A 139,968-nucleotide genomic window follows, 5' to 3' on the forward strand; every position below is an offset into this window, starting at 1 on the left:
CCCGATTCAAAGAGAACTTGCATTATCTCTAATAGGAGTTTTCTAAATCTAGAATGTAAGAAAAAAAACTGCAAGTTCCGTCAAATCACGCCTAAATAATATTGTGTTTTTGATACATGGCAACAAGAAGGCAAACCTGTATTTTACTAACTAAATGACTTAAAACTTTCGAAGCCGTCGTTGCCGTGTATCAAAATTTATTTTTTCTACTAAACAACCTTGGTTTTCGAAAACGCATTGGCTTTACCAGACTGCCTAGCTGCGTCGGTGGCAACTAAAGCAGCTGAATAGCTAGTGAGTCGGTTGATTTAAGTATTTACAATGATTCTAACAATCACCACTACATAGAAACTTAATAAATATCCTTAGACAGGATCAAGTGGTGCACTAATAATTAGAGCTATGCCAACCGCTAGATGTCGAAAATGCCAACAATTTATTCTTCCTTGTAATGTGTTGCTATGGCATCTAAAATAAACTGGAAGGTCCTCGGATTTATCCAACTCAGTCCTGATGGCAGTTCCCACGGTGACAGGCTCCTTGCTTGCCGACCTACCGTCCTCTCCAAGAAATAGTCATCGTATTCCCTATCGTAATCCGGTAGGATAGGGTTGAATTTAGCATAATAAATAGCAGAGAGGCACGCGTACAGAAGTAAAGCAGCCGTGAAGAGCTGAAAATAAAAGAAACATATGTCAAAAAAAATGCGTTTCAAAAAGACGTTCAGTTTATGTCAAAGGAAAACCTTCAACGGTATAAACGTCTGACCAACTAACTTATCATTATAAAGGCATGACCTCCTAACATAGAGCAAAAACAATGTCTCGGAACAATCAAACAGAAGACAAATTACGCCAAGCTATTAAGTTGTCACGCGGCGGCCTTATCTAGACAAAGTAGTAGTCATGAAGCTGAAACTTTTCAGGCTACATGAGGCCACAACAACATAACACATTTTTACAATGCAATAAAACAGACACAGCTCAATAACGTATCTAAATGCGTTCCAACACAACAAATAACAAATACAATTTTTTATCTATTTTGTTTTATTATTTATAATCAAAACAACAATAAGTATAAACAAATCTTATAACTCAATTTTATCCACTTCCTGGCTGTGAAATCGCTCAAGTTCCGTCATAGAAATGAGCGTATTTAAAACTTACTTAAATCGGTTTTACTGTTTGGGAGCTACGGCGCTACAGACTGACACACATTTATAAACTTATAACACCCCTCTTTTGTGCTATGGGTTAAAATTGTTGTTTACATATTATAATATGAAAACTAAATTGGGTGTTAAGTAAATTGATTTTTCAACACAGTTACTCGTAAATTGACTCTTATTACACCGTTTTTAGGGTTCCGGAGCCAAAATGGCAAAAACGGAACCCTTATAGTTTCGCCATGTCTGTCTGTCTGTCTGTCCGTCCGCGCCTTTGCTCAGGGACTATCAATGCTAGAAAGCTGTAATTTTGCAAGAATATGTATGTAAACTATACCGACAAAATGGTACAATAAAATTTTTTTTAAAAATATTGTACCTTCCATAGACGTAAAGTGTTTTTTTTTCTCATCCAACCTTATAGTGTGGGGTATCATTGGATAGGCTTTTAAAATCATTAGGGGGTTGCTAAAACGATTATTCGATTCAGTGATTTGTTTGCAAAAGATTCAACTTTAAAGTGCAAATTTTCATTAAAATCGAGCGTACCTCCGCTAAAATCTAAACCGGTGGGTGGATTTTTTTTTAAAAATTCAGTATGGTAGTAAGTATATCAAACATTCAAGGAACACTATAACGGATAAGTTTGCTTGAGAATTATTAGTAGTTTAAGAGTAAATAGCAGGCTAAGGTATAAAATATACCTAAACTTGGAAGATTCCGTATCAAATACGAAATCATTAGAAAAATATTACTTATTTTTTTCATAATGGCTACGGAACCCTATTTTGGGCGTGTCCGACACGCTCTTGGCCGGTTTTAGTTTCATAATTCAGCATATTACCATACTTGTGGCTGTAAAAACATTATCGTACAGGTGCTGTAATATATATATTTTTTTATTTCAGAAAAAGTTTATTTTAGGATTAACACGTTCGGCCCCGGCAACGATCCACTAAGCTCTTACGCTATGCCTACGCATATCCCACAGCAGCAGGCACTTCTATGTACTGATGAGCCAAAGGAAACTTTCCAAAATTGCGAAAATTTTCATATTAGGAAAATTTCGGAAACTTCTCACAATTTTGTATGGGGATTGAAACTTTCCGTTTCTTAAGTTTAAATTTCTTATATTTCTTGTGAAAATTTACAGAAGTTTGCGAGAAATTTCCCAACTTTTTGGAAACTTTGTGCACAGAAATACACATCGAGGCACGAAACGCGAGTGATAGTAATTCGAAAATCGAAGTTCGTGTCTTACCGTCCCGTCAGGCCCTATACCACGAAGTGCACAACTCGAAGTTCGTATGTTGCCGTCCCGCTGACGCTTATGTCATTTAATACGCGAGTGAAAGGAACGGTGCGATACGATAACTTCGATTTGCGAGTTTCGTAGTAGCGCCTCAGGCGCCAATGCTTATATATAATTTAATATGAGAGTGACAGGGACGGTACGATACGAACTTCTATTTTCGAATTTCGTAGTAGCCCTGCTGTTGCCGCCAAAATCCAGAGAAAAATACCTGGCGGCTTACGAAACATTCAGTCAGTGGAAAAACAGCAAAATCGCCAAGTCATATTCGGAGAACGTATTTTTAACCTACTTCAATTAACTGACAAATAAATAATAGCCCAGCTCGTTATGGTGTATATGTCGGCGGCCGATCGTAAAATCCGCCAGATCACGAAATTCCTAGGCATATCATGAAATGGCGCCATTTCATGATATGCCTAAAAGTTGATTTAGCGGATTTTGCGATCGGCAGCCGACATACATACATACTCCATGTTGAATAGCACAGTAAGGACCAAAAATGAAGCTGAAAATATTATGTAGTAAATTCACGGTATTTCTAAAGAGACGTTCTGACGGGTATTGGTCAAAAGTCAAAAGTGTTGTCACCAACTGATGTTGAAAGTTTTTAAAAGTTACTAACAATACGAGTGATGAAAAACGTCGTATGCAACTCGTGTGCATTAATCGTTCCACATTCAGCTTCCTTACCGCGCTCGCCTACGGCTCGCGCTTATAATAATCACTGGTGTGTAATGACCAACTTAGCACACTTGTATCATAATGTACTATTATGTGACTTTTACATTGTATCTATCTATCAGTATCAGTATCAGTAGTAGTATTGTATATAATTATATTTATCCGTTGCTTAGTACCCATAACACAGGCTTTGGGACTAGGTCAATTGGTGTGAATTGTCCCGTAATATTTATTTATTTATCTGTAAAATGTTTATTTGTACTTTGTTTTTCTAATTATCGGGAACCTTTGAACCCTTTACGAGTATACAAAATGTTCTGGTAATCAATTAATTAATGTACCTAGTCATATCTACATACGTGACTCATATAAGGACAGAACAAAGACAGAATCTATATAAAAAACATAGTTAAGCATCCTTGGCAGCCGTCGCGCTACCGATGCTTGACGACCGTCGGTCGCCCCATGCCGGACAAACATCAAAACTATGTCAATGTTATGACTACGAGTCCCTCGTTATACCTTTTTGCTCGCCACGTAACAACGTACGTAATCGTCGTTTTTCACACAAAGTAATTAACAATAATATTTTCTCGCTACGTTGCGCTACGGTGGGCTTGAGGTCAGTCAGCTTGTACGCCTAAATAAGTTGATCCGCTTAGAACTGTGAGGAAGGATAGCTTATTCAGATAGATTCTTCTCCGGTAGGTACACATATCTTTTTCACTTCTCATGCTCTAAAATTAGGTCAATATAGCCTTACGAGGCGGGAGTAAAGAGAGTACTTTAGTCCCTACGGAGTAAAAGTAATTATTTTTTTAATTTTCTTTGAATGATAGATAAACTCAAACAGCCAGTACTTGCTTAGTTTTTGGCATAAAATAAGATAAGTATTGTGTTTTCATGGCAAAATGTTACGTTCTTAGTCTACGTGGTATTAGTTCTATGCTTTTTCCGCACAAACTATACACAAACTGGAATAAATAGAATAGCGCCATTCTATTTGTTCCAGTTTGTGTATGGACCATTTTATTATATCTGTGTCTGGTTGGAAAAAAATACTTACCGCGAAAACTTTGAAATTATTGTATGTAGAGCGTAAATCATAAACGATTAAAATAAATTGATTATTCTCACAAAGTCGTCAAGTGATAGTGAAAATTATGTTGTCTGTATCTTTAGCTGTATGTATCTTTTGCTGCCGAAATCTAGAAAGATTTATTTAAAAACCTATGAATGTTTTATGGACTGGAGGAATAAGAAAAGTATTAATTCTTTCACAAAAAACGTTTTCTCGCAATCGAAGTGATAAATAGAGTTTTCACCTCGAGACTAAAAGTCAATATAAACCCTCGGATAAATAGACACCCTCGCTAAAGCTCGGGTGGCTAACTACCTCGGGTATATATTGGCTTATTTTAGTCCCTCGATAAAAAATATACTATCTGAAGCAAGTACATTGAAGGAAACCGAGTTGCGTACAAGGGTGGAAAGATTTTTAAATCAATTTCACGATCATTTCTTTGCAATATGTATGTAATGTCAACATTTGGGGTGAATATTATTACGCAATTTAGTTTCTTCGACTGTGTAAAGGATTCTCTTCTAGACACTTAGAGGTATTTTGTTTGAATGAGCTTTTGTAAAGACTCGTAAAACAATTTACAAAACCAAAAATCAATCAAAACTGTAAAAATTGTTAACCTGGAAAGCGCTCCAGAACTTGAAGGAACCTTCGTTGATGATCCAGTCGTAGTATCCAGCCCAGGGGTCCGTGTAACGGCCCTGCTTCATGGGCTTAGCCGTGGTCGTAGTCTCGTGATGGTGCTCGTCATAGTAGTCGTCGAAGCCACGCCCGCTGGCTATCGTGTTGTTCTTTACTCTTGTGCCCCGTTGCTGGAAATACAAGACGGTTTTTGATTGAATTTAAGACACTATGAGCGCTTAAAAGTAGCCATTTTCTTTTAAACCTGATCTACGTCACGTAAAATTGCGGAAAGGGATAAGTATAACATTTTGTTATAAGTTACATTATCCTAATCGTATAGGTTAGGACCTAGATATCCTATCCAGCCAGTTTCGTAGCGACAATCACCCGTTTCTAATCGTTTATACTCCCGTGGTTTACTCATATATATTTAACGTGAGATGACCACTAACGAGCCAGTCATATTCTATATCCCTTTTCTCTAATTTACTTAGTGTACTGAAACTCTACCATTATTATATTTATTTGGAATTTGACCAATGACCGTCGGCAAAAGTGGTACAAAAAAACCGATTGCGATTCCATAATAACTCATTAAACTTCAAATTCAGATGTATTTCAATTTATTTGGATAGATCATACAACCTTAGCCTGTCTAGAGTCGTACCTGAATGGATTCAAATTAACCCATATAACGCTTTCAGGATTTGTTCTACATAAACAGCTTGGAATAGATATTTGGTTCATGTGGTATTGAGCACCTACAGCATATTAACAAGCATATGTCAACACTAGTCGCGATTGGTTCCACAAACAGGGGTGAAGCAGTTAGCGCCGGCAACAACGGGTCACCCAGTTCAGCAAGTACCGTTTGGTGACCCGGTTTGCTGAGTACCACGTGGTGATAAGGTCAGGGGGATTTCTATTTTTAAGCAAACTCACACTGGGCGGGCAGTAAGACAAATGTATAATACTCGTATATATATGTATTGATGGGATGATTATACTTGATGAGGTAACTGACCAAGCTAATAACCAAAAAAAATTAAGAAAATGTATTGTTTTACACTCTCACTACTTTATTGCATCAAAATTTTGCTAATGCTAAAGTATTTTACTGTCGTAGTGCTCATGCCTTCACCACCATTATACAGGGAAGGTCCGCCGGCACCGACGATGTCAGATGTTACGGGTTGTAGCAGTTGTAGCCGGCAGACACTTACCACAAGAGCAGTGGTGTTCGAGGGCGGTGAGCTAGCACGCTTCTTGTTGATGGTGCGGACGACATCGAGCGCCGTGCGCAGAGCTGTGAGGATGAACTCGGAGGGCGCCATGCCGCCACCCTCGCTGCCGCTGTCGCTGCTGGGAGGGTCCGCCGGCGGGGACGAGGCCAACCCACTGCTATAGGTGCCGTAGTTGGAACTGGATTCAAACGCAACGTTAAATAATATTTTTTAGAGTGAAGTACCTACTATTGGTCGACGGGAAAGAACTTTAACATAACTGGAAAAAAATATTTTCTTAGGTTTTTAAAGGTTCTTTAGGTTTAGTTCATTGATCCAGTAGTAACTTCAGTGTCTATATGTACCTAACCCACTTTAAAAATATACGATAATCGAAAAACACTACTAGGTAGGTACCTACGTTCAATACATCTTTTAATCAGGTAACCATTTAATAAGTTTAGCTATAAGAATGAAGTTAATAAAGTTATCTTTTTATTTTTAGATTACAATATTACGCGGTTTTTGTAGAGGATGCACGACCATATCGAAACCTGCTCTGGCAATCAACTTATTTAAGTTACTTTTTTATTATTTTGAGCTATTTAGCTATCCCGTTTGAAATATGCAATTGCGACACTACTTTACCTATTGATCTATTCATTACATTATTAGTAAAAAAAACTATGTAGGACATCTATTCTTTCAAATAAGATATCTAATTTCTTTCAAACTAAGTACTTACATGAGAAAGATGAAAAACTTTACTGGGAGGACTCTATCTAAACTCATTAAAAGTGCGAAATCGACGTGACTGCTATAGTATAATAAATATGCTATTTGTGATCAAAGCACGTACTCACCGCAAAGGTATGTATTTGTAGGGCGGCGTGTGCGGCGTAGCGGTGTCGTAGCGCGCCGCTGCGCTCGCGCCGGCCGCCCACAGCGCCAGCGCCGCCACCCACACCACTCCATGACACGTCAGGACGAACCCTCTAGATACCATCTTCCACCCCTTATATTTACCCTCACCCTCACAAGTTTCAAAATATCCAAAAAATCTAAGTAAAATGAATAATACTCCTTTTATTTCTATTTCATTAGTATTATGTCACTTTGGTTTCACTAATAACTTTCAGTTTTTCTTCGTACAGGTGATGTGATCGGGTGAGAGTTGGAAAAACGACTGAGTGATTTGAAATGTCGCGCTACGGTTAACCTCGGAAAGAGAGCTTCTGAAATATGAGTTCTGCAAACACGGTGAGCATATGTTGCTTTCAAGTGGCGTGCTTATTTAATTTACAAGTTTGACGCCTACACGTTTTAAGGAGAGGCTCGGTTTAGCATTCATATATCCCGAGGCCTGGTCATGTAAGGAAATATTGTAACTAAAATAAATCTCAATATTTTTTCTAAATTTCTCCGCAATCTGTAAGTTATTACAATGCATAATTTAAATAAGTATATTACAATGTTGTTTGTTCGTGAACAATCGTGTTGCACCTCATAAATAAATCAATAACATCTAATACAAGCCCTAGTGAGGATAATTTTAAATAATATAATATTTTTTATACACAGAAACATTTCTCAATAAATTGGACCATGATAGTTTTGAGCAACGAACGAACGGTACTTGTAAACAAAAATAACCTTTAATAAGACGACGGTCTCAATATAGAGACTGAAAGACGCGTTTGGAAGACTCACGGCGCGCCTCAATTATCACTTGTAATAGTTATAATTTATTGTCCGCATACTATGCGCCGGCGCAGGCCCGCCTTAGGTCTGTCCCATTTGTCTGCCTAGTAACTCTTGATCTACTTACCGCGGAAATCTCACTAACGAGAATCTAAAAGGAAAAGCTAAACTGTATGTATTATCAACTTTTTAGGTTAAGATGGTGTTTCTCGTATCGATTACACATCGATGTTAACAGTCTGTGACTCTTTTCTATCTAATTAAGACAGAAAATTAGTCATTCTCATGTTCATATTAGAACTAACAATTAATGATGTGCTGAAAAGTAAGATAAAATGACTCTATATTTTCTTCATATAGGTAATGACTATAAACCGCCAATGTAATATTTGGTATTTAACTGTTCAATAATTGATAGTTATCGATTTTAGGCATATCATATTACTAGTACCTATATCGCCCTAGATATACGTACCTACAGTCAGTATAAAAATGTGGACTTATCCAACGCTTCAAAAATATGAATCGTGGGCTCTTATTTCGATATAATAACTCCGATGCACGATCCACTTGAGTGGTTCGATTAAATACATATTTTACTATAGCATTGAACTGTATTCAAATTCCATTTTCTATTTATTTCAATTTCAAATATTGAACGACATGAGAGTTAGGGCCGCGTCTAGCTACTATGTCTCTATATTAAAAAAAGTACGGTTGCATGATTTGCGTCAGAAAAAAAATCATTTTTCACCATTTTGTTGTAAGAAAATGTGTGATGACAAAGCCGTGTATGTAACTGTTCATAATTCAGGTACGTAAATAATACCACGCCCGTATTTTAATGCTTCTCATTATGTACTATAATAAAATTCTCCATCGAAGTTGTTTCAAAAAACACGTTTAACAATTTGTTTCTACTTTTCATTTCATTAAAACACTAGTGCAGTAGCGTTACTTTATTCTTTCATTCAGACTATTGTCTGTGCAATTAACGACAATATTCTTGCTGATTCGCGTGTTATCATGGATAGTCTAATAATTTTGTGTGTACTTAATCAATTGACATTGTGCTTCGAAGCAAAAGAAAGTTTAATTTCGCACAGTCTTCAAATCAGAATGTGTCCATTTGTTATTTACTTAGGTATTGTTGTTACACTGTTAGCACTGATTTTTACACTACGTTAGTTACGAGGATACTGCGTCATGACATGACATAGTACTCTGTCTAGACACACGCAATTGACGCAGTGTACGATCCACCACATTCAAGTAATAATAGGGCGATGCGCTGTGTTGTTGTGTGACTTATTGTACTGATAAGATGATTTCGAACTACGTTAAACCCGTTCTTCTAAAATAGACTTGACCTACAGATTCAGTTTTGTGTTTGTATTAAAACACTCGCCATTACTTTGGAATTAAATTTATCGTTTTGCATATGCACTTTAGCACTTAGGGAAAGTTATAAACAAAAATATTAGCACAGGTAAAGTAGGACTTAATACGACAGTTTGGCGGCAAAACATGTACATCAATGAAACTTTTGTTTATAACTTTATCTTGGCACTAGAAATGAGGATCTAACGAGTCCTACCTTCTCCCAGGGGGTATGGGCAGGGGCCAACGTTGAAGAAATGCAAATTTTACAAAATAGGCAAGTGAGGTGTCATTTTCTTTTTTTTTTATTGCGCCTGAATCGATAGAGACTATACTTATACTTACAGGACCAATATTTTGCCAGATATGAACGGTTTTTGTTGAAAACATAGCCTCCTGGATCCCCCGGTCCTCACTTGAGGAAATAAAAAAATTGAACTTTACTTGATTGATTTTGGGTTCAAATTGTGAAAACAGAAATTTTATGTCGGGCCCCAGGAGGATATAACAGTCTAAAAACCACTTACCAACAATAGTTGATGTGGATGTGATGGTAAGATCTAGCCTGCATTTGTGATATTGAGAACGCCTTCATATTAGGTACCGCTTTTGAACAATGTAATTCCTCGAGCTAGAAGAAAAATATTTTGTTTTCTATGTTTACAACGAAAACCCTTCATATTGCGTAAACTATTGATCCTATGATCTAGGCGTTAAGGGAGTTGCTGCGCATTTGTGAGAAATATGTGCTCAAGCATAGTTTATTAATTAATTCTCCTAAAAAAAGTGAATATATGGTATTTTCAAGTTATGATGCGGGAGGCATAGTTACCAGAGTATGGGTCAATCAACTGTTATTAATTGAATAATAATGAACTCAGGCGCGTTTATAACTTTAAATACCTAGGCCACTATGTCTCCGACGACCTTAAGGACCATATGGACATAGAGAGGGAACGTAGGGCGCTGGCGGTCCGATGCAACATGCTGATTCGAAAGTTTGCACGATGTAGCGAAGAAGCTAAAGTCACACTATTTAAAGCGTATTGTCAGGTTTTCTACATGTGCAGCCTTTGGACTAGTTTCTCGCAGAAGACCGTCAGTACAGTACCCTGCGTGTTCAATACAACAATGGCTTCAGGATTTTCTGGCTCGTACGGAAGACTTGTATGCAATAATGCGAAAAAGAATCGCCTCGCTGCTTTGCAGAGTGAGAGCCAGCTCCAACCCCATCCTGACCACTGTAATGGGCAGGTATAGCTCCCCTATCATGCGGCACTTTGAGCATGTAATGACCGCAGTGAGAGTTTAACTTTTAGCCTTAACACTTAATTTTTATTTTATTTCTTAACACCTGTAAAAACTAATATTATTTTGAACATGAAACTATCGTGAGACTCACTCATGCCAAGATAAAGTTATAAACAAATTTTCATTGATATACATATTTTGCCGCCAAAATATCCCATTTTTCCTGTACTAAGTATATTGCGAGTTTTGCGAGTCAGGCTTACCATGGTTAAGTATGCTTGGCTCTTAGGTACGGAATAGGTAGTCGCATGGGGAAATTCAGCACATACAGGGTGTCCCGTAAGTAGTACGACAAACTTAAATGGGAGATAGGTGGGCAAGTCATCTACCAACTATAGAAAAATAACCTTGTTTTATTTCATTTTACCGTTTTCGAAAAATTTAGATTTTTCTGATTTTCTGGTTTTCATTTTCTTTTATGAGTGAGGTGTCATTTTCTATGTAATTTTTTGCGCTGAATCGAATGAGACCATACCCATAGTCATAGTCATAATAATAATAATAAAGATTTTTATACCGGACAACTACGAGGTTCATAATTGTCAAAACTTAATACCTTGTTAAAAAAAAAGTTGTGTTAAATACTTGTGATGTATACATATCATTTAATAAAATTGTAAATCTCGTTTTGGAAAGTAAGACAGCCGGTGAGTTTCTGGCCTTGATTCTTCTCAGCAGAGGTTTTCAACGCATCTGCAGATTTTTTTGACATTTTATGTGCGGTTATGGCCTCTTGAATAAAGATATTTTGACTTGGCTCGACTTTGACATCCAGTAGTTAAAAAAAAAAAAAAAAAAAATACCGGACAACTACGAGGTTCATAATTGTCAAAACTTAATACCTTGTTTAAAATAATGTTGTGTGGGTTCGATTCCCAGTGCTGGTCTTATTTTTCTGGTTTTTCTGTGCATATATATCTCAGTTTGTATTTTTAAACACTTCCCGGACGTTTCCGGGAAGTAATGCCACTTTTTTTTTAATTTAATATCGCATCAACGCATATAACGATGGACTTCCCGGTCGATTAAAAATCTTAAATTTTGATCATTCCCTTGTTTGGTCAAGTTTTTAACTATCTCAGTGAAAAAAAATACATGACAACTGTTTAGTTTCCATTTAATTGATTTATGAAAATAATAAATATTCACATGAAAAAAATGATACGATGTATATACAGACAGGGTGATGAATCCAAATGGGTCAGTAGTAAGAAATCAGAAACTATTAAGAGATAGCGAAATCTGTTTTTAGGAACCATGGCTTCGATTAAGATTTAATAAAAATGGCATTTTTTTTTTAATTTAATTCTCATACATTTCCGGGAATCGAACCTGGTCAAAATCTCTGTAAACTATATTTATAAATTCTGCACATTTTTTCGTTGTTATAGTTGATTGTGTGGATCATAAGTGAAAGGAAATACATTTTAGGACATTACTTTAGGAATTAGATAGCTATTTCTTATAGTTAAAATAAATGTTTTCATTTTATTTATTGCTAGGTACTCTTTAGGACATGCATTTTTTCGAATACGTGATTTTTCATGGAGAATAGGTATAGGTCCATTGCATAACGAGTGGGGAATGTAAAGGAGAACAAAAATAAGGATAATGCATGATTTTTATTAACTTTTTTTAAAACACACATATTTTATTGAGCAATTTAAAATGGCGATTTCTTATGACTTAAATAGAATTCGAATATTGAACAACCTACATACTTAACTCTTTAACAAATTTACGTTGTAATAATGAACTATACTCAAAAGTTTACACATCCTTATTTGAATATGTCCAGTTCACAACAAATTTATAACTTCTAGCCTTATGATTATTTTTATGTACAATTTGGTTCTAATTGGATCAATTATTCCTCTTTTGTCTCTTTGCTCATATACTTTTCGGCGGCTTTTCCAATAGCTGCAGTAACTTTTCCAGTAATTTCGTGAAGGTTTTCGTTCGATAAATCCCACGACTCAACAGACCGTTTGGAGAAGAAATTCTGTGTTTGGTCGTTTGGTCTCCAACTGTTCGGGTACACGATCTTGTGACGCAGCACTGCCTTGATAATTAGAGCGCCGACATACACTATGAAGTAAACACTAAAGTACAGGGGCAGGTAATACAGCTTCTTTCCTAAGTAATAGTAACTGTATCTGTTAACACGAGGTGTCTCTGTAGTCGTAGTCGTTGTAGTTTTATGGTGGTGATGATGATGATGGTAGAAATCATGATCATCGAAGTCATGATGGTACTTGAAATCTCCAGGAAAATCGTGAGGAAACCCATGATCATCCGAGGGTGGCCCGGGATGGTCCATATCGGGTTTCATGTCTGCAGGTGGCGGTGGTGGCATCATTCCCATATCATTTCCTTTCATATCGTTTTCTCCTTTACTGTCATCCGCATTATCATGATGTTTGTTGTTAAATATCAGTTCAGGATAGTCGGAATCGTGATACGAAGACGGTCTATGGTGATGATCGCCTGGACTCGGGGGATGATCATCATTAGAGGGAGCAGCTGGCTCAGGTTTGCTGTAGTGGTAGCCCTGAAAATCTGGAGTTTCCATTGCTGGTGGACTATCTATAGTCATTGGTGGTTTATCGTATGAGTAACCCTTAAATGGTTTTGATAAAGGTGGGAGTGTAGGGACAAATGGCTGAGCTGGAGGCGACGGTGGTTTGTATCGGTAACCTAAATCCATTGGTGGGCTACTATCATCATTACCATCATCTGGTGGAGAATCATACGACGGGCCAGAATCATCTGATGTGTCCATTGACGGAGGGGGTGGAGGTTGATACTTCGGCACCGGCGGTTTCGATGGTGGCGCGGGAGCTGGGGCGGGCGCCAGCGCGGGAGCAGAGTCCGTGTCAATTGGTGCATACGGTGGAAAAGATTCGTAGCTATTAGGAAGAGGAAAATCATTACCAGAAGCTGGAGGTGGAGGAGGTGGTGGTGGCGGGACCAAATTAGCTACTGATTTTACGGGAGATGAATCAGGACGTGACTGTTTCTGTTTAATACCATATTTCGCCGGCGGAAAATACGGTTGTGCCGAGTTGTAACGATCAATTGGCTGACGAACTGACATTACATCTTGGGCCTCTCCCCGAACAGGATTTTTTATATCACGGAAGTTATCTAAATTTGTAAACATATTTTCACTATTGCTTTTTTTGGCATTGGCAAATGTATTCTGTATTGGCTTTTTATAATTTTTCATTTGGAAAGGTTTCAAGTTAATATAGGGAAAGCGGATGTTTGGCTCTGTACGAATCGCTCGTGATTCATTTTCAGCTCCATTTCCTGGATTTGTTCCAAATCTGTGGACAACAATAAAAACCTGAATATATCGTGTCTGTTGTGTAAAATTATGTTTTTTTTCTACATGGGGTAAAATTAAAAGAAAAAAAATATTGAACTTACCCTGGTAAAGCAAAGTTATCATCCATCACGTCTTCATTTTTATCTTGATCTGTTTCCTGGACTTCTTGTTGAGCCTGCTGATTATCAGGTTTTTTGTCTTCATTTTCTGAATCTATTGAGGCTTCTTCCCATTTACCAGCATAATGATCGTATTTTTCACTGTCAATTACATGCCAAATATCTTGTACATTGTTTAAAGGAGGTACAGCAGTCGTGGTAGTAGTCGTAGGGGGCACAGTTGTATGAGGAGTAGACGTAGGAACGTAGACTGGAGCTGCGTCGTGATTATATAGATTATTATACAGTGCAAAATAGTCTGTCATATCTGGTGTACTTTTCTTAGCATCTTCCGGTTTTACATAATTTATTACGGGCACTTCAGGTTTTATTTCTAAAGGTGTTTGTTCTGGAACTTCATCTGGCACATATATCGGTTTCGCTGTCGTAGTCGTCGTTTTGGGTTGTATTTTTTCTCTCTGTAGGAGGTTCCTTAAAGATTTTTTGTAGTTGTCACCGCTACCTGATTCAAACTCGGCAAATATTAAGTCAGGTGTTTCTACTTTAGGTTTGGCGGTCGTCGTAGTGCTTGTAGCATTCTGAGGTGAATCCATCCGCCGCATCCAGTTGTGGTAATAGAACGGCGCTGATCGTCCCTCGTCGATGCGCAGCTGCGGCCGCGGCGATGCGGTGACCACGAACACTTGCGGGCCCGGTAGGTTCAGTGAATGAACGTTACATAAGCACACTAATAAACTTAGATATGTAATAACTAGAGCCATTTTATTTTATTTATTCATCTACCGAGTTATTTCCGCGCGTTTCAGTCGGAAGCTGAATAAGAAATGATGGAAAAACTGACTGCTACATGGACCCATATTCCCAGTGCTGATAAGCCGAGAGTAAAATTGTGATAATTTTTAGCGGTACTCTGGTATGTGGCACACCGCGCCTTAGGCACGATCCAGATGACCGGAGACCGAGTTATGATTTACACTATTAGCAAGACAATCAGTGTCACGAACAAGCGACGCTGGAGTAAAGAAAGTGTCACAAGTTCGTATTCCTAAATATATTTGAAACCTCATATGTAATTAATTAAAAAAATCATACTTGGAGCTTAATTTGGTAACAACGAAATATTTTCGGCAATAATTGTAATCAGAAAATAAGTGTCAGTGTCGTGGGGTCGTAGCAACATGATTCCCATCAAGTTGCCTAATTTTTTACCTGAATGCAGTTGTATAGTACGGCAAAGTTTGTGTAAACTCCGAGAAGTTGTATCTGAAAACACACCTAACGTACGCTTCTTTTACTCTCCGGTTCGCTTATGGAAAATGTTCACTTCACGCTACTCAAAACAGTTTTACTTACCTACAAGAATACCTACACAACAAAGCGAATTTACAGCCGACAAAGCAATATATTCATTAACTTTAATACATTTTTTTATTCGACTGGATGGCAAACGAGTAAGTGGGTCTCCTGATGGTAAGAGATCACCATCGCCCATAAACATCTGTAACACCAGGGGTATTGCAGAGGCGTTGCCAATCTAGAGGCCTAAGACGGGACCTCACGTGGCAGTAATTTCACCGGCTGTCTTACGCTCCACACCGAAACACAACAGTGCAAGCACTGCTTGCTTCACGGCAGGATTAGCGAGCAAGATGGTGGTAGCAATCCGGGCGGACCTTGCACAAGGTCCTACCACCTGCAAATCTATACAAGAAGTGAAATATTTTATTAAAAAAATAATAAAAAAAAAAATTACGGAATTTAAATATCGAATAAATATATGATACTTCACATTTACATATCAAATACGGATATGAAATAAGGATCCACAGTAATAAATAAAAATAATTTAATTAACTCAATAAAATTATCATCTGACTTAACTAGTCTTTAAAAACGAATTTGTATACAACAATACTTTAAATTAAAACGCGGGGTCTATCCACTCGCCTTAGTGTCATTTTTCTTTGCATTTTGTGATGGGGTCTCTGTCTCAGTGTAGGCCGGGTTTTCAACGCCGGAATCACTACCGCCATCTGTGTTGTCCGCCACTAACTTTGCCTTTTGATCTGGATCTAAGAGTACATCTGGCTTATCGATCGGCGTATTCTCTGGCTTGTTTATCTCAGCTTTACTAACGCCATCTAGTGTCACTTTTCCTTTGTCTGCTTCAATGGTATTTGTTTCGCGACTTTCCACATCAGCGATTGCCGGCTTTTTCTTACAGATGTCGTTCTCGTCGCCCATGGCTCGTTTGCCGATGTAGAACTTGTTGAACAAGAAATACATGCATCCGGTGATGAAGGTAGCACATGAAAATATTTGATAAGTCGGCCTTGTTCCGAAGAATTTCATCAAGTAACCACCGATGAGACTTCCAGCACCTTTGCCTGTAACGAACGTAAGTACATAATATTAAGTATAAATTTTAAAAGATATTATGTTGAAAATAATCATAGAATTTGGTTGTGTAGTCTTTTGTTTCATAAGCATCTAAATATCCTGATGTACCATCAGCCAAATAGTGGTCTATCAATTTTTAAACAAGTTCCTATCAAATGAATATGTCGCTAAAGTCGAACTTTCAAGTTGACAGACACGTCTATTGGCATTATTGTTTTATGACATGCAAACGATTATCAGCTTTAGGGTGGTAGACCACATATTTGGCTGATGGTACATAGTCCATGTCATCAATATAAAGGTCCTTTCGGCACGTTTAAAAATGTATAAAACAAGGGGCTAGTAAGTAGTTAAAATGTACGCATCGACCCTAACGTTTCAACAGTAAAAAAGGCAGTGTACTGTTACGTACACTTCATTTTCGTCATTTCTGCCACACTGTCGAGTAACACCTCACTAACACGCACTGCGGGCGACGCAGATTCGAGGACGATCGAAAGATTGCAACAAATTATGAAGAAGCAAATAGCCTAAATACTAGGTTTAGTTCCCTTTATAAAAGCAGCAAATAGTGTGAAAATACGTACCGACACCATAGTACAGTCCACCCAGCAACCCCTGCACGGACGTGTCGGTGGTGGTGGAAGATAGTCGCGCGGCGTACGTCACGGCCGCTGTGAAAGACAGCGACGACGTCACCGACTCCAGGGCTTCGAACACCAGACACAGCCAGGGGTTGTATATCAAAGAGTAGCCTGGGGGATTAGAACAATAATAATACATTTGCGACGTCTGCTTTAATAATAAATAAATAAACTGGGAAAATTTACGCAAATTGACTTAGTCCCAAATAAGCAAAGCTTGTGTTGTATCAATGACCCTTTTAAAAAAAGACACCGTGTGTGAAAAAGACGTACAAAAATCTTGTTTTCGGTATAGTTAAATATTTTGAATCAAATATAAAAAAAAACTATTTACTTTATTAATCAATGAACTAAAATAATTTCCTTGCTCACCCGCGACCTTACGATACCTAAGCTTATGCAAAATATGCGTGTTCATGCAGTTCCTCCATCTCCACACTGTACTGGTAGCATGGTGTACGGTTGTGTCACTCTGAAGATGAGCTCTGGTTGAGTTCGAAACGCGTCAGTGTAGTGTGGTGGTGGTGATAGATGGATTTGTGTGTGTTCTTACAGTGTGGAGGTGGAGGAACTGCATGAACACGCATATTTTGCATAAGCTTAGGTATCGTAAGGTCGCGGGTGAGCAAGGAAATTCTTTTACTTCATTGATATGGACCTCCGCAAAGTAACGCCTGATTCAATAAATTACTTTATTAATCGCCTTATTAGGCGACTATTGTAATCGGTGGAAAAGAATAGAAACTCCTCAATTCACAGAAATTATAATGAAAATCATGCTAATAGACAAAGATTAAAGCAATAAAAATATTAGGTGCATCGAAGCATGATCTGTTACTAAATACAGACATATTAAATTCAATGTCGTTTTCGCAACGTAATCTCGTATTTCCTATGTACCTATAGCGGCTTGCTAGATCTATTTCCGCTTAGTTAAGATTGATCTAACGCGTAACTGGTTACATGTTGATGTTACAAAAGAGTATGGCATATAGTGTCGAGCTTCTAGTGCATTTTATACATTCACTTAATCCTAGTAAAGAAATTCAGATGTAAGTTTATTCTATAAATCATACACTGTGGAAACGCGGTTACTTGTAGTTCATTCTGTAGAGCAAAAGTAACATAAGCTCTTACAGTGTTTTCATTCTAGCATGGTGCGGGTGACACTTATTATAAAAATCTGATATGTTAAATTTATTTCGTATAATACACCTAGTTTCTACGCCAGTCATATTCAGGCTACACAACTGAAATATACTTCCATATATTTAGACCGCAGCAACTTTTTTTGAGTAAAACAAAACGTTGCATATGTGTCACCCGCACCATGCTAGACTAGAATGAAAGAACTGTAATGGATCTTGTGTTATATCGGTACTTACTAATTGGTAAGTAACGAATATTCTTGCAAACTCCGTTTAACCTTACTTTAGTGGCAAATAATATTCCAACCTAGAATTTCACTAATACTCTCATCAAAATTAGCGTAATAATCGGATTAATGATGACATTAATTATGATTAAGATTTTAAATTATTAGTTTTCTCGACTCAAGTTTCGACAATTTGACTCTCTATTCTTGTGATATTGACGGCTGTCACCCGCACCATGCTACAATGAAAGTACTATAGTAGGTACAGTCTCCAGCATTAATATCTGCCATAGCCGAGCGCGCAAAAATATCTTACACGTCCTTCCGGCCCTAGAAATAGAGTAGAAAGATTTATGCAAGCTTTGTTGTGTCAGATATTGGTGCTGGTGACTGTCCAGCGTCAATATTGATTGCGCGATAGGCCATGAGTTTTTGAATGATAATGAATGTTACATTTTTAGTGCCCCCAGATTACGCTGAGCGGGTGCAAACTAATAACAGCTCTATGTTTTTGTGGTTCTGTACCCTAAGGGGTCCTTTAATTAAGACTCTGCTCAGATCTAAGACTAAAAATCAAAAATAAAAAGATCGGGAAGAGTCGATTGACGTCTTTTTTGCTTTTTTTCGGGACGGTAAAGCTTCTTAAGAGGCATAGAAATGTCACACGAGGTAAAAACGCGAGACACCAATGTATAAAAAAAAGCTATAAAGCTACTCTGATTTCCATAGGTTCAAAAAAGGATAACATTTCATTGGTGAGTATTATAATTTAATAAAAGCTATGAAAAAAACGGAAAAACGTGTGGTAATGGAAAAACTGACGACATCGATGACATTTTTATTTCTTTTATTATTAGTACTGTGACTTATGAAGATTCTTCGTGGATAGATGTGGGGAAAACTCTCACCAAGCAGCCTAATAGCGTAGAAGACGAATCCAATAAAGAGCACGTTGGCGTGTCCGAGGCGGCGGATGATGGGCCCCGAGAGCACCAGCAGCGGCAGGCCGGCCACGCCGCCCACCGTGATGGTGATGCCCATCAGCGAACGGGACGCGCCCAGGTCCTGCAGCAGCCAGAACAGAAAGCTCTCGATGTAACCCCACGCCGTACCTGGAACACGGATAGATGTTTCTTTAGCTACCGTGCATGTGTACTCTTACGTTTAATTCTGAAAGGTCAAAGAGTACGTTGGTACATATACGTTGTTTAAGGAATGTTTGTTTGCATATTTGATTTCGGCCCGGCGCACTTAACCGATTTAAATGCTGTTTTTTTTTTATTGAAAGCAGGTTTTCTAGCAATGGTTCTTAGACATATTTTATCAAAATCGGTTCAGCAAAAAGAGGGGTGTTATTGGACAAACATAGGTAGGTACTGCTAATAAAAACAAATAATATTAGTATCTATGTCATTTGTCTTATTTGGGAAGAATTGTTTGCTCGTTTTTGTTTTTTTAAATGAACTCAAAAATTTCGAAACGGGCTAAGTAGCATTTTTTTGTTGTGAGATAGTTGGGGCCGTGCAGCATAATATACGCCTGGAGAGATCTCTCTATTGTGAAGTCTCCGCTAGACCTACAAGCTAAGGTTGATTTATGTGTAAGTGTAAGTGGAAGTGGAAGGGAACCGATTCCCTACAAGAAAATACGTGTAAATAAAATGGCAAAAATTTTACTTTCTTTTTTATCAGGATATTTGTCTTTCAATCATACTTAATATTTTTGTAAATTAATGTTGTTTTAGGTGTCATCGAGAAGCAGGAGTGGTATGATTATTTAACAGTATTCACGAACAACAAATAGAACCATCTTTGTGCAACTACGACGTAACTAACAAACGGAAATAACAATATAATTAAACTAACACCCCAACCACAACTTACGATCTAGCCTTTTTTGTACCAACAACACTGTATTACATACATTCAAGACGAGCGCAGTTAACCATTGGGAATTTCCATCGGTTTTAGAGGTCACGCTCTAGTGGGTGTTTAAATTAAATTTATTTAAATCTAGATAAATACACAACAATGTGTCAACCAAATTCGCAAAGCAAAGGGAGCCAACGGGACCCTATTAGGTACTGAGACTTCGCTGTCTGTCTGTTTGCCTGTCTGTCTGTCTATCCGTCCGTCTGTCACAGGGCTCTATCTGTTGAGCCGTAATAGCTAGACACTTGAAATTTTCACAGATTGTGTTACTGTGGGCGCTATAACAACGAATACTAAAAATAAAATAAAGTTAAAAAACCGGCCAAGAGCGTGTCGGGCACGCCCAAAACAGGGTTCCGTAGCCATTAAGAAAAAATTAAGTAATATTTTTCTAAGGATTTCATATTTTATACGGAATCTTCCAAGTTTAGGTATATTTTATACCTTAGGCTGTTATTTACTCTTAAACTACTAATAATTCTCAAGCAAACTTAGCCGTTATAGTTTTCCTTGATAGTTTGATATACTTACTACCATTCTGATTTTTTTCAAAATGTTTCACCCACCGGTTTAGATTTTAGAGGGGGGCGGGGACGCTCGATTTTCATGAAAATTTGCACTTTAAAGTTGAATATTTTGCAAACAAATCACTGAATCGATAAATCGTTTTAGCAACCCAATAAGCAATAAATCGTTTTAAAAGAACTATCTAACGAATACCCCACTCTACAAGGTTGGATAAGAAAAAAAAAACACCCCACTTTACATCAATGGGGTACACTAAAAAAAATTTTTTTAATTTTGATAGTACCATTTTGTTGGCATAGTTTACATACTTATTCGTGCAAAATTACAGCTTTCTAGCATTGATAGTCCCTGAGCAAAGCCGCGGACGGACGGACAGACAGACATGGCGAAACTATAAGGGTTCCGTTTTTGCCATTTTGGCTCCGGAACCCTAAAAATTGTATGGTGACCATACAAAAATCGTGTTTTTTCAGTGTTTTTTGGTTGCTAGGCGTTGTTATTCGGTGCTAGGCGGGCAAGTTGACAGCCGGCAGTTGCTAGTGGCTAGTTGATTTATCTTGACGAGTACTTTGGTAACCAGGGGCAAAAAGTACAGAACAAAAAAAGCTTGTTTTTTCCGTTTTTTCCTATCATCTTGGAAGATCACGAGTCTTCTCATTCATAACGATCTTCAATTGAAATTAAGCACTTGCTTAAAGTTATTTGTATTATTATTTGTTACTTATTTAATAGTAGTCTAAAATGTCATTGGTTAGGATCTATTTAGTTAAGTAAAGGAATATGTGTCGGAGTTTATGGTGTGGATAACTTAAAGAATTGGTTTTGTTTACCTTCAGACCAATAAAATAGACGTTTTGAAAAATTTATAACCTGCAAAGACGCACTATACAATATAACAAATGACAAAGAAAATAATTTTAAGCAATTTAACAACGTTTATAATACATGTCGTCTACCTTGCATTTTATCTTTACAACTAAGTTACCTATATATAATATAACTAAGTTAACTGAGTTGTACTGAGTTGTGGTACTCATAAAGAATATTTCTTGTTGTTGTTGTGCATGACTAGAGCTGTAATCCAAAGAGCTTCGAAAAAACTTGGTTACGAACTTGTAATTTTTTCACATTTTGTTGTTGATGGGATATTAAATACATGCCGAAGACCTCGCATACATACACTATTTACACAAATAATGAAACGGTCACGAAATCAATAAGTATCTAATTCGTGCGTAAATAAGTTTCTTACCCATTATAAAACAGGCTATGAATAGCGCAACTATTTCGATGTTCCGGAACACGGAAATGACATCTTCTAGAAGATTCTGCGCCGGCTGCTTGAATTCGAGGTCGATGCTCAGCATTAGGGCACCCGACGCCACTTTCAGCACTGCGTACAGGTAGAATGCAGGCCTGAACACAAAATAAGTCATTCATTATCATATACCCAGATTCACTACGCGTCTTTGGGTTTATTTATACCGTGCAGAGTAGACCAGGGTCATATATATGTTATTAAATAATTTTTTTTATTAAGGAACGTATTCTAAACATATTGTACCTCAATTTTCTGTAACATAGTGTTGTATTTTCCCACATTTTTTTCGCGATAAACTCTATCTAAGTAGATGAACTCGGACGACATTGGTTAGAATTGCTCGTTTCAAACAATGTGTACCTGGGCTGGATGCCCTGCGAGGTAGTTCAACTTTTTGGCTTAAGAAGTGCCACCAGCATCATACTAACATTCAAACACCTACAGAGCCAAAATAATTATAGCAAAAAATTTTTTTTTCTCGAAACTGTTAGCAAGTTGTAATTTACAAAAACTTATCGTTTAACAGTAAACAAAAGGATAGTAATTAAATAATGTGTAGCGTATCACTACCAGTTTATAGTGATGTTACCATAATTTCTTATAAGTAATATAAGATTTTTACTATAACCACATATTTTTGGATTTCCTTACATAGAATATAAGTAAAATATATCATTATTTATCATTATATCGCAAGGAAACAATAACCATTCCTTCGTAATACAAGTAGGTAACACTGATTTGCAATGTTTGCGGTCGATGTGCGTTTACTATTCTATTACCTACAAGACCAAAAATGGAACGCAAAATGAATACTTTAGACTTCCGAAAATTCCGTCTTACATTTCCATGACAGATATCGAGCTTTTAACGTATGTTAAATACTCCTTAAAGCATATTCTGAGTTTAGCAAGTAATACCTTTTAGTAAATCAATTTTAAGAGGCCGGGGGCAACCCGGCAGGCTTGGAAACTTGAGAATAGTTAGCAGAATCCGAAAGAGCGGATATAAATAAGTTAAAAGGGCCGGAACTTCTTTCTTTGTTGCTATCTGTATGTTAAGTTAAAATGTTAACCCTTTTATTTAACTTTTATAATCACACAAATACTGATATACCGGTAATTACGAGAAATGATTTGTAAAAGTTTACTTGTACGTTACACATGTTGTTAAAGCGAGAAAGATGCACCTTGTGATTTATCATCTCACGTACGAGTGACGAGATGCAACGAATAGCGGAATGTGGTGCCAGAACTAAGTGAAACTGTATACAAGTTTATTTATATTTAAATTTCACTTTCATTGATATTGTAGACTTACTTGACGAAGTTTATAGGGTACTTAATAAACTTGTAATATTCAGTTTAATTCCAAATACACTTTCTCGTAAAAGATATAAACGATATAGCACTATAGACGCTCAACTACATAAATATTATACAGATAAATACAGATAACTTAACTATAAGCACCTAATGAAAATGTATGGTAAGCATGGCAGGCGGTAGGTACGACGAGGTGTAAATTTTCCTAATAAATTCATTGGTACGTAGGAACTAGGTCTTATATGGTAGAGCGTTTAATTAGGCAATGACTTAAAGAGTGTGCTGCTCTGCTGCAAAAGGGAAATTTAATCTTACAGTGTCCTTACTTTTCAGTTATCTAAGTTTACTGGTATAACATGCATTTAAATGTTCAAAATAATTGAGAAGGTACCTACGATGAGTAATACGAGTACCTCATTTAAATAAGTGAAAGAGTGACTTTGGAACATACTTACGCACGTTTTAAAGAGAGACGTTAGGAATGTATCATTTATCATCCGTCACAAAGCGGCGTTATAGATTAGACGTCTTTTTAAAAATTAAACCTATACACCATTAAATGTAGGTACAATAATTGCGTATATTTAAATACATATCGGTAAGTACACGCGTATGTTTTGTGGTAAAACTGTCCTAACGATTTCAGTTAAATTTACTACGAGTACCTATTAAGGATTTTCGGGACCCACAAAAATCGATCTAGCTAGATCCTATTCTTAGGAAATACGTCTTTTCAATGTTACAAACAACGACCTAAGCTCGATCATTACTACTACTAAAACATCGTTAGTTATTGCATTACAAAAGTTATGTTGATAACATAGAAGGATTGTCATACAGTTTTGGTGTCAGTAGATCGTGACCTATTGTGCTTTCACTCGGTAGGTACCGAGTACCTACTGACTGAGCAAGATGCATCCTAAAGCAGCCGCATGACTCACGATTTTTCATGGCTGACGCTTCAAGGAAGGCAAAGTCGGCTTTTCGACTTTATCAAGGCTCATTGCAGATAATGTACACATTCACGCGATCCTGGGTAGTTCATATGTGCAAAGAGTCATTGAGACTCTATATTGATTAATGAGACTGAGAATGAGCATGTTGATTAACACAGCAGTTGAACTAAGAAACTACTAGCCTTTGATCGCGTGTATACGTGGCAGATCCGTTACTTCGCGCTCTCAAATCGAGACGCGAAATAATCATAAGGTTACCTAAAGTCCGTGTATCCCTTGCCCCTACTGGCGTAGTCTATGAGCAGGCCGGAGAGCGGCGAGGAGATCATGCCGCCGATGCTGCCGTACACCCGCTGGAGCCCGTAGTCGGCCCGCTGGTCGCGCACGATGGCGATCACCGCGCCCTCGAACATCGCGAACGCCGTGCCGCCGATGATGCCGATGAACACACGCACCTGTAGGTGTGCAGTGTTCACTTTAGAGTCAAGGGTAAATGTATCGTTTAGGGGAATCGAGTTCAACTTATTTTAGGTATACTACTTAATGTTTATTTTTATTTTTTTCTTCTAAATAATGTGTTTTCCGTGCATCATACTGCAAAACCAGCGCTGCGGCTTGCCGTGGCAACACGCTAAGTATGGCCCTTTTTGCATTTTCGGCACAATGTTTATTTTGTTTTCCTATTTAGTAAGTATATAAGATTGTGCAAGGTGTTTTTATTTTTTTAGTCGTAATTTATTTTTCATGTTGTGCCGACTTTTAGCAAATAAATTTATTCTTGCTTTCTTTCTTTCATCGATTATGTGTAAATATCTCTCCCGCTATAGATTGGCGGAATTATTTTTCCTTTGCTAAAATTTGGCTAAATTTTAGTTTTTCAAAATCGAGTGTAAGGCGAAATTGTGTTTAATTTTGTTAGAATTCAGTATGATTTATCCAGTAGCTAGGTGGGACACGCTAAGATATAACCGCCTATAATTAACGACATTGACTCAAAATATTTTTCATGTTGCGATATGGTACATCTCCTTACTCCTTATGGAGCGCAAATCCACAAAAATTAGGAGTGGTGACAGTTTTAAGGCAATTCCTTCGTGGCTCATCTTCTAAGCATGCATAGATGGTATGCAAACATTTTATAAGTATTTTAGATAATACATTGCAAACATTTTTCTAAGAAAGTGTATCACTGATGACTCCTGAGTTACGCGACATAATAACATACAATCAAAATTTGATTGACCCAAAACAACAGTTTGGAACAAAATTACTGTCATAATTTAAGTAAAACGTAGGTAACTAAAGTGCTGATGCTATCAAAAGATCTGTTACATTTTCATTATTTGATCAAACTAAACATTCAATAGATACAACAATAAGTTTTAATACCAAGCGATTGAGTATTATGTCAAGCTTAAAAGTTTATATGACTAGGATGGCTCCAAAGCGCTATGTGTAAGTTAAGTACTAGACGAATCGAGGACAAGGCCAGTTTTGGTTGGTATAGCACTCTTGCGAAACACACCACTTTATGTAAGACGCTTAACTCACCTTCAACTCATGCACTATCTTGATTATGTATTACGCTGAACTCAATACTTCTAAAATTTCTTTTTGAAAACTTTCTCTTAACCTTACGTAAGAATAAGATTAACTCCGGTCAAAGATTAAAAAATATGTAAAACCCGTTTTCAATCTAGACGTAAGTACCTATCCTATATTACTAGGTGCAAATAGTCGAATGAAATTCAAAACTGACATAAATACACTAGTTTTACAGGTGAATCATTGCATTTCTTTAAATAATACTACTATTATTACTTCAGAGGAGTAGTTTGTTTGCATCAGTTTTTCTATAATGACGAGTAGGTAATAACATACTATGTATTATCATTCTTCAGCCTGAACAATGTCATTGCATTCTTTAACATGTTTATGTTTAGAAAACGAACAAAAAACTCGGAATGGGAACGGTGGCAATGGATCGAGCGAGCGCTCTGTATCAAGTTCGCCATTACCCAGTTAGTGGCGATTAGTGAACAATTTTTCCATCAACGGATCCGCCGCTCATGCATACATTTACCTTACCGTACCGTACCACGTGCTCTTGAAGTCGTATGCGGTTGGATTTAAAGTAGGTACGTACCTATCTACATTAATAGCGTAACCTTCAACGCTGTTAAAGTTCACAAATGTATCCTTGTTTTAAATTTGTTCAGAGTCATCGTTACGAAACAAACGTAGTTACATCAGAAATCTACACAAACAGCTGCCACTTGGAAAACCATCCCACGTCCAAATCTAATACAATAAAAACTCACTGCAAGATAAGCCCAGAAAGTGAACGCCGGGTCTAGCTCGATCCGCTGCTGCGTGTTCTCGCACAGGCTGCGTCGTGGCGCCAGGGCCGCGCAGGCGGCTGCACAGCCTCGCAGCTCGGTCCCACCCACTCGTACCATCACCCCTTCCTCCCCCTGTACAATAAACCACTCACATTTACACCTGCTAACAAAAAATACATAGAGCTAAAAATTAATCACGTTCTAACAGGCCTTCATGGCCAAGGTCTTACCTCGCTTAAACTGTCAACACACGTTGTACTTTCAATTCCACCGTAATCTTTCTCGAATTTTTCCTGACCTTCGGAAGATATCGCCTTCACCGTATAGTCTCTGACGTCCATCTGGTCTTTATGAGCGTCATGGGAGATTCTGATACGAAATCGTCTTTCGTCGCTTGTTTCTTTTTGTTCCGATAAAAAACTGTTCCGTCCAAAATAGCACGTAGCATTTTCTGTATCATGACTGCATTCCATCTCATAGAGTTGTGGAGCGGGGAAGAATATTTCATTGAGCGAAACTGCTGATGCTGTCGTATTGAACAAGGGGTCATTAGTCAGGATCCTCGCCGTGCTCTGATCTTTCTTTGGTGCCATTGGCTTGAGGAACGACGATACCGTATGGCGATAGACTAGCTGTTGGGAATTGACTGGTGATTGCATATGTATTTCGTACGAATGCATATGTAACAACGCGCTGCTTTCGTCTTCACTCATATCAACTGGTACATCACATATGAAGCCGCATGACAAGGTCCTATAAAAATAAAACAATGCGTTGCAAAATTCTTGAAAAAGTGTGGCTACCAGGAACAAAATAAATAAATTGTAACACACTGAGGTACTTTGCTTTAATATTAGTGATTTTGCAGAAACGGCTTGACGGGTTTGGATCAAATTTGCCGTTTATACCTAACCTGGATTAACACAGAATACCTTTTAATTTCCCGCAAAATGACAATAAACAAATTCTTCGCAGACAAAGTCGCAGACAACTGTTAATTGTTCATATCATAAAACAGCACATACACAAGTAACCTAAAACAAGACAAGATGATCTTCGAGTTAAAAGTCAGCTTCAGAGCTGAGGCCGTATTGCCTAACGTTTCTGACACTCGCGATCACAATCAAATGGCAGATTTTGTATGCGAAAACTGTCATTTGATTGGGATCGCGACCGCCAGAAACGTTAGGGAATACGGACTCTGATATATACTCACGTGAGATTGACATCGTAAGTATAAGGGTGTAATGGCGTGCAGGGATAGTCTTGTACGTGTCGCAGGCGCAGCGCGGGCGCGGCGCAGGCGGCGAGCAGCTGCACGGCCGGCGGGAACGTCGCCGTGATGCGCCCCACCGGCACCGCCAGCAGCAGCAGCGCCGACGCGCCGCCCAGCGCCGACGACAGAGCCAGCAGGAGCTGTGCATCACGAATCCTCTCATCATCTCGGCCTACATACGTCCCACTCCAAGGCACAGAAAAGAGAGTAGAGAGTAATGTAGTAGTAGAGAAAGTATTGTAGTTCCATCGCGGTCTCAGCGCGGTTTAGGAATTTTACACCTCAAAATCTGTGCAATTTCAGTTACTTTAAATAAATCAACAAAATATATATATTTTGTACATAGTCATATTTTTAAATGTTGAATGTAATTAGTTTTATTGCTTATTGTTATAAATTTAAATACAATATGCTAATAAATCATGTTCTAGGTTATTGGAGTAAATAAAAAATAGTAATTTCTTTAAATAGAGTTTAAGTACAGATTAAATAATATGGTTAACTTATGGTTTTTGAAAGGTTTTAGATATTGACAATTTAAAAATACTTTAGTTTTGTCAAATTTTTTGAATTGAATTTAAAAACATTTTAGAATTGCTTTGAAAAATATAGGTACCTTGTTGAGATTCTTGCCCACTTCTCGATAGATATTTTTTCTGAAATGATGCTACTATTTTCGATTTATATAATGCTTGTTATAGCCTAAATTGAATAAAGAAAGAATAATTTTATGACTATACTTTTGAGGACCCAGAGACCGAATTATCCAACGCTCGGGAACCTACCATAACATAACATTCACCATCTCTTTCTGAGGGCTCATCTTCAACCTTGTAAAATAAAGAAGCGGTTTAAAACGATTATAATTCCGAATGCGTTAGGCAATAAGGCCTTAATTACGTCGCCTACGCCCTTCTCCGGCCTGTTCTTTAATACAGATTTAATTTTGAAAAATTAAAAAAAAAAATTGCATAAAAAACTTATAAACAAGAGTCTACGGCTCTGGATCCTGTGCTAGGAGTCCCTGTGTTACAGAATCCAGGTAGGAAATAAGACCGATTAATATATGTGTTACCGATTTATTCATTTATTTATTATTCTAAATATAGATAATAATACCGAAGTGTAATAAATAGGTATAGCTTTCTAATTATATTAACTGGACCGAATAAAACGCATTCAAAGAATGACACGAAAATTGAGATAATGCCTTAATGATAGATCCCCAATATTCAACCCCCAAAAGGGGGGGAGCCACTACACTCGATTGAGTTTGGTTTGCACCTGAATCTTATGACGCTTCTTAAGAAGGAAGTGCACACTTTTTTTCAACGACTTTGAGTTAACGGATGGCGCTGAAATTATACGTCAACGTAACATGAATACGTTACTAAGGAAGCATTTTGCCAAATTAACTTAAGTTTAGAAGAGGGTGTATGGATATTAACATTTAATTTAATAATTGTTTTTATAATACAACAAAATTAAACGACAATAAATGAATAGGGCATATTAGACTTTGCTCAGCAGTGGGACAGACTAGGCTAACAATAATAATAATAATAATAATAATAATTAGGCAAAGCTCTGCGCAGGGGGCGGCACTAACGGAAACCTATGATTACGTCAGTTTTCTTTATATGTTGTCGCCATGACCATGACAGATCATGACCAAAGAGTAAAGTACACTTACCTATGGAAATCATGATATATTTATTAGTAACAAAGTAACACTATGATATTTTACATCGGTAGTAACGATATATTTCCAAAAATTTTATTGAAATAATACGATATTATTGTATAATTATTTAATAATGGATGTGTCCGTCTTGTTACGAATTTTTCTTAATAATTTTTGTTAACAATTTTGGGGACACATCTGGAGACCCTGTTTTACAGCTCGGAATCATGGACTGAGTCTACCTCCCAAATTTTGTTGAAATCGGAAATATAAACTCAGGGTACAACGGTAAATAGAAATGCCCATAGATGTGAAACTTAGTAAACAGGTTTTTCTGTAAAGTTATATCCGCATATTTATCCGCAGTTTGAAAGGATTTTTCGATAATCCCATGGAATCGGATAATGTAGGACATTTAAGTTTGTATGAGAAAATCTAATTAGGTACACTCGAACCAACTGTATCGTGACCTTATTAAAACCTTTTCGTAGAAAAAGTCATAGTGATATCGCATCGCTTGGCAAGGGAATTTATTATGACACTTACTGTGAGAACGCTCTACTTTCTACATAGGTACTTATACTCTTTGCGCTCTACGATGAGTCAGGATCAAGTCAGGACTCAAAGGATGTTTCAGCGAAAAACGTTTGGCAACCTGATTCATTTCGCAACTTTTAATTTCCCATATTTCAGGATTTATATAAAACTAACTTAACCTAAAGCGCCCGATGGCCCTGAAGTAAATCCTGAAATATTTACCGTTTTAGAGTTGCGAAATGATAGGATGCGAAAAGGCAGTATCCGGGACTCAAATGGTTCGACTAAAGGTTTGACTGCAGGTACTATGGAGTATTGTGTAAATATCGAAATCTACACAAACGAAGTCGCGCGCAAAAGCTAGTAATGAATAAGTACCTACCTAACTACTCATTGAATAGGAACTTTTTATCCCGCTATTCTATGTCGTGTATAGTTTTTGCGTATTCTTTATAGTGACGGGTACCTACTTATACGACATCGCACGAAGCCAGCAATGAAGTGATTGTGAATATAAAATTAATATGGTTGTGTCGCTTCCGGGCGCGGAGTGACGCACGCGCAGCTCCGGGCTCCATCACAATGCGCCGGCGGTCGCTTACCCACAATGCAAGGTAAAGGTTATTGTGTCCCGAGTCGATCCCTGTTTACCATAACGTTCCGTCTAATTAAACTACGTTTGTATTCAACCCGTACAATGGGCACATATAATCTAATCAATAAAAGTCGCGAAAATTCGTCTGGTCGACCGTGGTACGACCTTAATGAGGGCTATCACGTATGAATTCGCCGCTAGAGGCGCTAGTGTAGCGTGAGGTCTCCGAAATGTACAATCTCATAGTTTTTGGGTGAGCTACGCGTTTTTATTTATAATTAGAATAATTTTGTGAATATTTTGCAATATCTGAAATTAATTATGGCAAATATGCTTTCCGGGGCAATTAATGTTTGTGTTTTGAGACAGTTTTGTCTTTCGGGAACCTTTGTCCTCCCTTTTTCAAGAACAAAACGGGGACTGCAGCACTATGGCATGCTCGATATTTTTATGTACGGTTTTAAGGTGTATTAAATATGATATTAATCTATATATATAAACTTTGTTTTTACGCCCGTAATAACAGACTTTGAAAGCGATACTTAAAAACCTCACGCAACAGTGCGCCATCTGGTGAGACCAAAAACGATAGCCCTCATTGGGCGACCAATTATTTTTGGTTTGAATTTGGAACTTTATCGAACACTACTTGTATCAACCGCAATATTTAAGTGATGCGACATTCGAGTAATTTCCACTTAATAACGTAAACGTTCCTAATTATAGTTTTCCCGTTTGCTTCGTTGATTCCCCTATTTGCATGCTTACATACCTACTGGTAACAACAGTTTAGTCATTATTACGCAATTACTAATCAGTTTGAAATTGAAGAGCTAAGTTAATGGTTAATCAATGAACAAGCATAATAATCTTTGATTAGTTAAAATACTTGAATTCTGGGAATTCGATTTTATGGTTTGTTTAATTCTGAACGAAACAAAAAAGTGACATGGAGAGCAAATTAGATTTATGCAATCCCGCGGTAAGTTTTGGTGTTTACCCTTAAATTGACAAAATTCAAAAAAGTTCATGATTCAGACCTGAAGTCCAAAAAGTTCTACAATAAAAATCTACAAAAAGTCAGTCTTGAATCGTGTGCAGGTGGTGCACACTGTCAATTTAAGGGTCGAATGTCTTTAGGGAACCAGTCATTGATTGGTTGATACGAGTACCTATAGGTAGGTACCCGACATTTTTATCCATAGGTACCTATTTGCCAACTAATCTCGAAGACGATACCTGAAGTGTATTTTTTCTGTGGCTGTATTGTCCTATCTCTCTCAGTCTGAATTGTTTATTTTGAAATGAGCGGGAAAGAGCACTGACCCTGAAGTTTCCTATTTTGTCGGCCAGCATGCCGGCCAGCGGCGGCATGACGATGGACACGACGGGCGTCACGGCGGACATAATGGCTGTCTCCTCCACATTGATGCCCAACTCGCGCATGTGAATCGTCAGGTACGGGTACAGTACGAAGAGAGCTGGAAAACATTAATATAGTGTAAGAGCTGTTCACTTCTACCAAGCCTCAGCTGATACCAAAGATTATTGAGTTATCATGGATTTTAGTTATGACGACGCAGTGGCGGTTTCGGGAGGGGCTTAACTTGACCCCTTGTTACTCGTACATAACAAAGTTACATTACCAGCAAGATACAAGGAAAAAACCCTCCCTTAATTGTTGACCCCTCAAAGGGTAAATTTTACTAAAGTATTTAGTTCACTTCAGCGTTCGCTACAGCGACTATGTTTAGCGAGTTAGCCGCTGTAATCCCAAAGCTACAATACTTAAACAAAAACGTTGAACTAGTTTCAATAAAATATGTTCCTACGCTTCTTGCATCAATCAAATTAATTTTATTTCATTATTTTATTAATTGAGTGAAATTTCTGTGATATTATGTAAATGAAGTGTTTGATTATTGTGTTAATTAACAAGGCAATCAATTAATTATGTAACGATATCGACTAAGTACGAATAAATATAATATTACTGTTCCGGGTACCAATAAGTAAAGTATTACTCGTAATCTACGTAAAAACAATAAACATTGCTCACTGCAAAAATTTATAAATAATACTTACTCGAGGCATGAACGAAGAATAATATCTTGAGAGGTATCAATTTCTTCTGTTTAAGATCGTCTGTGATCCGTTTGAAAAAGGAGCGTATGAACTTCATGTTGAATGAATTGATGGCAATGTTTGTGCAGAATCTTATCGCTTAAATGGTGTTTCCACACGAGGTTAACCTCCTACGTGGGAAAATTCTTTGTCACCCCACGTCCCTCATGTATGCGCAGGCTGCGTGGCTCTTGATGCATTAAAATGGATTTGTCGGTGAAGCAAAGTCTAAAACAATGAAAGGAAAATTGTTGATTAATTTAATTACCGCTACCGATCGCTAAGGATAACATAAAAGTAAATATGTTGTATTTTTTAGCGGTCCCCCGACACCGACGACGCTCAGATAAAAAAAATATTACTAGGTACTTATACTAAATTAACTTAGGGTAATTTTGCGGAAAATCAGCATAGTCCCCGCCCCCGCGGGATAGGGATAAACGAATTCTTCGCAGATGAAGTCGCGGGCAACAGCTAGGTAGTACATAATTATTATTTACTTTTTAAGCGTCTTTTTGGCGGCGTTTTATTTTCAGGCGTTGTTTTATTTTTGCTGGCGTTGTTTTGTGCCGGGGGTTTTTTAAATTTTTAATTTAAGTTTTTTTATTTCATGTTTTTTTAAACTGGTTTATTATTTTTTCAAAAGTGTACTACTAGTGTGTTGGATATCCTTGCTGCAGCATCAGCTCGTCGTGTTGCCACCACTGTATTGTATGTAGAATCAGTTAAGTACTGATCGAAATATCTGCTATGGTTTTATCAAGAGTATACTGGTGTTCTGGATATCCTGGCTGCAGCATCAGGCCAAGAATTCCATAATCTTGCATAGTTATATAGCATAACATACATGGGTGTTTCAAATTTTAGGTCCCAAATATGTTTCAAAGTAAAGTAAATACCCATTATGCGTCTAAGATTACTATCACCGCGAACAAAAGAGCTGATGATCTTGAAACAGCTGAACCGATTTTGATAAAACATGTCTAAGATCCATCGCTGTTAAACCTGCTTTCAAATAAAAAAAACCGCATTCAAATCGGTCCACCTGTTTAGGAGCTACGGTGCCACAGACAGACACACATAGCGGTCAAACTTATAACACCCCTCTTTTTGCGTCGGGGGTTAAAAAAATAAAAAAATACAAACATTGGAACATAGAACCTCCTCCTTTTTTGAAGTCGGTTAAAAAGTGTGGAAAAAAACAGGTTAGCATGTCATGGCTTATTCTACGGTTAGCTAGGATCTGTCCGGTGAAACTATGTTTAAGTAGTGAGTGTATTTCTTTCCAGTTACCTACTAATTATGAAATATAAATGTACCGAATTAACTTGCATTAAACAAAAACTTTCTGATATTTAAATAGTCGTTATTACCACTGAACCCTAATATTTACCCGTATAGTATATCAAATTAGTCGATAATGATATTATGTCTATTATACAATTTTAGTACAAAAAAAAACGAACAAAGGACGTAATTGACGAAAGTGCACTAGTGCGTGAATAACGATATTTTTGGAACATACCTACTTATATCGTTTTACAATTGGCCTCGGTTATACGAGTATGTCATGTGAAGCATTAATATTACCCAAATGACATCTAAACGACTGTGTCATGCCGGTGCTACCGCCAGCAAATGCCCCTCACGTTTGAGTGCTACCGCGTGTCAGCAGCATAGAAGGTCTTAATCAGTCGCAGTGCTTGTGGCCTAGTCTGATTACAGCCATAGATTAAGCAGAGGCTATTCTATCATTAAAACTGCGTCCTGTGTACTTGCCGATGCTTGCCAAATGTATGAACCCGGAATTAAATTAATATTTACCACCTCAACGAATAAAGATCAAACATTTAAAAAGTCAAAGAAACTGGATCAAGTTTCCTCGACTGTACCTAGTGCATTATTTATTCTAGAATACCAACTAAGATTCTGACTAGCAAATCTATATCTTCTTACACTAAGTGGCCGGTTTCGGATACGTTTACAAAATATGCGGACGGCATCCTGACTCCAGATCCCTCCTCCTGATCTCTGGCTACAACATTATATGACTGATGTTGCCAGTCACTACTATTGTGGCCAGATATGTGGATGCCCCCCACCTTATTTACATCTCTATAAATAAAAATAAATCGTAAAATGTGTTGCTAAGCGCAAAACTCAGGAACGGCTGGACCGATTTCGCTAATTCTTTATTTGTTGTGTTCGTTATTGTCAGGAGGAGAAGGTTTTTATGGAAGAAAATTTAGAAAAATTACAACGGGGGCGAAGCCGCGGGAAACAGCTAGTTGTTAATATAAGTACCTGAAAAGGTTTTATTCATAGAACTTTAGTGAACAGTGTTTAAGGTTGTGTGTTGATGTAGATAAAAAATTTATACTTCAAAAAAAATGCATCAGGATATTGGTGAATATTGATCAAATATCCATTTAATCAATTTCACCAATATCCCCCCAATAACAATATCTTGCCGGCCCTATTTTGTAAAGCATCAGATACTTACTCTTACCTCCATGTACATATTAGAGTCGTGCAAATTTATCAGGAAAAATATGGACATGTATTCAGAATTAACAAATAATAAGCGAAACAATCGAAACCTTAATAAGCTTAAAATACCATCTAATACATTAAAACTTGTGTCCTGTAGCCCTCATTACATGACCATCAAAATACACAATCACCTACCGAATTCCTTGAGGAACCTAGAGAGATATAATTTATTTATTAAGCAATTAAAAATATTCCTAGTGAACAAGTGTTACTATAGCTTAAACGAGTTTTTTAATGAAGATTATTCTTAGTTAATTGTCTTATGAAGTGTATAATTTAACCTAATATCGACATGAAATGAATAATTCAGCTATATAGTGTTATACGAAATGCTTAGAGGCGTTTAGAATTTGTATAATAATATGAAGCCCTAGTCCTAGAATATTTATGTTATGTTACGTTGCCATGCCCTTGCAAGGTGTCACATGTGTACTACTTAATTATATTATATTTCCACCTTTAAATTGTAATGTGACTTGCAATAAACGATTCTAATTCTAATTCTTAATTCGGTTATCCTACTAATGACCTACTTGTTCTAGTAATACTTATTATACTCGTAAACGCGAAAGTTTGATGTACGGATGTCTGTAACTCCATCACGCAAAAAACAACTCAACAGATTTGCGTAAAATTCAGCACACAAATAGTGTATAACCTGGATTAATACATAAGATACTATTCATTCCGGAAAATTGCATATATAGTTTCCGCCCTCTGTATATCGCTATCCCGCAGAAATTATCCGTTTTTGATCATCATAGCGACTGACAACATCGGTCGAATTGCCAGGGATCATGACGACGTATTTCAGGAGTCAGAATGGGATCTGCATAGTTTGCAAACAAAAACCCCCACTGGAGCTTCGACTATCTGAAAATTTAACCCAATGAACTACTAAGCAAACCTATTTGAAAATGTATACTTTTTTTAATATCGTCATTATGCGCAGTCTTGTATTTTCACTGGTTCATGAAACACAATTGGGAAGCCAAACAATGGGCGCGCACAATGGCTCCTTGAAACAGGTCATAACAAACCACATCTGTTCGAGTATCACGCTTGTCCACTGCAATGAGACAAGCTCACTGAACGACCAGTTTTCTTTAAACGACGTGCACTTTGACTAGCCGACTTCAAAAGAAGGTGGACGTTGAATTTTCTTTTTTTATATTTGTCACCTCTGAACTCTGTTATTTATGAACTGACTAGCTGTTGCCCACGAGCCCATCTGCGCAGAATTCGCTTATAGCAGCCCCGCGAGTACTATGCTTTTTCCGGGATAAAAACTAAACAGTAAATTGTGAAGTTGAACTGACCAGGCAGACCACAGTTGGTTACCAGAGCTCGCAATAACAAGTATTTCAGGGGTTGAAGTTCGATAGGTACTTTAACACAGTTTCTAAGCAATTTATGGTCGTCGCAATGTATAATGGTGAAGTGGAACAGATGATGAAGCACCAAAAGGACTCCTCAATAATTAACATCTTTGCTTCGGTAAAAGCCATCCTTTGTAATGTAATGAGAAGTTGACATTAACCTATTGTTAATTAGATGGATACAGTAAAAAGCGAGAAAATAATATAACAAAAAATGTAAATGACTCAAAAAAACATAATAGTATTTTTTTAGTGACCAAATCTACAAACTAAGTACCTACCTACTGGGTTTCTATTACTCCCGCATGGTTCGAGCTTGAGGCACCGACTTCGAACTTGTACAAAAATTATTTTCTGTATTTTTTGGGTTTGTTGATTTTTTTGTTATACTTACTGAAAAAAAATCAACTAGTCTTCCATGACTTATGTCTGGCTGCGATTTACTATTCAGGTCTTTTTTACGCTAATGTACCTACATGCTACACGCTAATGTACAAATAAAAATAAAAGGTTAGGTTAAATATAATATAAGTAGGTTTAATTATTTCTAAAATTACATTTTTATAATACAACTTTTATAATAATTAGGTACTTTGGTGGATGTGTGAAATGTTAACATTTATGTGACAATATGAAAATATGTAAACAGCGAAAAGATTCCACCCTGCTTCGCAATTCAGTTCCTCCGACTGCGGCCAAAACGAATTGGTGCAACGTCCTCGCAGACCGGCATAGACAGACTATTTCGGTAGTGTCTACCTGTCCTGAACTACAAATAGAGCGTCATTTTGAACGAACCTTACACAACTTCCTTTATTCTGCTCTACCAATCAAATTATTTATTTTGTCAAGTAGTCAAACGTTTAGTCAACACAGCCAATAGCTGAAAACGATAAAAAAATCCGCTTATGCTTACAATGTCAATATTTTTTCGACCCGATATTTGAAATGATCTTCCTAGCAGAAAGAATTAGCCTAGCAATTCAAAGAGGGAACGCTGCTAGCATCTTCGGAACCTTGCCTAAGGGGTCTGGTTTAAATCTTTTGTTTTAGTTTTCATTATTATTATTATTTGCCTTTTTAGGGTTCCGTAGCCAAAATGGCAAAAATGGAACCCTTGTAGTTTCGCCATGTCTGTCTGTCTGACTGTCTGGTCAGGGACTGTCAATGCTAGAAAGCTGTAATTTTGCACGAATATATTATGTTAACTATGCCGACAAAATGGTACAATAAAAAATTCAAAAACAATTTTTTTAGAGTACCTCACATAGGCGTAAAGAGGGGATGATTTTTTTTTCTCATCCAGCCTTGTAGTGTGGGGTATCGTAGGTATTTTAAAATCAATAGGGGGTTGATTTTTCGATTCAGTGATATATTATGTAATGTATGTATTGTAATAGTTTTTTCATTTGTATACCAATGTTATGTTTGATTAAATCTACATTGTTGAAATGAAACACCACCTACTCGCATGTTTACTTTAAGGTCTACAATAATTGTACAAATGAACATGATCGCAATAAATGAATATGAATATGAATATGAAATCACAAAATGTTTCATTAGCTGAGCTATTGTGTGTGTGTCTGTGGGTCGACTTTTTCTCAAAAACAATTGGAACAAAACAAGTTTCATTAAAGTTTATTTATTTTATTTTATTATTTTAAGAACACATACAGTCGTATATTAATGATTATACAGGTAAACCAAAAACAATATAAAGACCTCGAGGTTCATAAATATTCATAGGTACTAAAAGTTATTTAAAACTAATGTGAGTGCTTAAATAAATTAGAAATCAACAAAACTAGGTTCAGTGAAAGATAAATGTTGATAAAAACACTATACAAAATGTTGCCTGACTAATTTTTTGAGAGTAACAAGCGAACTCGCAAATGGGTCAATATCATACAATTGTTCATTAATTAACCGAGGAACTCGTCTGAAAAAAGTGTGTTTAGTGTAGTTAGTACGGGCAAAACTGACATGGAAAAATCTTCGAGACCGCAAGGAGGGACATGGAATACTAAAACTTATACTATGTAAGAGATCTGGGCACCTAATTTCATTTTTTAAGATTTTGAAAAAGAACATCGAATCTAGATAAAGACGCCTATTTTTGAGTGAAAGGAAATTAAAATATTTTGAAGATTGTAATGAATTATCAAAATGTTTACCAGTCTTGTAGCAGAGTGACTTTAGGAGAATACTTTGAATACGCTCTAACCGATTAAAACCGATTAAATTAGTAGCCTCACTATCCACCCTGTACATTCTGCGTCGACCTTCACAGCGGTCATTCCGTATGCGTAGAGGAGGACTGGTTTCAATCACATAACAGTGCCCTGTCATTCATGTACTTGTGTATATTTAGGTACATACATATTTATATCGTGACTTATGCATTATAACCATAGCTGGAAACAAAAAACAATTTAATCTTATGCTCAGCCTTGCACAGCTTAATTCAGTGTCGTTATTTTAGTAAAAATATTTTGAAACAAAAAATAAGTACATCATAGTAACAAACATTAAAGCTTAAATGAAGTTCAACGACAACTTACTTGAAATTCTAAATTTAGGATATCAAACTAATTTAGCAAGAGGCCATAAATCTAGTACTTAAGTATAGATTTTTCCTGCTAAAAGCCTTAGATTCCCAATTTCATGTGTTCAATAAACTAAGCTTAACATAACTCTACCTTGACCTAGACAACACGCACAAAGTAATGCACATAAATATACCTATCTAAGTAATTACAAATGTCGACACTGTATGTGTATGTAAGATATTTTACGGAAGTATGTTTTAAATCTCTTTTACTCCAAAGATATGTCTAGTTTACTAGGAAAACGACAATTTAATATGAGTTTCAATTAAAAATCACCAAGACATATTTAAGTAAGACGTCTAGCTTAGATCTACAGCTTCGTCACGTTGTGGTTTTTTACCCAACTTTGTTTTTCATGCTAGCCGAGTCGGTCGAATTGTTCATGAAAGTAATCTCAAGTACTTACTTATACTTGGTTTGAATAGGTATTTAACTAAATGTAAACAAACTTCTGTTGCCAGAATTGGCACATTCAGGGATTTTATACATTTAACTTATCTATCATTGTAATACAAACTAGACTAGTGTATTTCAATACAGAATTCTAAAGAGTTGTTAGTTTAATGGGGGGATTTCAATAATTAAGTCAGGAATTGACGTTGTTTTGTTTACATTTAGTTAAATACCTATCCAAACCAAGTATACATACGTCGATCTATTTTATTTAGTTTTAATTTTGCCAAAAGCGAGTCTTAGTTTTTATATTATATGTAAAAAAGGAAAACACGGCCAAGTGTGAGTCAGCACAGGCGCACATCGAGGATTCCGTACAAATTTGTAGGTATCTACATAATGCACATCCAGCGTTAGTAAAGCCCCTCTCCTTAGCAAAATTTTAACAGTGTGGGGACATTTTAAATAGTTAGTATCAGGTAAAAACACACGTGAAAAAATCGAACTTTTCTTATTGGTTGTGTAATAAGAGCTACCTTCGTACCAAATTTCAAGTTACTAAGACAACTGGAAATACCTATAGATTTTGATTCTCCGGCAATTTATACGAAACTCCTTTATCGAAATTAAATTGATTTTAGGTGGTTTGTAGTTTTCATTTCAGTGTCATAATTGGAAACATTACGACAACAATCAAGTTTTGATGCAGATATTTAAGATATCGAAACCTCAAAACTGTTAAATTATTATATTGTTACCAAAACACAAGATTGAAATTGAATCACACTATAAAATGCTGTGCTCCGTATATTTTGCACTTAAATATCCTTTCTGTCCATCCATGAATTATAATTTCGCAAAATATTCATTTTAGTGCAAAATTATATCATTTATCATTGATATTTATCATTGATACTCGCTCTTGAGTCGAAAACTTTAATTGTAGATTTGTAGATAAGTGAAAAAGGTAGGTTGACGTATTTATTAACCGACTTCAAAAAAGGAGGAGGTTCTATGTTCCAATGTTTGTATTTTTTATGTTAAATATCCTTTCTGTCCATCCATGAATTATAATTTCGCAAAATATTCATTTTAGTGCAAAATTAATATCATTTATCATTGATATTTATCATTGATACTCGCTCTTGAGTCGAAAACTTTAATTGTAGATTTGTAGATAAGTGAAAAAGGTAGGTTGACGTATTTATTAACCGACTTCAAAAAAGGAGGAGGTTCTATATTCCAATGTTTGTATTTTTTATGTATGTTCGCCGATTACTCAATCAATTGTGGACCGATTTTCAAAATTATATTTTTATTCGAAAGGGTACTCTTCTGAGGTGGTCCTATTGTCACCAAATCAAGATCTGATGATGGGATCATAGAGAAATCGAGGGCAAACCTCAAATTTTATAGGCACACCTATGGCGATTTTAAATTTTTTATCATTAAGATGAGCATTTACATTCAGAAAGTATCATTTAGTAAACTGGACCTGATGAAGAAGTCCGTAGATGACCAATTGAAAACCGTTGAAAATATTTTTCTAGGTTGGTACCTAACCTACTAGCTCGAAGTCGGTGACTCAGCACGACCCAGCAGGATCGATTGAAACCCATAGTATGTAGGTGAGGTAGACGACTATTGTTCCATTCCTGCTGGCTCGTGCGACTTCGAGCTAGTAGCTTAGTTACCTACCTAGAAAAATATTTTCAAGGGTTTTGTAGTCGGTTCCATTTTTTGTAATTTTTATTTTTTTGGAGTCGGTTTTACTTTTTTGTTATAAAATTTCTTGCATTTTTTATAATCATTTTGTATCACACACTGTACAAAAAAAACTTTTAAAGGAAATTGTAATTAGCAATGCATTCTGTAAATCGTTTTCTATATTTAGATTTTCATTCCCGACTGACCGGTAAATCAAGGAGGCTACACGGGTTGCCTATGAAATCCCAACTCACCTAACAAGTTCGTGTAGATAGGTTCGGTTATTTATTTATTTATTTTCGGAGATCCAACAGCTATACATATAATATAGAGTAAGCTTATTCTACAGTGTGTAACCAGCAGCCAGGTTTTTTTAAGGCAGGTTAAATTAACGTATTTCTGTAACCTTCTGTAACTTATCCTCTTGACATTAATTTAATTAATAAACTAAAGTTCAGATTTTGTTAACTTTCTAACAACATTATAATTGCCAGCAATGTACAGCAAAGTAAATTGACAAGTAAGTGTAAATGACAGCCGCCAATACTTTAATTATTACTTGTCAATTTAGTTAACAGAAATACGTTACTTTAACCTCCCTTAAAAAAAGCCTGGCTGTCGGTATATAACTTATATATAGTAACAACAAAGCTAATTATGGGATCTCACTTTTGGAATCAATTTTTAAACAAGTTTAACGTACGCACATTAACGCAGAAATGCACCACTCAAATATGGATAAAAACAAGGTATTGAAACTCATTCACTGAACAACAAAAATGGAATCCTTTAAACAGCAGTACTACGATTATTATCTCAAAATTTGTCTGTTTGTATCTGAATTTGTAGGACATAAGGCTTAAATTAACATTTCATTGACTCCAAAACGAAGGTTTTTCTTTCAATAACATTCTATTTTTTTTTGTAGCTCTACCTAGTACTACAAAGTGAGAGTAGAGAGGCTTGTATGTACGAACATTAATGCTCCTACTTATGGGAGGTATGCAACGATCGATTGATATTTATTTATTACCAACTGTTACACAATCTTATAAGAGCAGTGGAACCATTTTTAAATCGATAACTATCGTAACTTTTCGGAATGAATGGCCAAAGTAATATTTATGTGTGGCATTTTCTATTTTATCCTATACAACCTGCCCGCGCCGGCTTCGCACGGGTACATACTAATGAAGAAAATGAGACTAAACCTTTTGTCTCACTCACTCAATTTTTTTAAGGGAAAAATTTCAACCCAATATTTTCCGTAATGAAATAAATGAAATTGAATTTATTTGCATTAAGCAACATTTTCTCAAACATTTTATTTCATACAAACCTTTTCGTGGCAGTCACAAACACAACAAAAAAAGAATTAACCAAATAGGTGCGGCCGTTCGTTTCTTTCCTTAGTTAGGCGCGAACGTAGGTATATTACTTTAATTCATTTTTAATTATATATTTTTATATAGTTGAATACGACAAGGTTCTACAGTATGTCATTCAGACAGGGCTGGAGTCTAAGTATGTACACCTAACAAGTCTGGTCCTGGCAATAGTTCTATTCTTTACAGAAAGAGTTATTATGTATAACTCCTTGGGTGTTGCAAAAGTGTTGCAAAGTAATAACTCACACAAACTCTACCATTGTCCATTATTAATACTTAAGTAGACGAAAGTCAACATTAAGATATATTAAATTTCCATGGTGTTAAGACCAGCCGAGATTGAATTTTTTTCTGGGGTATTAAAATTTATTTTAAATTCAAATATTTTCTTGTAAAAAAGATATATAAATGAAGAAGATGTCTACTGGTGAGAAAGAACAGCTTTGCATTCAGAGTTTTATGATGAACGACCTGTTATTTTGCTCGTCAGAGTATGAGAAGTTATTCGGCATGTTTTTAATGGGCGATCAAGTAATATTTCGTTCGTTAACATTGTCTCAAAAATTGATATCATAAAAGGACTGCTTAAAATACCAGTTACTTACCGTACTTTGAAATTAGAAAAAGCCTTATCATACAACCGCCCGATAACCGCACTGTAACTGAACGAAATCTTCTGAAATTTCTTGTAAAGTATTTCCGAACTTCAGCACGTGAGTCATAAATAAATATTTCAATCGATGGGTGTTATGGGTACTATCTTTCAATTTTATAAAGCACGAATAATTTTATTTGCGATGCGTCTTTTTGGCTGCGACTGCGTACTGAGACATGCGCGACGCGGGTTGGAAAGTTTGCACGACACTAGCGGCGCCTGCGCATCGACGCTCCCCTCTCGCGCAGCGCAGCGCCGACAAGACTCGCTGTTATTTATCATGGCATCAACAACAGTTCCATGCCTCTTAGTAAAAGGTTGCTTTTCTATGCGGTCTAACCCGAGCAGCAAACCCGAGAAGCCTATTAGTTTTCAATTTTCCCGAGCAAATTCAAATTCAAATGATTTATTCAGTAAATAGGCCGCAATGGGCACTTTTACACGTCATTTTTTAAACTACCAGCGCTTTCGGAAAGACCATCATTGCCAAGAAGAATGCGCTGCAAGAAACTTGGCAGAAAGTCATTTTTTCATAAAAATATAATTACAAATAAAATACTTAAAAACTATATTATACAATTGAAGAAAAAAAAATACAAAAAATAATAATAAAAGAAATACAGGGATGTATGGGGTCCTTTAGTTACAATACTAAACACTAACTATATCTAAACTATATCTACGTTCAGTGGAAGTGTAGAATGCTTCCACCGTCATAAATTTTTAAATAATAATAACAATAATTTAGTTCTGAAATATACATTTCAGGTCAAGTAACCATTAAGCTTTTGGATTTCGAAGGCAAGTTCACGTCTGCCGCCCCCAAAGTTAGCTCACACGCACTCATGTCATGCTCTGAAAGCAGAGCGGTACCGAGGGCATGGCATTGCTTCCGTTCCCATAAGCTCTATGGGATCGTCTTGGGAACTTCGACGTCGCGAGCCTGTGACTAGAATTTAAACTAAAAATATAAAAGTTTAAAATCCATAAGCTTAACAATATACAGCCTTAAACATAACAAGGGGATGTATAAAGTCCCTGAGTTAATAATAAAATTATTATACAGCATGGGGATGTATAAAGTCCCTATCAACAGCAGCAGAGCAGTTTGACTTCTTCTTATCGAACAGATCAATCCGCTTTATTTTTCATTTGTAAACACTAATTACTGTAGATACCTAACATTATGCATATTGTCGGTACGGTATAGTTACCATAGCTCATATGCTAGAAACAAGTGCCTATTGACAATGGTTGTATGGCAATCGAAGATGGTCTTCTACGTCATTAGCAATTTGCAGCCAACCCGCGTGCGTACTTATCTGTTGGCTAGTGGACAACCTTAAAATTAAACCTTTACATTATAAACAACACTATTAATTAAAGTCAATCTAAGTTACCTTAAACAAAAGTTAACAGCATACAGCACAAAATGCAAAGTCATTCATTATGCAATATATTTAGAGTTACTTACCCTTCGTTCTATTAGGTATGTTTCTTTCTTGGTTAAATCTGCATAGATCCATAAATTTACTCCTAGGGCTGGATGTTTATTAATGCCTAATGATTCTAAAAACCGTTAATAACAACTGCCAACCTGAAAGGACTAGGTCACAAACGGTTCAAACCCGGACGAAGGCAGAAATCGAGTTTCGCAGGCGTGTATATGCAAATAAGGTGCCTATGTAAAGGCAGATTATTTATCTATCATCCAGTGAATTATCTACTTTACACAACACGACTACAAAAGATCAATCATACGATAGTGGCAGCGAAGTGCGAGCGCAAGTCATCGGCGGAGGCAGAGTGGGCTGCGCGCACTACCTACCGCTAAGTAGGTAGAGTCATGTGGGGTGAACTTACGCAGTGTGTGTCTACGTTCATGGCTACAATAAAGTTTAGATCTGGTTGGCCCAAAGTTTAAGTTTTTATTCATAGTTAATTTGCAAACAAATTAGACCTGTAAATCGTCCACCAACGTCAAAGGAGATTCGTGTCTCTGTGAATGTGTAAGTCGGTTCCCCTTGTTTACGCATATTTTTTTATGTCATAGGTAAATTCTATTTTGCATAATCTGTTTACTAGTATTTATGCCGAAACTGTTTTCGCATAACAGTTTACGCAGAATTCTCTTACATATAACCAATGTACGCCGAATGAGCTTTACGCATAATTTGTGAATTCCGAATATTGTTTAGGCAGAAAATTACTTACGCATAAATTAGTTAGTTACTTTCGCATACTTAATGTAACTTTGCCTATGCTTAACTATGATTATTAAATAAAACTTTTTTATTACCTAAGCTTACTAACCTAATCCAATCTACTTCTCTGGAAAGAAGTAACTAGTGGGTGGTAGTATTTTTATAAAGCGGGGACATGACTGTACCGCTTTACCGCTGGAGTGAACGAGTTCTTAAGTGGAGACCGAGTCTTGACAAACGTAGTGTAGGACGCCCTCCGGCCAGGTGGAGTGACGATTTTCGAAAGGCTGCTGGTAGAAGCTGGATGCGTCTAGCGGTTCATGTCCAGCAGTGGACTGCTATAGGCTGATGATGATGATGATGATGATGATGGCAAGTCTGTGACAAAGTCGACGAAGCTCCGGCTTCTATTTTTAATCTGAGGGACATAATAACAAACCTATCCAGGTTAAACATATTTACACATAACATTGTTTTGATGAATGTATTATAGGTATAAAATTGTTATTACGAATATTGTAGCCACCAATTTTATGTCTGGAAAGCAAATATTCATATGAATTTAACGACTCTGAGGCGAAGTCGATGGAGCTCCGCTTTGCGGAGCTCCTATTCAGCCTAATTAAGGCGCTTCGCGCCTTGACAAAATACTAACCTAACCTAACCTATAATTGAGCAAGCACTTACCTGGGTTTTCATTATTGCGGGGGCTCCGCCCCCCGAGCCCCCTTTCCTGTTTCGCCTATCCATGGATCAATTTTTTTTTTTCTAAAACCTTTTTAGAATTATGTTTGTTTTTTACATGCGGGGGGCTTCCCCCCTAGCCCCTTGCGGGGGGCTTCGCCCCTCCGTCCCCCTTCTTTATGCCCATGCCTCTTTTACTGGTGGCTGTTCGTTCTATTACAAATACAATTCTAATCTTAATAACCTATTTTTCTAGTAATTTTGTTGCGGACATAGATTTGGACAGGATTTTGGCCTATCAAAATTCGGCTAAATTACATATATGCTAAACAAGATTATGTATAATAAAATTCGGCCATGTTAATATTATGCTAAAATAAATTCAGGTCAACCATTTTTCGGCGTACCTATACAGAATTATGCCGAACTAAGTTTCGGCAAGTTTAAGATTCGGCGTAAATAAATTATGCGAAACCTGTTATGCGTAATAAGTTTCGGACATTAAAAAATATGCCAAATAGATGTCACCCAAAAAAAATCGAGTTGGTCACGACCAAGAAGCTTATATATACAAAACTGGAGGTTGAACGCCGAACGAAGAAGGTTGACCTTTATTACTTATTTATATATTCCATCTCTTTCTTTCACATTTCACGAATAACTTCCATCTCTTTCGTAACCTAACTAAAGAAAGAGATGGAATATGTTCGTGACATAATAAAGATCAAATTTCATCAACCTCCAGTGTTGTATATAAGCTCCTTGGTCACGGCGTGCATCTAGATGGCCATGCCACACAGTGGCAGTCATTGACGTAACTCAATGGGGAATGGATGAACATTTTAGAAACGCTTGAAACTTTTTTTATCGATAGGCATAACTTTTCTAATTAACAGAAAAAATATCATATTTTTAATTAGCATCAATTAATTTAAAAAAATGAAAGAGTTTTCTTTACCGCCAAATTACGACAGTGCGGTCGGTTACTGGTTGTTCCAGAGTCCAGAATAAAAAAACAGGGATTTGATCAAATTCTTTAGGGATCTGATCAAGTCCCGGGAGATGATAAAAAAACATCGCGTTGTATCATTTCCCTCGCGGGATTCAGTGATTTGTCAAGTCTCCGAGCCGTTTTAGGGGAATGATAGAATTATAGCAATGGCCGATGGATTTATTCATTTCCCTTAGCAATTTGATCAAATCCCTGCGCTTTTCTAGGGAAAAAATAAAACGAATCATTTAAGTCAATTCAATTTGAACATTTTACTTAACACGCATAGTTTTTATCAAGTCACAGAAATAATATCATGGGCATTGTTTTAAGCATAAAAAATAATTTATACCAAATTGGTACAGCTGCGAAAATTATAAAAGATTGGCTTACGAGAAATGCTCTCCAAGTGGCTACGACTACCTTTACTAAATCCGTCCCACCGATTACGTTGACTTTGCGTGAAATTTCAGGCAAGTTATCTATATTTGGAGGTCATCCAAAGTACATACAAAACAAGCCGTTGTGCTTGTAAAAAAATAACGTGCTCTGTAACTCGAGATGCCACAAATCTAATACGTGCTTCAATAAAAAATGAAAGTTTTAACAATTACTTTATTACACTTGATTACGTCACGAACATATTCCATCTCTTTCTTTAGTTAGGTTACGAAAGAGATAGAAGTCATTCGTAAAATGTGAAAGAAAGAGATGGAATATATAAATAAGTTATAAAGGTACTTCTTCGTTCGGCGTTCAACCTCGAGTTTTGTATATAAGCTTTTTTATAGTCGGCCGTGGCAAGTGGCCAGGTCGAAAAGGTACCGTTGGAGGTTGGATATAAGTAAATTAAATTTAGTATTATTCTAATTTTTTTGTAGTATTTATTTTGCTTTCCCCACAGTCGAAATGAAAAGTAGAGTGTCTAACTCGGGTGAAATTACCCATTTCCCCTCAAACTATTGGCGCTATCTCGGCTGAAATAGGTCACTTTCCACCCTTGGTTATCAATCTACTATTTCATCTCTCCTATTCGGAAAGTAAAATTTTCATGGGTAGATAGCCGGGTGGAAAATTGCGTTTCTCTTTCGCCACCACTAGAATTTTCGTCGACATTCTCATAATTTTCAGAATCATCTTCACAATAGCTTAATACTAGGTAAACCTATTTTTCGTTGTACGGAACCATCGCAATTATTGCCTTTCTCACTTTTGTACAAACATGACACTAAGCCGCACTTCGATCCCGATCCAAGTTTAATTTCCAAGCACGACTTTTTAACTCTTCTTCGATAACCACCGCTACGCTTAAACCGTTTCCATTTATTTATGTCAATTTCTTTTTAGGCGAAGACGCAAATAAAACAAGATGGCCCTGAATCACTAGTCGCTCTTTTAATAGCAAACGTAATACACATATGGGTAAACACATACTTATAATAATCTGATAACGTGCAAATTTGGTGCTACTAATCATTTACGTAGAAGTCACGACCAAGACCACCAATACTCACCCGGACAAGAGTTGTCGATATTATGCAATCAAATGAGGGGTATCGTTTTTTGTCTCACTAGATGGCGCGCTTTTGCGTGAGGTTTTTAAGTATGGCTTTCAGTCTGTTATTACGGGCGTGAAGACAAAGTTTAGATTAAAATCATATTTAATACACCTTAAAACCGTACCATAAAAATATCGAGCATGCCACAGTGTTGCATAGTCCCCATTTTGTTCGGAAAAAAGGGAGGAAAAAGGTTTCCGAAAGACAAAACTGTCTCAAAACACAGACATTCATTGCCCCGGAACGCATATTTGCCATAATTAATTTCAGATATTGCAAAATATTCACAAAATTATTCTAATTATAAATAAACCCGCGTAGCTCACCCAAAAACTATGAGATTTGACATTTCGGAGACCTCACGCTTCACTAGCGCCTCTAGTGGCGAATTCATACGCGATAGCCCTCATTAAGATTGGTTGTTGGAGTCTTTTTGTATTCAAAACAGAAATCGATCGTAGCCTGAGATTTTGGGGGTCATGATCCCCGGGACCCTTCCCGCGCTCTCACTAGGTACTCGTACTCGCCTAATTTTCACAAATCACCAAGTCGTGAATCTAGCACCACCTCTAATAGTTTAACACCGCATAGTATTTCTTTTGTAACAAGCATCTAACGAATTTCGGTAGGTACTTACTGCCGAGATTAGCAAAGTGTACGAAACACAATTAATCTAGACAAGTAGATCATTTAGATTGATTTAGAATTTACTAAATATTTTTTTCAAATATGGAACGTCAAGTTGCCTCTAAGAACACGTTACAAAGGTAAGTAAGTAGGTATTATACTTATGCAACGAGTGCAAGATACTTTAGGATATGTCGGCGGCAATGTTTCTCGGCAGCCGCCGCTGCGTCATGTCCTGTTATTATGGAAATGATCTTAATGGAGAAACTGACGTCCGAAGACCAATACGTTAGGGATAGACTAATCCTACCTACTTACTATAAAATGCATGTAGGTAAAAGCAAGCCCTTTAATCCTCGACAGGCATGGCTGCCCTAAGCCTAGGGCAGATTGCAGCCCCCCTACTCCATTACAATGCTTGAACTTGAAGTAATCGTCTCGAACTATATTCGTCCCACTACTGGACACGCACCTCCTCTCACAGTAAGATTAGCTTAGGCTGTAGTTCCTACACTGGCCCAGGGAGATTGGGAACTTCACGCACAGCATTAAATTGTTTCTCAGGTGTGTTTAAGGTCGTGGTAAATTTAAAATAAAAAGTTGCTCATGAATACTGAAAAATTCGGATGTGAGAGCCCGAGTTTCCCACGGTGCTCTCTCCGAGGCCACAGATCTAACCACTAGGCTACCACGGTTTCAAGTAAACTAACTGTTAAGAATCCTCATCTATTACTGTTATTCCCCTTAATGACGGTCTTAAGGCTTGGGCCAATGTCAGTTACGATGACAGGGTTGTGGTTGATTCTGCAGAAGGCAGAACGCCAACCGTTTGGCAGCCGCAAGAAAATAATTTTCTAAAAGAAAAATCCTTTTCGGCCGAACGCTGTTGCGGGAGTCACGTCGCACTACGACGACAAAGGCAAAACATGTTATTATTGGTTAGATTAGAAATAAATCCTCATCTCCGTGCGTGTATTTTTATTTTTATGCAAATTGACATGGACACATTTTTGAGTTTAAAAACTCTGACGTGTGAATTCACATAGTACGTGACTTAAATGAAAAAGTAAGCAAAGTTTTGTGCGTGTAGTCTCAAGCAGCCTTCATTTGTTTGTTTCTGCCGCTCTGTTTGTGCCATGTTTTTTATTATTTTTCTTATTAGTTTTTTTTTTTAGTCCTACTGCTGCTGTCCTGTGCTGCGTGCTATACCTCTACACCACCACTGGACAGGACTACAGACACAAATTTCTCCTATGCACTACATATCTCATCTTGTTTGTTTTCTTATTTCCAACTCCAAATTTTGTTACTTTTACGGTCTTCCCGTAAAATCCATATCGAAAATACAAATTGAAACAGGCACACGCACGCACTGGTATAGCACGCAGCACGGAATGCTGAGGACCTGGGTTCGATTCCCAGCGCTGGTCTCTTTTTCTGGTTTTTCTGTGCATCTATGTTTCAGTTTGTATTTTCGATATGGATTTTATGGGATGACCGTAAAAGTAACAAAATTTGAAGTTGAAATAAAAAATAGAAAAAAAAGACTCCAAAACCAATCTTAACTAAAAGTACCTGCTTGTAAATGTAAATAGGTAATATCAATTGACGCACATCGAGTCCAGAACGGGCACTGATCGAATGATCCTTGCGACAAACCGGAAGTGACGTCGGGCCCTCGCGCTCCTCTCCACGATCCTTGTGCGTGAGCCAATACGTATACGTGAGCCTGCGTACACGAACTACCGTGAAGTGGATACCTACGACTAAATATAGAAGAGTCGCAGAAACAATGTCTTCGAGTACCACCTTCAGTTTTAATTTAACATTAACAGGTTGCCTTCCATTCAAGGATACATTTTCAGTCTTAATACAATGCATAAGTAGGTACTGCGTACTTATTTGACAAAGTTGCTTCCCGCCGTCCATTCTTCTTTATTTACTAAGGTTGTAACGGAACTTCACCTCCACCTCCGACGGAGATACGGAGGCTCCGTAACTGCGGCACTTCCATAAGATTTTGTACCTATACCTCGGCCGTCGCGTCGCATCCGCCTCCGTTAGATTTTGCGGAGAACCCGAGTTTACTTTGACCTGTGTTTGCACGCGCGTTTCATGGAAATGAAATAGAAAGTATCCGCGCACCAGTTTATCGATATCAAAACTGACCAAAATATTGGTTAAATTTCGTAGTTATAGAGTTTTCTAAGTTATAAATTACTACGCCCTTAGGCTGAGGTGTCTATGTAGGGATGCCTACTTACCATCCAAGTAATCTTCTTACTCGTTTTCCGCTCTATTATCATGCAACAAAAAAGAATTAAAAAACCGGCCATGTGCGAGTCGGACTCGAGCACCGAAGGTTCCTTACATAATCTATGTCTATCTATCTAATATCTTTAAACGAGCAATTCTTGTACATATACATCATAGGTATATACATATTATCGCCAAATCCTTACTCAATGGGGGAGGTAAAAATTTTTTTCTTGCCCCCCCTTTAGATGACAAGACTATGTATGCTAATGCTATGTATGTATAATTTATATGACTTTGGAGCAACAAGATTCTCATGTTTTGTTAAGTTTGAAGACTGTACAGCTAATCATCGGGCCTGTTTGACAGACTACGAACCTTTGGACCCTACAGGTACGGAACCCTAAAAAAAGAGACCATTATTATGGGAGAGCTTTGATGACAATGGTTTGCTTAGTAACATTACAAAATGAAACAACACATCAATCATTTCATAGAACATATATTCATACAATTCATACAACTCGAGAATGGAAAATGCCATTGTAACATATAAAAAGCTTGACATTTCTAGCAGACAAAATCACCGCACTCAATCACTCTGTGCCATTTCCAAACATTTAAGTAAACAGTAATAAGCGTATAAGTGTAAAAAGTTGCAGTCTTTTTTTCATAAATCTAGGATCTTGAAGAAATACTCGACTTCCAGCAGCCCGTCCTCTGCGAGGTCGCTACAGTGGATCGCATTTTGGACTTTAGTATTTCCCAGCTTCGCCCGGAGCGTGTGAGGCCGCAGCAATCTTGCTATTTCCTGGAAAAAAAATGTTATTGCTTGTTAATAGTACATTACTGCAGAGGCCATGAAGTAAGGGATTGATGGACGAGTTCGGGGTAGACGGATAAAACGAGTCCAGCAATCCCTGTTTTGGCCGAGGTCTGTATAGTGCTTTTATCAAAAAATGTGAGGAAACATTTCATCCATACATCCATCCATCCATCTATCCGTCCGTCCGTCCGTCCCGTTTTGATCAGAAAAAAAGGGAGGACAAAAGTTTCCGAAAGACAAAACTGTCTCAAAACACAATATTCATTGCCCCGTAACGTAACACATAATTGCCATAATTAATTTCAGGTAATGCAAAATATTCACAAAATTATTCTAATTATAAATAAACCCGCGTAGCTAACCCAAAAACTATGAGATTTGACATTTCGGAGACCTCAAGCTACACTAGCGCCTCCAGCGGCGAATTCATACGCGATAGCCCTCATTGCGTTGACTTAGAAGTTGGATTTTTTTCAATGCGTCAATCAAGGAGTAGCAGATCTGAGTCATCATCCCAGCCTATATACGACCCACTGCTGGGCACAGGCCTCCTCTCAGAATGAGAAGGTTTGGGCCGAAGTTCCCACGCGGGCTCAGTGCGGATTGGTAACTTCACACACACCATTGAATTGCTTCGCAGGTTTGTATAGGTTTCCTCACGATGCTTTCCTTCACTGTAATAAGCTCGTGGTATATATATTGGCACATGAATTTCGAAAAAACTTGAGGTGCGAGCCGCAGACCTGAGTATTTGTTATTAATTTCAACGTGTGATAACTCCATGCGTTTCTGGGAAAAAGGGTTTAACAAACGGAAAGACAGACGGACAACAAAGTGATCCTATAAGGCTTCCGTGCCTGCCAAGCAAGGTAAGGACCCTAAAGACTAGCTCAGTCGCCAACTCTGTTAACTGACCATTCGAGAACCATTATTAGAAATAAATCATTAAATAGTGTAGATGCATACCGGATCCGACGGGCCAACTAGTTTCCTGAACTCTACAGCCGTGTTTAATGTTTTGTTTTGTATTTGCAGCTCCATGGCAACGCAGGGCCCACTCGCTAACTCTTCTACCATTCCCTGTAAAACATAATAACAATCATACAATCTGGAAAGTTTTTTAACAATGGGTTATACCTACCTAGCATGAAAAACTTGATCAATAAAACATTAAATTAAAAAAAAAAACCCCCGACTGCCAAAACTAAAAGGAAGAAAATAAGACTAGTGCGGATTTTTTTTTGCGGAATAACTTGAATCATAATCATCGTTCATCCACCATTACCTCTCATATTTCGTTTTCTAGAATTTTTTTACCGTACAACGGCAAAAACTACTAGACACTGGCAAAATTGTCCTCCGATGGACAGAGCCATATTTTTTTAAAGTAACAACAACAAGACTAGTGCGGTCTAGAACTGTTAAGTAGCTAATTTAAAGTTCAACAGTCGGGACCCATTACTAAGAGTTCTTGAGCGTCTATTTAAACGGGTCCGCGGGCCCCGACTGTTGAACTTTAAATTAGCTACTTAACAGAGTTCTAGACTTAATTCCAGGGTTCCAGGGTTTCAGGGTTATTCAGGGTTCTAGGCTTAATTTCTTCCTTTTAGTTTTGGCAGTCGGATTTTCGTATTTTACACTTTTTTATATTTATGTGATAACGGCAGATTAAAAGTATTATAACCCATATATATTTAGAATGGGCTACTTATTAGCTTTTATTTTGTCACTCCGACAGTTATAACGAATCCAATGATACCTCATATGTTAAAATCCGTCTAGCCGTTTAGGCTGCAGCGAGGACCAAAGAAATGGACGTACATACCCACATACATACATACATACATACATAACATACATACTTACATCGCTCGAAAAACATAACCCTCCTTCGGGCAGTCGGGTAAAAACAGTATTGTGTAATGTATCTATAACTAGACAAGGAAGCTGAAAAAAGGAAAATAAATAAATATTTCTAAATAAGATACTTTATGCATCATTACATTATAGCATTCGTAATTTCCGTCATCTAGGACAGGTCATTTTCTCATAAATTTTTTTGCACAAATTTTCTTTAATAGGACTATCGATTGAATAAATTTACAACCAAGAATGGCTTTTGTTGCGTCAAATAAAATTTCATGGAAGTGTTTGCATGTAAGTTACTTTTCGCTCTCTTTCAGAATTTGGTTTGTATTAAAAAAGCTGGCTAAGTGCAAGTCGAATTTTTACACTGTGGGTTTCGAAAAATATACAAAAATACAATCGTATTTATACAATTTTAGTAAGTATCCATACTAATATTATAAATGCCAAAGTGTGTTTGTATGTTTGTATGTTTGTCCGTCTTTCACGTCGAAACGGAGCGACAGATCGACGTGATTTTTGGCTTAGAGATAGTTTATGGGCCCGAGATTGACACCGGCCACTTTTTATCCCGAAAATATACGCAGTTCCCGAGGGAACAGCGCGCGATAACCGATGTCCACGAGGGAGATGCCGCGCGCAAAAGCTAGTTAAAAATAAACTGATATTCAAAAAGTGAATCAATGGATTCTGGATTCTACCTTTAGTTATGTTGTAAGCCCTTGTCAAATTTCATATTATGACAATCAACTGTGTAAGAATACGCTTTTGGAAAACTTGCAACAATGGAACCCTCCTCATTGACTGTACGGAACCCTCGTTGCGCGAACTCAACTCGCACTTAGCCAGCTTTTTTACTAGAAGCCAAATTATTAATCCTTAATAATATTATAAAACCAAAAGTAACTGTCTGTCGGTCTGTCTGTCTGTTGCCTATTCACACTTATACTGTTAAATTTTAATGGTACCTACAAAGTTTGATGAGTCCCTGAGAAAGGTATAGGATAGTAGGGTAGGATAGTTAGTAGGGTTTTATCCCGGAAAATTGCATTATTTCCGCGGAACAGTGATACAACGAATTCAGAACAGATAAAGTCGCGGGGAAAAGCTAGTATAGGTAGTGCCGCCAGAGTTGAGGTTACGCACACAGGAACATGTCATGTTAATGACAGCGGGATTTTGACATTCACTCATTCATTTTATTCAATCTGCTTGTATTCATTCTGCTTGCGACCTCACGCTACACTAGCGCCTCTAGCGGCGAATTCATTCGCGATAGCGCTCATTAAAATGTACCTTGTACTCGGGCACGATTCCCTTGTAGACCTCATAGAACTCGGCCGCGTTGACGTTCTCCACGACGATCATGTTGAGCGCGGTGACGTTGAAGCCGGCGTCGTGGATGGCCTCCAGCGCGGCGCCCAGCTTGCCCTCGCGCACGGCGTGCGGCTTCACTATGCACAGCGTGCAGTTGGACAGCGTGGCCGTCAGGCGCAGGCGCGAGGAGCGCAGCGGCGGCGGGGGGAAGAAGTATTCCGTGTCCTGGGTAACAGCAGTGCCGGCTTTAAGCCGCGTTTCCGGTACAAATGTGCGAGGAATGTGATTGTCATGAACCAATTAGAAACTTTTCGTTTATCTATTCTCGCTCAGCGCAGCTTTAGTGCAGCAGAGCGAAGATAGGTAAATCTCTGGTGGTAATGCAGCCATAGTGGGGTGGTGGGCGAGAGGGCGATCGGGGCGGCAGGTACTAGTGGGCGTTGCGCGCATTTTAAATGCGAAAGTTTGTGTGCATTAGGTACCCTTTCACGCTCAAACGACAGGACGGATTTATATACACATAAGTACGAGGCATAGAGACGCCGATTAGCAGCAAGCATACCCTGTATACCTGACCCTGAGAACCATGAAATACCTTAATTTAATATATTATCAATAATTATATATATATTTTCATTCTCAATTTAATACCTCAGTTTAATATATTTTCCTCCAACATCATGCTATTCATATTTACACAATAAGGCATGGTTTGTAATCAATTTAACTAACCGTATGACACCGTGTGTCCAAGCATCACAATGCGTATTTTTGACAGGCATGTCCCATTATTTTAATTTTTTTTTTGTTTTTCTCTTTCAAGAAAATGGGGTAATAGAGGTTTGTACAAGATCATTTGTTTTTTTCCTCATAGTCAGCATCATCAATCAAAATCAATGAATTTTATGATAAATATTCTTATGATGCATACCACCAAAGCAGCATCTGCACTTGAAGATGCATGCACACAGTTTCTAACTGGATCTGTCCCATACAAGGCTCTGATGGTGCCAGGTGCCGCCTTCAACGGGTCCCGGTCGCCGAGGCACTGTATACAAGCAGACACTGCATCTTTACCAACCAGCTCCATTCCATAGACTAGCTGCCCAGTCAGATACTCCAGCAGAAACCTGTAAATAAATATGTGATTCTTATTTTTTTACCAAGTATTGAAGATTATACAATCTAACAGCCACACTTAAAGACATTTATTATTTAAGAGCTGTTTCACTATCCATTAATTAGTGTTAACTGGTGGTTAGGTGTGATGCCGTCTCTATTTGTTTTGTTCGAATAGACGGAGACGGCATCACATTTAACCTGCGGTTAACGCTAATCAATGGATGATGAAACAGCCCCTTAATGTGACAATTTTTACTAACTGATTAAAATACCCCGGGACTTTCGGGGCACAAATGATTGACATTAGCCAAAGAGTAGGTATCGAGTTAAAAAACAGCGTGCCTACTACTTGGGGATTTAAACACTACTTGGGGATTTAAACTACAAATTTAAATGTTTGTTTTCATTTGTTAGTCTAACATCTGGTAGCATGGTGAACTGTTGTGTTGCTCTGAAGATGAGCTCTGGTTGAGTTCAAAACATGTCAGTAGTGTGGTGATGGTGATAATTGTGTTTGTGTAATTTGTGTGTGTTCTTACAGTGTAGTGGTGCAATGTAAATGAAGACCATGATATATATATTTTTTTATTTAAAAGTTAGTTTGATTATAAAGTGATGCTATAGTACAGGTAAAGTAGGACTTAACACTACAGTTTGGTGGCAAAATGTGTACATCAATGAAACTTTGTTTATAACTTTATCTTGGCACTAGAAATGAGGATCTGCAGAGTCCTAACAAAATTTAGGTGTTGAATCGAAAGAGACCATACCCAATGTATAGGATCAATATTTTGCCAGATATGAAGTTTTTGTTTAAGAAATATTTTTCTTTTAACTCAACCAATTTTGGGATTAAGCAACAATATAGGCTTCTCAAGATCACTGAGAGCAATCAGTATTACCATCACGTCCACATCTTGAGAAACTATTGTTGGTAAGGGTTTTTAGACTGTTGTATGTTTTCAACAAAAACCTTTTATCTCTATTCGATTTATATTCAATTCAGCACCAAAAAATACATAGAAAATAACACCTCACTCGCCTAATTTGTAAAAATTGCATTTTTGAAGCCTTGCCCCCTTCCCATTCCCCCTGGGAGGGGGTAGGATGCCTAAATTTTAGTAAAACTCGGCAGATCCTCATTTCTAGTGCCAAGATAAAGTTATAAACAAAGTTTTATTGATATACATATTTTGCCACCAAATTATACTATTTTTCCTGCACTACTATGTTTTTCAAATAGTTGACAAAATGACAATACTGACGGGAATGTAGCATCATTGGCTTGAGCTCTGTATATAACATTAATATCTTCAGCAGTAAGTCTTGCTTTTTTCATTCTAGAGATGCGGAGACCATGGTTGTAGAAATGAGTAAGAATCTTTCCAGCTATGTTGGTTGGCAGAGGTTTGATCATAGCAAATGTTCTGAAAAAAAAAAATTAGTGTAGGTACATTAATTTAAGGAAAGATATTTTACCTATATTAATTATTTCAAATAACATTGAAACTTAGTGTGAAAATTTACAAAATATTACTAGATATAAAACAATACAAGCTCTGACCAAGTATTTTTTATAACTGGTGATAAAAGACAGATTGGAATGTTCCTTTGATCATAGCTGTAACATCAATAGAAATGTCTCAATGAGATTAACAGCAACAAGAGGTTTACTTTCTTTTTCTACAGCACTTATATAAAGCACAGCTCTAAAGGATGAATAAATCCCAGAAATTGTAGCAGTAACAAATTGTAATATGAATAGGTATAAACATATTGTTTCAATTTACTGCACAGCAGAACTTACACTTGCATATCCTTGTGTAATTTTTTCCTAGTGTCTTCGCACGCAAAATCTACTATTTTAATGAGCCGTCCCAAAATGTACAGTGTGCAACCGATGTAGAATTTGTCCAAAGTGATACCATTTACTTTAACTCTTCGGACAAAAGTCTTACGAGTTTTTAAGTCATACATTTCTACTGTATCATCAGTTGGATAATAAAATACATTATATCGGCGAATAAGACTCGCTTGGTTGTCGTACCATTCGCCGATAAAAGAGTATTTATCTTTGTAAGCTCCCTCCTGCAATATGAGAAATCATTAATAATGAATAATATTCCATTTAGACTCTAAATTAGAGAGCTTAGCCAGACTCCACATTACCAACCATCACTAATTATGTTGAGAGGATCAAAACATAAAATTCATTTCGAAAGTAAACTTAAATAAACGTTAGCGACGCTTATCTACAAAACAAACATGGTTTTTTTTTTTGACTGCTTTGATTGATTGATTTGACACAAGGAAAGGACACAAGTTCCATCCAATCCAAATCCTTTTATCCAATCCACAGATTACTAATATGTAGCTAGCTATCCAATCCAATCGAACTGACATGACATGACAATGACATTAGAAATCAGGGTTGCTATACAGAAAAAACCAACAATAAAGCGAGCTAGCACTGCTGGGCTACTACGAAACTCAAAACTCGAAGTTCGTATTATACCGTCCCTCTCACTCTCGTATTAAATAGTATGTGTCAGAGGGACCGCACGACACGAACTTCGAGTTTCGTAGTAGCCCAGCTGCTGGACCGTCTCTGTGAAGCATAAATATTAGCGCGAAATTCAATCAGCCAAACTGATAGCATCTCATAGTCTGATGAGTCTGAAATACCTGTGTGACTCAGGGATTCGCGCTGTCATCGTTCATCCACCATTACCTCTCATATTTCGTTTTATAGAATTTTTTTACCGTGCAACGGGTACACTGGCAAAATTGTCCTCCAATGGACAGAGCCATATTTTTCTAAAAAACCAACCAACCTGTGTGTGATGGATGTCAAATTGACTGCCTTGTTTCAAGTCTTCATTCACGAAAAACAATATAGTTCATCATCAACTTACTCATACTAACTCATGTTTTGAACATTTTATTTTTGAATTATATTTGCTATGATTATTATTATTTGCTACTAGTTTACTAATTTAAGTAAGCGTTTGGATCATTTAGTAACTTTTGTTAGTACGTTTTATTTATACTGTGTTTACAAAATGGTACGTTTGATTTCATTGTTAATTTTTATTTAGTAGTGTTATTTTAGACACCAAAAATAATTAATTAGTTTATTTACCAATTATATTTATGAACTAAAGCAAGTTATTGCTACTCCCCGACTGAAACTCACACTCTTGTGTGAGCGAGACATTGCAGCTAAGTACCTACTTCTGCGCGCCCAAATCTATGTTTTCATGGAAAAACCCGATCCACCAACCAACTATGTACTTTCACAATGAACATCATATCATACTGCCTCAATTATCACCATCACGTCCACCGCCATACATGATACTAACATGTTTCAAACTTCATACGAGTTCACTATCAAACAAGAGCGTGTCGGACACGCCCAAAATAGGGTTCAGTAGCCATTACGAAAAATGAAGTATTAATATTTTTCTAAGGATTTCGTATTTTATACGGAATCTTCGAAGTTTAGGTATATTTTATACCTTAGGCTGCTATTTACTCTTAAACTACTAATAATTCTCAAGCAAACTTAGCCGTTATAGTTTTCATAGAAAGTTTGATAATTATACTTACTACCATTCTGAATTTTTTCAAATGTTTATGTTTAAGTGTAACTAGCTAGAATTACGAACATCGACTCATTAAAGCCCTCAGTGCTCGAATTCGGGATTGTAATACTCTCGTTCGTAATTCCTTATTTACCGCCCTTAAGACACAATGTACTATTACAGTAAAGACGACTGTTCTATGTGACAACTAGATGGCGGCTGGGGTCTACTACCCCATCACGTATGAGGACTTACAATAAAATTTATAAAATTAGTGTAATGTAATGGGATAAGTCTAATATAAAAGCAGTTAGCTTAGTGTGAAAGCAACAAAAAGCTAACATACTTTTTGTACGCGTAACCAGAGGATTGCAATGCAAGAATAGGAAAAATTGAATTTACAGCGAAAGGCACGAGTAGGATATAGGGCGCAATACTTTTATTGAATGCTTGCTACTTGCTACTCTATCTAAGAGTAGGTATTAAGTTATATAACCTGACCAAAAATTAAAAAATATTAAACCTTAGACTAGTTAAAAATACGAATACCTTAGGTTTTTATACTCCATCTACATACATACATTTTAGACTATTTCACTTGGCTTGCAGGTGTACGATTATTTTGATAAATATACTTTCCTGTGTGAAATGTATAACGAAGAAGCGGACGCGATAGTAGATTTAGTTCTTCACTTCTTTCCCTTCGACAACTCTATACAAGTAATTGATACGACAAAGGGCAAAAACCTGCTCCGGCGCACGCAAATCCCGCCACTCACGCTACAGATGCTGCAGGTCGGCAACATCGTCAACATATTCGCTAAGCTGCTTTACATAAAGGACTGCGCACCACTAACAAAGAAAATTTTGTTCAATAAATCAGAGAGGTAGTTACAATTTTGTTTTTTTTTCTGGGTGTCTTCGATCGAACGTTTTCCATAGGTACTTAATACAGTTAAATGCCACTGACACCTAACGAGGGTCCAATTGCATAACAAATTACAAAGTAATAAGTAGTATTAGCGATTTTACATTGAAATTCACTGATTGGTACTATTTGCTTGTAATGTTTTGCAATTGGGCGGAGATTCTTAGTTTGATCGCCAAGTAGGTACAAGTCGAGTGAGAGTTTTTATTTTTCTTTTTCACTTGAATTTGTAAATTGCCTCAGTTACCATGAGTTACTGCACGATACTCCTTAAAAGGCAGTAGTTAAGTATAGGTACCGAGGGTATTGTCTGGTCAAACCCAATAGCTCGATCTAATAATTCGTAAAAACTTCGAATTTAAACTTTCACATAGTGTTCTTTTGCCAACAATTATTTTTGTCTTTATGAACAGCACCTTCGCTTTGATCAAGCCTTGCCACCCGAGCGAGCACGGAAAATATATAACGTTTATAATGAAACAAGGTTTTCGTATAGTTCGCATGAAAAACTGCAAGATAAGCAACGAATTTGCCAAGGAACTTTATAAGAGTGTTTCTGGAAGCAACATGATGCCGTGAGTGTAATTTATTTTAACAAAAAATGGAACTGATCACATAACCTTGAAAATAATTTTCTACTAGTTTGGAGGCGATGCCTCAGACCGAGCCAGCAGGAGTGGAACTATTAATCGTCTACCTCACCTACATATAAGTAGGTATTGTATTGGGCTTCAATCAATCCTGCTGGCTCGTGCTGATAGGCACCGACTTCAAACTAGTAGAAAATTATATTCAAGGTTTTTGTAGACGGTTCCATAGGTATTTTGTTAATTTTATTTCATGGTATTTTGTTTATTCAGTTAAGGCGCTAGTTCTCATATAGGTACGAATTTATTAAGTACCAACTGAAACAGTCATGGAAGAAAGAGCCATATGTTCGATTATGGCTAGTTTCTATCTATATTGAACTTGGCTCTCATTTCACATTATGTTTTCATTACTTTTTGTACAGGAATAATCCCACTAATCCCACTAATTTAATAAATGCGAAAGTTTGTAAGTATGTTTGTTTGTTACTTCATCACGTCTAAACCGCTGAACCGATTTAGATGAAATTGAATGATGAAAGCCCGGAAAATTTTATAGTTCCAGCGGGATAGTGAAAACCGAATTCTACGCGGACGGAATCGCGGGTAACAGGCTAGTTTAATTTAAAAATTATAATAAAATGATAAAAATATATTAGTTTCTGATTTATTCCTTCACCCAACTACCTATCTGGATGCCAAATTTGAACTTTCTAGGTCATCTGGAACTGGGTTAGAGTTTTGATCTATAGGTGAGTCAGTGATAAAAATGTCGATTTTTGGATGGTAACTGTGATAAGTTCTTAGACTTTGGTAATATCTAACTAAGTACCACGTACGTATCTCATAAGTCTCAGTAAATGAGCCAAATTGTTTATGTGAAATAGTTTTTGAGTTATGAGGAGGTCAAAAGTGGCTCCAAATGATTCGGGTAAGATACACACGGTGCTACTGGCCAGCAGTTCTGTTAGCTTGAATTTGGCTTGACACGCTACCGCGTGTCTAGATATACCTACTTCCTCCTCCTTTTTTGAAGTCTGTTGAAAAACAGTGCTGATGTTAGTAAGTGTTCGTTATTGTTTAGTAAATGACTTTACTGCAGTATAATAATCGATTATGTGACTGGCGGAGAGGTGATTGGATTGGAGCTAGTGGCTCCAGAGGCTGTGAAGAAGTGGCGCAACTGTCTCGGCGCCAACGACCCTGCCGACGCGGCGCCCGGGACTCTGAGGGCACTGTATGGAAAAAATAAACTCGAAAACGTTGCACATGGCTGCAATACTCATGGAGACGCACAAAAGGTGAGCTTAAGCTAGCTACATATTAGTAATCTGTGCCAGTACCTAGTATAAAATATTTTAATCACATGCAGGGTCACTACTCACTACGAAATTCGAAAATCGAAGTTCATGTCGTCCGGTCCCTCTGACACTTAAACTATTTAATACGAGAGCGAGAGGGACGGTACGATACGAACTTCGATTTTCGAACTTCGGAATAGCTCCTATGTATTTGAATTGAAATATCTAGCCTGTATCATGTTGCACATACATACCTACAGATCAGCAGTGTTTTACTTAATTAAGTTACTATTTCTTATAAATTTTACGTTACCTATGGGGTATGGGCCCAGTGCCCGCGGGCTTGCATTTTGCCTGCAGTACTGACCGAGCTTTGCTGCGGCTAAAACTCGAAAACGCGTTTTCCTAGAGATAAGTTCAGATCGATTGCTCACCTCCGAAAACCCCCACATGAGATCCCCGAAATAGGTAATCGCTCATTTGATTAGGATTCCTAAATGTACTATGATGTTACATTGATTTTATAGTGATTTATAATCTACGTTTCAGATACTCGAAATGTTCTTTGGCTATGAAAATGGAATTCCAATGATACCTTTTAGAGCAACCTTTAAAAATTGCACATGTTGTATTATCAAACCACACGCAATAATTGACGGCAATTTAGGGGCTATCTTAGAGCAGATTGCTACATCCGATAAGTTCTATGTTTCTGCGATGGCGATGTTTTCAGTCAAAATACACAATGCTCAAGAATTTTTCGAAGTGTACAAAGGAGTATTGCAGGAATACGAGGTATATACGGTTCGGACGTTTTCTTAATTCTTTATTGTATAGTTAAATTAGATTAATAAGATATTAAAGCCGTAGATAAAAGCCGTGGTGGCCTAGTGGTTTGACCTATCGCCTCTCAAACAGAGGGTCGTGGGTTCAAACCCCGGCTCGGCTCGCACCTCTGAGTTTTTCGAAATTCATGTGCGGAATTACATTTGAAATTTACCACGAGCTTTGTGGTGAAGGAAAACATCGTGAGGTAACCTGCACAAACCTGCGAAGCAATTTAATGGTGCGTGTGAAATTCCCAATCCGCACTGGGCCCACGTGGAAACTATGGCCCAAGCCCTCTTGTTCTGAGAGGAGGCCTGTGCCCAGCAGTGGGACGTATATAGGCTGGGGATGATGATGATGGATGAATAAGATAAAATTTATTATTTAAATAACAGTACCTGGGCGACCGAACTTTGCTCGGGCTAGAACTCTAGCTAAAACTCGATAATAAGCGTTTTCCCAGCAATAAGACAAAGCTAGATCGATTTGTCGGCCCCGAAAACCCCCACATACCCAACCAATATTATAAATGCGAAATTGTGTGTTTGTGTATTTGTGTGTGTTTTATGATTGTCCGTTTTTCATGTCGAAACGGACTTTTGATTTTTGCCATATAGAGATAGTTCGTGGGTCAGAGAGTGACATAGGCTACTGTTTATCCCGGAAAATGCAGTTCCCGAGGGAACAGCAACAGCGCGCGATAACCGAATTCCACGCGGGCCAAGCCGCTGGCAAAAGCTAGTATATACATACCTATATACAAGAATAGCTCGTTTAAAGGTGATAGAATAGATACACAGATAGATAATGACATTGATCTGACTTTTACATGGAGGTTCCCGGGAAGAATAATTTTGTGTAAAATTCATACTTAGGTACGGCACCCACCTATGCCGATCTGTCTAGACATCAGTTTATAATTTGGTTCTTATTTTGCTTTTTCAGGGGATGTCCATACAGTTAGCCGAAGGGCAATGCGTTGCATTAGAAGTCAAAAGCACTGATCCAAAAATAAATGTTGTATGTGAATTTAGAAAATTATGTGGACCTAGAGATCCGGTAAGAAAAATAATGAGTTTTAGGCAGTAACAGTGACTTAACCATTACGTTCCATAAGTACCTACTTTTATGTGCTTGAAATTTCGATTTCTTTCCGAAATTCCAATATTCGATTCTATGAAATCAACAAAAGTTGATTGAAGGTGTCGATTATCTACATACGAGTATAAGCCAATAAGTTGTAATAAATAAAGTGTGTATTAACCAGAAGCCTGAACTAGACCTCATCGTGTCGCGTCAACGTGTCAACCTCAACACTGTCGTTGAAGTATGTTGAAGCTGTCTCGAGCGAGGTCAATAATCTCAATAATAGTATTAAATCTTATTTATCCAGGATCTATGCCGCCAGTTGTATCCAGACTCTATTAGAGCTCTCTATGGCAAGGACATCATACACAATGCAGTGCACTGCACGGACCTGCCTGAGGATGGGGAACAGGAAGTCGAGTACTTCTTCAAACTATTAGCCACTGACTGAGTGTTTATACTTTATTTTGTAGTTAATATTCATTTATTATACGAGTACATACCTGCCATAATTTAAAACATGGTTTTTTTTAATTACTGTAAGTACCTATAACTAGGAAAAGACACAAATAGGTAGGTACATACTTATTTATTACCTACACTCTGTTGCAAATGTACTATGATGTAAATTAATTAGTCCAAAACCTACCCCAAAATTTGTTTAGCATTGTAGCAACGTTGATCCGGCTAGAGGACCAATAAATAAGTATGCAAGTAGGTACGTAATCTTATTTCGGATAAAATTTACAAAATACACATAAATATGCATGCAGTTATACCTACCTACACCTTAATTTCATAATGCCTCTATAGAATAATGTATTAAATCACCAATAATGTGCGAGGATGTGTTGCGAGCTACGAATAAATATTATAATAAATATTCTCGAGAATATTTATTCGTAGGATCTATTATAGTTTCAGCTTATTTAATTTTATTGTACCTAATATACCTACCTTTCATTATAAACAATAACTATGTTTTTTTAGTTATTTAGGTTTTATTGTGTTATGACGTGACATCTGTAAATTTTAAAGAAATGATGAGAATAAATAGATAGGCAATTATTTATTTGATGTGCGAATACCTAATAATATTCCCTTAAATACACATATTAAACATCCAAGACCCGCGAACAAACATTCGTATTATTCGTACAAATATCTGCCCCGACCGGGAATCGAACCCGAGACCTCAAGCTTCGTAGTCAGGTTCTCTAACCACTTGGCCATCCAATCGTCAATCCTCAGCAATAGTCCTCGCAACACATCTCTGGTGAAACGCTGCTTAAGTTTGATTTTCGAAATGATGGATGACGTAAGTACGAGTAGGTATATTTATAATTGAGTGTACACCAACACGAAGGCTCACGTCAGTACTATTATATATTCTGTGCTCATGTGAGATGCTTATATTTCCTACTTACATTCTTACATTAGTTAGTTAGTGGTACAAAAAACGAGAAAAAAAATAACAATAATAAACTGACTCCAAAAAACCATGATAGAAACAGAAAACAATAACAATAATGGATAGTACCTAAAGGCTAGACGACTAGGGCCACTCCTGCTGGCTGGTACTGAGGCCCCGACTTCTATTGGTAGAAATATTTCATAGTTTTTTGGGGTCGGTTAATTTTTTTTTTATACGTAGGTATCGAACTTACAGTGTATGCACCTACTTGTATAATATAACCTCTTCGGTGGAAAAAATCCGTATGTACGAAGCGCCAAATTCAAACAACATTCAATATTATTATTACTTACTCATTTATTTATGGGATCGCTTTGGCAGCTAATAATCAAGTTGACAAATTTTGAATATAACTTTTTGTGGTTTTGATAACCTTTTCTTATTTGAATTGAATTTGGTGCATTAAGTAATTGGAATATTTATTTTTAACGAAATATCTATTTGCTATTATAATGGTATGTTTTTCTTATATTTACTAGTACCTATAGGTACCTGCCGACTGTTTACGTCTCATTCACGATGACGCGTGCTGTGGTCAAAGAGATAGGAGATACAATAGAGAGGAAGTAGCTAAATGCCAAGCGTACCCGATTATTACTATTATTACTTTTGTGTTTAAAGTTTAAACAGCCCACAGGCAACAGAAATTGACCAATAGGCTGTGGTGCATTTGGCGCCTATTCGCACATTTAGAATGAACTGACACAATTCGAAATAGTCATATTTCCAAAATAAACTCTCTGGTTCAGTTTTAAGTTAAATGAGAATATTTCGAGTTGTGTATTTGCTCATTGGTCGATTTCTGTGGCTAATATACCAGTCATTTTCAAAAGGCATCTGTCGTTAAGCAGCTATTCAAATAAAATGTTATTTCATTTAGTCGGGTGTACATAGCCGGGCGGGATAAAATAAGAAACTGACTGACTGACTTATAGATCAACGCACAGCCCAAACCGCTGGGCCTAGAAACTTGAAATTTGGAATATATGTTTCTTAATAGGTGTAGACTTGCACTAAGAAAGGATTTTTTGAAATTCCCACGGGATGGGCAAGGGGATTTATATTTTCATTTAAAAATGGCCTTATTTCCGTAACTATAATTATTAGAAACTTCAAATTTGGCATTTAATTAGGTAATATTAACCGCTAAAAACAGTTTTCAGGATTTCCCGAAATTCCCACGGGATAGTGAATAAATGGGATTTGTCTTTTCACTTCCAAATAATGACCCTATTTCCGTAACTATAATTATTAGGGACTTAAAATTTGGCATGCAAGTAAGTAATACTAACAGCTAAAAACAATATTCAGGATTTATCAAAATTCCTACGGGATAGGGAATAAAGGGATTTATATTTTCGCTTCAAAGTGGCCCTAACTCCGTAATTATAAATATTAGAGACTTCAAATTTGGCATTGGCATGCAGGTATAATACTAACAGATAAAAACTGTTTCAAAGATTTTTCAAAAAATCCCACGGGATAAAACGAATAATAATAATAATAATAATAATTCATTTATTTATTCAGACAACAAAGATCCATACATTATTAGTAATTTGCTTTGTGTGTGTAGTATTAATTAAATTTTGCATTATAGAGCACTCATCTCTTACAGCTATCATCTTCAGGAGGCTGTTAGTGCTGCCACGTATTCTTGTCAGAAGCGATGCCTTTTTTTTCGTAGTATAGCATTAAAGCTATCTACTCGCGCTTCGGCAAACATAGTGGACGCACTGCAGAACCGTGGCAGCCCTAACAGCGCTCTGAAGGCGTTATTATACTGGACGCGCAGGGAGCTGACGGAGCGCTGCGTGCAGCTCGCCCACAGGGCACCCGAGTACATTGACGTGCAGTATGCTTTAAAGAGCGTTATCTTAACTGCACTCGTACACCGAGCGAACCTGCGTGCCAGCATATTCGCCCGCACCGCCAACACCCTGCGCTCCCGTTCTACATCTACATCATCTTTTAAATTATCAGTTAAATAATGGCCTAAATATTTAACCTGAGTCACTCTGGTAACTGAAGTCCCGTCCAGCAAAACTGGGAGTGATAGATCCGGGGCCTTCCTACCTGGGGCCTTAAAAGTCATATACACAGTCTTTTTCAAGTTGTACAGTAGTCCATGAGAGGTAGCGTATTTATGACATATACCAAGCAATTCATTGAGCGCATTGACCGAGGGAGCCAGCAGCACCATGTCATCGGCATAGCTGATATTGTTTACGCTTACTCCGTCTATAAAACATCCCGCATGAGTACCACTGAGTTCCTCGATCAATGCATTAATGTACAAATTAAACAACTTAGGCGATGTTAGCCCACCTTGCCTCACACCGCATTCTAACACATATGGTGACGAAAGTGCATCGGCCCATCTTACAACATTAACTTGATTGCCATACCAAAATTTAAAAATGTTGAGCAAATCTCTTGGCAACCCTGTCTTCTCTAATTTACCCCAAAGTATGTCGTAACTGACAAGGTCGAAAGCCTTTGACAGATCCAAGAAACCGCCAAACACCGCAGTCTTCCTGTCCGTGTAGTATTTAACAGCATGCTTCAACACCACAATGGCACTTTCCGTAGATAGACCAGGTCGGAAGCCAAACTGGGCATCGCTCAGACGTAAGTGACCGTCCAGGTACCTGTCGAGCACGCTGTCAAACACCTTTGCCACCACTGTAGCCAAAGAGATGGGTCTATAGTTCGACCTGTCAGACACGTCACCTGTTCTATTTTTTACTATAGGCACTACCACAGTACGCATGAGCAAAGATGGTAGGTATGAATGACTCAAACAAAGATTGTAAAGCAATGCCAAAACTCTGGGCAAATGCACTCCCGCATTTTGTAAGTGCTCGATACTGAGCCCGTCATGGCCAGGTGATTTCCCTTTTTTCATTTTACGTAAAGCCACGCGAACATCTTCCGCTTTAATCAGGGTTGTAACCTGTTCATGACGGTGCTCAGCATCTAGTGCGAAGCGCGGCGGCCCCAGAGGTGACCTGACAGTGAAATGCTCTCTGAAAAGATTAGCAATACCCTGCGGATCCGTCACACCCTCAACGCTCACGGGGAGACTCTGAGATGCATTTAACTTTTTAGTGTGTTTCCAAAAGCTACCAAAATCAGATTTGGAGTGATGAGAAGCAAGTTTATCCATTATTATTTGCTCCTGGTGATTTTGACACCACTTGAGTCTGCCCTTAAAAACTTTCTTAGCCTCAGTCATCTCCTCAAAAATACGACCTGAAGATTGGCATCCATGCAGCTCCCATAACCTAAACTTTGCCTTAGCCTCCGCATAAGCGTCGCCTACGTGTCGATTCCACCCAGCGAGACATTTCTTGCGCTGGCGCTTTGTGTTATTATTATTACAGGTACTGCTCGATGCCAAACACAAAGACGAAACAATATTTTCGTATAAAATCTTTATTAAAGTCCTATGATGAGGCTCTTTACAAAAATGTCCGCAACAATTAATTAAATCTATAGGTAGGTCAATCTCTTTTAAATATTCATTACATAATACAGTATACTGTTCAACTTGTTTTGGCGTTCTTGCGCCCCATCGTACATTATTTGTCTGTGCCGAACGAAATACGACCTTATTTTTAATGACATTAAGATTACAATGCACGAACAATGGAAAATGGTCGGACCAGTAAACATCATGTTTAACGTAGGATTTAGTAACGAGTGGCCAAGCTGATTTGGTTACAATGCAGTGATCCAGCCATCGCTTACTGCCGTGGGCATCACTAATAAATGTAAACATTTGCGAGTCCAATCCTAACTTACATACATCGGCACATACCCATTCCTGCTCGTCACAAAAATTCATTAATTCAGAATAAAATACCTCATTAGGGTGTGAATTAAAGTCTCCTAAAATTATCACATTTTCGATTCCACTGTCCTCTGTTATTGCGTTTAAATGTCCAAGACAGTCCGTAAACACAGGTAGATTGTCAACACAGTTAACCGGCATGTATACCGTTATTATTAACACTGGTTTATCACTCAACATCACTTTGATCGCAGCTATGCGCGGATTTACGCAAGGCACAACAGACACGCATGAAAAAACCGACTTTCGCCAAAGGAGGCAGACACCTCCATGAGGACGACCCGTCAGCATTCCCTTCGTTGTGTCTACCGCCGAAGTACCCGTGCTGCCGAAATCCTCATCAATAGTCGTTAGATATGTTAGGTCACTCGGCAGGAGCCACGTTTCTTGAACAGCGACTATGTCGGCTGTTTTGCAGAGTGCCCTCACTCCCTCAAGCGATCTCTTGATCGATTTACAATTAAATGACACAAGCACAGTATCGTGAAGTTTCTTTTGTATATCTGAACTATCCATTAAATGGGTGGAACTTCTTCATTTTCATTACTCTTTGGTCTAAACTGAACAAATCTTCTAAACGAGATTCCCTCTGGCCATAACTCGTCGTTTAGAAATAATCGCAACTTATATGAAGGTACACTGAATTTGTATGAGTTATGTCTTTTTTCCTTTTTCATTGGTACCTTTTCCAAACTCACATTTAACTGGGTGGCCTTAAAAATATATTCACTTATATCCTGCTCAGTTGTCTCCTTGTGCACGTTATAAATAAACAATTCAATGTTATTGTCTGCAGCTTTAAACTTCGTGTCATTTTTGCCAGTTTGTGCTTTTCCTATTCTTCCAACAAACCGGTTTTTATATTTCCGTTTCGTTACTTCCTTCCATTGCTCAGAAGGCAACTGCGTTTTCCATTCACCTGTGCCTGCCACTTCAGCCATTGTTCGGGCCGAAGTGATGCTTGGTTTGTTATAATCTGCGCCGTAACAACTTTGTTTACATTTTCCGACGTCGCGGTACTAGGTACAATTCTGCGCTTCATGGTAACGGAGCGTTCACTTTTTTCTATTTGCGGCGACTGCTTGAGACTGGTTCGAGTTTTGCCATCGCCGCACCGCTCTAACACATTATCAGTTGACGCCGTCTCGCTCCGTATAGGCTCGGGGTTTGGTTTCCACTGCTCTAAAGAGGGTACCTTGCTTCCTCGCGCGGCCGGCGTACCCTCCAATCGAGATTCTGTATTGCCGTTGGCCTTACCCGGCGACCGTTGCATAAATGAGTCATCATCGTCGTCATTAAAATATGTTCTTACCTTGCAGTTACTAACATCAATATGGGTCAATCCGATCGGGCCACTATTACAGTTATAACTATTCATATTTGATGAAATTCTGCATGCTCCTCTTTTAGTGTTTACGTTAGGATTAAAATTGTTCACAATTGATGAGTTTTTGAGCACTTCTAGTTCAATTTTAATTTGTTGCATATCTTCCAAGGACACATGGTTCTCTTTAAGTTCTTTTATCTCTTGTTTTAATTCAGTAATATCTCTCAACAGCCTTGTAGTATCGATGTGATCCCACGTTACTGGGGGTAAACGATGAAGCTGTCTCGCTACAAAGACAGGGGTGTTATCAGCTGTGGTGTTCTTCATAAGGTATATCATATCGTCAAGGTCCCTCTGTATTTTTCCTTCTCTCTTCCGGGTGACGTTCCGTGACTGTGTAGCAACGGATTCGAACAGTAGATTTTTCGCCAACTCGATTTCTTCTGCTGTGAAGGCTGATGCACAAATTCGCACCAAGCCCTCCTCGTCCATCAATCCACATTTATTTTGGATAAAGGCCAACACCTCACAAATCACAACGTTGCACTGGTTACATTTGACTGTTTTTGATGCCATTTTTTACATTTAACGAAACGCTTCGCGCATAACGATACGTGCGTACGCGACCGCACGTCGGCACACTCCCATAATGAAGAGGAATAAAGGAATAGAGGAATAAAGAGGATTTTATATTCCAACTGAATCAGTAAACGCACAAGCTAAACTAATAAAACTAGAAACTGGAGATTTGGCAAACTGATGTAAATCTGGTAACAATACAATAATAATAGCAGTGACATCCTGCTCATTCTGGCCAGGATCGTCTCCGTAGAAGGAATCTCCTCATAAGTTGATAGCACACACAAAAGACTACGATTGTTAAATTTCAATGACAGTGCGTTTATATGATATTCACCACCTGATGCTGCCGCCAGGGTAGTCTGCTGATGACAGAAACTCCTCAAGGGCTGATAGCACAAATACGAAATTTTACATGTACGTTCTCACTCGTGACCTTTATAATAGCTACTTTTATGCATGAAATGTCATGCTGTTCCTCCACCTCCACACTGTAAGAATATACACAAATCACAAAAAATCATCTACTTTTCACCACCACCACAATACACTGACGCATTTCGAACTTAACCAGCTCATCTTCAGAACAACACAACCGTTCCCTACCTAAAGTAGAGGTGCACTGGGGAAAGATTTTTAGGAAATCCCATGAAATATCTCAACTTTGTTTATTAGGGGTAATCTCTGAAACTACTAGAAAGCTACGAGTACACTATCCCTGATGCGTAGTACTTTAACTTTTTCAAAAATTCCACCCCCGAATCAGCGAAACAGGACAGGGTTTCAAAGTTGATAAGTACGTGTATTTATTTAGGTTGATTTTTAAATTCCAGACAGACAGACATGGCGAAACTATATGGGTTCCGTTTCTGCCATTTTCTCAGAGCCAAGGGTCTCAGAAAGTAAATGTATGATACCCCAAATTTAACGCGAGCGAAGCCGCGGGCAAAAGCTAGTATAATATATATATTGTTTTTTTTTTCTTTTCCGTGGGTTCACACTCACCGGTGTTCAGCTGAAAACCAGCGCTGCAGCCCTGGTTACAGAGCTACATACGGCACATGCTGAGCTGAGACCTTTTGGCATCACACTACACAGCACGTCTCTATTTTTTCTCTCTTCTTCTATTTAATGTTTTTGCTATGTCATTGTTGCGATGTAGTGTGTTTTTTTATGTCAGTAAATGTTGTGTTTAAGTTTAAATTTTATTCTGTAGGCAGGTGTAAAATTAACAAAATGTGTTAGTACGACGCTACTTTTGGCACCGACTGTAGCTGTAGCCGATTGTGCTGTCGAACAACTTGCCAACCAAGTTACCTAAGTACTTAATGATAGATAACTTCTTGATAACGCTGCCCTGACTAAAAAGTATAATAACGATATTTTAGGTACACGACTACTTCGACAAGCATACTTTCGTCTGCGAAATGTATGATGAAGCAGCCGACGAAATAATTGAATTAGTGCTCAATTTCTTCCCATTCGATAATTCCGTGCAAGTAACGAATCCTAAGGAGGGCAAGAATCTACTCCGGCGCACGCAGCTGCCGACGCTCAAACTCTCAATGCTGCAGATCGGCAACATCGTCAACATATTCGCTAAGCTTCTGTACATAAAAGATTGTGCACCTCTGACTAAGAGAAATTTGTTCTATAAATTTGAGAGGTAATTTATACCTGCATTTATTTATTAGATACCTACATAATGTGCAGCATTTTCCAGTCACCAGTTTCATTATTCTAATAATAACACCACAAAACTATGTAATAGTAGATTGATAACCATTGTGACCCATTCCACCTGAGCTATTTCTGGCGCTCGAATGAAGCGAGAGCGCCAATAGTTCGAGGGGAAATGGATAATTTCACCCGAGTTAGACACAATAGTACATAAAAATGAGAATAATATTAAATTGAATTTACTTATATCCAACCTCCAACGGTACCTTTTCGACCTGGCCACTTAAAAAAAAATTTAAACTTTATTTCTCTGAAAATTATTTCTTTTGCCACGACCGAATATAAAAAAAATCGAGTTGGTCACGACCAAGAAGCTTGATACCTACAAAACTGGGGGTTGAACGGAGGTTGAACGCTGAACGAAGAAGTTTGAAGTTTGTTTGAAGTTACATATTTGTATATTCCATCTCTTTCTTAACCTAATTGAAGAAAGAGATAGAATATGTTCGTGACGTAATAAAGATCAAATTTCTTGTTTTAAACGGATGTTCGGCGTTCAACCTCCAGTGTTGTATAAAGCTCCTTGGCCACGACGTGCATCTAGATGGCCATGCCGAAACGTGAAAAAAAAGTGCCATTGACGTAACTCAATTATCTTCGACTCCGTGGCTAATCGAAAAATTTTAAAAAAATTACTTTCCACCCTAGAGACGAAAACGCAATTTTCCTTCCAATCTACCCATGAAAATTAAACTTTCCGAACATGAGATTAACTATAACAGGTTCCCTGTCCTGAAGCAATGTGTAGCGTTCTTTTGACACGTCCCCAAGTAATGTTAAATCCCCAATGTAAGGTCCCCATAGTAATTTCCATTGGTTATCTAAATGTGGTTCAAGAATTAAAATATATAATATATTACGTAATAAAATTTATTATTTATCGAAAGAACAACTGCATTATCTACACATGCCATGAGGCACATGTGCCAGTAAAGGCACGCATGGGGCACATTTGCCTCATGGGACAGGGAACCTATTAATTATTCCGAGGAACAGGCTGCGATTGATTTACCTAAGTCCACGCAGACGAAGTCGCGCGCGATATTTTCATCTATGACACGATACTTACATACATCCATTGACATCTATCTACATCATAGTTCGAATAATTTTTCGTTATATGACAGCACTTTCGCCATGATTAAGCCCTGCCCGCCAAGCGAACATGGCAAGGTTATAACGTACATAATGAAGAACGGCTTCCGTATAGATCGAATGAAAAATGCCAGGATTACCAAAGAATTTGCTATGGAACTTTACAAGGACATCGCTGGAAATAGCGCAATGCCGTAAGTCATCATTACCTACAATATATTTTAAGTTCAGGTAAAACCGAAAGTGTGAAACACACTATTTCTGAAGGTTATCAGCAATAACGGGATGGTAAATGTCCTTATTTATTTTGTCCAACGACCATGACAAGCATTTTGTCTGTTCGTTCATTGCGTGCCCGCAACACTCGCCACGCCACGCAGTAGACACTTGCCCCACACAGGCACACACGCAATGAGGGCTATCGCGTATGAATTCGCCGCTAGAGGCGCTAGTGTAGCGTGAGGTCTCCGAAATGTCAAAAAATCTCATAGTTTTTGGGTGAGCTACGCGGGTTTATTTAATTAGAATAATTTTGTGAAAATTTTGCATTACCTGAAATTAATTATGGCAATTATGCGATGCGGGGCAATGAATGAATGTGTTATGTATGAGACAGTTTTGTCTTTCGGAAACTTTTTTTCCCTTTTTTCCGAACAAAACGGGACTACGCAACACTGTGGTTGCTCGATATTTTATGGTACGGTTTTAAGGTGTATTAAATATGATTTTAATCTAAACTTTGTTTTCACGCCCGTAATAACAGACTTTGAAAGCCACACTTAAAAACCTCACGCAACAGTGGCGCCATCTAGAAATACAAAAAACGATAGCCCTCATTGAACAGATAGAGGAAACGCTCACTACGTCATTGGCCGTGCCTAGTCGGGCTGCAGCTCTAGCCCTGGGGTAGACAAAGAGGAGAGTTCGCTCTAGGCGCTAGATGGCAAGGTGCGCGCCATTTTCCAGTGCAAAGTAAAATTCTGATGCTGCCTTTTGAGAGGCGCAGAAGCGAGGTAGACAGTCGTTCTTTTCTACCTCGATCAAGGGCTAGACCTAGAGCCTATCTGGATGTGGCCAGGAGTCTTTTTAAGGTTCCGTAGTGAACTAAGAACCCTTATAGCTTCGCCATGTCTGTCCGTCTGTCTGTCTGTCTGTCCGTCCGCGGCTAAGCTCAGAGACCGTTAGTACCTACTAGAAAGCTGTAATTTGGCATGTATACATAATCCGTCACGCCGAACTATCTTGGGCGTGTCCGACACGCTCTTGGCCGGTTTTTTATTTTATTTCAAGTCTTTTAGGGTTCCTATTATTAGGACCCTATTACTGAAACTCCGCTGTCTGTTTATCTGTCCGTCCGTCCGTCTGTCACGGGTTTTATCTCTTGAGCCACACTTGAAATTTTCACAGATTATATATTACTGTGGCCGCTATAATATAACATATACTACTCATAAAAAAAAGTTAAAAAATGAAAGGGGGTTGTCTTACAAGAATCCTGTCCTGCATTTTTGGGTTGCTAGGTGTTGTTATTCGTTGCTAGCCGAAACATTTTTAACCAAAACTACCTACTGAAAACATTGTACGAAACCCTTCATGTACGAGTCGCACTTGACCGATTTTTTTATTTAATCTAGCTAGGTACCTATTTAACATAATGCACCTTTCATACAGAATAATAATAGACTATGTCACTGGCGGAGAGGTAGTCGGCTTAGAACTGGTAGCTCCAGAGGCTGTAAGGAAATGGCGCAATTGCCTCGGCGCCACCGAGCCATCTGAGGCGGCGCCTGGCACGCTCAGACGGCTGTATGGAAAAAATAAACTGCAAAACGTAGCGCATGGCTGCAATAATCTTGAAGATGCTACCGCGGTTTGTCGAATCAATACAAAAATCAATATACGAAATCAAATTTAAATATAGATAATTAGAATAACAAAGCCAATAGATTTTTTTCCAGCCTTGTTTTAGGGTTACCAACTATCAATAATGTCAAATTAAATATATTTAATTTACCTAGTCTCTGCGAATATGTAGGTATCTATGGTTTTAATAATCAGTGCCTCAACATTTCAGATGCTGGACTGGTATTTTGGTTACGAAAAGGGTTTACCAAAAGTGCCATTTCGGGCGACTTTAAAAGATTGCACTTGTTGTATCATCAAGCCTCATGCAATTGAGGATGGGAATTTAGGAGCTATTCTGGAGAAAATATGTACCACTGGAGGTTTTTACGTATCAGCAATGGCCATGTTTCCAGTTAAACTGCGTAGTTCTCAAGAATTTTATGAAGTCTACAAAGGAGTTTTACCTGAATATGAGGTGATAACAAATTGCATTAGTATTGTAGGATGGACACCTAATAATTGCAAGCTTCCATAAATATCATATAAAGCATATTCAGAAAAGAATAGTGCTGAATTGAGAACCTTTCTTAGGTATACGGATTATAATTTAGGGTTTTAAATTAGTGATGTTGCGATAGCGATAGTCTATCGATAGTATCGCGGTACTATCGTAGCCGTGAAAATCATTCATACTATCGATAGTCCTATCGAAACTATCGACCCCTAACGATATCGATAATGAAAATTAGAACTTGGTCAATACTATCGATAGTATCGCGTCAAAAAAGTCGATACTATTAATTGATGAAAATAAGTAATACTATTGCTAACGATCAACAGTATCGATACTATCAATAGTTTCTCTAATGTTCGACTATCGAAAGAGCAAAACTATCGATAGTATCGATACTATTGATTTTTAGCAATAGTATTACTTATTTTCATCAATCGATTGCGTCGAAAGTATCTATAGTATCAAGTTTTTTGACGCGATGCTATCGATACTATAGATAATATTGACCAAGTTCAATGGTACGTATCGCCTAATTTTGACTATCGATATACTATCGATAGTATTGCAGCAGCATGTCGATATTTTTGATAGAACTATCGCACTATCGATTGGTTACTCAGGGTCAACTATCGATAGCGAAACTATCGCTATTGCCACAACACTGTTTTAAATGACACATGATGAGATGGCATGTGATGTAAAAGAAAAGCTCATTTCTAATGCAATATTTATTTCAGGCAATGGCTATACATTTGGCTGAAGGGAAATGTGTAGCTTTAGAAGTAAAAAACAGTGACCCAAAAGTCAATGTTGTTTGTAAGTTCAGGACTCTATGTGGTCCAAGAGATCCGGTATGTAATAAGAACAAGATTATCCAGTATGATCTATAATATTAATAGCCGTCTGTCACACCAGCTTTTCGAGCATTTGATCAATATAACAATCTACAACTTATTTTAGTCTTAAGCCTAATTTACACGGCGAGTGGAGCAGATGCATTAATGACTTAGTTTAACTTACATCAACCAACTTCATAGAGGTCCGGTGTAAGTACTTGTCATTAATGAGTCCGCCAACCTTATTTCTGAAGTGCTTCAGGTGCCATTCCAATTTTCCACAGCTTGTGCAATGATGTCTGTCCAGTTATACTGTATGCATTATAATTATGGTGTAAATAAGAGCAGTTTCATCACACAAGAGCAATGGCTAATTTGGATGGCACCTTAGACCATGAACAAAACTGCATTCTAATTTGCAGATAATCCATACCAACAATTTATGTCCAACCTTAATCTAAAACGGGCTGGCTGGCTATCTTTACATGCACAAAGTCATTTGAAAAAAGTAAAACTTAACTAGATATTTCTCCACAAAACAGTTAACATTAAAAATTAGAATTGTTTAAACTGTTATTTTTTTAGGATCTGTGCCGCCAGTTATATCCAGACTCCATAAGAGCTCTTTATGGGAAGAACATTGTGCACAATGCAGTGCACTGCACAGACCTGCCCGAGGATGGGGAGCAGGAAGTTGAGTACTTCTTTAAGCTGTTGGCCAATGACTGATTGTTATTATTTTTAAGTAATAAACATCTTTGTAAGTCATTTACTTGTGTTTGTAATCATTCTTGATAACAAAGTCATTGCCTTCTATTTCAATCTTGTCATACATCCATTTACGGTTGTTCCTGAAATTAAGAAAAATTATCATCAATTAACATAAAATATTAACATAACTATACTAATTTTTCATTGTTACAGTTAGTTAAGCTATCTTAGGTTAGTTCTTTTTTATGTATGTAAACTCATAATTATCCTGCTTTATATTTTCTTTCTTTAAATATTAAACTGAATACATAAGTATACTATACTACAATACTGTTATAGAGAAAATATTGAAAAAAAAAAAACAGCTTATTTGGACCACATACTTACATGTTGATGTTTGCACCTCCACTGAGACTTAGAAGTAACAGAGGGGCTACTATGAAATTCTGCTCAGGCTTGTTCTGTCTATTTCCTAAAATGTCTTCTATTTGTTTCCTATGATGGCTCTTTCCTAAAATGCCTGCTTCTCTATACCATATAAATGATATAAATTGTACACGTAATGTCATAATGAAATGGGTTTGATTTAAATAAAAGTTTATATTCTTCTTTTTTAGAGCATTTAAATAAATTGAAGTTGGTTAAAATTGTTAGAATTATTTAGGTGTAGCAGATGAAAGTTGTTGGAAATTGATCCTAGGAATACTATACTCAGCGGCAAAAAATTTGGCCCACCCTTCATACAAAATTACTGATTCTGCATACAACTTTGAGGGCCAGATTTTTTGCCGCTCAGTATATTTATATGAGAAGCGGACATTATAGAAAGCAGTCATATTAGAAAACTGTCAATACTGGAACCAGACATCTTAGGAAACTGACAAATATGAGAAGCACTTTACAGGAAACAGACATAATAAGAAGCAGACATCACAGGAAAGTGACAAATATGAGAAATAGACATTTCAGGAAACAGACAATATAGGAAGTTGACATCATAGGAAACTGACAATGTGGGAAGAAGGCTATTTTGAGAAGCAGACATTTTAGAAAACAGAATGAGCCTGAGCCTGAAATTCGAAGTTTGTGTTGTTCAGTATCCCTCTCACTCTAGTATCAAATAATAGTACCTGGGTGACGAGAGCTTTGCTCAGGCTAAAACTCTAATAAGCGTTTTCCCAGAGATAAGAGCTAAATAGATTTGTCATCCCCGAAAACCCCTACATACCAAATTTCATTGAAATTGTGGAACCGTTTCAGAGATTCTATTATCTCTTCTTCTTCGGCGCGTTTTCGCCCACCATTGGGCATACGCCCCTCCACACACACAAAAGAGTTGCTCGTTTATAGGTATTAGATAAGCGTTAGCAGGACGGCTAGATATGAAGTTCGAATTTTGCACTTTGTAATAGGTACAGGGCCAGATTATTGACTGAAGGATTTGCATGCATGGTCATGACATGAAATTAATTGAAAAAAAAGTAACAGATCGTAAATCTGCAGGTGACAAATTTGTAGGAATATTCTGAATGTACCTGCATTCATGGCCACATTTGCAAGAATTACACTTCGCACACGGGAAATGGCACCCAGGACACGTATCATCCAAGCAATCGCACAGATCTTTGCCAGTCGCTGCTAGCTGCCCGCGTTCATTGTATACCGATTTGCTTTTGCGACTGAAAAAAGAACAGTAGAGAGAATACACGCAGACACTAACTCTGTAATAGCGAAATATATTACCTATCAACAACAGCTCAACTTACTTCATAAAATAGTTTTTACGATTCAGCTTACGACGTTCGCGAGCTGAAGTTTCAGGATCAAAGTTATGCAAAAAGTGCATTGTTGCGATAGTCGATGCTTCCGTTTGTTTGTAAACTTGTACGTACTTGCTAACTATAATATATATCCTTTCAAGTACTTTTATGGTCAAGTCAAAGTGAAAAATCAACAACAGTCGGATCAGAGTAACAAACAATATTTTTCGCTTCTCTTGCGCTGGGGCTGAGCCAAAGCGTATTGTAATGTATAGGAATGGCTGAGCAGAGAGCTCTGACGGCAATGCTATGCTGTGCTGAGCGAGCGCTGCGGTGCCCAGTGTCAAAACGCAGTGATTATATACTCTTTGCCAAATACCAATGCTAGACAGACAGTGTCAGATCACCAGTGTTACCACTTTAGTCAATTTTTACCTAGATTTTAGAGAATTTTTTAGCCACATTTTCTAGCCACTTACAACAAGGTAAGTTACCACTGTTTCAATCTATTTAATTTGTAATGTAAAACGTACTTCCGTACGCTACCTACGTGATTCCTGAGAATATTCTTCAAGAAATAAGTGAGAAAAACTAAGAAACCCGAATAAAAATAAGAAACCGGACCTTCAACATCACAAGATGACATCGATTTTTAATACATTTTTCCGTTAATAATAATATATGAGAAAGAAACATAAAAAGTTAAAACTTATATCCCATGTTACCTTTTTTTTATTTAGCCACTTTTAGCAACTTATAAAACATGACAGGCTGCAGGGAGGGCTACTACAAAATTCGAAGTTCGTATCGTACCGTCCTGCCGACGCTTATATTATTTAATACGAGAGTGGGACGGTACGATACGACCTTCGAATTTCGTAGTAGCCAAAGTAGTAGAGTAGCCCCGCTGTTTTCCTCAATAAACAATATGAAAATGAAAACCTGTCAGAGAAATAAACTATGCATCCTGTGCACAGAAACCTTAGGACTGCTATACACACAAGAAGTTTTATTTCGAAAAGTGGAAATCCATGGGAGGTTATTTAAATAAAAATATGTATTAACATCACAATCACAAATAAATATTTTCAAAAAAATATGCGTATTTTTAAAAATTGAAAATGTATTAACCTTGAGTGGTAGATCTACCTAATTTCCATTTCATATTCTACCAATTTCTACTAATTTTTTCTACCTTTTTGCCAAAGTTATATGTGACAACACTGCTCCTGTCACTGTCAGTGTCAGGTTCCTTAGTCACACACCACAGACTACACAGAGAACTAACGTTCAGACGGGTAACTTCCATAGAAAAAAAAATCGCCTTACTAATATCGCTTATAGATTTTGACAGTTACTTTTTTTTAATTTTTGTGTAATTCTTGGTCTTGGACGTCACACTCTTTCGGAACCAACCGCTCACCCAGACAAGAGATGTCGCTACTAAGCAATCAAATTATTTTAGAGTCTTTTTGTATTTTTCTGTCGACGCCACATAGATGTCGCTAGTACTGCTGCTTAAGTAGCAAAGTAGAAAAAAGCAACCTGAGATATGTATGCATAGGAAAAATTCGTGTCTAGATTCCTGTCCAGCAGTGGTATAGGGGTTATAGTCTGGGGTTATGGGGGTTATGGTTCGATTCCCAGTGATTAGTCTCTTTTTCTGGTTTTTCTGTGCATCCATGTCTCAGTTTGTATTTTCGATATGATTTCATCTTCCAATCCCCACTGATACTGCTACATTGAAGAGAGCGCTCGGTCTCTTCGCCCACTATTCAAAGTGGGTCGACAATTTTCTACGAAAATCAGACCTTTAATCGAAGTCACTTTTCCATTATCTCAAGAAGCTATCACTGCCTTTCAAAATCTTAAAACTGATATATCGAAATCGGCATTAGCAGGAATCGACGACAGTGAAATATTTTCAGTTGAGACAGACGCTTCCGATTTTGCCATCGCAGCGACCCTATCACAAAAGGGTCGTCCTGTCGCATTCTTCTCTCGTTCTCTCAACGACTCCGAGAAAGGCAACCTTCGATTGAGAAAGAGGCCTGCGCCATAGTCGAAGCTTTGCGAAAATGGAGACATTTCCTGATAGCAAGACATTTCTTACTCATTACAGATCAGCAATCTGTCGCATACATGTTCAATCAAACACACTCTAACAAAATAAAGAACGAAAAGATCGAAAGGTGGCGGTTGGAGCTCTCGTGTTTCAAATATGATATAGTCTACCGACCTGGGAAACATAACTTCGCCGCGGACGCACTTTCACGAGTATGCATGCAATAAATACTGCCGCTTCTAACTCTAAACTAGTGGAACTACACCGAAATCTCTGCCATCCAGGGGTCACGCGCATGGTTCATTGGGTCAGATCAAAGAACCTACCGTACTCCGTAGAGGATGTAAAACGAATGACGGCCGCATGCCCAACTTGTGCGGAAATAAAACCACGTTACATGAAACATCAAGGACATCTTATCAAAGCGACAGCCGCTTTTGAAAGATTAAACATTGATTTTAAGGGACCAATACCATCTAGCACCCAAAACCGATACATACTGACAATAATTGATGAGTTTAGTCGTTTTCCCTTCGCTTATGCGTGTAAGGATGTATCTTCAAGAACGGTAATCAATTGTCTCGAAGACTTGTTCTCCACTTTTGGTACTCCAGCGTACATCCACTCCGACAGGGGTACATCTTTCTTATCAGACGAACTTAGACAATTCTTGTCTTCCGTCGGGATATCATGCAGCCGCACTACACCTTACAATCCCCAGGGAAATGGACAGGTTGAACGTCTCAACGGCACACTGTGGCGAACGATCCAACTAAACCTCAAATCAAACAATGATGATATAGTAAACTGGGAAAAGGCACTGCTACCGGCGCTGCACTCTATAAGATCTCTCCTGTGTACGAGCACTAACACAACGCCGCATGAGCGCATGTTCAATCACCCACGCCGTTCGCAAAAACGGACAATCTTTGCCGACTTGGCTACATTCGCCTGGACCGGTATTTATGAAAAGGCACGTAAGAAGCTCCAAGTATGATCCCGCTGTACAGGAAGTGCAATTGTTGCAGAGTAATCCAGAATACTCCTTTATAAGACTGCCTGATGGGCGAGAGACAACAGTCTCCAATAGATCGTTAGCTCCAGCACCACGAGCTGTTGACGATGACCTTTCAGATGACGAAGTTGACGATAACCAATCCGAAGAAATCTCTGCCATTCAAGACCCGCCTGCCAACATCGATCCGAATGCAGGAATCAGCCAACTTCGGCGTTCAGGCAGAGAACGCAGACCTCCAGCCTTCATGCATGACTACGTCTCTTCGTAGAGGGGGCGAATGTGATAATAGCCTCCTTGCGTCTTTATAAGAAGACTTGTAAATATCTTATTGTCCATGGTGTCTGACATTGTCTGTCGCTATGTCATTCTATCAAAACTATGTTCTTTACCATGTCCTATTTTATTATTGAACCAATATTCTATTTGGTCTTGTCTAATTGTATCAATAACGACACAGCACTTATTGTACAAAGTTGCAAGCTATTATTACACCTTCAAACGTTGAGATAATTCGGTATGGAAATTAATCAACGCAAAACTTCACTCGAACAACTTTGAAACCTTAATAAACACAGACTAATAAGAGATAGTAATAAACATTGTCGTTAGCATTGATATCATAACAAGTGACAAGAATGAGGCGGTACGAATCGCAAGGGACTGGAAGTTGTCATTTTCTATAATCAAACCTCAGAGACAATGCGAGTATTTTTTCTATGAAGACAACCGGCCGTGTCAGTGTCACATACACACACATGCACGTACCGTCACAGTCCACAGTCACGGCATATCTGCATAATGCTGCATTGACTTGGGAAATATCATTAACATGTGGGGATTTTATTCATCTTTTACCTAGGTATATTGATGGCTGCTCCTGGTTACTGGTAATTTAATTAAAAGGTTTTGAGAATAATGTGTATGCCACAGCTTTACCTATCTAGAAATAATTTATTGGTTCCCTGTCCTGTGGAAATTTGGATATGTTAGTCAGAGTCAGACATCTCTTACTATTTTATAGGTAGGTATAGATGTTCAACAGAAAAGCACCAAATCATTGTTACATGAAGCCGTGGTGGCCTAGTGGTTTGACCTATCGCCTCTCAAGCAGAGGGTCGTGGGTTCGAACCCCGGCTCGCACCTCTGACTTTTTCGAAATTCATGTGCGGAATTACATTTGAAATTTACCACGAGCTTTGCGGTGAAGGAAAACATCGTGAGGAAACCTGCACAAACCTGCGAAGCGATTCAATGGTGCGTGCGAAGTTCCCAATCCGCACTGGGCCCGCGTGGGAACTATGGCCCAAGCCCTCTTGTTCTGAGAGGAGGCCTGTGCCCAGCAGTGGGACATATATAGGCTGGGATGATGATGATGATGATGATTGTTACATTTACTAACAGGCTATGTAAAACACCACTTTTGTATGGATAAATGGAACTATTTCAACATTTCTCCTTATTTTTTTCTTACTTTGATTTATTAATAATAGTTTCAAATGTTTGAATTATGTGTAAATAGGTTGCACACTTAGAATGAAACGGCACCAGCCAGCAGGAGTGATGCCCAATATACTCGTACAGTTGTAGGTGAGGTAGACGATTATAGGTTCACTCCTGCTGGCTCGTGCTGAGGGACCGACTTCAGACTGGAAGAAAATTATTTTCATGGTTTTTTGTAGTCTGTTCTAATTTTATTATATTTTTTTGTTTTACTTTTTTGTTTAAAATTTTCTTCATTTCTCACTTTTTAGTGATTCGTAGCCAAAGTACATCTCACAACAATTCCATTAAGCTCAAACACGGCTTAGTTACGTTGTTTTATAACAGAGTTCCGTTGCCTACCTTCCGGCTTCAGCATCAGATCAGTTCTAAAGAATCATTAACTTAAAACTCCTTCTTAGTCGCTTATCTAGGTATATTAATCATGATTGTTTATAAATGAGCGAGCATTACTTAGCTTTGATGAGTTCCATTGGTCATCTACGGTCTTCTTCATCAGGTCCACTGCACTTGTACTTACTTGTTTACTTACTTCGTGTGTAGGTACTTGTTGTGTGTGTGTTGTTTTTGACTATGAGTGAAAACCACGAAAGTTTACGTTTATGGCATTTTTATTACTTACATGGCTACTTATGTTTTTTTAACATTTATTAAAATATTAGTATGTGCTTGTTCATGCGTGCCTTTATGTTTATCTTTTAAATGTTTACTTACAGCGTCAAATATGTGATTGCATGTTATAGAAAAATTGGTATACTAATGCTTCGGCGAAAAATATTTAGTAAATTATTAGCTCCCAAACTATTTATCCCATATTTTTATTTAGGTAAAATGTTATTTCCTAACTCAACTTTTCGCACTCATATCATTTCCCAACTAATGATTTGATTAATAAGATGTCATTTATGTTTAGCATATCTTAAATTAGCAACATATTAAATGGGATCCTGGGCCTGGGCTGCTATAAAAAAAAACTAACATCGAAGGGTAAGACGGGAGCTACGTTCCGCTTCGCTCCCGCCTTAGCCTTCTGAACCTAAACTTTCCAAGTCGCTTCTGCTCTGGACCGTCTTGCTTGCTCGCACAAATTTTGAAGTAAAACTTTGCAATGTTAAAATTGGCCAAATGTTATTTGTCAATTTTTTATTTGCCTAAAAGCCAATCATTTGCTATTATTTGCCACATAAAAGTGTGATGAAGTAAAATTTTGCAATGTAAAAATAATGCGAAGTAAAGTTATGCCAACGATTGGTTTGCCAAATGTAACTTCAGCGAAAGGATGGTTGCTAAGTGAAATTAGACGAAACATATTTCGCCGATAAGGCAGTAGGTACACCAAAAAAATTAAACGCAAGTAACCTGACTGGCTCACTGTAGAAATCATCTCACTGGAAAAGTTTGTTCTAAAATTAAGAAATGCTTTTTTATATTGGTTAAGGTAAGTTTATTATTTTTGCAATATTCTTTTATCATATAGCAAGTTGTGATATATAGGGTGTCCCAGACACACATTAGCGCACAGCTCATATGTCTAGAATAACAATGTAGGAACTTCAAGAAGCGATACACTAGAGTATTAGATATTTCAGACACCCTGAATATCATTATTTGTTATATTTTCTTATATTGCTTGCTTTTAATACCCATCAATAGAGTTCTGTAGGGTAACTGCTGCTTTTATTTTGTTTGTTTCTTAAGTTAATCATAATCATTAGTCCTGTAGGTACGAAATATAATTAGGTCAGTTCAACATATTGATTGTGACCAAATTTTGAGTTAAATGTAATTAAGTTTAGAGAGATTAAGCAGTAAAAAGAACTACAGAACTTTACTTTGCATGTTCCGCTATTATGGCACCTGTACCCCTAGTGTAAGTTTTCGGTTACAAAATACTCTAAAAATAAATAAAATCTCAATTTATATGGAAACACGAACAGCGCCTCTAGCGGAACATTTGCGATGTTCGTGTTTCCATACGAATTGAGATTTTAACGCGAACGCGATCGAGACGTATTTTGTAACCGAAAACTTACACTAAGGGCGCTGCTTATTTATTACTAATGTTTTATTGTGACTGTCCTCTGAAGGGATGGTGTAGCTTGTCTTAACAAGTATACATGTACTCGTAGTACATCAACATCACACACCAGGATGGTAAAATTCCTCTGATCATAAGTATTTGTATCTGAGTTTTCTTTTACCCTCCACGGTGCAGCCTCCTCTGCCAGTAAGCAAGATCATAGATAAATATTGCTTACTGTCAGGTGATGTATTAAGAAAGATCTTAATATTAACCATATGATATGATAGCTATAGTTTACCAATGTGAATTGAATCAATAATTTTCCTGAGCAGGAATTTCAGTGGTCGTGTTTGATGCGCGTTGAAGACGACGAATGAAGACGAAAAAGAAGAATTCAGTTACTTTATATTTTGTTTAATTCCTAGCCTTGCTATGCTAATAATAATAAATAAGTGATAAACAGTTAATAAAAAAATGTACAAATATTGTGTTATTTTAATTTAAGTTTTTTTTTAAACCTGAAGTTGCTAAAAGTGCTCCAAAGCGGTAACGTTTCATGTGCTCTGCCTACCCCATTTGGGAATACAGGCGTGATGTTTGTGTGTGTGAAGATTTTTCTTATTACAAACTGCCTCAAGGAAGTGCACTCTTTGATAAAATTTAATTATTAACCTTAAAATTGGCAGTGTATCTAATAAGAAACATATTTAAGATCATCTTTTTGTATTTTTTTTTAAGTTATTTTTGTTAGTTCTACAAGAATCCAACGAGGCTTGAATTGGGTACACTTGTCTCACCTTGCCAAGTTTAGGGCTAAGTTTAAATAATTAGGGTAAATTTTCAGCGTCGTACTGGCCTATGTTGTATTGTATTGTAACTCTTTATTGTACATAAAAACACATGAAAATAACAAAACACAGGATAATGAGATGTACAAAGGCGAACTTATCTCTTAAAGGGATCTCTTCCAGTTAACTTTTGAACGATTGACAGGATATCAGACAAGAGTAGACACTATAATACGAGTACAATGAAGATGACAGAAATAACCGAAATTTTAAATACTTACCCGAAATATGTTCGATGCGCGACATTTGCTAGCCGGGCCCTAGCCAGCGTGTGCCCCGCCGAGCCTTTCTCGCAGTACTTGCTACATTAACCGCACACATACATACCTACTGATCTTATTGTGCGCGAAATTTCCTAAAGGGGTGGTTTCCCGCCCTCCGAACGCCTACTTAGCTAATTTCCAGTGGTGGACTACCAGTGGGGCGGAAGGCGGAGGATCCCCAAACGTACGGACGTTACGTCGTTACGGAACTTCTCTTGACTAATTCCTGATTCCTAAACATGGCTAAAATAATGTTTAGTAACATAACTTCTACTATCATTTATTTATTTTAATTCATAATAATAATTTTAATTTCACAGCATTACAGTTAAACAAATCACTGAAATTAATATACAATTTGGGGGTTTCATTCAACTTTTTCTCCCCGGGCCCCAAACGAGCTTAGTCCGCCACTGCAGCTAATTTCGTAGAAATCATTAGAGCCGTTTCCGAAATCACCGATATTAAAATAAACAAATAACTGTACAAAAAAAAAAGTTTAAAGATATTATAAGATGCAAATTTGTCTGGGGCCCTTCTAGCTAATCTACCTTATAGCAGCGAACTTCAGTTCGGGGCACCGTATCTTTAAAGTAGCCAGCCAATAGCAGTAATAGTAACGGTAGGTAATACAATGTGGCAGTAAGTCGCAAACGAGGCATTCCATCTCCGCCATCGAGATTGGCAGGCAACACATCTTAAATTCCTCTGGTAGGTATTATGGATTCATAGATGTGTGTGCACTGGTGAACAGCGATTAGTTACCATAGAGTGATCGAGCTCGTTTTTCTCTATAAATAGGTAGGTAGGTAGGTACATACTAAATGACTTATGTAATGTAGTAAATCTGTAAATAATACTTCAAGCAATTAATAGGGATTTCGTTTATTTTACATATCTTGTTGACTGTTTTCTTTAAAATACCTAAGTGTACAAAAACTGTGGCACACTGCCACCATAAAGGTGTTCCTACCTTAATCGTAATAATATAACTTATTTACTCGCTAGTACATAGTACAGTCGACACCAATTATTGGTAACCACTTTTCACCTTTATGTATAGGATTTGCTGCCAAGGCTCAAGTGTTAACCGACTTTTGGAGTTGACACCATTGCAACTGTCTAAACAAATTTTCATTACAAGTCACGTACACGTACCCTAACTTTATCCAACTCAAAATATACAAACATTTGTTTAACAAAAATAACGTTGATTCACACTGTCAAGTAGGTACTGATACTTTTTCGATATGACAGCGTAGTGCTATATATTTTTTTGTGTATTTTTATATACATAGCTACCGCACTCGGAGACATTTAATTTCGTTAATAAGTTAATATTATTCCTTATAATGGATTTTCAGTGATCATAATAAAGGGCAATTAAATGCCCCCAAGTTCTGCAGTAATCTAAGATTTATATCACGTATCAAGACAGACAGGTATTCTCAGTTTTACTTAACAGCTTTCTATTATAAATGTCATACTGCAAACGCCATACTTCAAAATTAAAAAATAAATTAATGCTACAGTTTTGGTAGGTAAAAATTCACGGAGAATGTAATAGAATAATCTAAAATAGTCTCAAAAAGCTGTTTATGTATTATTTATAAAAAAAGCGCTCGAGTCAACTTATCACCTTGATCCGCGCACAAATTTCTAAAAGGAACCTGTGAATTGGCTTTGCCACTCGCAGAACAAGTTACTGTCTTAATTAGACCGCGCTAATGTTTTTCGTTTAAATTATTTCAGTGGCACCTGTAAGTGCACTCCACGATATGATTCGGTAATATAATAAATACGTTATATTTACAAAAGAAATACAGCTAGCAGCTTATATTCGTAGATGTAAAGTTAAATACGCTCGTTATATATTATGTATTCACCCGAGTGAAGAGTAACTAACAACAAGTATCTAGCACAAGTACTATTTTTGATATGGAAGACTCTTCAAGGATTGTAATAATGTATATCTAAATTTCGTTTATGGAAGATGATATGCCAATCGTTTTTAAAGATAAAGTTTTTTGGAAGTAGTAGTTACACACTGTAAATACATAGTGGTATATATTTTATAAAAATATATACAAACATATTTATGGTACTTATCAAGGTAATATTATCGATGACTATATTTTACGTTTTATAATATGTTTCTTTGATATTTCAACAGTTTCTTGATTTACAACATGGACCGCAATATGTCTATTGTTAAGTTATATTTTAGAAAGGTAGTTACCACTTGCGTTACTGTTAAGTTTCATGGCCATGGTACTAATTTAATTTGCTGCACATGTTCTGTTCAATATCAGATCTACTGCTACAAATACGTAAGCCACAAATGCGTAAAAGGAAGCAATTTTAACAACGTTAGAATATTTCAATTTAGATTTTTACAATACCTTTTTACATAATTAACATTGAAACAAAATACAAATATATATGTATTTAAAGCGTATTATCTCGTTTTCTTACGTGTCTGAGTCAAACCCCGTTACAAATAATTACATCTTAAATTAACAACAAAATTGCACATTAAATAACCTACTTAATATAATTTTGGCACTAATTATCTGTGGCACTATAATTAACTCCTTTATCTATCCTGATCATCACTACTTTCAATAGTCTTCACATCAATATCTCTGTCACTGTTGGTCACGGTGGCGGTCGCGGACGCGTGATCTGCGGCGGCGGCGAGTGCGCCGTCCTCGTCGTCGGAGTCGTCCCGTGGCGTAGGGCCCGCACCCGCCGCGCCAGGCTCCCGATACTCTAACTTACTCGGATCCTTCTCATGCAGCTTACGCGCCAGCGTCTGTAGACTCGCCAAAGAACTCGCGCAGTCCGTCGTGTCGATGTCCGTTAAACTGACACCTGCCCTCTCTATTTCAGTAAACGTTCCGAAAGGCAGCTTAAACAAACACTCCAGACGCATTACGTGCATTTTACTCCTCAGATGTTTGGCTAAATGCCCATGTATTCTGAATGCGATGTTGCAATCTGAACATCGGAAGGGCCTGGGATTTAAGGAGGTTGCCGCGCCGAAAGTTGAAGTCATCGACACCTTGTTATGGTGAGATCCCGATCTTTCGTGCTTTTGCAGATGCCCTCTGGTTCTAAAACTGACAGCACATGCGCTACATCTAAACGGTCTCTCCATGTAATGTATATTCAGGTGCAACCTGAGCTGCGACGGCTTAGTGAATGTTTTATTACAGAAGTCGCATACCCTTCGCCCGTCCTCCATGAGTCGTCCCGGCGAATAAGACGAAGACCCCTCGAACTCTTTCCCTTTCGTCACTTTAAATGCTACACCACCTGCTCCGATTACGACTTTTCTGGCAACAGGGTCATGATCTATCGATGACATTTTCAAGGTATCTGCATCAGCGATGTTTAATTCGTCTCTGTCTTCTGGACTAGTTAGCTCGCTAGCTTTCTCAATTTTATTGTGCGTATTTTCATCGTAAGTTTTAATCATATTTATACGCGCATGTTTTAAGTACTCGGAAACGACATGTTTAGCGTTCTCAGCATTCGTGCTACTCGGTGTGCGGGTTCTTTTCACCTCTATAACCAAATTGTTTGAGGGCAAAGGATCAGTAACAACGGTCAAATTCTCATCTTTAAGTACACTAACTGGCGCTGGTGTGACATTTTCACTCTCGCTAGCGATCGTCATTTTAGCAACACTAGCAGTTATTTGAGAAGACGAAATGGGCATACTAATGTCATTAGAATATTCAATGCTCTGGACATTTTCTCCTGCAGGCAAAACATTTTTTTCTAGTTCAACCTTTTTTAGTTTATTTAAGCTACTTGATAGCTGGCTTTGTTTTATTTTGGAGTCTTGGAGAGCTCTTTCAGTCAAATATGTATGAAGCATTGGTTCTCCATTCGACCAGTGAGTCTGGTTATGAGGAAGTTTTGCTGTATTTGAAGCTAAAGACGCTAGTACGCTAGATTCCCTAGCTGTTGGTATGTCAGGAATGACGTTTGGTACTTTAACGTCGTTTTTGCTTAGGTCCATTGGTTCATTATCAACATCTGTACGAGAGTCTACAGAGGTGCTTCTGGACAAGTTAAATTTATCTGGACTCAACTCCGAGGTAGTAGTTTCAAGACCAGTTGGTGTATATGGATAGGTCGACGGCCTCGCGCTGGTGATCAGGCCCGGCGTCGCCGCAGTAGCCGGCCTGCTGCCTCCAAGGGAGAGCAAACAATGAGCTGCTTCATGTTCCGGCAGTCGGGATTTGCAAATCTCAGTGTCTGAAACATTTATTAAATAAATTAGTGTCTGCCTTATGTCTATTCTACTGGGCAATAAAAGTCTTTTTAGGGTTCTCAACATTTACGAGTATAGTCGTAGGAACATTTATAGTTTCGCCATGTCTGTCCGTCTGTCTGTCTGTCCGCGGCTAAGCTCAGAGACCGTTGTACTAGAAAGCTGTTATTTGGTATGAATACACATATCAGTCACGCCGACAGTGGTAAAGTAAAAAATATATATTTTTGCGGTACCTCCCATAGACGTGAGGGTGATTTTTTTTCTCAACTAACCCTATGGGGTATCGTTGGAGAGGTCTTTTAAAAAATTTCGATTCAGTGTCTGATCTGTTGGCGAAATATTGAACTTTAAAGTGCAAATTTTCATTAAAATCGAGCGTCCCCCCTCCCCCTCCTTCTAAAATCTAAACTATTGGATGGACATTTGAAAAAAATCAGGATGGTAGTAAGTATATCATATCACATATCTTTAGGCCAAACGAATCAATTTGCCCGTAGCACGAAAAAAAAAACAAAAGAGAGTTATGACGTCATCTTTTTTCTTTTATGGGAAAAATGAATTTTTTGTTCTGAAACCTATCGTGTGTGATATCTAATGAAAGGGCTTACTAAGCCGATTCTAAAAATATATCACATCATTATATTCCAGTCACTTGTTTTAAATGAATATAAAAATCATTTTCAAAACATACCAAGTTTATGCTCCTCCAGATGTAAGGTGGAACGAAACGTAATGAGTGAAAGAGAGAGAATGAGAGAAAATACCTACTGACGAATGAAACGAAGACGAAATTATGGACATTTTAATTTTGCATTGTTCCTGCGCCACTTCATAACACACGTTGGCATGATAATTTAGAGCTGTTCACAATCAAAAATGCGAAAATTTGACGTGAGCTCAATAAACTTGCAAAATAAATGTCAGTCAAAATTAAATGACTATAATAGTATCTCACCACTAGACTCTGTCTCGCCTTCGTTGCCCTCATCGCCGTCGGAGTCGGAATCGTCGTCGGTCTCGCCGGAGCCAAGCGTTGCCTCGCTGCCCTCCGCGTCGTGGCCCTCATTCGGGTTGATCCCCAACTCGCAACACTTTTTGAAATGGGCTTTACTCTTCATGTGTTTCGTGAGGTTTCCTTTTGTTTTAAAGCTGAAAACGGAAATATAACCCATTAATATAAATTAAAATTACGTACATAATGTATCTTAGTTTGTGAAATAATTCACGTAGATATTGAAGACTGTGTAACGCATTTAACCGAATACCAGATAAAATTAATTCATAACGATTACGTCACAAGATAGGGTAATGTACCTCAAAACATATTTTTCCTTTTCACAAAAAAGGTTAAATTCCTTTGATTAGATAGTGAAAATATTTGTAGCCAAAGCACTAACATTGACAAGGAAATTACCTGAAGGCACAATGTACACAAGTGTAAGGGCGCACATCAGTATGAGTTCTTATATGTTTCTTTAACATTGACGGTTTCTTGCAACGAATACCACACTCTGAGCAAACGTACCGGCCTCTGCCGCGACCGCGCACGTACGTATATTCTTCGTTGCTTTCAAATCCTCCCGCTAACTCCTTTTTCGGAGTAATGGCATTTTCTGTTACATGTAATTTATTATCTTCTGATATCTTCGAATCCATTTTTAGTATCGACTGAAAATAGTAATTATGCATTTTTAGATATCGTTTATTTGTTTCCTAGACTAGAAAAAAAGTTATAAATTTTTGTGCGGGTAATGCGTTGACATTATTAGAATTATAATACTAATATCAGTTATAGTCTGTTAGATGTACAGAAGTGATGCGAAGAATCTGTCTAAATTTAATTTCGGTAATTATAGTTAATTTACCTGTTTGCTATCCTTAGTAACTCTATTCCATTGCGAGGAATGCGTCAGTATAAGATCCTGTTTAATCACCGAGCTGGCCACGTTTTGCGGGCGATGACGTGAGTCATAAAGAGACATGGCAGACGAAGCTGAGAGACCCAGCGGGTCTGGCGTCAGCTCTGATAATAACTGTAAACATATTAATACATTTACTCTACAATCATTCACAACGTAAACTTGTTGTAGTATAATTGTTCAATAATTACCTGCCAATTACTGTACATCGATAGGAAGTGCTGATTGGGAACATAGGTCGGCTGAGGCCGATTTATGGTGCAGTAGAATACTTTAGTTGAACACTTGAGGCCCAAATACGTATAAGCATTTCCATTTAGGTACAATTGTCCATAAGCTTTAGCAGGACGTGGAGTTTCAGGGGAGACTAATGGCATTGTGTTCGCATTAGGTGTTATGCCATGATGTCTCTTGGGCGTGAATGTACCAGGTTTCAGCGGTAATGTTGAAGGTCTTAAAAATTTTGGTTTCCTATCGTCACCCATGGACTTTGCAGTGACGTTCTTTTGGAAATATGCAGGTTCTGATCTTTCATTGTGAGTAGAGGAAGGTGGCATCTCTTGAGCATTCGTATTTTTTTGAACTTCAGCTGAACTCGGAATTTGATTATTATATATTTCTGCTTTTGTAATAAGATTCTCGAAATTGAAATTTCTTATTTCTATGTGTGGTTTTGGCTCACCACTTCTGGGTACGTTTATTTTGTCAAAATATTTTGGTTTTACGGATAGTACATTAGAGTTCTCTTTCAAAACAGCAGTTCTAGGTACACCTTCAGAATTTCTTTTAATAGATCCTTCTTGTTTTGTTGTAATAGATTTGCCGTTAGTTTTGGAAGTTATGTTTGGTTCATCTACATTTTTTATATTTATCGTGGGAACCGTGGCGCCGTAGTGGGGCGCGTCGGAATTGACTTGTTTTTGGAAATGTTTGTCCGTATCTAAATTAGTTGTTCTGCAATTAGGACTTCTAATAGTTCGCATGGACTCATTTTTGTTCATTTCATATTTGGTAGTTGAAGCTCCCTTGGGAGTTTGCCCATTAACAGTTATAACATTACCATATACATTATCGGTTGAAGTGTATAGTGATGCTGCTACTGGACTAAAATAATCTGTATTTTTCGATAATGTTGCAACATTTGTTCCCGGCGTATTTGGTCCAGGTATTCCTGGTACATGAGGTATTAATTTTCCTCCATGAAGAATCGTTGAAGCACCATTAGGAGATGTTGATGGGCTAAGTGGTGGCAATGTCAAAGGATTAAATATTGTAAGGGGCGGGAACTGGAAATGTGTTATATCGTGGATTTTCGGTAAGTTATTTGACATATCACTAACAGATGAAATGGATATTCTAGGAGTTTGCGGTTTCGGTGTTCCTATCATCTCTTTAGGAGTTGGAGGATTATGCACTATAGTTCCACCAGAGTGCAAGCCTGATCTTACTACAACGCTGCTTGCTTCAATATCGTTTCCCACTTTTGATGGGGATAAATTTGGTTGAATTAATATGGGTGACAGTTGATTTTTACTCGGTTCAATGCGCAGAGTAGTAGTGCTCCCAGAATGGTGGACAATTTTGACTTCACCACCGAACATTTGCAGGGACGTTGAATTATGTCTTCCGAGTTGTGGTAACTCTTCCATTGACCGTAATGTTACAGCATTAGCTTCAATACATCTTATCTTAGGTTGACTATACATATCAGCTGATCTTGGTGAAACATTATCTGACAATCTAGGGCTGTACAGGTCGGAACTACTGTCTATTCTTCTCTTGGGGCTAGCCATAACCGGCTTAGCTTTTAAGCTATCTGTTTTTCGGTTATAATCGGAAGACATTCTTGTATCAACAAGCCTCGTATTTCCAAGCAGAGGACCAGGTGAAGGTAGTGGGGCTATGACGTCATTAGATTCTGGTTTAACGATAACTAAGTTATCTGGTTTGATTTTTAATGGCGGCGACTTGTTAAAAAATTGCGATTTACCTGAGGAATTAGATGTTTCTGGCAGACGAACGTTTATTGAATTGCTTCTTACATATACATTTTCAGGTCTGCCAACTCTCATTTCTTTCTGAACAGCATTAATAGTACTGTTGTTATTGGAAAAAATTCCTTTGCAGTAATATAATCTATGTATTTCTAAATTTTCAGCGCTTTTATAAACAATCTGACAGAGCGGGCAAATATATAGAAGTGGTGATCCATCGACCAATTCTCCTGAAACTGATGTCAGTCCATTGAACTTTGTTTTAAGGAGAAGATCTTTAATAATGGAGCCTTCTGGATTTAATGGATGTTTTTGGTGATCTGATTGAGAAAAACTTTCTGAATGTGACCTCTTCCGAAATCCACTATCCGAGTCATGAGAATTTTTTGTCAAGTTTAATGGTGATGGTTCCGTTTTGATATCATGTTCATTCAAGAATTGTTTGCTTTCGGCGATTTGTTTGATTTTTCCATATTTTTTCTGTAACGGCGTTTCGATAACATCAACGATAGCTTCATTATTTGATATTATTTTAGAGATATGTTCGGTAAGGAATTCGGCATTTGGTGAAATCGTCTTTTTTAACTTATCCTTTTCTTCTGCTTCTTGATAAAACGCTGCGCGAAATTTTGGCTTATAAATCATTTTTGACTTACTCATATCACTCTGTAGAACATCCGCACCCACAGGAGGCGTAATGCGATCGTTTGTCAACTCTGGAGATGAAAATTCATACGTTCTCGAATTATCTAAGTGAATAATAGATGCATCTAGTCCCGGTTCCGACATAGAAGTAGGGGGTAAGGATGTGTCGCTTTCGGATCCACCGGACATGTCTTCGTCATTAATAGTGGCAGGCACGTCAGCTCCTTGCAGTCTTAACGCGTGAGTCCGGGATCTTCTATGTTTATAAAGGTTTGATTTTGTTTTAAAGGCAAAACCACAAGGTACACAAGGGTAAGGTCTCTCGTTAGTATGAGCTCTGATATGTTTTTGAAGAACTGAAGGCTTGGCACAAGATAATTTACAGTATGGGCATATATATCTCCCACCTGCTGTTCCACTTTGAACGTCTCTAAAATCATTTTCAAGGTTCTCAGTCTTGTTTGAAAATTCATCATTAAAACTGGTCTTACCAGATACTTGATCACTATTATTTACATCACTTATTCTAGTATTCTCATCACTAACATTAGTTTGTACATATTTTACTGCAGAGTTCAGATCATTCTGACTTCCTTTTATCTTCTCTATTTCCGGGTGGGCTGCTTGAATGCTCCCATTAGAAATGTAACAATTCCGAGCCGTTTCTTCTACATTGATGTCTTTATGTCTGACTTCTCCGACTTTGGAAGTGTTAACCGGGAACACTGTAATGGTCGATGCCATTTTTTTAAACTTTTTATGCAGATAGCTGTGGTCATTGTTATTGGTAAAGTTATTATCCAAACGTTTTTCTTGGGTAAGAGGCATTTTACCCGCGAATTTCGTACCTGAAAACAAACAAAAACAAAATTTAAAAAATGTAGGTAACGTTACATTTTCAACATAGTTAATACTGAATCTATAAGTCTTAGCTTTCTTTTTCATGGGTACGACTATAATAAACAAAATATTGTTGTCTTTACACAAGAGTCTTAGTCAACACAATCAGACTTCATAGTAATTGTCGACAGGCAATCGTCAACAAAACAGTGTGCTGCGGTGAACGAGTTGACGCAACGCGCATGTGCCGGGCTATTTCTATTGGTGTGCGGCGTGACATCATCGTGACGTAGGCACATCTTATGCTAACGGATGAGGATATCCCCGCCGAACGTTGCTACTTTCTGCTATCTGTCTTTATCTTTTATATTGTGTAACTAACATAACAATAGGTATGAAGGTTGATGCCTCATACATTTGCAAGTTAAAGATATAAGAGTTAAAACTGGAGCCTAATAAGTAAATGAAAAATATTACCTACTATGATTCTGATTAATTAAAATTAATTTTAAAGATGTTCATATACATAATTATGTACCCAGTTGAAATATAAAGACCTACCTAATTACTTTGGTCGTAATCTTGTCATTGATTTTATGTCGAGGAAACCAATTACGTGCATTGGAATAGATGACATCATAACTCGCTCAGCGCGCGTTAGGCAATTTTATTACGTACACATTAATTGTAAATACCTGATTGACTGGGCTACGCAATGCAAGATGACATTTTTATTATTTGTAGATATGTTTTCACATTAGTTTAGTAGCATTTGTTAAGAGAGAACTGTGAAAACCAACCAACCTCATTTTGCGCCCACGGCTCACTCACCGCCGCGTCAAATCATTTGTGGACGACTAAGTTTGTGCGTTCTGAGAAGGCGTTACAATTTCTGAGAACCGGAGACAAGCAAGCCGCTCCACTCGTTTCAGAACGAGCAAGCGAATAAACGCTAGTGCCTACGCACTACACACACAAGCGCATATGTACGATTGGAATTACTCAGTTCCAATGTGTGTTTCATGGTAAAAATGCAAGATAAATAACTATATAAGTACCTCCTGTTGATAATGGTCATTCTCGCGATATAGTTAATTTAATATCTTTGTTAATACTTGAAATAGGTACTTAATAGTTCACATTATTAATAATTATAATATGCCGGATTAAAAAAAAACAAATAAAGTCAACTTGTTGTTTCTTTCAATAATCAGTAGTTCTCATCGCATAGTGAATAAAGTACACATTTGGAGTAGAGAGTCGAGAGAAGGTGGGCCTGTCCGCCGAGGTGGGGCGGCGGCTCAGTTCACTAGTGTTGTAATGAGACAAAGGAATCCCGGCGGTCGGCTGCCGCCCGCCGGCCTGGCGCCTGGCCAGGCGGCCCTGGCGACGCTTGTGTCGGCCGTCAGCTTGCATTGCCCCTACCTATCTAATTCCAATCTGCAAGAAGGTACGCCGCACCAACTAATAAACCCGTTTGGCGTCATAGTTCGTACAAATACAAATTCGATTTTAATGAATATAATAAGTATTCTTGTTTGACGTAGATTTTTTTTAATTTATGCAATTCATCTTAATGCCGGTGAATCGAGTAGGTTACGCTTAGTTATTCTTATCTTGGCGAAAAGTTACGTAAATTAACCATGTCGAAGTAAGACCGTAAGATTTTACTTATGCATAATTTAAGCTCGTTTGTATTTTAGCACCCTTATTAACATAATGGTGTGCGGACTCTGTTAAAATGTAAAGACATGAATGATGAATTTTGCTGTTACCTATCAGATGATGTCCAATCAAGACGTCTAGATGTGGCGTTAAAATTGCCTTCCACGATGATCGAACTTGTTGCTCAATGTTGATGTAGACAGGTATCAAAAGATTTAGACATACGATTGTTCTATCAAAATGCGAATAACTATCATATCATATGTTATCTCTGTTATTACCAAGCACAAAAACTAACAAAGCTGATTTAAAGTTAATAGTATGGTATGCTGGCTTTTATCGGTCCAACCATGCGTTTGAAAATCATGACATCACAAGATACGCAACTATCTCTTTCAATCTCCCTGATAGATAACTTCTTATTCTTATGCGGTAAAGTTCCTCCTATTTTTTTTGTAATGTCATTCAACTGAATAGGTAGTATCGTACATCGCAAGGTGCAAAAATTATTATAACGAACAAGACAGTTGAATATACAAGGAACTTGCACTTGATTTTTATAGGTAGGTACTCCACTAAGTTAGGTAGTGCATTAGTTACTCGTAGTAAATGTAAACGCGCTTGATTCACAGGATACTGATCAAATAAGCATGTGTTAAACCATCACAGTGTCTCATTCCTATTACACTTTTCTAAGTAGTAAACTTACCGCGGAAAAATGAATTAGTCCACCATTATATGTATGCCGTTCTGATATCATTTGTTTACGCCTCCAGAACAAATGTCAACAAGTCCGATAGGCTGCATTTCACCCGCGCACAAGTGAATCATCGTTAATAACTGCGCGACGATCCACGCCACGCTCACACACACACACACACACACACACCTGTGATAACACACTCTTCACTTATACTCGGACACAAACGCCACTTTCTTTTTCGCAAATTAATATCTTCGAATAGGTAATCATTAATTTTGTCTACAAATCGTAATTTGTAGTGGGATGGTTGTTGGTTGTGGTCACGAGCAGCACACACCGCTCTGTCGTGGGCGCGGATGACTGACTGTTCCGTCGGTCGGGCAACCCAACTGTTTGTCGTTCGTTTCGTCGTGCTCGGCGGTGCGGCGCTCCGCGCCCCTCACGCCGCCCCGCGCACTGAACGGACTTGCCTGCGCTCGCTTGGGAGTAGTGATTCATGTCGCGTTTATCTATCTCCCTCCTTCAACATAACCGGATCGGTCGTTCTTCGTAATCTATTTATACATACATATCTATACTTCGTAAACTACACTATAACGTTGCGTTGCGACTTGCGATTACAGTAGCAACTTCAATAAAATTACCATGAAGCAGTTTCGAGAGTGATCGAACGCCAATAGGTATCGTTTTCGTCATTGAATGTAAGATATTTCATTTCGTTTGTTGTTTCTGAAATCATTATTGAATTTATATAAAAACGAGCTCAGCCCTTAGCTGAAAATTTAAATAAAGATATATGTAATTGGCGTAATATCGCGTAAATATAGGTACCTACCTGATAATTAGTAATGGTATTTATTTACTGCAACGCTGCCAGGCCAGTTTGATTGCGGAACTAATAATTACTATTACCCATCCATCGACGTCGGCAGTGCGAAGTGCGAGCCAGTGTAATTTTCATGCAGCACTGATTTCGTAACGGTTGCGCTCGACTAGAACGGGTATTGGCTCCGTAGATCGTAGGTACGTTCTCCAATTTACGAAAGTAAAGAGTCAGGCAGCTTAGCCTTCCAGTTCGCCCCATTAAAGGTCAATGAATAAAAAATACTTGTTGTTGACGTGGAATAAGTATCATAATATTAAAACGAGTGATAAATAGTTGGCATTTTCCTATATTTAACTCGTATCTCTTGAACTTGTTATCGGCACAGTGAGACCCCTTTATCAAATTTCAGTACCTACCTACTTTAATAATAAAACTTATAAATTACCTAAAGATAAACAAGCCTGGCTAGCGTCATTTTGGATATGAATCTATGTGCCTATACATGAGAAATGAGAATGATAATGATAATTGATAACATTCAGTGGAGAAACTTCACAGTGCTCCGGCGCTCGCGATCGGTCCGCCTGAATAAATACATTATTTGCAATGATAATTGGTTGGCTGGCGCTATCAGTGAGCGGAGGCGATGACGCATGCGCGCCGCCGATAGCTGCGTTTGATTGTGCTGTGAACAACATGGTCAGCAGGCAGGGCTACTACGAAACACGAAACTCGAAGTTCGTGTCGTGCGATCCCTCTGACACTTATACTATTTAATACGAGAGCGAGAGGGACGGTCCGATACGAACTTCGAGTTTTGAGTTTCGTAGTAGCCCTGCAGGAAACAAGCTATAGTATAGCTATACCAACACCGAACAAGGTTTCAAAATCTCATGCATAATAACAGTAATAGAATGCATCAAAACATATTTTGTAGAATGAGCTTTACGGGATATCTCTACTTCTGTAACGTCATTCTTGCCACGTGTGAAAAAATATAGGTACTTAAATTAAAACAATAAATAATAATAAATAAATATCACGGGACAATTCACACCAATTGACCTAGTCCCAAAGTTAGCTTAGCAAAGCTTGTGTTTTGGGTACTAAGCAACGGATAAATATAATTATATAGATAGATACATACTTAAATACATAGTAAACATCCAAAACCCGAGAACAAACATTCGTATTTTTCATACAAATATCTGCCCCGACACGGGAATCGAACCCGGGACCTCAAGCATCGTAGCCAGGTTCTCTAACCACTAGGCCATCTGGTCGTCTAAATCAACAATAATGAATATACAATAACGAATACCTACAATAGTAGTAATTACTAACCAGTACGTAGTAGTATTAGGCAATTCAACAAGAGCGCCGGAAAATATTTTTCACCTCAGCACCTTAAAAAGGCAGGTTTTGCTATGAGAAATCAGTGAGCAAAATCGCATTTTGCTCACTCCGTGAGACAAAGTAACTTTTTAATTATTTTTTTTATATGCTGCGTACAGCGTTGGGTCTACTCACTGAATTCCAGATATTTGAACTTTACTTTGATCTGTCATTTCACTTCAACACGAAAAAAGCGAGGGATAGGATCAAATGTGTTGATTACAATCTTAAATTAAATTTATGCTATTAAAAATATATCGATACTTACCTAATAAATTACATGACAACGAAATATTTCCAAAATGTAAACTTTCCCGATCTTTTAATAAAGTATGCAACCTCGTTGCACAAAAGCCGCTTCTCTTGTTTTTTTTTATGAAAGAATTTCCGTATACTGCCTCTACAGTTGGAATAAATATTTGTTAAATTGAATGAATTTGTAACAAATCTGTAATAGAAATCTTAATAAAATCATATTTAAGGGTTTAATAACATTTATAATAAATTATACGTTTAATGTTCAACCTTTTTACTGACCCCAAGATGAAATTTTTTGCAGTACATATTATAAAATAAGTAGGTATGACATATTTTACAAGAAGTTGTAAGTTCAAATTACAATGCATGTTATTAGTATGAGATTTGTATTGTACCTACTACTGGACACTTTTTTATGGTTTTAAATTTTATTATTATATCTGTTCCTTAATAATCGGATTATATTTAAAAAATTGTGTTTGTTTTGTATATGTGGGTTTATTCTTATGTTACATTTAAATAATGTTCTCGCTGCTGAGGTGAAAAATTGTATGTGTCACACGAGACCAAAGTTTTTTTGCATCTCGTGTGTTTGAATTCCTTGCTGCTCTTAGGATCCTAACCTAGAATCACTCGCTCACGCTCTTGATTCAATTATAGAATCCTTCGCTTACTCGGGATTCAAAATCAACACTCGCAACAAAAAACAACTTTGCTCTCTTGTTGCACAAATAACTATTATAAGAGTAAAGTACGTAGCAAAAATGCAAAAATATAAAAATTGGAAAAACTTTAAAGCCAATTATTTTATGCCAGTAAGATCACTCAAGATTATGCAATATTATCAGCCGTGAGACCAAGACATAGGATCCCAGTGAATCAAAGTCCAAGTTAACAAATACTATGTATGTGTGTAGGTACCTCATGTTACAAAAGATAAGGAATGGACTCTGGGTAAAAGCCCTCCCCCCACCCCGTATTTTTTCATTTGAACGACTGAATAAAGATTACAAATTCTGATTTCCTTGGAAGAAGTTTAGTGGGCACTGAAATGATAAATAAATATGTATATTTAAGGAAGTCTAGTATCCAGTACTTAAACTGAGGCCGTACTGCATAACGTTTCTGATGCTCGCGATCGTAATCAAATGACAGATTTCGCATACAAAAACTGTCATTTGATTGCAATCGCGAGCGTTAGAAACGTTTAGGCAATACGGCCTCTGGTTACCATTATCAGTTTATTTTTTATACAGGTAGGTGCCTTGCAATGATCAATAAAAAATAGACATGATATAATAATAGAATCATTAGTATTAATCTACAGTAGATTTTAGATGCATTAGATGTTAATGGTTATATATACTTATGTAAAAACATTACATTCATCAGCGTTATCCATTCCATTGCATGTTTTCCAATCAAATGATCAATTCAAAAAATTATGAATCCACGCACGATAAATAAAATAGGAAGGTATATGAACATACTAATATCATAATAAGATTTCGATCCATCGTGCATACAGGATCTATCAAAGCCTTCTGAAATTCTAATACGTAATACTCGTAACTCGCAATTTTAAGTGTGCTGTTACAAAAAACGTTTTTTAGGAATTCATATTTGTTTTAAATGATTCGGCATTGTTATCTCAACTCAAGCTGCGCAATTCTCGCAAATATTTCTAATTGTTGACATATCAAAGTTTGTTTATCTCGTCAACCCGTCTGATTAAGAAATGAACTACATATGTAACTAAATTATAACAAGCATCCAAAACGGTATCCGACGACGTTGGAAGTAAAAGAAGTTGGTACCTGTTAGGTACAGCTGTTCCGCGAAAGGCACGCGAGATGCGGGGGCGCGGGCGCGGGCGCGGGCGCGAGCACTTGTTGCGTGCGTTGTTTGGTTGGCGAGGCTGGTTTGGCGTTCCGTCTGCTTGCAGAGTTCCGTCGCCGCCGCGCCGCGTGCCGCCGCCCGCCGACGTCACGGCACGGCCTTGAGCCACGCGGCGGCCAGGGGAGCATCATCTGCCATAATGTTTGTGGACGACTACGCGATACATGCTATCATCTCACAATTTGTGTTATTGCCAAACTAATTTTAGTTTTGTAATAAATCGTTAGTAAACTTTTTAAGTAACTTATGGTTAGTTCTTTAATAAAATAATTAAGTAATAATTATACGCACGAGATAGAATAAAAAATATACTTAGAGCGAGTGAGTAATTAAATTAATAATTAAGTTAATTATATAATAATTAAGCTAATTATAAGTACATATCTCCATTAGCCATTACTACCGGATGACCAATCTTTTGTCTTATAATTTAAGCTTTTTATCAGATTCAGATACCTAATTCAACATTGAAGAAACAAAACATTGGCTTTGCATGCTTGTGTCAGCATTTTAAGTTAAGTATTTATATACTATTTCAGCTTTCCGAATGTAGGTAGGTAAACTCGAAACACTTAAGAGTAAAAAAATAATGCACTGGTAAGAATGCACTAGTAATAATTATAAAATAGAAACCTACCACCTAGGTATTCGGTGTTTTAAATAGGTAAACAACGTTTGAACTGTTTAGCATTAACACAAGTAAATAATGAATATGACAATATCTACATATCACAGCGTAACTATATCTACTTTTAGACGAATTGGTCAGGACGGGCGCCATCAAGTCGCGTGGGCGGGAAACCCGTCGTTGAGTAGTTAGACGCTTATTAAGCGAGTAACTCAAAAATGATACTCCTCAATAGTTTACTAAATTATACGCTATTTTGCGACAGTTTTCTATTATTCAAAGGTCATCCATGCCAAGCGATTGCACAAATATTCAATGACGCGTAGGTGTTGGTAAAAGGCTCGAAGTAAGCAAACTTGGCAAACAGTGCCGTTGCAGCATTGTGGCCGAGCGTCGAGCGTTGCGTGCCCGCCGCCTCCCCGCCGCGGACGGGGTTCCCTCGCAACCAGGTCACTGCGGACCGGCCGCGGACCCCGCACCGCACCGCACCTTGCCTCATACCCGATCTCCATCTTAGTCTTTCTAGACCAACTATGTGACGGCTACCTGTTTACTTACACACATCTCATCGCTGAATAAGTCAATCGCACGCAAAGGTATTTAATAAACTAAGTACTATCTGCTTGCTTAGAAAGAAATGTCCTTAGTCCATTATTCTTGGACAATAAAGAAATTAGGTAGGTAGTCAACATCTCAGTTGTCTTGCTCCCAGATACAAGGTTTATATTTGTGAAGCATTCGAGGAACCTGAAAGGCGCAACTAGATAGCATCCCACAAGTATGTAGCTATTGCGCGTAACCGTGAAATGGAATCATTACTAGGCAATTTGCATTACTGTGTAGGTATTCTTATTACACTCCGCCGCATGATTTATGCGTTAGGTGGCATAGGTGGTATGAGATTTGAGGTGATTTCTATGCCTACAATCAGCCTACAATGAAAAAAATGTGGAGATTTTTTAACAGCAGTAAGGCTTGGTACTTTATCAAATATATTTTAATGGTATCAACCAACACGCGAATTCGAGATTTTTTTATATTTAAAATTTCACTTCACTTCATTCCACATTCACGTCACATAACCTCGACGAATATAATCCAACAACTCCACCGTCCTATCCTACCTAACTCATCTCCAAGTCCACATGTCTCAGACATGACGTTAAAGATTTAAAAACAATCAGTTTTAAAGTCTTGGAACTGTTGAAATAAAAGTTGATTATTATCGTTTACATTTGGGCTTTAATTTTTTTTGTTCAATAAATCTAAGTTATTATTTCTTATACATTTTAATCTATCTAAGTTTTTAAAAGAATCGGTTCCATAGTTTCAATAAAATAAACACCATTTTTTTTCTTCTCCAAAACCTGTGCCATTTTTGGGTTAATATTTAGTAGACTAGCATCTTATATCTGGGCCAATAAATCGGCAAAATGACAATCAATTTGACGTCTGGGGCCGATTTCCCGTTTATAAAAACATAGTGTAAAGTGTATAATCGTGGAGGTGATTATACACTTTACACTATGTTTTTCGTAACCATAGCATTCATGTAAAGATATTAACGTCACCGTTGATAATATTCGCAAATAAGAGTTATAAGACGCAGCTGTAGCATTTCATATAAAAACAGAATAATAACTTATAAGGCTGTAAGTCTCCGTACCGTACGTAGGTAGCGTATTGTGTAGAAATTTAAGAAAATACTTTTATAAAAACTGTGTACATATACGTTTAAACGCTTATATGTATATTTCAAGAGAATGGCGTCATTCTCTGCGAATCCTGGCGTTCGCACATCAACGACCAAAATACGCCAGATGTAGGTACTTACCTATGTGTGCGACAACAATATTCGTGAGTCAGCCAAAACCGGGTAACACTTGACCAAACAAATGTTTATTCATTATTACGCGATCCCGTGCGAGTGTTTCCTCGATGACTACGTTTAGCGTATTTTGCATTTATTCACCAGGTATTTTACTTACCTGTATCGTATTACACTTATTCACTGTGTTTTATTTTCAAATGCATACCTATTCAGAATGTTTTGTTCTTTTAGTTTTAATTGTTAATTTGAGTTGTAATTAACTAAAATAGACTTGGGATGCGTCAGCTTACCTAATATAATGTTGTCTGATTCGTGGGTCCCAGAGTCCCAGCGCGTCGCCGCAGTCGTTGGTCTCGCTCGGGAATCTCGGGGTTGACTCTTGGACTTGCGCCAGTTTCAAGAGGTATTCCCGCTTCCGAGTACCACACTCCTACGCATGAAACCAGTTTACAGATAAATAAAGTTACATTCCTCCCATTATAAAACTACACAATATAAGTGAATGTACTATCTTACGTGTCGTTGAAAGAAACACTTAATTATGTATGTAGGTAGTAAGGCATAAAAGGAACTGCGAGCATATGGTAGGTACCTATGTTAAGTTACTAATGTAGGGATTACTATAATGTAACTAAACTAAATTAATGGTTTGAAAGTCAAAATTAGCATTGACTTAGATAAGCCGCTTGATCATGCAAAATTTGCGTTCCCGCATATCTATTCTATACGCTGATAAAAAGGCCAGTCTATGATAAATGATAGCGGATGTATCACATGTAGTATAGAATACATATATCTATACTAATATCATAAAGAGAAAAGATTTGGATTTTTGGATGTTGTTACGAATAAACTCAAAACTACTTTACCGATTTCAAAAACTCTTTCACCACTAGAATGCTTGATTATTCCAAAGTATCACAGCCTATATTTATTACCAGAAAAAATTAGGGTTCCGTACTAAAACTTCAATAATGTAATTCAATAAGAAAAGTTTCCACAAAATATCTTTCATCGCGTTCGCGTGCGCTTGGGAAACTATTGATGAAAAAATGTTCTACGATATTAAAGAATATCTATCATCTACAAAAAACTTTGCGATGCCATATATCCAACTATTGTAGTTACAGGTAGTGTCATTCACGATGACGTGTGCCGTGGTTCTTATTACAATGTCATTAATGGCTAATTAATTTTGACAAAATCACGCGGCTTCGTGGATGGCACTAGGTATATGTCACTAACTACATTTTTACGTTTTAAAAGTTAATAAAAATGTCGAACAAAATTAAATCACGTTATCCATACCTTTGCAATAATCCTTATCTAAATAAATCATTTCATATTCAAGACTATTTCAATACCTGTAGATTACTTTTGAATTATTAAAATCGAACATTCATTTTTTTTTAAATATATATCAGGGGGAAAACGAGCATGAGGGTCACCTGATGGGAAGCAATCACCGCCGCCCATGGACACCTGCCAACACGAGGGGTATCACAGAAAAAGAAAGTCCAGAAAGAAAATCCATTCAAAAGATTACGAATTTAAAAATATCAATCTAATAAAAAAAAGCATGCATAGGTACAATACTCTACGTCGACGTGCCCCGGTTTCGCGCGGGTATAGTTTTTGGGAAAAGGAGCTGAAACATGTTTGTGAATTGCCTTTGCAACCTTTTTTACGCGACTGTCCAAAGGAGGGTTATTTTGAAAATTGTACCCGAGCGAAGTGCGAAGGAAGGGGCGCCAGTAACTAATAAAATCATAACACAGTTAAATTAATTAAGTTAGAAAAAGAAATTGCAGGATTACGTAATTTGTAGGTATGTTTTCGTTAGTGATTGGAAACTATACAACCACAATGCCGAATAGTCATCGCATTGTTCGCCGGACTTAATCATGAAAATATGAAAGTGATGGAATCGGGAAATTTACGACTCGTTAACCTCAATACTTATAGTACCTACTTGATTTTATTATTTACATAATCATCAATTTTTTCAAAAATTCGTGCAGAAACCTGCTGTCAAAACTTTGAATCAAACAGTCTATTTGTGAATAGGTGTTCAAAAACTCATATTTTACATACACAAAGTAGGTACACTACACTGTCTCTAAGTTAGAGGTGTCCATAGTATTAACACGTTGGGTCTTGTTGCAGGAAGCTTTTGAAAACCAACTTTTAACTTACGAGTAGAAAGAGGCCACCTATCGGTGTATCAGAATCAGAATGGTTTATTTGCTATAATACAGTATAAATGGTGTATCATTGTATTATTTATGGTTTGGTGGTGATTGGTCTACGAACATGCTACCGCACCGCAGTACATTACGATGATGACGGTAGTACCTACCTACCAAAGTAAAGTACAGTCACAACACTGGATTCTTCAAATTACGAGTACCTGCCACTATTCGGAATTTGGCCGTGCAGGGCTCACCGGGTTTATGAATGACAATATTATTGACGATTTTACTTCGAATACCTATGTATTATTTGGCTAAATTACGAACAGTAGTAGGTGGATTAGCATTCCTGCATGTGTTGTGACTTTACATACCTACGTTTAAGTAACTTACTTATGTATAGTCACAAATAAAGTCAGTCTAGTAAGTAGTAGTATACCTATGTGCAGTTATTTTGGGTAATATAGTGATAATTGGTGCTTACGCATTGGATATTCCAACATTTCCAAGAAACAGTAGCCCCTGCGGCTGCGCACAAAGCTAGACCAATCCAAACTATTCCAAACTTCATTGTGACTGTATAAGCTCGCAAAAGTGGATTTGAAAGATAAGCGAACGCAGCGTCGTCTAATACACAAAGATTACTCTCAGATAAGTGTAGGTAGGTGTAGATACTCAAAGAAAAGTATGGCCGGACCCAAACCAAAGCGTTTAGACAGATAATAAAATCAAAGTCAAACCTTTTTAGGGTTCCGTAGCCAAAATGGCAAAAACAGACACAGACAGACAACAGACAGTTGGTAGTCGCGCGAGCAGAGCGGCGGCGCGCAGTGCGCGTGTTGCAGCAGCCGCTGAGTCGCGTTGCTCCGAAGACGAAGGGCTACGGATTAGCCCGAAACATGTCGAGCTAAACTCGATTTAAGACGTGAGGTTTCCGGGTCATTATATTTAATATTAAAACAGAACCCTTATAGTTTCGCCGTGTCTGTCTGTCTGTCCGTCCGAGGCTTAGCTTAGGGACAATGCTAGAAAGCTGTAATTTTGCACGAATATATAAATAAACTATGCCGACAAAATGGTACAATAAAGTAAGTATTTTTTTTTCGCTATTTAGTGACTAATCTAAGTCACAATATTGTTACAATAGCTTATGTCAACTGCTGGTCACCTTTTCATTCCGATTCAGAGACGTTAAATTGTTGTGGAGTCCTCCACGTGCTTCAGCATCCGTTTTACATGCATACTGCACGTTCTACATGTGCACTGCACTGCTATGTGCACTGTGACGAGCACAAATACGGTATTTGACTATTTTGTATATGTTTTATAAATTAAAACTACACAATGCCTGTTATCGAATAGAGAAACAATTTTTAAGCTACCTTTACAAATAACAAAGTTATAAAGGTTTGAAATTCAAGATTAGACAAAGAAAGACATACTGGCATGTGACGTCACACGCCAGTACCGCCATACTTGCTGCATAGAAAAAAGCGTTTGAGAAAGAGATAGGTATGTAGATTTTTCAAAAAATCACTATAAATCGAATTTTCAACCGATTTAAATTTTCTCTTCTCTAAATACTATCTGTTTATCTATATTTTCATAATAATATTAAGATATGGCATAATCAGGAGTTGTCAAATACCGTATTGCTTAGCAATCTCAACCCGTGAAATACTTGTTATTCCATAGTTCCACTAGGCAACTGTGGTTTTTCCTCATCAATTCCACCACCAAATGGTCATTTCGAAGAGCAAATTACGAATTATTACTAAATATAACCAAATCGCCATAGATTTCCCCACAAAATTTTATGAGTTCCCTCGATTTCCCTATAGGATCCAATCATCAGATCCTGACTTTGGTGACAATGGGACCTGAACCTGATAACAAGTATGTATTCCTATTCTAACCTTAAAAAATATATAATCGGTTCATAAATGACACAGTTCTATCTAAGGTAACAAACATATAAAATTCAACTTACAACTTCATAGCATTCTACTTTTTTTAAATCGTTTATAAATAAAGGTGCCATAGATTATGTTTTTAAACTACCTATGCATCCTGCAAGGGCTATCGCATATATGAGTTGGTACTAGCTTTTGCCCGCGGCTTCGTCCGTGTAGAATTCGGTTATCGCGCGCTGTTCCCTCGGGAACTGTGCATTTTTTCGGGATAAAAATAGCTTATGTCACTCTCTGGCCCATAAACTATCTCTATGCCAAAAATCACGTCGACCCGTCGCTCCGTTTCGACGTGAAAGACAGACAAACACACAAACACACACTTACGCATTTATAATATTAGTATATGGATATGGATAAATAATTGCAAAATATCATTGTTTCGATAAACTTAATTTTATTGTGAAACATTGAGACTAAATCTTACTTTGCAAAAAAACTTAACACGTTCAAAATAAAAATAGGATCGAATGGCTCTAATCCAAAAGAGAATATCATGTCAGTCAGAAGAGAATCTTGACTGCTATAAATATTTCACCTACGTTATTATTCCTACGCAATTTGGCAGTAGTTGCTGAAAATATTTCGCATGCTAATTCAAACTTTCAGGAATTCATACAAATAAATGCGGAGAACATAAACGGGTTCCTTTATCTTGCAAAATATCGATTCTCCGAATTACACTTCGAATAACAGGTATCTCATATTTTTTTTTAGCCGAATGATACTATTGCATAAAGTCAGTCAAAATATTTTTATTCAATTTATGCTATAACAAGCACTTATGAATGTAAAAAAAAAAATTACCACCAGTTCGGAAAAACCTCTGTTGAGAAGAATTCGGCAAGAAACTCAACGAGGTATATTTTTTAAACAGATTTACAATTACAATATTATTAAATGATATCTTTACATCACAAGTATTTAACACAACTTTATTTTTAACACAGTAGGTTCGCTATTTGAAGGGATCGCAAATGCGGATAGAAATTACTTCCAAATATCCCTGTCCACGATATAATGATTAACTTTATAATATGCCTTAGATATTAATGTCTTCTTGACAATAGATCTGAATTTTGTATCCGTTTCGTTTGTAATATTTTTTGGAATTTTATTATAAAAACGTATGCTATTTCCCAGAAACGACTTTTTGGTTTTAGCCAGTCTGTAAGACGGAACTTTAAGCTTCCCTGTGTTTCTAGTAGCCTTTGGCTTATTGACGTTAGTGAGAAAATCACATATGTTCTTTCTTACATACATGATTATTTCAAAAACATAAAGCGACGGCAGGGTTAGGATACCTGTTTCCTTAAAAAAATATCCTAAAGATTCACGCGTCTTCAAATTATAAATTGCACTAATTATCACTTTGCATAATTATCAGTTCGAATAATAGTCATTTCTCAAAATATTACATAGCAGAACACTCTTATCGCCGAATATACTTTTGCAGGATATTAAATAGCAGAAAATTAATATCGCCGATTTTTATATGGCATAACGGCATAGCAATATACTAGTTTGGACTATTGTATTCACACGGAATTTTAAATATCGCTAACTTTAACATGGCGTAATGACATAGCTAAAGGAACTAACAGCTACCATAACAATGGGTTACAGTTAAAAGTGAGGCCAGCAAAGTAAGCGTGCTGTGGTGACAGCAGCAGGCAAAGCGCCAGAACAGAACAGCAGCTACATAGTAGGTTGGGTTAGGTTAGAACTGCGACCACAACAGTGCGCGAGCCGAGCGAGCGAACCGAGCGTGCCGCGACAGCGGCCGGCGAAGCGCCAGAATCTTACTGCTGCCAATTAAGGTTAAGTTAATATAGAACTACAATTAAAACAACGCTGGGGTGTTTTAACGCTTCAGCATTATACTGAGCCAGTGTCAGATTTACAACCGTAATGACACATAATAATATTAATATCTGGGCGACCGAGGTCCGCTCAGGCTAAAATTCGGTACCAAGCGTTTTCCCAGAGATAAGACTTACATACCAAATTTCATCGAAATCGTTGGAGCCGTTTCCGAGATCCCCGAAATATATTTATACGTTTCAAGGTATAAGATTGGGTTTTGTGTTGTGAATAAATGAATTTAGTTCTTTCTAACTATAACCGAATTGCTAATGATATAGCAAGTTTAATTAGATTAGGAACTTAAATACAGAACACATATACAGTAGTATTGTTTTATTTATTAGTTACTTACATGCAAAATTGTCAAAGTAAACAAGGATTATTCCTTGAAATAATTACTTTTTATTATACTTTAATTTGTAAGTTAAATTTTTATGGCATTCGTGGCCTCGCTTTAGAACTCATTAAATCTTACCTCACACAAAGAAAGCAAAAGGTAGCGATTAACGGAACGGTATCGGAGGGATCTGTGGTCGAAATGGGAGTGCCTCAAGGATCCATTCTTGCCCCATTCCTGTATCTTATTTATGTAAATGACCTTACTTATATGGTAAGCCAAAAGTCGGGTATAGTTATGTTTGCTGACGACACGTCTTTACTGTTCAAGGTTAGTAGAAAAGATACCGACTTCATTGAGCCCAATGAAACCGTGATATCAGCATGGTTTGCTGCCAATAATTTGTTACTAAATCCTAAGATAACTAAATGTATTAAATTCTCGTTGATAAATTCATCTAGCTCGAATTCAGTTTCTAATATAAAGTTAAATGGTCAAACTATTGAATTTGTAAAATCAACAGTATTTTTAGGAATAACGCTCGATTCTAAACTACAGTGGGAACCTCACGTCACAGCAATCGCGGGTAGATTGAGCTCTGCTGCTTTTGCAGTTTGGAAAATACGGCAGCTAACCGATGTGGCGACGGCACGGTTGGTGTATTTTGCTTACTTTAATAGCATTATTTCGTACGGCCTTATTTTATGGGGATCTGCTGCAGACATTGAGTCAATTTTTATCTTACAAAAGAGAGCAATTAGAGCAATTTATAATTTGAAGACGCGTGAATCTTTAAGATCTTTTTTTAAGGAAACAGATATCCTAACCCTGCCGTCGCTTTATGTTTTTGAAATAATCATGTATGTTAGGAAGAACATATGTGATTTTCCCACTAACGTCGATAAGCCAAAGGCTACTAGAAACACAGGGAAGCTTAAAGTTCCATCTTACAGACTGGCTAAAACCAAAAAGTCTTTTCTGGGAAATTGCATACGTTTTTATAATAAAATTCCAAAAAATATTATAAATGAAACGAATACAAAATTCAGATCTATTGTCAAGAAGACATTAATATCAAAGGCGTATTATAAAGTTAATTATTATATCATGGACAGGGATATTTGGAAATAATTCCGATCCGCATTAGCGATCCCTTCAAATAGCGAACCTACTGTGTTAAAAATAAAGTTGTGTTAAATACTTGTGATGTAATCATATCATTTAATAATATTGTAAATCTGTTTTAAAAATATATATATATACCTCGTTGAGTTTCTTGCCGGATTCTTTTCAGCAGAGGTTTTTCCGAACCGGTGGTAGATTTTTTTTTTGACATTCATAAGTGCTTGTTATAGCCTAAATTGAATAAAGATATTTTGACTTTGACTTTGACTTTATCCTTATGCAAAGTAATATTATGAGATATGTCTTTTTGCGTAGCAACTATTCGAACATATAAATATTATTATCATCGATATTGTGTGATGTTAATATTCGGCTTAACAAAATTATGAGAAATGATAGTATGAGAAAAAATATAAGCGAAAAGTAATTCGGTGATATGATGATTCTGCTAAAGGTTGTTATGAGAAACGAAATTATGACATTCGATTTTATGCAACATATTAGTAAACCAACATAAACATACCGCATTGCATTACAATAAACCAGTGATATATCACACTATAGCGCTTTGATTGATTGGCTTAAGGGGGGTGCACGGACAAGAATCACAATCGTTTTCACCACTTCTTTCCATCACATGTTATAAGACGAGGGTAGAAAAAGATGGTGAATGCGATCGCTAACGTCAGCGCGTTAGACAATACGGCCTCAGGTTAACTACGAAACAAACTCAAAATGTATGAAACTGTCACCCCTTATTTAGGCGTAACGATTAATTATTTGTCATCTCTCCTGTTCGGAAAGTTTAATTTTCATGGGTAGACGGGTGGAAAATTGTGTTTTCATCTCTAGGGTGGAAAGTATTTTTTTTAAATGTTTCGATTAGTCACTTTCCAACCTTGGTTAACAATCTACTATTAACCTTACTTAGAAGGTGCAAGCGGCTCAAGTCACAGTCACAGGCCAAACTCCTCCGAAACGGCTTGACCGATTTTTATGTTTTTTTTTTGTGTAAGTAGGTATTCTGTAGATCTGAGAATAGGACTTAAAACAATTTTTCATACTCCTACGCGGGCGGAGTCGCGGGTAACAGCTAGTTTAATCTTGATTAGAGGGTTGCCTTTATTTTGTTTTGCTTTTTTGTACTAGCTATATTTTGATTTTGTATTCTAAATTTTTAGTATTTACTGATGATTATTTAATCATCAATTAGCCTAGCCGATAAGTTTCCAAATTACACAAAAGGCTGCAATAACGCTGCTACTTCATTCAACTTGAAGTTAAGAGTTGGTACTAATTATTTCCGGATAAGCAGCTTCGCAAATATCTTGTATTATTATTATCTATGTGTGTTGGGTTGGGCTCGCGCGGGATTCTCGGAATATCCCCAAGCACGCGCCGCCCGCCGCCGTCCCGTCGCGTCAGTCTATAGTTTACTTTTTCACATTTACGATTCCGATATTTCCAAGAATACCTCGGTTCTCTTTCGCTCATTACGAGTTTTTTTGCTGGCAAAAAATACTTGTTTACTTCGTTTTATTTTTAAATATATTTTTTTAACGGATGGTTCTGTTCAGGAATTGATGTTATTTTATTTTGAGTTCATATTAATGGTCATGTAGGTTTTGCCAAGAACTGAAACTTTATAATGATCTTAGGTTAATCGGGTTACCTACCCAGTAGTTAAAAACCGTGGGTGTGTTAACCTCGTAAGGCCCAACGTCCTAAATTTAGGACAAACGGTACGTCAAAGCAAATGTCAACTTTTACCAATTAACCCTCGACGCTAAAGGGGTGTTGTAAGTTTGACCGCTACGTGTGTCTGTGTGTCTGTCTGTAGCACCGTAGCTCTTAAACAGGGCGGGGGTTTTCCAACTTTTTGTTGGTTATTGACATTAGGAGATAAATACGGTGCCTGAAATTGAATTGGAACGTTGGATTAAAATGTTTTAACTTTATTCCCTTTTGTTTGTTTATACCAGTGTTTTTCAACCTTTTTCGTGACACGAATTAGGACACGACCCCTTTTGTATGAAGAAATATTCCACGACCCCCTACTCGTTGTTTTTTTTCATGTAGGTATTTTATTTAGTGCCAAATATTATTAGTTAACGTTTCCTTAATAAATATATACTGAAGTAGTTTTTCGCAGCAACTCATAGGGGCTTCGGGACCCCCCTAAAGAGGCTTTGAGACCCCCCAGGGGGTCGCGACCCACAGGTTGAAAAACATTGGTTTATACTCTTACTCGTATTGTACAAAAAAGGAAATTCAAAAGATTACAACAAAAAAATATTCAATTAAAAACAAAAAAAACCCGACTGCCTTAAAACTAAAAGGAAGGAAATAAGTCTAGTGGTCTAGAACTCTGTTAAGTAGCTTATTTAAAGTTCAACAGTCGGGACCCATAGTACTATTACTTATTCTGTGCCATAACTAAGAATTTTTGAGCTAGTCAAGATTTAAATGGGTCCCGACCCACCGGTCCTGTTGAACTTTTAGCTACTTAACATAGTTCTAGACCACTAGACTTGTTTTCTTCCTTTTACTTTGTAATGCAGTCGGATTTTTTTATTTTTTTAAATTTACCCCGTTTCACCATCCATTGATTAAATTTATCCTTGAAATAAAATTAATCAATGGGTGGTGAAACAGCCCCTTATAATGTTTTATTTTTTCGATATTACTGTGAAATGGTACATACATTAAAAGTATTATAACCCGTATATATTAAGAATGGGCTATTTATTAGCTTTCATTTGATACTCATATTGTTACAATACAACATTTTTTTCTTCATTCCTCTGCCATTTTTTTTTTGCAGACGCCATATCGAAATATTATATAGCCTATGTCACTCCGAGAGTTAGGATATGACGAATCCAATGATATATACCTCATATGTTAGAATCCGTTCAGCCGTTTAGGCTGCAGCCAGGATCAATAAAATGGACATACGCTCGAAAATCATAACCCTCCTTCGGGGAGTCGGGTAAAAAGTGCTAATTACAAAGTAAGTTTTTTTCAGTGCTTTTGGCGTCTTTCTTGAATTAAAATATCTGTTTTCCCTTCAGTCGATTTGAAGGCTTCCTTAGATATCCCTAACATAACAACAACGATTACAATGCCGTCAGCACCGTCACGGAACAAAATAATTGCGACACTCCGGCGCCGCCCACCCGACGCGACAGCCTGCGTCGCCCTGGTAACCACTTAAGCATCTGAGAACAATACAATCGTCACGTTTTGATCCGGAGTGAAGATGATGGGAAAATATTGTCTTGCAATGAGTTACTACGGACATAGAACCAGGCGCGAGCTAGTTGATGGGGGTAGATCATACCAAAAAAAGTAAGGGCGGCAAATCGGAGTTTGCGAACAGTGAGCCGGAAAAACTACGCTTCACCATGTGCATACAGCTGCACAGAATGAATAACACAAGAGCAAACAAACGTCGCCAAGAAATCTAGTTGTGCTACGCACACGCGCACGAAGCGTAGAGTACTTTTTCTTTGGTTCGAGGGATAGGGTAAATAAATTATATGATAAATTCAATGAGGGTCAGCCGCCATTGTATTCCCGCTGACCTTTGCGACACTTACATAATTATATACTGTAGGCACCTACATTTGCACGTATCATGTCACTGTCACGAGTTGCTGAAGTGATAGGCGAATTTACTAAAGCTTTATCACGTTACAATAGCATATCTTTATGTGATTTGTATATTCATAATAAAAATATAAGCGGAACCATTTGTATTTTTGTTGCACGAGCCAGAATCAGTAGGAACATACAGGATCCTGCAGGCTGCACGGCTCGGAGGGCTACTGGCCGCACCTGCCGCCGTGCCAACGTTCTGGCGCGGTTCGTTGCACAAACGCCAGAGAACATAACAACCTTGTTGTTATTTACGGTTTGCGAGTAAATAAACCGCGCTCGCCAAAATGGATTGGCGATCTATACTGCCAGCTTATTCATGATCGATTAGGTACGAGTATAAATTGGTTTTGTTAACTTTAGCTGAGGTCACATTAACCTAAGTTAAGTATATAATATGCTTACCTCCCACTGTGAGCAAACTCAGTTTAATTTGCAAAGATCAACTTCGTAGAATTCTGTTAAGTATGTAAGTACTTAAAAATAATTAAATGAACTTTCTGAGGAGATCCAAGTCACAAGTGATGTGAAGCAGGGTTGTGTGATGGCACCGACACTCTTTGCTATCTACTTCGCGGTTGTGATGAGGGACGCACTGCAGGATTGTAACGATCTAATTCAGCTTAGCTTCCGATCTGAGGGGGGTGTATTTGACGTCTCTAGGTTTCGGGCGAGGTCGAAAGTGCAGAAGACCTCCATATTGGAGGTATTGTATGCTGACGACGTATGCCTCATGTCCGACAGTATGGTCCCCCTCCAGAGCTACGTTGATGCACTGCATCGATCCTGTCAAAGATTCGGCCTGGTTATTAGCGCTGCCAAGACTCAAATCCTTAAACAGCCACCTCGGGGTTACGAGGCTGACAAAGCTGAAGTGTATCTGGAGAGGAGATCACTGGAGGAGGTGTCCAACTTTAAATATTTGGGTAGCAATATCAGGCACGACACCACTTTGGCTTCGGAGATACCTTCACGAATCGCTATCGCCGCAGCCAATTTCGGTCGACTTACCCATCGTGTTTGGAGATCCCATGATCTAAAGCTCGAGACTAAGATTAGTGTTTAAAAGGCACTAATCCTACCAGTCCTTCTATATGGAGCCGAGACATGGTGCCTCTACAAAACAGATATCAGGAAACTCGACACATACCACCTTAGGTGTCTAAGATCTATCCTGAATATCAAATGGCGGGATCGTGTCTCTAATTGTGAGGTTCTGCGTCGCTCCGGAATGCACGGCATGGAAGCTATCCTCATGCAGCGCCAGCCCAGGTCGTGTGGGCACGTCTTGCGTATGGATGATCGCCGGTTACCCAAAGCTGTCTTTTATTCAGAAATGGCTCAGGGTAAACGAAAGCACGGCGGTCAGCATCTACGCTACAAGGACGTGCTCAAGAGGCACCTTAACGCCTGCGCAATTGATCCTACAGGTTGGGAGTCGCTTGCTTGGAACAGGTCTTCGTGGCGTTCTACCATCTTCAGATCGGTTGGCACTTTTGAAGAGAACCGCTTGACAGCACTCGATCTCAAACGCCAAATTTTAAAAGACAGACCCAAGCCCTCCTATACTTATACATACAATTCACAAGGCCAACTCTATTGTGCACCCTGCGATAGAGTTTTCAAGACTAAGTTCGGTCTAGCGAGCCATATTAGAGCGCACGCTAGAAAATAAGTGTATTTCTTTTTTATTATAAGTGTTTTTGCAAAATTTTATACAATGGATTGGATCTATTTAGTCAGGGTCGCCGTCATCGAAACCGATGTGGAGGACTATAGTAAGTACTTAAAGTACCCGATCGTTGTAAGTACGTCAAACGAGTCCGGCCGCTCAGTGGAAGGTGGGCATTAGATCGAATGTCAAATTGCTAACATTAAAGCGGATTGTATGTATGTATGTATGTAAAAACTTTATTGTGCATAAAACACAAAATAATGCAAAAAGAAAACCACAAAACAAAAAGAGTACAAAGGCGAACTTATCCCTAAGAGGAATCTTTTCAAGCTAACCTAAACTAGAAAGGAAAACTCAAAGATAGGATAAAGTGGATTGTTTTACTTACATCTTCGCTAAAGGTGTTTGAACGTATAATGACCTAAGCAAGTAGGTACCTACCTAAAATGTAGTCCCAGATCCTCCTGGCTCATCAATGTTGGATTTCAAATCTAAAAAAAGTAGTTATTCAACACATAGTTACACTCTCCGACCTGACGTAATACTACATACCTACACCAAATAGTTGTTAATTTTTTGGGTGTTTAAAAAAGGATAGAATTTCAAGTGAGGGAAAAAAAGTCTGAATCATTTAAGGACATGGTATGAAACTGCATGAGAGGATCACAGAAAGGTATATTTCAATTAAACTTTATAAGACTGAGTGAGTGTAGTGAATAATGATGAATGGGAGTGGACGGATGGCGCTCGGGCCGGCGCTCGAGACCGAGACGTGGAGAGCTTGGTACTTACTTGGCTGCCCTGAAACCTGCGGGACCGGTCGTACGGCAACGCTTTTTGTTCCCTGCTGCAATGTTGCCAACTAGCCGACCGCCTCGCCCGGCGCACTAATGAGTATCTACACTGAATAAGAATTGTTCATTACACTCAAATATTTGCAATCATTCTACTTCAGAGGTTCCACATGTAATACATATTACGTTCTGAAATTCTCTCCGTGTAGGTGGTCGTTTAATAATTGGGGCCCTCCCAGTAAATTGTTTTTTTTTTCATGCTCACTTTGGTTACATGGGTACCTCCTTTAAAATAATACTAGGTATTACAAAATCAAATTATTGCAAAAAAATCAAATCAGGGCGCCACTTTCTATACGTACTTATATAACTGCTACTTTTTTGACAAAATTAAATTCTGGAATACAAGTAGGTATGGCAATCATTTTTTTTTTATATCATTTATTTTATAAGCCATACATCTTATGATTGAGTCGGCTAGGTATGGCAATCATGTTTTTAGGGAAAAGTTTATCTTTCATTCATTTTTGCTCTTTTTGGTGGGCAACCGTGCCAAATAATAATTAAAAAAAATCTCCAGCATGCCGTTTTTTCCACCGAGTTAAATGTGAGCATAATTTTATAAGCAACAGGTGGTCCTCTTCTCCTTCCTCACAGCCATAGCTGAATGAATAAATAAGAGACCTAAAAGCTTCTAAAATATACAGTTAAGAAATGGAAGATATTGACGCTTTTTCTTACTTTACAATTTATTATTATGAAGATTGGCGCCCAAATTTACTACACCGGTGAACACTGATAAGTATGTTGGGCTTTCGCAATAAGTTGCGAGAGGCTTTAGCACAGCTATCAGCAATTTCTTGCTTTAATCTAGACTTTCTAGACAGTTAAATAAGCTAAAATATACCTAGTATTAGACAGTTCCACCTTAGAATTTGAGAACCGCAGATTTAAGACAGCTTATGAGCAACATGGCTTTGAAAAAAAAGAAGATGTATGCACTACGTGTACTAACTATTATGTACTGAGAATAGAGTCAATGGCTCAATTAACTAATGCTAACTGACCGCGTCATCAACTTATAGCGGCCAATCGGCAGACGTAGGTACATAACATGCCAGCTGCCTTACGACAAAAAGCTTTAAACAGCTCATGTTTGGGTTATTTAAATGAAAGTTGACCGTATTATGAAGCAAGGTGCGGCGTTGTAATGCGAGTGCGGCCTGAGCGAGTCGCCCGGCCCGAATGAGATGGCTCGGTAAGTATGCGGGGCGGGGGCGGGCGGACGTGCCAATGTTGCGGCGAGCTGAGGTAGGCAGGCAAGCAACATATTTATTCATATGCCCGAGGCGTAAATCACCGTGCATCTATTTCGAGTGGGCCGGAGCGGGCGAGCGGCGGCGGGGTGGGGCGCGGGTAGACGCCCGATGCCGGTCTGGCGCCAGAAGGATTCCCCAACGCCCCCCGCTCCCTGCGCTCGCTGCCGAGCCGAGGTCACGCGCGTCGCCCGCGCTTTTGCTGCCGCGAATGGCCGCGATTTAAACGAGGCACTGTGCTGCGCGCTGCGCCATCAACTGCCGCCAATTACATTTTTGTATGTATACTTATATGTATTGCACCTTCAACAATAAACTCATGCACGCGCCGCGTCATCGACCGCGTTAATTTTTAGGGTTCCGTTGTCAACTAGGAACACTTTATAGTTTCGCTATGTCGGTCCGTCTGTCTGTCTGTCTATCTGTCTGCGGCTAAGCTCAAAGACCGTTAGTACTAGAAAACTGTAATATGGGATGTATGTACATACTTAGCAGACAGCCACGTCGACAGCGGTAAAATAAAATTAAATAAAAAAAATAAACATATATATGGGACACTTGACAGTGACACCAATTGACCCAGACCCAAACTAAGCAAAACTTGCATTATAGATACTAGGCAACGGATAAACATAATGATATAGATAAATACAAACTTAAATACGTATTAAACATCCAAGACCCGAGAACAAACATGCATACCTATCGTCATATCGTAACTACTTTGAAAAAATCTTGTATCACAAATCAATACGTCAACAAAATCGACCCTTCAAATAATGCGTATAAAGTTCACTCAGAAAAATTATAAATTTTAAGTTAAAACGAGTATTCGATTTGTAGCATTCGAACATGGCGGATGTAGACAATATCTAATTTTTCTAATTATGTTTCTTTGGCTAGTTGAAGTATAATTTTGATAGTGCTTTATGCGGCGATTAACCTTAACAGTGAACAGTGATCACAAAATTCTATATTGCTCTCGTGTCTGGCATTTTTAAATGCGCAGGTTATCTGCACGTGGTTTCTGGAATTTTACTATCAAGTTGCAAAAACTACAATCACCGTACAAAGTCCCTCTCAAATAGAGTACCTTGACACTGGCGAAATTGTCCTATTAATTAGGACAGAAAAGCCATATCTTAAAAGAGAACAAGTTAAAACGAGCTTTTTTAAAAGTAGTGACGATATTATTCATACAAATATCTAGTGTATAAGTATAATGAAACGATAATTTAATTAATATGCACATGTAATTTGGTCATGCACATTATTGTTGTGGAAGTGCCGTGCGGGCTCTCCTGACACAAGCATTTTATGCTTAATGGGAGGTCCCAACCTTTATAAAATGTAAAAAAATTGAGACCAATAAAATATTTTGTATTTTGTAAATACCTGCCCCGGCCGGGAATCGAACCCGGGACCTCAAGCTTCGTTGTCAGGTTTTCTAACCACTTAGTCATCCGGTCGTCAACAAACAATTTTTTTAGGGTAGGTAACGTCCCATAGACGTAAAGTGAGGGTGTTTTTTTTTCTCAACTAACTCTATACTTGGTGTGGGGTATCGTTGGATAGGTCTTATACCATTGGCCGGTTGTCAAGACGATTTTTCGATTCAGTGATCTGTTTGCGAAATATTCAACTTGTGCAAATTTTCATTAAAATCAAATCTAATTACAACTTTTTAGGTACTGTCAATGACATCTATGAACGCATCGGAACGTCTGAGCAGGAAATACGACTGTAGACCCTGTAGGTACAGGGTCAAAGTGTATTCGGCATCACCCTGGCTTAAAGATGAGATAAGATATAGAGCTTATTCAGATTGTACTATAATTGATTACTTGGTTTTGTACTAAGAAAGCCCAAGGATCTACTTGTATTGTAGCCGTACCTACACTTACTCAATAGCTACTTTCAGATTAATAACTATCATCAAAATAAAAATAAACCATATAAATTGACGACTGGATAGTCAAGTGGTTAGAAAATCTGGCTATGAAGGTCCCGGGTTCGATCCCCGGTCGGGGCAGATATTTGAATAAATAATACGAATGTTTGTGCTCAGGTCTTGGATGTTTAATATGTATTTAAGTATTATTTATCTTTATAAGTATGTTTATCCGTTGCCTAGTAGGTACCCATGCATAGTACAAGCTTTAGTTTGGGACTAGGTTAATTGGTGTCAATTGGCCCAAGATATTTATTTTTATTTATTCAATTCAGTAAGGAAAATAAAACCGGACAAGTGCGAGTCTGACTTGTGCAGCGAGGGTTACATTTTTTTTAAGTAGGTATGTCAAAATATACGCTTTAACCGGCTGTATGTCTAAATATTCAGTATTAGCAGAGCCCTGGTCCTAAATAACATGGACGAAGTGTAGGGTTATTTAAACAGACTTCAAAAAACTGATGAAATTTCAAAGAAAAACATGATTTGTCATTATAATTAGTATTTGTTAGAAAAATATATGTAGGAATAAACGTTATCAATCAGCTAATTTCAAGTTAATTGGTCAATGGGAAGTTTAATAAAAGCTGACTTTTGTGGCTTCTCATTCCTTTGTTTTTCCAATATTTTTCAAAACATAAAATACAGTATGTACCTACTGAACAGGCTCTGAATATCGATACCCCACTCGTTGGGTTAAGTTAATTCTTTTTCGCGCCCTCCTTTAGCTATACCTATGGGAGCCCCCCCTAAAAAACATTATATTAGGTACCTATATAGATTTTGACAATTTGTAATGCTTTGGGTCAACGAGATGCTTATATTGAGAAAATTTGAAGACTCCGCTCCAACCGATTGGCTGTAATGTAAGATCTATGTAACAAATGACGGACGGACCCACGGATAGGCCAGTTACAGCAATAGGGCTCCGTTTGGACCCTTTGGGTACGGAACCCTGAAAAGAACTGTCACTTACCTACAATGTGACTTTGAGGTGAGAATGATATAAATAACAGCAAAAAATAATGTCTTCTTGAACCAAAGATAGTGCTGTATACATTTATAATAAATAAATACACTATCAGCGTATTGAAGCATGTCTTATCTCTTTGCCTTATTTTCGCGAATCATAATTTGAAACAAACGGACCACAAGCCGTAAGGCGATGTCTGTTGAAATATTATCACTTAGGTATACATAGGTTGTAGGTAGGTATATCGTTCAACGATTTCCACTAAAATGTTACGAATTCGTATAATTCATAGCAATATCTTGAAACTTATCAGTAGGTAGGTGCTTTAGTAATGACACAGGGCTATCTCACAAGCAAAAGTAAATAATAATTTAAAATGTTTTTATGTATAGCGTACATAGCTTTATTTGGCAATGTATGCCATAATGAACATGACTCATCACTATTTTTGTTTTAAATGTAGAATTTTATATAATTTTTCTAGGTAACGAAGAGGTTTGAATCATGAACTTTTTTTATTTTTGTCAAATAAAGGGTTAACGTAGCTTCGCAATGTCCGTCCCTCCGTGGCTTAGCTCAGAGACCCTTGTAAGTACTTAAGTAAGTTAATGATAATTTTTTCTCGTTTCCTACCTCGCAGTGTGGAGTGCCTTTGAATATGTCTTTTACTGCAGGTTTGTAAAAACATTTTTTAATTCATTTGTGGAATATTAAGCTTTAATGTTTTAAGTACTAGTAACATTGGACCAAAACTTACCGACCTAGTATTGAAATTTTCGGATTTCAATTCTATAATATTCCAAACAACGAGGCAACGACGTTGACTCGAAGGGGGTCGGAAATGAAGGTTTTCGGACATCAACAAGACATTAACCCATCCCACTAGTAGTACATTGGATGGCTGCGCGGTAAAATGCGCCACAAAATTAAGGTACGCGCCAATAATTTTGGACAAACATAGATCCATGCCGGCAGACCAGAGAAGCTATCCCGATGATCAACCCCGGTTTACCCCGCTTCGCGGATTTAGGAGTTCACAACTTCGACTGCTAGTCGCGAGTTCTGACTGGATTTGCTTGACAAACACATAATCTAGGTGTCAGAGACATCTCCTGTGCAGAGCATATTATGCATGGAGGCAGAAGAAACGGCCAACAACTCACTCGTACGTCCTACTAGAACTAAAATGTTCTGGCGTGGCGAACTACATGTTACTAGGTACCCCTCGGGTCACCGGGATCGCTCCAGGAAGTCGTCTGGAACGTGAAGGGTTTGCTACGCTTGCTCCAGAAGCCAGGCTGACACCTATATACTGTTACAAAATATACTAGAACTAGCTGTTGCCCGCAACTTCGTCCGCGAAAAATCATTTATCGTCGCCCTTGGAACACTTATTTTTACAGGATAAAACGTACCTATCCTATTGTTTCTGTGGTGTTAAAAAAAAGTTGAGTAAAAAAAAATATTGACTCATCTCCTAATTGCCGTGACACAATAGTCTTTTGAACAAATGAGTGCAAAAATCTCATTTTATTTAGACTCATCTTTTTCCTTAACACCACATATTTATTCTGTACTTCTAATTTGACGTATGCCAGCCATTGCAAGCAGTTCAGTAGGATAAAAATAAATAAATGTTAAAAAATTATATAGTAAGAAAAATATTTCTTCGATTTTAATTTGTAATGAAAATGGTAATACGTGCATTATTTTCTAGATAAATGTATTAACAACTCTCTTCACTCACTCCAATGTAAAGATAAGCAAAAGATAACGAGATAAGCTTACGAGATATCGAAATAATAAAAGTACGTCATTGATGGATAGCGAGGAATTCGGGTTTCCCTATCTTTTCCGAGAATTTTAAGTCATAATAAGGCGTCTAACCGTAGTAAAGAAAATAGTATAGCATACGTACTAAGCAAAATCATTAAAATGATAATTGGTATTTCAAAAAGTTCGTACAGGAAATTATGACACTGAGCGCCTTTTCACACGTACTGGTTGTCTGGTATCGGTGCCGGGCACCTGATTGTAAAATGTCCATACATACTACTATAGCTGGGTAAAATACACTGGTACAGTTGAAACGAAAGAATCCATCATACACGCTGCCCAATGCCCATACATCACCACCTGGAGCCAACTTTCTGGCAATCGGTATATATGAAAAGACACTGACAATATTAGTATTATTAATAGTTAAGATAGCATTATTATGCTGTCGCAATCCTTAAAAAGAACACCGAGGGGAAAAACTTATTTGCCGCAAGAATAACACATTTTTTTCGTTATAATTTTATTTTTTAAAAGCCATAATAATGAACACCAAAATATTTCTAATACAATATGCAACTCAGGTCATACTAAATTAGTTAGTTATAACTACTAACTAATTATTTTTTTAATTAATCAAGCGACATTCCGGCGTCGCCATCTTTTTTGTCGTTCTTGTCTTCTTTCGGCTTTTCGTCTGCCTTCTTGTCTTCTTCTTTCGCTTTGCTGCTGTCGGAAGCGCTAGATTCGCTTTCGAGGGCCTTGAAAAAAGCCTGCATGTCTCCAGTGTTGGCGGCAGAAGCCACATCCGGGGAGAGACCAAACTGTGTCATCACAGGACCCATCTGCCCTGAAGTCAACGCCGAGGAGAACTGGTTCGCTGCCTGCAATAATATCAAAATAATTTAATATAACTCTGTATGGCCTGACAGTGGAAAAACATTGGCATAATTGGACACTGTCTATAGAGATGACTCAATTTAACACCATGCTGTTAATTACAGCCAGCAAGTTTCTATTGGGGCAATTTACAAACAGATAAATTTACATACTTAGTCAAATCAATAATATGTGAAAACATCATGATCATATGAGATACAATATAATACGATACATTTTGCAAAGTGGCTCCATCTCTGTCCTTATAAGAATAAGATACATTGAATTTCTCGTGCTAGTAGTTAGTTTGAGGTACCCCTCGCCTGATGGTACCTACTCTACTCGACGTATGAATTTTTATCTATATATCTGTACAATAAACTTAACAATACACCGTTGTTTTTAAGTTCTAATTATGTTACTGGTTGAGAAATTATTACTCTTTCGCATAGAAATAGAAGTTATCAGCAATAATGGATAAGACTTGAAAGTATGTTTGAGTGCACGTAAGCATTTTCGAGACACTAGTTTCAATACTAAACTGTACTTTTGACATATTTCTATTCCTCTTATTATTTGTTCTGTGACTAGTAAGTAAAATTGACATGGTAAGCAACGGGCGGCCTTGTCGCTACTGAGCGATCTCTTCCAGGCCTTTGAAATCTGAAAGAAACAGATTTAAACAGGTGTTGCAATTATCCACATACAGGAGCACTAGGACATAAAATACACATAATATATGAGATATGTATACATTACATACAAACTTATACAGATGGATACATACATGCATACATAAAACTATATTCACAAGGCAGTCTAAAGACTCACGACTCAAGTAAAAGACAGATAGCGTTTAATATGACAAGCATGGACTTTTCAATGCCTCACATGGAATTTACCACACAATAGAATGAATCTGGCCATTGCCTAAACTTTAGGCCCTAAAGGTTCCCTTTTAGGGGCACAGGTCTACTCTCGTGATGGGATGCTAGTGGAAATGGGATTCATGAGGTTTAAGATATCATATTTCCATAGCTACCTGCATTATCATCTATACATGTACAAGGTCGAACCATAGCAGTGGGGAAAAATCCAGTTGCATGATTTGTGTACAGTCAATCAATTTGAGTCCTAGGCCACCACAAACCTTGTCATTGTGTTGTGACATTTTACGTCATCCAATAAGCATTGCTATTGACAGACCAAAATTATTTGGTGACAGATCATCTTGGTACAAATGCCAAAATGCATAGAATTTTGAGATGTGACACTGTCAAATAGTACAAAATGTTAGTGCCACCAGGTCAATTTCTCAGAATATTTTAGGAGCAAAATATGCTATGGCCAAAATGCGCGTTTATTCAAAATGTTTCCAAGGCAGCTTTCACTATGATCCAGATGTCTCTGTGCCAGGAAGTACAGAATATTCTGGGGCCAAAATGTACAAAATGCTATTGACTAAATGTGCTTTACTCGACAGAATTCATTATGGACGAAGTATAATTTTGTCTTGAAGTTTTTATGTCTTAATATTCTATGGCCAAAATGTAAAAAATGCGATTGACTCAATTTTCTCTAATTGAAATGTTTTCACGACAGAATAATTATGGCCAAAACGTACTTTAGTGCCTTGTCACAGTAAACTTCAAAAGGGAACATCAAATAATTTTTCGATGCAAGCAGCTGAAATTTCATTGAGTGCCTGAAGATACTACGTAATAAAATGCTCTAAATGAAATGTCGCTTCTGTTTCATATACCTACATTTAACTTATTCTTGATATCGTTTTTGGACCGCCACCAGTCTAAATGGAATGTCCGATTTGAATAATCCAAAAAGTAATCTACAGAAACCGTCTTGAATATAAAAGTATTTATTTGGACCCAAGCTATCCGAAAAGTATTATAGATGAGTAATCTGATAAAGAAAGAAGAAGAAAGAAAGAAAGAAGACATTTATTCACTTACACAGAAGACACACATAAGATATGATAAGGCGACAAAGTTCTTGCACTGAGACCACAGACCTATGATGGGAGACCTAATACCAAACCACTATATCTACACAAGTGTCGGGCTTTACATTTTATATTACAGTTAGAAAGTGTGATATTTTTCAGGATAACGGAGGCATTAAGATTCAAGTTTGAAACACAAAGAGAGCGGTGGCGGGGCGGAGGCGGTACTGGTTGTAATATTCGAGCTAACATGAAAGAGGCCACACAGAATACCGCGCGGGAAATAAGCGTGGCGCGGCATATTCTGCGTGCCCTCTTTCACGTTTGCTCGAATATTTCAACCGGCTCTGCCTCCGGTGCGCGTTTGTGTGTTTCTAGCTTAAAAGCTCAGTCACTCTCATTACGAAAGATGACCTGTGCTCCGCAGAGAGACAGACGCGGAGTGTTAGAATTATTAGTCATACATAGCTTTGATTATTTCATTCCATCCCCACAGAAAGTATTATACCGAATTAAAATCTAAAAAATAATAACAGACAAGAAAAAAAACTTCTAAATACTTACCTTATAAAAATCAGAGGTGCTTTAGAATTTTGATGTCTTCAATTATTAGCATTATATATTATGTAGGTTTGAATTAAAAAGTAAAGCTTTTTGACCATACAGTTTTCGGAAATATTGTCCTCTCAATAGGTACGATAAAATAGGGTAAATATAAGAATAGACGGCCCCATAAGATCACGTAAGAACATAAATTAATTGAAATTAGTAAATCTCAAACAAAAGAACATTCCGGAAAACAGAACAAAACGACATGCGATGAAAGCGGCAATTTGATTGTTAACTTTAGCAGTCGAGCGCATAGTGCAAGCCCTCGCGCCACCTCGGGGACGGTACTTGGGGTTTCACCTGAGCAAACTGCGGTGAGAGCAGGGTGGTCCTTACATCGTCCTGCGCCGGCGCGGGCGGCAGGTGCGGCGCGAGGCGCTGCGCCGCGGCGGGCGCGGTGGCCGCCGCCACCACCTCGGGCTCCGCCAGCGCCGCCGCCAGCTCCACGCGCGCGCCCGCAGCGGTCCCGCCGGCCGCCGCGCCCACACCAGAAAAGTAACGTTGCAAATCGGACAACACTATTTGTCCACCTGCAATTTAAAATTTATTATTTAACGGTTTCTATCTATACACCGTGTTATTTTTGATTTCCGTTAACTTTAAGGGGACAATCTACAGCTCGAATGAAGTTAATTTTTCTAAGACACTAGTGGCCTAACTCTTACAGCCTTATTCATAAAAAATCCTTAATTGAGGTTTGATCGGTCTGTTATTAATATATAAGACTGTTTAATCTTGTTAGTGCTAACTGACGGTTAAATGTGATGCCGTCTCCGCTATTCGAATAAAACAAATAGAAACGGCATCCACTGACCGCCTGTTAGACTAATCATGGATGGCACCTTGACAAATCAAATTAGCAGTACAGCAGCTAATTCGATAATTAAAAAAAAAAAATTTGACAGCAGTGACAGCAAATTAGCAGGAAAAAAATATCAAAACGAGAAGTTTGTTTTCCCGCCATTTCCGATCCGCATGTTTATGTTGTGCAAAAAGCCATAATTGTGAATCATCCTATTTTTTTTTTTAATTATTTATTGTTGTTTTAATTGCAGGATAAGATTAGTTAAAATAAAAAAAAAATAGAACACCTTGGTTTTTTTTTAATCTTTGCGTAATTCAAAAAAAAACTAAAATAGATGATTGGCATTTGCTCCGCTGCAAGTCAAAGTGTAAACAGATGTTGTCAAACTTTGGAGCGGCCATTTAGTGACTTAGCAGGGAGACAAAGGAGGTCCTACGGTCCCTTTGGATAAAAGTGCCAGCCAATGAAAGCGGTGATTAGCGCTAACAGACGTTGGAAGTGTTTTTTAGCATCGGGCCTTAAGAGGAGCCTTAACTAATTTTTATGAATAAGGCTGTTACTGTTTAAAAGGTCATCAAGGTTGGGCTGTTTGTTAGGGGGTGTTTATTAATTATATTAGGGACTGTTTCACTATCCATTGATTAGTGCTAACTGACGGTTAAATGTGATGCCGTCTCCGTCTATTCGAATAAAACAAATAGAAACGGCATCACACCTAACCGCCAGTTAACACTAATCAATGGATGGTGAAACAGTCCCTTAATATAATAATTATTAGCAGTACAGCAGCAAACTTTTTAAATTTTATATTTTTAAATTTGAACAAAAAGTTAATTATCAGGTAGTTCATATCAATGAACTGAGCCGTCTGCCGAAGTTAACGGAAATAAATAAAAAAACTCAGTGTATAAAAAAAGATGGATGACTAAATGTAAGCGCAAAAGTGGAGAATGCCGAGACGGTTTTGTTTGCTTAATTATTTTGTTGTTGTTTGTAATTGTCAGGATAAGATTAGTTTAAATAAAAAAAAATAGAACACCTTGCGAAGCCTAGTTAACTAAAGTAATGTAAAAAAAAAAAACTAAAATGGAGATGGATTGAGCATTTGCTCCGCTGCAAGAATGAAAAATGGTGTAAACAGATGGTTGTCTGGGACCCAAGGGTTTAGGAGCCAAGGTCGCAATTAGTCGCAAAGTCAGAAGCCGGAAGGACAAACTGAAAAAGACCTTGGGTCCCCTTTGGATAAAAGTGCCAGCCAATAGAAAGCGGTGGATAGTGCAGGCAGCTGGCAGAGTTGGAAGTGGCTTTGCCGTAAGGCATACCGAGCAAAAAGACATATGTATTGAGAAACCTTATATTCAAAATCGTAATATTTAAGTTAATAAAAATTGTATTGTTGAGATGACTCACTGCGTGGCTGTGCTGCGCTGGCAGTGTTGGGCGGCGTGGCGGGAGCGGGGGCGGGAGCGGTGGCGGCGGCGGCGGCGGCGGCGGGGGCGGGTGGCGGGCGCGTCGCGCGGGCGGGGCGGGCGCGCGCGACGCGGGCTCAGCGCGCGGTGCGCTGCCGCCGCGGAGCTACCCCCGCTCCCTCCCGACGTGCGCGACCCCGCCGTGCCACTGCTGTTATTGCTGTCAACAACATCATCTTCAGCCTACAAACGTCTTATATCCATGCAGATTGGGAAATTCATACATACCATTAAGTTGTGTTGCAGCTGTATGAAAGATTTCTCAGTTTTCCTTCGGTGAGAATCTCATGGCAATTTTTAGATTTAATTAAGCTCATCCTACTTAATATTATAAATGTGAAAGTTTGTGAGTGAGTGGGTGAGTATGTTTGTTACTTTTTCACGCTGAAACGGCTGGACGGATTTGGATGAAATTTGGCAAAAAGTTAGTTTATAACCTGGATTGAAACAAAGAATACTTTTTATTCCGATATTCCCTCGGGATAGGGATAAAATCTGAAATAACAACCTCTGGAGAGTCATGAAATTTGGTATGTAGATAGCTGAACGTCTGGAATAACACATAGGCTACTTTTTATCCCGATGTTCTCACGGGATAGGGATAAAATCTCGAATAATAACACTGGGCTCAGAGTCATGAAATTTGGTATGTAGATAGCTGGACATCTGGAATAACACGTAAGCTACTTTTTATCCAATATTCCAACTGGATAGGATATATCTTGAAATAACAACCACTGGGCAGAGGCCCATGCATGAAATTTGGTATGTAGATAGCTGGACTTCTGGAATAACCCATAGGCTACTTTTTATCTCAATATTCGTACAGGATAGGGATAAAATCTCGAAATAATGACCGCTGGGCTTAAAGTCATGAAATTTGATACATATATAGCTGGACATCTGGAATAACACAGAGGCGACTTTTTATCCCGATATTCCCACAGGATAGGGATAAAATCTTGAAATAACAACCACTCGCTTAGTCATGAAATTTGGTATGTAGACAGCTGGACATCTGGAATAACATACAGGCTACTTTTTATCCCAATATTCCCACGGGATAGGGATAAAATATCGAAATAACAACCACTAGGCTTAGAGTCATGAAATTTGGCATGGTTGTTAAGTATAATAAAACGTCAATGAAAACCATGATGTAATTTTAGGGAATTCCCACAAGAACTTAATAAAATCTCGGAATTTCAATTCAACTGCTGTATCTAATGATTTACGCGTGCGAAACTAGTTAAAAAAGTAATTGTTGATTAAACTGAATTTTTGTAATCATATTCATTTATTGCGATCATGTTCATTTGTGCAATTATTGTAGATCTTAAAGTATACTAAACCTAAGTACTTAATATTTCTTTGGTTCGAATATCTTTATTGATATCAATATCGATTTAGTGGACTGTTAGTCCACTACTGTAAAGAATTTTACTTTCAATAGTTTTGTAAATTCCACATGAACCCATGAATTCAAACACACACCAACTTAAGAGTCCGCAGCAAGTAGCGCTCAACTCCGCGTTGAGATCACGCGCTAACGCTTTAAAATGTTGTTGTTTCACCTAGAGTAAGACAGGGCGCTAGAAAGAAAGCAAGAGCGCGCTAGCGGGAAGGCGGAGCTAGAGACATGTCACAGTAACAATATTGCAGTAAAATATCTTCATACAATGGTGAAATTATTGCAGTATCTAAGTAGAATATAACAGTAGAACATCTCCAGACCAAGATTATAATATATACAGCGCGGGAGGGCAGCTACCGGCTAGGATATTATTTGGCGTTCCAAAAACGTAAATGTACATTACATAACATTACACTATACAACTGTTAAAACTTTTTTACTGCGTACACAATTTTACGTCTTCACCTTGCCAGAAAGTGGGTTTTACCATACGCATAGCGGCGGTAAAACTCACATTATGGCCAGGTGTGGCGTAATAGTACATTATGTCTTAAGGGCGGTTAATAAGAAATTACGAACGAGAGTATTAGAAGCTCAAAGTCAAAGACTGAGGACTAGGTCGATGTTCATAATTATAGTACGCCCGTGCGACTTACAATGTTTTCATCACATTTGCGAGTAAAATTGTATATGTGTAAAAGAAAAATATTATTGTTACAAAAATTGCCGATACCGCTGGTGCAGTTCTTGGCAGCGCCAGCTACCAGCCGCCCTCCGCCTCCCGCAGCATGTGCCTGACATGCGTGCACGAGGTCCTCCTGCTAGTCGTGCAGAACCTGCGCGCGCAGCAGTATTAGTACGCGCAACAACTCATAACGCCAAAAAAAGGCCCTTAGGTTTTATTAAGGACTGCAACCAAGTTAGCCTGCAGCTTACGACACTGTTTACGAGCAAGTGTGATGAAATAGTATATTGTACAACAAAGCATAAAACGAGCAATTTTACCCGAGACGTTCATATAGCCACCCGAGCCACGGCGAGGGTGGATAGAAACGTCGAGGGAAAATGGGCTCAATGCTAGAGTTTTACACTCTGCTTTTCACTTCGCTTGCGAAGAAATGAAATAGCAATAGTAAAAATAAATGTTCACTTATTTTGTACCTTTTATTTTTCATGCTTTACTATATTAGTTTTATTGATTTATTTTCATCGATTTGATTGATTTTTAGGTGTAAAAAAATAAAAAAAATATGTAGAAACTCTTTTGTTTGTGGTTTCACACCTTGATTGCCTTGACCTTAGACGAAGATTCTACTTTATGCACTAGAGCATAAAAAGTTATTGTATGTTGCCTAGATGCAGCATGAACACGCACTTTACGAGCATGAGAAGTGAAATAGTCGATTGTACAACAAGAGCATAAAACGAGCCATTTTACGACGTTTACGATTTTAAGACGTTCGTTCCGGTACGGCGAGGGTGGATAGACACGTCGAGGGAAAAATGGGTTTAATGCTCGAGTTTTACACTGCTTTTTACTTCGATTAATTCGAGGAAATAGCAACAGTGGAAACAATGGTTCACTTACTATGTTTCTTTTATTTTTCATGAATTACTATATACATAATTCTATTTTTTTATTTTATTGATTTATTTTGATTGATTTGGTTAATTTTTAGTTTTATATAAATAAATAAAAAAGTTAAAAACTTTCTGTTTGTGGCTGGTTGACACCTGATTAGCTTGGTCTTAGACAAAGATTTTATTTTATGCACTAGAGCATAAAAAGTCATTTTATGTCGCTTAATCTCAGCATAAAAACGAACTTTACGAGCATGAGAAGTGAAAAGTATAATATCTATAGACTACAACATCAACTTGATTGGACACATTGAAGATTGGGTGTATTGAATAAAATAAAAAAAGTCATACAATATTGTGTTTTATTTTTTAATACATACAAGTATGAAAATTCGCTTATTTTTAAGAACTCTCTCGTATCGGTAACTTTCTAGGTAGACGCGGATCTATAATTTCAGGTAGTATGCATTCCATGTAAAATTTTCTCAATTTATTTAATATGCTCTCCAGAATCCTGTATCCTTTTCGATTTTTTCGAATAATATGCCTTTTGGAGTCCACACCACGAAGATACAGTATCTTTTTTTGTAATATTTAACTGACCTTGTACTTGATAAAAGTAGTTGTGATTTTGCTTCAGTTTATTTTCTGAGGATCACTTTCGTCCAACACACAGAAAGTAATTTTTTTCTTTAAAATAGCTTCTGTTGGCGTCATATTTGCCGCCGAAGCTGGGCATTTGATCTCCACAATTGTTTCTTCGTCTATGACTCCGTCGGGACTCGCGCCTAAATACTGGTGTTCCTCGAGGATGTATAACCCACAAGGTGATACTTGCACTCCTAGTGCAGCTTCAGTCTCTTTTAAAGCGATGGGCTCATTCTCATTGCCGTATCTAGTAGCATCGCTACCTTTAAAATTGCTATATAAGAGTGTTTTTATAATATTTTTACACGACGTGGCAGCTCTTCTCTACATATTTGACCAAACACTGACGCAGTAAGGCGTATTTTTCGTTGTTTGATCCATTCAGGGTTCGTTGCCTGCCCAACGGTATCTTTTTGGATATTTCAAGTTCTATTTTACTTTTTGAAAAGTCTGCTAAGAGTGCTTGTTTTCTTTTTTCGTAGTGCTCAACTTCCATATCTGGTTCTTTTTCGATATCACCGTAATGTTCATCGGGTCCTGCGATACGTTTTCTTCGTTTTGATTTTTTGTCTTGGCTTGATTTTCTTTCGCCTTTTCTGCCTGCCTCTTCTCATACTTCTGCGTGTAAGTCCCAGTTCTTCATTTTTTGTTAATACTTTACTCATGGTTGCTACAAGACTCCCGGTGTTTCTTTTTGTAGCAGCTGCGTAGCAACGGGACTCATAAGATCACGAAGGGAGTAATTTATTCGTTTGCCTCCTATAAATTTTGCGATTAGTGCATTAAACTGCTCAACAATATTGTTTGTTTGCCCCATAAGGAGACTTTCGGCATTGTTTAAAATAGGACTTATAGCGGTGTATATGTCATACCACAAGCCACAATCTTTCATTTGGCCTATGAAGTTTTCTTCGCCTGGTTTCGGGCCATTACAAAAATATGTTTTGCAGTTGGCATGCTCACCAAAAACGTGGCAAGGCCCGTTTCGTAGGTCTTTTTTTAATTCATTTACTTTCTCAGTAAAAGTTTTCCCTTCCATTTTCGAAGAAAAGTCTATTGCTCCTTTAATTGCCTTTCGTAGTCGCAATATGTTATCATTTAGGCATTTCCTCATGATAATAGGGACAGGTCCTTGTTTATTTCAGTTTTTTGTCAAATTTCTCAATTTAGTGCAATAATTTCGTAATAAATGATTACTGCATCTATTTTGTGTATAGCAGTGGAGTGGCCATATGGCAATGCTTCGTTTAAAGCACTCATGACACTGCTATCGCCATCACCAATAAGTTGGTGTATTTCAAGCCATGCATATTATGCTGCATTTAAAACCTTCTACTACACCGTCGGCTTCCATTGCTGTGGAGCTACCAGACCAGTTTTTAAAACATTTATGTTTCTTGACCTCAATCTTTTTATTACTTGCAACAGCGCATACAGAGCAATAAGAATTCCGTATTCCTAAAAAGAGAACCTTTTTAGTTTCATACCCAATAATGCACGCTACCCGGATAATGAATTATAATTGCTGGTACGATATGATCTTTTTCCCCACGATGCGTCCGCTACTACTGTGATGTAGGGAACGCCATCAGCGTCTACGTTTCCTTTTTCAATTGCCATTTGTTTTTCTTCGAGTCCTGCCTCAAACATGCTCTTCAAAGAGATATCTTTAAAACATCCCCAAGCAACAATTCTCTTTCCCAAATGTTTTCTCCGCTATACATGCATATCTAAATGAGCGCAAAGCTCATCTAATGGGAAAGCCACTACCCGAACATACGACTGCTTGAACAACATTTTTATTAATTTTAGACTCTAGTTTTTCATTATTAAATGCTTCTTTTTTGCCACACATTTTGCATTTGAAAAGAAAAGTTGACTGGAATCCGATTCTCGACTCCTTCACAAAATCCATATCTTTAAGCTGCAATTAAATGGACTATGATCCACAGCCTTCATTTGTTCAAATAAATATTGAACATTGAAAATTCGTCGACCTGTCATTTACGTACGACTTCCTCATTGCTATCATGATCAAGTTCAATTGTAATGATGGTGTCGAGGACGGAGTACTCGGACCAAATTTCTGAAAGGAAAAAAAAAGTTACGTTATATTTATACCATGCAAGGTTAAATCAGAGTATACGGTGAAATAAAAATATTTGATACTGCATTATGAGGCGTACACTACTACAGAAAACTTCTAACGCCGGTGACGCTATGCAAAAAATACGTTTCGATTTTCGGTGCCATATTGTGCGCGCGACTTACATTTTTATACAAGCTTTTTGCTGACTGTACTTGCATTTTCATCCAAACTACTTTCCGTACCAAATGTGGAAGAAGTGGTCAAATTCAACTCGCAAGATTTTACCTGCACATACATTCATAGGTACATACATTGCAACTATTGCAAGGTAAAAGCTTGTAAAAATAATAATAAAAACACCAACCTGCTAAAATTTTGAAATTGAGGCGGAGGATCGGTATTGTTATCACTCATCACTGCTCACTGGCATGCTCTCCGGTGCCAAGCGTACTGCACATGTAAAAAATACATACATAGTGAAATGACGTCAGTGCCATTAGTCAAAGTAATAACAGAGACTACCAGAGGTAATACTTCGTTCGTAATACCTTACTTATCGCCCTTAATGAACAATGGGATATTATAGTGCTATGACCTGTATAAGTGAAATAACAGAATGCGGTGTACATCGATCAAGATAATAAACTGAAATCATTTAATAGCCGTGTAATATAGGTACGAAAACAGTAGTACTCTCAGTGCAGTTGCAGTCAAGAGCGAAAATAAAAACAAGTGAAAAACGTAAGTAGCTGTGAAATAAGTTTTTGGTAAAAAAAAATCTGTTCAAGCTTTTTTTTGCTGACTGTACTTGTCGACTTTACTAGCATTGTTACCTATTAAACTACATCATACGAAATTTCAAGTCGATGCCATTAACCGTTGAAGAATTCCGTTGCGGAGACGATCCTGGCCGGACTACCAGGATGTCAGCTACCAGATTATTGTATTGTCACGCAATTCACATAAGTATATACAAATTTCAAGTCAATTCGACCACTGAAACTGAGTCAAATTCAACTCGCAGGATTTGAGCCTCACATACATACATACGAGTACATAGGTACATACATTGCAAGTTAAATAAAAGATTGTAAACTAGTAAA

The 139,968-nt window shown here is 37.7% G+C and overlaps 9 protein-coding genes across 14 annotated transcripts in view; 2 read left to right on the forward strand and 7 right to left on the reverse strand.

Annotated features, from left to right (window-relative positions):
* The window catches only part of LOC141438126 (uncharacterized), an 8,536-nt gene extending 1,233 nt beyond the window's left edge, over nucleotides 1-7,303 (reverse strand). The window contains exons 1-4 of the mRNA XM_074101823.1: nucleotides 6,959-7,303; nucleotides 6,096-6,294; nucleotides 4,869-5,060; nucleotides 1-673 (exon numbers count right to left, since the gene is read on the reverse strand). The exon at nucleotides 1-673 is cut by the window's left edge and continues 1,233 nt beyond it. Coding sequence (XP_073957924.1) covers nucleotides 437-673; nucleotides 4,869-5,060; nucleotides 6,096-6,294; nucleotides 6,959-7,101 — 771 coding nt within the window. The 5' untranslated portion in view covers nucleotides 7,102-7,303 and the 3' untranslated portion in view covers nucleotides 1-436. The remainder of the gene's footprint in view (nucleotides 674-4,868; nucleotides 5,061-6,095; nucleotides 6,295-6,958) is intronic.
* Nucleotides 7,304-12,090: 4,787 nt separating this feature from the next.
* LOC141437806 (uncharacterized) lies at nucleotides 12,091-14,765 on the reverse strand. Its single transcript, XM_074101325.1, has 2 exons — nucleotides 13,920-14,765; nucleotides 12,091-13,816 (listed from the first exon to the last, which is right to left on the reverse strand). Exons 1-2 carry the CDS (start codon nucleotides 14,696-14,698, stop codon nucleotides 12,355-12,357), a joined length of 2,241 nt encoding a protein of 746 aa, XP_073957426.1. The 5' UTR covers nucleotides 14,699-14,765; the 3' UTR covers nucleotides 12,091-12,354.
* A 1,001-nt stretch (nucleotides 14,766-15,766) lies between these two features.
* Nucleotides 15,767-43,903, reverse strand: LOC141437949 (uncharacterized). The gene is made up of 11 exons (XM_074101550.1): nucleotides 43,613-43,903; nucleotides 32,937-33,203; nucleotides 32,178-32,332; nucleotides 27,976-28,175; nucleotides 26,990-27,512; nucleotides 26,739-26,891; nucleotides 24,676-24,872; nucleotides 22,068-22,231; nucleotides 19,265-19,468; nucleotides 16,925-17,092; nucleotides 15,767-16,324 (listed from the first exon to the last, which is right to left on the reverse strand). The coding sequence occupies exons 2-11, from the start codon at nucleotides 33,031-33,033 to the stop codon at nucleotides 15,873-15,875; spliced, it is 2,313 nt and encodes a 770-aa protein (XP_073957651.1). The 5' UTR covers nucleotides 33,034-33,203; nucleotides 43,613-43,903; the 3' UTR covers nucleotides 15,767-15,872.
* Nucleotides 43,904-52,468: 8,565 nt separating this feature from the next.
* nmdyn-D7 (nucleoside diphosphate kinase homolog 7) lies at nucleotides 52,469-59,463 on the reverse strand. The gene is made up of 7 exons (XM_074101639.1): nucleotides 59,288-59,463; nucleotides 58,922-59,202; nucleotides 58,380-58,541; nucleotides 56,924-57,122; nucleotides 55,972-56,217; nucleotides 53,776-53,889; nucleotides 52,469-52,794 (listed from the first exon to the last, which is right to left on the reverse strand). Exons 1-7 carry the CDS (start codon nucleotides 59,288-59,290, stop codon nucleotides 52,654-52,656), a joined length of 1,146 nt encoding a protein of 381 aa, XP_073957740.1. The 5' UTR covers nucleotides 59,291-59,463; the 3' UTR covers nucleotides 52,469-52,653.
* A 509-nt stretch (nucleotides 59,464-59,972) lies between these two features.
* Nucleotides 59,973-66,091, forward strand: LOC141437724 (nucleoside diphosphate kinase homolog 7-like). 2 transcript variants are annotated; one of them, XM_074101206.1, is made up of 7 exons: nucleotides 59,976-60,179; nucleotides 61,311-61,588; nucleotides 62,043-62,204; nucleotides 63,319-63,517; nucleotides 64,067-64,312; nucleotides 65,291-65,404; nucleotides 65,739-66,087. In XM_074101206.1, exons 1-7 carry the CDS (start codon nucleotides 60,177-60,179, stop codon nucleotides 65,880-65,882), a joined length of 1,146 nt encoding a protein of 381 aa, XP_073957307.1. In that variant the 5' UTR covers nucleotides 59,976-60,176; the 3' UTR covers nucleotides 65,883-66,087. The 2 variants fall into 2 exon arrangements, with proteins under 2 accessions (XP_073957308.1, XP_073957307.1); XM_074101207.1 differs by lacking the exon at nucleotides 65,291-65,404 and having other exon boundaries at nucleotides 59,973-60,179; nucleotides 65,739-66,091.
* A 1,118-nt stretch (nucleotides 66,092-67,209) lies between these two features.
* On the forward strand, nucleotides 67,210-79,465 carry LOC141437947 (nucleoside diphosphate kinase homolog 7-like). 2 transcript variants are annotated; one of them, XM_074101548.1, is made up of 7 exons: nucleotides 67,210-67,360; nucleotides 74,056-74,333; nucleotides 75,535-75,696; nucleotides 77,174-77,372; nucleotides 77,577-77,822; nucleotides 78,599-78,712; nucleotides 79,283-79,465. In XM_074101548.1, exons 1-7 carry the CDS (start codon nucleotides 67,358-67,360, stop codon nucleotides 79,424-79,426), a joined length of 1,146 nt encoding a protein of 381 aa, XP_073957649.1. In that variant the 5' UTR covers nucleotides 67,210-67,357; the 3' UTR covers nucleotides 79,427-79,465. The 2 variants fall into 2 exon arrangements, with proteins under 2 accessions (XP_073957649.1, XP_073957648.1); XM_074101547.1 differs by lacking the exon at nucleotides 67,210-67,360 and adding an exon at nucleotides 68,071-68,182.
* LOC141437948 (ARL14 effector protein) lies at nucleotides 78,732-81,547 on the reverse strand. The gene is made up of 3 exons (XM_074101549.1): nucleotides 81,175-81,547; nucleotides 80,944-81,087; nucleotides 78,732-79,548 (listed from the first exon to the last, which is right to left on the reverse strand). The coding sequence occupies exons 1-3, from the start codon at nucleotides 81,252-81,254 to the stop codon at nucleotides 79,467-79,469; spliced, it is 306 nt and encodes a 101-aa protein (XP_073957650.1). The 5' UTR covers nucleotides 81,255-81,547; the 3' UTR covers nucleotides 78,732-79,466.
* Nucleotides 81,548-89,754: 8,207 nt separating this feature from the next.
* Nucleotides 89,755-121,495, reverse strand: shn (zinc finger protein schnurri). Of its 3 annotated transcripts, XM_074102070.1 has the most exons (7): nucleotides 121,394-121,495; nucleotides 108,067-108,206; nucleotides 95,284-98,579; nucleotides 95,039-95,206; nucleotides 94,588-94,841; nucleotides 94,129-94,322; nucleotides 89,755-93,154 (listed from the first exon to the last, which is right to left on the reverse strand). In XM_074102070.1, the coding sequence occupies exons 3-7, from the start codon at nucleotides 98,557-98,559 to the stop codon at nucleotides 91,482-91,484; spliced, it is 5,565 nt and encodes a 1,854-aa protein (XP_073958171.1). In that variant the 5' UTR covers nucleotides 98,560-98,579; nucleotides 108,067-108,206; nucleotides 121,394-121,495; the 3' UTR covers nucleotides 89,755-91,481. The 3 variants fall into 3 exon arrangements, with proteins under 3 accessions (XP_073958171.1, XP_073958172.1, XP_073958170.1); XM_074102071.1 differs by lacking the exons at nucleotides 108,067-108,206; nucleotides 121,394-121,495 and adding an exon at nucleotides 100,946-101,425 and having other exon boundaries at nucleotides 94,699-94,841; XM_074102069.1 differs by lacking the exons at nucleotides 108,067-108,206; nucleotides 121,394-121,495 and adding an exon at nucleotides 100,946-101,423.
* Nucleotides 121,496-127,917: 6,422 nt separating this feature from the next.
* Nucleotides 127,918-133,158, reverse strand: LOC141438271 (proteasomal ubiquitin receptor ADRM1-like). Of its 2 annotated transcripts, XM_074102073.1 has the most exons (3): nucleotides 133,075-133,158; nucleotides 131,160-131,389; nucleotides 127,918-128,295 (listed from the first exon to the last, which is right to left on the reverse strand). In XM_074102073.1, exon 3 carries the CDS (start codon nucleotides 128,254-128,256, stop codon nucleotides 128,044-128,046), a length of 213 nt encoding a protein of 70 aa, XP_073958174.1. In that variant the 5' UTR covers nucleotides 128,257-128,295; nucleotides 131,160-131,389; nucleotides 133,075-133,158; the 3' UTR covers nucleotides 127,918-128,043. The 2 variants fall into 2 exon arrangements, with proteins under 2 accessions (XP_073958174.1, XP_073958173.1); XM_074102072.1 differs by lacking the exon at nucleotides 133,075-133,158 and having other exon boundaries at nucleotides 131,196-131,280.
* Nucleotides 133,159-139,968: the final 6,810 nt, after the last annotated feature.

The sequence above is a fragment of the Choristoneura fumiferana genome, chromosome 18, assembly GCF_025370935.1.
Source record: "Choristoneura fumiferana chromosome 18, NRCan_CFum_1, whole genome shotgun sequence".
Lineage (NCBI taxonomy): Eukaryota > Metazoa > Arthropoda > Insecta > Lepidoptera > Tortricidae > Choristoneura > Choristoneura fumiferana.

What these genes read in the sequence shown, in the direction of transcription:
- LOC141437948 (XM_074101549.1), bottom strand. Translation starts at nt 81,254, where the DNA reads ATGCACTTTTTGCATAACTTTGATCCTGAAACTTCAGCTCGCGAACGT. An exon ending in CGTAAAAACTATTTTATGAA is followed by an intron (nt 81,088 to 81,174) that starts GTAAGTTGAGCT and finishes TTCTTTTTTCAG; the next exon opens with TCGCAAAAGCAAATCGGTAT. An exon ending in AAATGTGGCCATGAATGCAG is followed by an intron (nt 79,549 to 80,943) that starts GTACATTCAGAA and finishes TCTTAATTTCAG; the next exon opens with GAACAACCGTAAATGGATGT.
- LOC141437806 (XM_074101325.1), bottom strand. Translation starts at nt 14,698, where the DNA reads ATGGCTCTAGTTATTACATATCTAAGTTTATTAGTGTGCTTATGTAAC. An exon ending in GATAACTTTGCTTTACCAGG is followed by an intron (nt 13,817 to 13,919) that starts GTAAGTTCAATA and finishes TGTTGTCCACAG; the next exon opens with ATTTGGAACAAATCCAGGAA.
- nmdyn-D7 (XM_074101639.1), bottom strand. An exon ending in TTACACAAGGATATGCAAGT is followed by an intron (nt 58,542 to 58,921) that starts GTAAGTTCTGCT and finishes TTTTTTTTTCAG; the next exon opens with AACATTTGCTATGATCAAAC. An exon ending in GTGCAGATGCTGCTTTGGTG is followed by an intron (nt 56,218 to 56,923) that starts GTATGCATCATA and finishes GCTGTTACCCAG; the next exon opens with GACACGGAATACTTCTTCCC.
- LOC141437949 (XM_074101550.1), bottom strand. Translation starts at nt 33,033, where the DNA reads ATGAAGTTCATACGCTCCTTTTTCAAACGGATCACAGACGATCTTAAA. An exon ending in GTGTTGACAGTTTAAGCGAG is followed by an intron (nt 26,892 to 26,989) that starts GTAAGACCTTGG and finishes TTTATTGTACAG; the next exon opens with GGGGAGGAAGGGGTGATGGT. An exon ending in AAGGGATACACGGACTTTAG is followed by an intron (nt 22,232 to 24,675) that starts GTAACCTTATGA and finishes TTTTGTGTTCAG; the next exon opens with GCCTGCATTCTACCTGTACG.
- LOC141437724 (XM_074101206.1), top strand. An exon ending in TCTGGAAGCAACATGATGCC is followed by an intron (nt 62,205 to 63,318) that starts GTGAGTGTAATT and finishes ACTTTACTGCAG; the next exon opens with TATAATAATCGATTATGTGA. An exon ending in TATGTGGACCTAGAGATCCG is followed by an intron (nt 65,405 to 65,738) that starts GTAAGAAAAATA and finishes TTATTTATCCAG; the next exon opens with GATCTATGCCGCCAGTTGTA.
- LOC141438271 (XM_074102073.1), bottom strand. Translation starts at nt 128,256, where the DNA reads ATGGGTCCTGTGATGACACAGTTTGGTCTCTCCCCGGATGTGGCTTCT.
- LOC141437947 (XM_074101547.1), top strand. Translation starts at nt 68,102, where the DNA reads ATGGGATTTGTCTTTTCACTTCCAAATAATGACCCTATTTCCGTAACT. An exon ending in ACTTAAAATTTGGCATGCAA is followed by an intron (nt 68,183 to 74,055) that starts GTAAGTAATACT and finishes ACGATATTTTAG; the next exon opens with GTACACGACTACTTCGACAA. An exon ending in ATCTTGAAGATGCTACCGCG is followed by an intron (nt 77,373 to 77,576) that starts GTTTGTCGAATC and finishes TCAACATTTCAG; the next exon opens with ATGCTGGACTGGTATTTTGG.
- shn (XM_074102070.1), bottom strand. Translation starts at nt 98,559, where the DNA reads ATGCCTCTTACCCAAGAAAAACGTTTGGATAATAACTTTACCAATAAC. An exon ending in TTACTAAGGATAGCAAACAG is followed by an intron (nt 94,842 to 95,038) that starts GTAAATTAACTA and finishes TACTATTTTCAG; the next exon opens with TCGATACTAAAAATGGATTC. An exon ending in AGGCGAGACAGAGTCTAGTG is followed by an intron (nt 93,155 to 94,128) that starts GTGAGATACTAT and finishes TAAATGTTTCAG; the next exon opens with ACACTGAGATTTGCAAATCC.